The 142,471-nt window shown below is 49.5% G+C and overlaps 2 protein-coding genes across 5 annotated transcripts in view; one reads left to right on the forward strand and one right to left on the reverse strand.

Annotated features, from left to right (window-relative positions):
* The window catches only part of Slc6a12 (solute carrier family 6 member 12), a 22,737-nt gene extending 9,783 nt beyond the window's left edge, over window positions 1–12,954 (forward strand). For both annotated transcript variants that reach the window (XM_052174764.1, XM_052174765.1), the window contains exons 4-15: window positions 535–675; window positions 1,390–1,477; window positions 2,476–2,608; window positions 4,004–4,138; window positions 5,641–5,744; window positions 6,072–6,196; window positions 7,177–7,289; window positions 7,700–7,837; window positions 8,627–8,729; window positions 10,286–10,386; window positions 10,745–10,915; window positions 12,410–12,954. In XM_052174764.1, the coding sequence (XP_052030724.1) occupies window positions 535–675; window positions 1,390–1,477; window positions 2,476–2,608; window positions 4,004–4,138; window positions 5,641–5,744; window positions 6,072–6,196; window positions 7,177–7,289; window positions 7,700–7,837; window positions 8,627–8,729; window positions 10,286–10,386; window positions 10,745–10,915; window positions 12,410–12,553 (1,496 nt within the window). In that variant the 3' untranslated portion in view covers window positions 12,554–12,954. The remainder of the gene's footprint in view (window positions 1–534; window positions 676–1,389; window positions 1,478–2,475; window positions 2,609–4,003; window positions 4,139–5,640; window positions 5,745–6,071; window positions 6,197–7,176; window positions 7,290–7,699; window positions 7,838–8,626; window positions 8,730–10,285; window positions 10,387–10,744; window positions 10,916–12,409) is intronic.
* Window positions 12,955–23,108: 10,154 nt separating this feature from the next.
* Iqsec3 (IQ motif and Sec7 domain ArfGEF 3) lies at window positions 23,109–118,075 on the reverse strand. 3 transcript variants are annotated; one of them, XM_052172653.1, is made up of 14 exons: window positions 117,555–118,075; window positions 88,784–88,867; window positions 72,894–73,164; window positions 56,657–57,780; window positions 54,857–55,018; window positions 36,577–36,699; window positions 36,044–36,210; window positions 34,211–34,350; window positions 33,058–33,183; window positions 30,495–30,594; window positions 30,209–30,370; window positions 28,819–28,911; window positions 27,053–27,102; window positions 23,109–23,570 (listed from the first exon to the last, which is right to left on the reverse strand). In XM_052172653.1, the coding sequence occupies exons 1-14, from the start codon at window positions 118,073–118,075 to the stop codon at window positions 23,109–23,111; spliced, it is 3,585 nt and encodes a 1,194-aa protein (XP_052028613.1). The 3 variants fall into 3 exon arrangements, with proteins under 3 accessions (XP_052028613.1, XP_052028614.1, XP_052028615.1); XM_052172654.1 differs by having other exon boundaries at window positions 23,449–23,553; XM_052172655.1 differs by lacking the exons at window positions 23,109–23,570; window positions 72,894–73,164; window positions 88,784–88,867; window positions 117,555–118,075 and adding an exon at window positions 26,893–26,967 and having other exon boundaries at window positions 56,657–57,774.
* Window positions 118,076–142,471: the final 24,396 nt, after the last annotated feature.

A 142,471-nucleotide genomic window follows, 5' to 3' on the forward strand; every position in this document is an offset into this window, starting at 1 on the left:
GAATGGAACGGAATGGAATGGAATGGAATGGAATGGAATGGAATGGAATGGAATGGAGTGGAGTGGAGTGGAGTGGAGTGGAGTGGAGTGGAGTGGAGTGGAATGGAATGGAATAGAATAGAATAGAATAGAATAGAACAGAATAGAATGGATAGAATAGAATAGAACAGAATAGAACAGGATAGAATGGATAGAATGGGATAGAATGGATAGAATGGGATAGAATGGATAGAATGGGATAGACTAGACTAGACTAGACTAGAATAGGATAGATAGAACAGAACAGAGCAGAAGAATAGGGGAGAGCCAGAGCTAGAGCTAGAGATTGGGGCGGTGATAGACCGGGGGGGGGGAGGGGGGAGGAGGGGAGAAGGAGATGTTAGCACTGCAATATGTAAGAGAGTGAACTTATCCCACTTTCCCCGAGAAGATGATATGAATGTTGGTGAAGGGGCACATGTGACTGGCAGGCCCTCTGTGAAATTCTTCTTTGCTTATGCCCATCTCCTTGACCCTCTCTCTCTGCTCCTGTAGGCATTGGCATGGCCTCTGTGGTCATCGAGTCTTATTTGAACATCTACTACATCATCATCCTCGCCTGGGCTCTCTTCTACCTGTTCAGCTCCTTCACCTGGGAGCTTCCCTGGACAACCTGCACCAACTCTTGGAACACAGGTATCTGTGTGTCAGCCCTGACCTTGGGCCTGGCTCAGGAGGTTGGTCCATGGAGGCTGGTGACAGAGTGCATCCCAGACCTTGCTTAAGAGCTGAACTGTGTAGGCTGCACTTTCTGCTCTCCTGGTCGGCCCTTCTGTGTGACTATAGAGCAGCCACTGCCAGAAGCAACTGGGCTGTGGTAAAACTACAGCATGCCTCTATTTAGCAAATGTTCCTGGGTACCTCTCAAACGCTGTCAAAACTGGATAAGGGCAAATAGGACCGCACACTGTCTGGCTTGGCTGGGGTAGAAGCAGACGAATCAATGATGGGTGGAGAAAAAGAGCACAGTGATTACAGAGTAATGAGAGATGAATGAGTCCATCTTGAGAACAGTGGGGGAGGTCAGCACAGGGTCTAGGTTGTTTGTAGGATGAAAAACCAGTGTGGCACAATGGGCAGGCCATTCATGGAAGCTGCCCGCGTGAGCTGCTCCCGTCTGTGGTCCACACTGTTCTGGAGGACTTCAGCATATTCATAGGAATGGTCAGACTCACTGGGAACAAGTGCAGGGACACAGGCTATACGGGGAGGAGCTGGTCCCACCGATATCCTGGCTCCTGAGGAACCTCTTGTGCCTAGAGATGGTGGGAAGGTCAGAGGGTGAGTGCAAAGGCATCCTTCCTCCTCTGGTCCCTAACTGATGCACATGCCCAACCCTGTCCCCTACAGAGCATTGCGTGGACTTTCTGAATCATTCATCGGCCAGAGCAGCGAGCTACTCTGAGAACTTCACCTCCCCCGTCATGGAATTCTGGGAGTAGGTCCTGGGCCTGGTTGCCGTCATCTGCCAGGGGCCCTAAGAGCAGGGAGCCTGGGTGTCAAGTGCAGACTTGAACATTGGCGGTGCATGCTTAAGACCCTGCATACTTCCTAGCCACATCCGCCCACTGGACAGTTATCATTTAGGGATAAGGGAACCTTCACAGCCCACCTTTATTACCGACCTACCTATACCTTCATACCTATCCCAAGCCTTCACATGTCTGCTTGCATTTTCCCATCTGCACCCACTCATTCTCATGGCCGGCCTCCTATGCCATCTCCATACCCCAGCTGTACTCACACAACCCAGACCTCTGTCCACAGAGTCCTAGAAAACGCCTCTATTATCTTCCGGTGGCTGGCTGTGTGCGGCACTTCTGAACCGCGGTCACTGCCATCCAGTTGGTAACTTGACACTGACTAGTATTTGTGCCACACAGACGTGCTCATCACTCATTCTCCTGCATGATGATGCACACCTCCACCCCCTCAGGCCATGTATACGACCTGCTTTTCCTTGTGGTCTACCTGTGTCCTCATACCGTTTCACCCTGTACACATTCAGCACTCTCCTGTCTACCCACGCCCTCTCCCGTGCCCATTGTGCATTATCTGAGCTCTTCCCTAGGTGAACACATCTCCACCCTCATCTTTAAATGTTAGCACACTTCCATTCTCTCCCTTGGGTGCTGGATCATCTCTGACTTCCCTTGGCATGCACGAGTCTATTTTCCTCCTTCCCGCTCTGTACAACAGAGAGACCTGGAGGAGTTAGGAAGACACAGATAGCTGTGGTTTGGTCTTCTAACAGCCAGGGGCACTCAGGCCACAGGTGGGAGCATGGCATGACCATGGAGAGGTTGGGGAGGGCAGGGGTGAGACAGCCCTGGAGAGTGTTATCTGTTGGGTCATCTCTGAATCAGGGGACTTGGTGACAGGCAGATTGTCTCCTTTGGGCTTACTTATGGGTACTTATTTTTACCAATCCCTTAGGAGACGAGTTTTGGGTATTACATCTGGCATCCATGACCTAGGGTCCCTGCGCTGGGAGCTGGCCTTGTGTCTCCTGCTCGCCTGGATCATCTGCTACTTCTGCATCTGGAAGGGGGTCAAGTCCACAGGCAAGGTAAGGGATCCTGGCTCTTTGTGGGTCTGTACAGTCACAGAGTCCCCAGGGACACTTGAAAGAGGCCCCCAGGAGAGCAGAAAGAGCAGTCTGGGAGAGACATATTTATGCAAGAGCAAGCGAGTTGCAGGAACATGGGGATTTGGCTCAAAACAAGGGGAGACCCCCCATCCTCCAACAGATTTCAAAAGACCTGTTTATCTAAGTTATATTTAGAGCAAAATAAACTGTAAGAGTCCCACTTTGGGAGCTCATTGGTTTCCAAGGCATTAGCAATATGGGGGCGGGGTGTTTCCTACTCTTCTTTTCGTGTGTGCATCTGTGTTTCTGTCTCCATTATGTACGACAGCGTCACATATTATGACATGCCTGTTGTATTTAAATGAGACACGAAGAAGAGTTCCCATTACAAATTAGCAAACAGAACCACCTTTGGGGGTAAGTGCCAATCAGTGAAGGGGTTTAAGCCAAGAATGGGCAGCAGTGGGCTTGCTCTGTAGTGAGACTTCAGATCTGGGCTTCACTTCCGGTCTGGAGGATGGGGAATGATGTATCCTACTTCTCAAAAAACGTGATTGGCAGGTACTGAGTGTTCTGATGGAGCACCTTAAGGGAGGACAGGTGGATTTCAGCGTGGGGTCTCAGGGAGTGCGGTTGTCACGGTGGAGAGTGTGGATCACGACTGTGGCGGCAGAAACTTGACACGGCTGGTCATTACATGATGGTGACCAGGAGTCAGATGGTTTGGGTGGGAAGCAGAGCTGGGTTGAAACAATTTCCATCCTTGTCCAAAAGTCCCACAACTTCCCAGCATAGCACCACCAGCTAGGAACTAAGTGTTCCCAGACACTGCTTGCTGGGACATTCCACAATTGAATGGTGATACTCGTTCCCTGGGTTATGGTGCAAAGAGGCAAGGACAGTAATGATAAGAATGATGCTAGTGGTGGTGCTACCCAGACAGACACAGCCTGGTCAGCATGGAATCCTTTTTCAGTCTCCAGAGATGCTCGCAGGCCACTGCTCCTGCACCCAGGATGGTGGATGGAAGGGACCAACTTCCGGACTTAAAGTCCTCTTAGAAACGCTGTGGGGCCTGGGCGCTTCTTCCTCTGTCTTCCCCACTTGCACGCTCCCCTTCTCCCCTCCCCGATGATGTGTATCACACTCTGCTGGGGAGTAAGACCCACTGGAATGCGTAAAGGGATGTGTGGAAAGTTTCGTATGCTCGCCATCAGCTGACTGTATGAGGTCAGATCTGAGCTCCCCTGATGGATGTGGTGTGATCTGTTCTGCCTGGGAACAGGCAGATGATGCTGACCACTGGAGACTCCCTGGCTGCTCCTGCCTCTGTGCACCCATGCCAGAAGTGATTTTTGCCTGCTTGCCTTCCAGGTTGTCTACTTCACAGCCACATTCCCCTACCTGATGCTGATTATTCTCCTGATCCGGGGTGTTACCCTTCCCGGAGCCTACCAGGGCATCATCTTCTACCTAAAGCCAGACCTGCTCCGCCTCAAGGACCCCCAGGTGGGCACCACAAGGGGATTGTTAATGGATACGTGTCCTCCCCGGACTATACTGAACTTTCAAAGTCTTCTATTGCTTTTCCTTTGGTTTAAGAGAAATAGATGCTAGCTGGGGAAGAACTGGGGAAGAAATATTTGAGATGTGAATGGAGGGACCTTGAAATCCCACCCCCACCATTAGCATATTAGTCTGCTTCCTCTCACCACCCCCAGGTAGTGTGCATATATTAACACGACTGAGGTAATTTCATTTAGAGAAACAGATCCTTTTGACAGAAATCATATTGTGCACCTTTCCATGTTATTGATTCATCTTTAAATATCATCTCAGTGTCTGTATATTCCCGCCAAACCTATTTTATTTAATAAAAATATCCCGAGGGCCTCTTAATGGCTAGGTACTGCCTGGTGCCAGGGCTCGCACAGTGGAGAAAATGGGCCATCTCTCTGCCCTGCTGAACCCCTGAGCCCCAGCCTTGGACACTGAGGTGATGTTTGTCAGTAGCTGGGGGTGATTGCCATGACACCACACCCAAATTCTCAGGTCTCTCCTTAGAAATGGTGCAGTCTTTGTGCCTGACTGAAGAAGCTCTTCTTCCTCACGCAGTAAATCGTGTCTAGATTGCGTATAATGCCACAATATCAGGATTTTTGTTTTTAACAAATAGCTGCTCTATTGTGTCCATACAGGGAACAGTGCTAAGAAAAGAGTCGGTCCTTGTTAGGACAGGTACAATGCTTTTATTTCTTCTTCTGAGGGTTGGTTAATGCCCCCTCCCCCTCCCCTCCCCCCACTCCATCCACAGTGAGTCTTTCACCAGCTTAGGCCAGACTGCCCAGGTGGGGAACTCCAGGAAGCTGCACAGGGCTTCACAAGTGCAGATCACCACGCCTGGCTTTTTAACCTGCTTATAGCGAGTGAGCTTAGCCCCCCAGGCCGCTGCTAACACCCCAGCCCCAGCCAGGATGTGTTTCACTCTAAATTCAATAGTAGCACTTTATACTTTGCTTCATTGTTCACCTCAGGTCGGGCTGGGCACGTCCTCATGAATGTATTAGCTATTTACATTTCCTCCTCTAAGGCTTGCCTGAGCACTTTTTTTGTTTTTTGTTTTGCTTCCACCAAGAAGCCTTGGTGGATTTCTTTATATTTTTAGGAGGTAGCCTGTGTACCAAGTCACAGTTCACAAGGCACCGTGTAGACACACTGGCTCAATGAATGCCAGGGACTCTACCCTTTACCTGCGTCTGTAGCTGCCACCTGGGACTGAGATAGCCCAGAGGCACTTGGTGTTTCAAGTACCCACAGAGCCAGAACACAAACAGGTCCTGCCCATGGGACGGTGGCTGCAGAGGAAGGGGGCAAGTTACAGGGTGGTAAGCTGCAGGCATGAGGTTGTGCGACCCTTGAGAGGTGGGCTGTGCTGTAGGGAGGAGCTACATTCGGCGTGCCACAGCTCCAGGTTCCCGGTGCCTTTACCCATTTTCTTGGGCCTCATGTAGGTGTGGATGGATGCGGGCACCCAGATCTTCTTCTCCTTTGCCATCTGCCAGGGGTGCCTCACGGCCCTGGGCAGCTACAACAAGTACCACAACAACTGCTACAGGTAAGAGCTTCTGGTGTGGCAGGGGAGGGCAACCCTGCCTCTACTACGGGGTGAGCAGAGCAGGGCTTGTGTGGACATCTTCCTCCTCCCCTCCCCCTTGCTTCCCCCCTTTGCTCCCGTCTCCACTTGTCCTGACGGCTGGCGTTTCTTTTGCCTGTGCCATACCACGCTCCCGGCTTCCCCAAGGTTTTCTTTCCGTTGTGTGTCTTTCCGTTTCTCTTCACCTTCTTCCTCTTTACTGTCTCCTTCTTGGATTCTCTCTCTCCTTCTTGGATCGCCTTTTCTCTTCTCTTTTCTTCTCCATCTCTGACCTCTCTATCCCTACAGGGACTCCATCGCCCTCTGCTTCCTGAACAGTGCTACCAGCTTCGTGGCTGGGTTCGTGGTCTTCTCCATCCTGGGCTTCATGTCTCAGGAGCAGGGCGTGCCCATTTCTGAAGTGGCGGAGTCAGGTAAGGGGCACTTAACACACGCTGCTTGGGACTCCAGGGAAGGACGATCAGAGAACAGATCCATCCTGAAGAGTCCCCAAACAGAGCTAGGGGCTGTTTTAGCTTGGGGCTTGGGAGGGGGGAGTGCTGTGTGTTTGTTAAAAAACAAAGCTTTTAGAACTGTGGGAGAGAAGAGAGGGAAGGAGAGAAGTAAGCAGAAGAAGGGAGAAAAGGAGGGAAAGAATCAGATTTGTGTGTGTGTGTGTGTGTACAAATGTCCCAAGGAAGAGTATAGAGTTGAACCTATTTTCTTTAAACAGCTCCACCCACCTGCCTACACACAGAGGCTCACAGATACATTAGATGCACACACAGGTAGGCACACATAGGTGCTCACAAACATATACTCATGCAGACACTCAAAAATGCTCAACACCCACACAAATATTCACAGATACACAGAGATACACATAGAAGATCACGGAAATCCATACTCAAATGTTCACAGGCACACACAGATGCTCACAGCAGCACATGGTTGTATTTACAAAGAATCCTATGTATAAATTCACTCCCTCTCTCCCTCTCTCTCCCTCTCCCTCCCCCATTCATTAATGAACATAGAAGCACATAAAAATCACAGAAATCCACATTCACAGGTGCTTGCAGATCCTCATATAAGGTCAGGGCACATGGAGATGCTGACATGCACAGAATCTCATAGACCCTACAGATGTTCACAGACATGGACACAGAGACACTTGTAGACAGATGTTCACAGCTGCACACAAACATTCACAGAAGATCACAAATGCTCTCAGACACACATAGATGCACACACAGCACACAGACCTGCACAAACCCTCATGACACTCACAGGCACGTCAGGATGCACACAGAACGTCCCCACACACTCCTGGGTGCACATGGAGCTAAGGAGAAGGCTCCTCTTTGGGTAGTGACTGATCTGGAGCCCAGTCAGCTGTGTTGTGGCCCCGCAGGTCCTGGGCTGGCCTTCATTGCCTTCCCCAAAGCCGTGACGATGATGCCTTTGTCCCAGCTGTGGTCCTGCCTCTTCTTCATCATGCTCCTGTTTCTAGGGCTGGACAGCCAGGTACGGCACCCTTGTCTGGGGTCCCTCTTGACGCTTCTGCTCTTCTTGGTGGCACCTTTCCTCACCACCTTCTCCCTGGCCACGGATCAGAGGCCTCACTGTGGTTCATGTCTTTTGCCTGGTGCTCTGATGGGTGGTCCCAGGCCTCCAGAGCTCCTGCTGTGAATGTGCTCCACAGAAGCTCATCCCCAGCCTCATGTTCCAGCCCCATTCTTCCTAGCCCTGGGGTACAGAACCTTCCTTGATAGGAAGTAGCTGAGGGCAGGGCTGGCCTACCATTGCCTCTGCTCCCCAACATCCGCCCAGGCAAATAGGCTGATGCATCCTTAGCAGGGTCCTGTAGGGTAGTGCAGGGCAAGCCCTGTGCCCTGGCTGCACAGCTGCCTCTACTACTACTCTTCCGCCCACAGTTCGTCTGCATGGAGTGCCTGGTGACTGCTTCCATGGACATGTTCCCCCAGCAGCTCCGAAAGAGCGGCCGGCGGGAGCTGCTCATCCTTGCTGTTGCCGTTGTGTGCTACCTGATGGGGCTCCTTCTGGTCACCGAGGTAAGCGAGGGGACAGTGTGGGGCTGCTGACTCTTAGAACCAAGTCTCTCCTTCTGACCAAGGGCTTATATCCTCTGCAGCCCCCTCATGGTGAGGTTAAAGGTCCCACTCACTGAGATCTAAATGTTGGCAATGCGAGACACACACACACACACACACACACACACACACACACACACATCCCTAAGGACAAAGAGGACTGAATGGGGTTAGGTGACAGCAGTGTAGCAGTGTCTGGAGCTATTTTGGCTTCCATGAAATGCATGAATCTACCTGTAACATCGCTGCGTGTGTTCCTGTCTGTGCCCCACCTCTCTTTCCTCAGGCCTCATGGCCCCCAGATTGATTTCCCTCTGTGATAACATGGAAGGCTGTTTCTGCTCCTGCTACCTTTCCCCATTCAGCCAATCAGGCTTTCTCTTGAGTTTGACAGGAGTCAGGCTAAGACCCTTCCTTCCTTAGGCTTACAATGTTGGAGAGGATTGCCACAACCCAAAAGGAAGAGAGTGAGGGGTACCAGTCCCACCAAGAGGAGGGTACTGGGCAATAATACACCACCATAGGTCCCGCACCCCCAGCACCTTTCGGGTGTTAGAAATTATTGTCCCGAGGCTGATGGTCGTTTCTGATGTCAGAACCAGGCTGAGCAGACTCCTGGTGACTGAAAAACCTCTCTTCTGGGCAGGGCGGGGCCGGGCGGGGCCGGGCGGGGCAGGGCCGGGCAGGGCATACACCTTGCTATGGGCGCAGGTGCTAGCCCCGCCCAGGCTCAGCTCCCCTCCTCTGCAGGGCGGGATGTACATCTTCCAGCTCTTCGACTACTACGCCTCCAGCGGTATTTGCCTACTCTTCCTCTCCTTGTTTGAGGTGATCTGCATTGGCTGGGTGTACGGTGAGTGCGGGCGGCGCGTGGCTGTGGAACAAGATGCCCCAGGGCTGGTGAGGGCAGGCTCTGGTCAGGATGGGTGTCTTGGTCAGGATGGCCTGATTCCTCTTTCTAGGACTGTCAGGCATACCTGGAGGCTCAATGTCTCTCTTAGACTTAAGTCAAGGATGAAACAGACTTCTTCCATCAGTGAAATTCCAGTCAGAGGGGACCTTTAGGGCCATTTGACCTGATATTTCCCCCAATACGCACACTCAGATTCCGTCACCGTGTTTCCAACAGCCAAGCCGCTTGTGCCGGCTTTGTTGAATATTGAATGCCCCATGGACAGTCCTCATGCCTTCAAAGCAGTTTCCCATGGTTACTGTTACACGTGGCTTTCTTGCAGGGAGGTGAATTATGTTGTGTCTGGACTTCCAGAGATGGCCTAGGCCGCTCAACACTGAGATCACTAAGCTGCAATCCCAATGCCCCAATGTCTAAGCCATTGTCATGCTTAGCGACAGCTGGGGTTCCAGGCGCAGCACTGCACAGGTCACATACCATTTCAAGACCTACATATCGGCCTTATGCAGTGGAAAGGAAAGTTCAGAACAGATACTGTTTGGCCTAAGCTTGCACAGCTGCTAAATGGAGGTGCCATCTCCTATCCAGGTCTGCAGGCTCCTCGGCAACAGGTTGGGGACACAATGCTAATGTCACAAGACCTAGAGCAGAGAGAATAAGTAGATATCTCGTATTAGGGTCTCAGAGGAAGCATGACCAGGAAGGTTCTTACTTCACAGTCCTGGTGTTTCTACGATGTCCTTTCCTGCCCTTGGGGCTGGCTCCTCTTCCCAGCCTAAGCATGAGATATCTGTCTGGCTCTCCCGGAACTCTTGTTCTCAAAGGCTCAAATATACTCACTCAAGCAGGCGGATTATTCCTCCTGGCAATATTGGTCTTGGATCTTGGGCCTTTAGAAGTCAAAGCTGTGGTCCTTTGAGGGTTGGCATTCAAGTGTCAGTGGTTACTGGGAAGGCATTGAGCCTGGGTTAGAGGAATCCCCCAGTCGTAGCCACCAGTGAATGGTTCTTCACATCCAAGGAGACTGGTTCTGCCTGAAAGAGGGCCAGTGTGAAAGCTGACATAAGCAAAGCCAGTCAGCGTCTTCAGGAAGCGCAACCTGACCTGGCAGTGCCCAGTGTGAGGAATTCACAGCCCGGAATCAGGAGCACCCACTTGTCTGGCTTTTCTCCCCTCCATAGTACGGGTCAGTAAAGATAAGCAGCAAACCCATGCTTAACCTGGCACTTTAGGCCTTTATAGTCCTGTGTGTATAGGACAGACGCCATTCACCCTTAGGCAGGGCAGCAGAGGTTGTTTCAGCAGCCTGGGGGGAGCCTTTTTTGCCACTGCTGCCGCTGCTGCTCCTCTGTGGCTGGGAGGCCCGGCTGCATGTCTTCATGCACGGAATTACCCTTTATATCACAGCCAGGGCTCGGGGAGAAGCGGGAGCCTTTCCTAAGGCCAAGAAGCCTTCACCTCTGGTTCTCACCTTTTCTCTTACTCTGCTGGCTCAGGGGCAGACCGTTTCTATGACAACGTGGAGGACATGATTGGCTATCGGCCATGGCCCTTGGTGAAGATCTCCTGGCTCTTCTTGACTCCTGGTCTTTGCCTGGTACGCACCAATCCGCTGCCACGTCTCCCTCTTGTCTGTATCTGAGGGCTCTTAGCAGCCTAAGCCGAGGGGGCTGTCCCCACACTCTCCCTGTTCTACTGGGCCTCTCCTGTGGAATGTGGACGTGACATCGGCAGTCTGCTTCAGCCCTACTTATTCACGACAGGCCTCTTCCTGTCTTGAGTTCCTTAAACCCATGCTCGCCACCTGCCTCAGTCCCTGTGACAGATGGCTCAACAGAACCATCCTGCCTCAGACGCCCGTCAGTGTGGCTGGATGCTCCTCGGCCCTTGGCTGTCAGTGCAGCCAGGGCAGGGACTCGGTGGCTCCTGTCTCACCCTGCCCCTCTCCCTTTTAGGCCACCTTCTTCTTCTCCTTGAGCAAGTACACGCCTCTCAAATACAACAATGTCTACATGTACCCTTCTTGGGGATACTCTATTGGATGGCTCCTGGCTCTCTCCTCCATGGCCTGTGTGCCGCTCTTTATCATCATCACCCTTCTGAAGACCCAGGGCTCCTTCAAGAAGGTAGGTGGCCATGGAGGTGTGTGGTGGGACCCAGTGAAAGAGGTCCTTGAGGGAGTCTTAGGGCAGGATCACATCAGCTCTCCCGATAGGAAAGCCCTGGGGTTGTGTGGATTTCTGTAAGGCCTTTGAAGACCAGGCCTCTGGAATCCCAGGTTCATAGAATCTGACGGTTAGTGGCTAAGGGAAAGCGAAGACTGAACGGGGGCCAGATGCAGGGGGGTTAAAGGGCACACACATGTTCTGGCTTGGGAAAACTGCCAAGTGCACCCTGCCTCCTGGCTTCTTGTGCCCAACTGGGATACAGCAGATGGCTCTCGTGTAGCTTGAGGTGTGGCTTCCTGGAAGAAGCCACTGCCAGTGACCCATAAAGACATTAATTTTGTCTGTCAAGGTCAGATTGTCCAATAGCAACGGAGAGCTGATCTACAGTGGTTCAAGCAAACGGGCTTCTTGAATTCTTACACACCAGGAAGGTCAGAGACGGGAGCTGCCGGCATTTGGTTTGGCTGCAGAAAGGCCATTGAGGCCCAGTCTCTTCCTGTGTCCTCATACCTACATCCCGAGCGTGCCATGTCTTCATTGTCATGCAGTCATAGTGAGGTTGTCAAGATTCCCGACATCCATCACCACAGCTACGTTCAAGGCCAAAAGGGGCGGTATCTTAGTCAGGGTTTCTATTCCTGCACAAACATCATGACCAAGAAGCAAGTTGGGGAGGAAAGGGTTTATTGAGCTTACAGTTCCACGTTGCAGTTCATCACTAAAGGAAGTCAGGACTGGAACTCAAGCAGGTCAGGAAGCAGGAGCTGATGCAGAGGCCACGGAAGGATGTTTCTTACTGGCTTGCTTCCCATGGCTTGCTTAGCCTGCTCTCTTATAGAACCCAAGAGCACCAGCCCAAAGGTGGTACCACCACCCACAAGGGGCCCTCCCCCTTGATCACTAATTGAGAAAATGCCCCACAGCTGGATCTCATGGAGGCACTTCCCCAACTAAAGCTCCTTTCTCTGTGATAACTCCAGCCTGTGTCAAGTTGACACACAAAACTAGCCAGTACAGGCGGGGTTGACACACCAAAAAATGATGTGGTAGTATTACAGATAACTGGGAACATACTTAAAGGGGCATATAACAAGAGGAATTAGAAGGGTAGTAAGGAGAATCAGAACACTTATCTATCCCTTGCCCCATGCCAAGAACTGTCTCATAAGGTGTCTCATTGCCTCCATTTTACAGACGAGGAGAGTGAGGGGACAGAGAGATGGAAGAGTTAGGCAAGTTGCTGGAGATCACCTAGGCTGTTCTAGTTAGAACTGAGCTCAGTTCATACTCTTACCTGCCTTCTTATCTCACTAACCCCTCATTTAGCCCTGAGTGCCTGACTTTGTTTCTGGGGACATACCCACAAAGAGCGTGCCCCTGCCCACCCCAGTGACACACTAAGAGCGTCCCCTGCCCACCCCAGTCCTTACTCACTGCCTCTCTTGCCCTTAGCGCCTTCAAAGACTCATCACACCGGATCCCAGTCTTCCCCAGCCAGGACGGCGTCTACCTCAGGATGGCTCCTCTGCTCAAAACTGTTCGCCCTCTCCAGTCAAGCAAGAACTCATTGCCTGGGAGAAGGAGACTCATTTGTAGGGAGTGTCAGAGGTCAGGTGATTCCAGAGCCAGGAGCCTGGTCAAGGCTAGCTCCTCCCAGGGATGACCTCTGCTCCACCCTGCTGAGACCTCCCAGGTCTCCGGACACCCCTGCCAGTCTTCTGGAAGCCACCCTTCTGTTCTACTGGAACAGCTTGTCACCTTTCAGTCCTTTCCAAGTGTGCTCCAGGAAGCTGTTTGTCAAGTATTTTGAACTGAAAAAATCCTGACTTTCTGGATTGAAAAACTAAGAACCAGACAGGCACAGTGATGCTTTCAAGGTCACACAGCGCCTAGGGTCAGAGCCCTAGGCCTTCCTCGGATTTGCTGCTCTCCTCTGAGGCCTGTGAGCCTCAGCCTCGCCCTGCAGCAGCCAACAAGCCTGTATGGATCACCTGCTACTACGTGCGTGTCTCTTCCTTGTCTCTCTCCACTTCAGATGCTTTGTGGGTGGGTGGTCACCTCATGCAGGCGCCGGGGTCTGGGGACAGACCTTGCTAAGCTGCCTTCCAGCCCTACCCACCAGACATCTCTCAGCTTTCGACCTTCTATTCCTGGGTGGTAGGTCTTTAGGCAGATGTCCTTTCTCCTTCTCCTCTGTTCCTCCTCTTCCTCCTCTTCCTCCTCCTCCTCTTCTCTCCCTCCCCTTCCCTCCATCTTTTTGCCTTTCTCCACTTCTCTCTACTCCCTCTCCCTTTTTCCTTCCTCCTCTCTCTGTCTCCCCCTCATCCCCCACCTCTCTCTGTCTCTGTCTCTCTCTCTCTGTCTCTGTCTCTCTCTCTCTCTCTCTCTCTCTCTCTCTCACACACACACACACACACACACACACACACACACACACACACTCTTCCCTCTTTTCCTTACCCTCTTTTTTTGTCTGGTCCCATCCTAACCATTTCTTCCCACTTGCTAAATCATACAACGCAGCCTCTGGCTTCTGAGGGTTCCAAGGAAAGCAGACTTTGGGTGAGTTCATGGTGGGCCTTCAGGAGGGGGGCAGGGGAGGGAATAGGGTCCTGAAGACACTGTCCTGGGCACAGAACCCTACTCCCAAGAAAGAACGCATAGATAGACATCACCCAGAGTCAGTGTCCAGTGGTTACAGCGATAATCCATGGCCGGGCCTGTGTGGGTTCCATTCAGATAGCCCCCCAGCCTTCCCACCTTCTCCTTTTGAGAAGGTGCATCTCTGGACTCCCAAGTACTTCAGTGGCCCTGGCTCCGGGAAGCCCGTCTTGTCTCCTTCTCTAGACTGTTAGGTGTATCTTGCTAATCCTCATTGGATCAGCTAGTGAGGAAAATAAGAGGAATTCTTAGGAACCCTGCCATTGCAGCTGGGTGCTATGACAAGAGTCCAGGCGCCTGCTTCAGGGCCGGTATGGAGCTCTTGTCTGCCCCCTTGTGGCAGAGGAAAGCAGAACACCCTTTAAAAGTATTTTCATTATTTATTTATTTGTTTATTTGTTTATTTATTTATTTATTTACTATTTATTGCTGGTAAAGCCTAGAGAGCACTCTTAGAGATCAGGTTGGGCACCTCATTGGCACTCGTATCTGTTGCCTGGGCCGTGGAAGGTAACGTCTGCGTGGACGCTGCCTCCTTCCTGGCTCTGTCCTTGGCCTCTCTCCATTGTCTTCTTCCCCTTCTTGGGTGCCTCCAGGGCTCTCTGACTCACTCGCTCTCCGCCTCACTCTGAGGGACCGACAGCCTTTGCCTCTGCCACTCTCTCTGCTCTCCCATATCTAGCTCCCTGGTGACCGACCGGATCCACATTGCTTCTTTGTTGATTTAGCTGCTCACTGAAGTAATGAGGGCGATTGGATCTGACAGGGATGAAAAGCTTGTTAACCACCCATGGAGAGAGGTCAGGAAGGACACATGAGCTCGGGGAAACAAATATAATCGGCAAAGCAGGTCTGGCAGGTCACGTCCGGCTGAGATGGGTTGATGCCCCAGGGCCAGCATTCTGATTCCACCTCCTGTGAGAAGTGGGTGGGGCCTCCCATCTGGTCTGAGGGCATCTGTCTGTAGGTCACATAGGTAAGCATAGAATTGCCACAGACAGACTGGATGCCAAAGGTTGAGCCGGGTCCATCTGCAGGAGCAGTGACCAGTCCCATTCCTGAGTAGACATTGCTCTGTCCACTTCAATCCCAGTGGCGTGAGGACAGAAGCTACATTAGCACCCAAGGCCTGACCCTGAGGCCAGACCCCATAACCACTCCTCGTGACTGGGCCTGTCCATCCTGGCAGGACGTTCATCTACGGGAGAAATCAAAGGGCCTCACGCTCTCCTGGCCGGGTCAGGGTGCTACCAGAGAGGTGGCATTTGATCAGCTGTGGAGAAAGGGTCTCGGGGGACACAGGATCTGTCAGGACAGCCAGGGGGCAGCCAGTCGTCCAGAGATCTGAGTTCTCTGCCTTATGATGCTCTCAACGTGATTCTTTGGGTTTTTCACTCAGACAAATGAGCAGTCTGGAAGCAGTCACCGAGTTTTCCCAATCAAGGCTCCTAATTTCTTTTTCCTGTCTTCCATCACTGGGTGCCAAGAAGTGGTGGCGAGGCAGGATACTGCCTCCTTCCCAGTTTTGACAACGATCTTAACGTTTCTCTGCTGAGTGAGACTGTTGGTGCAGATGTTGATGGATAGTATTTATTAAGTGATGGCGTTTCATTGGCTCCAATTTTGTCTTACTTGAAAGTATTAATTATAAGTGGGGGTGTAGCAATGAGGATGCTGAGGCAGGAGGATCGTGAGTTCAAGGCTAGTGGGGCTGCACATCTCAAAGATCAAACACTAAGAGAAAACAGGAAAAGAGGAGGTGCCTTTAGCTTGCTTTTTCTGCACCTGTTAGATGATCTTTTACTCTGTTGATGCACTGAAATATATGAACGACTTCTTTTTCTAGTAAGCCATCTTTCTATTCTTGGGACAAACCCGAGTTGGTCACAGAACGCTGGTTTTTGGCCACTTGATGCCGTGTACAGATGGTTAATACTCTTCATATAATTTTTGTATGTAGGCTCATAAGGCCCTGAACTCTCCTTTCCAAATCTTCCTTATGGGCAACAAGGGTCTTTTTGTTCTTAAGGCTGTGTTGGGCTTATAAATGTGGAAGCTGGGATGAGTTTTGTCTTTTCTTAAGGGGTTTGTGAGAAATTAGCATCCTCTGTTCCCTGAACATACATAGAATGTAGACACCCGATGTCAGGTAGAGGTCTGGGGACCATGTACAGCAGCTTTAGAAAAGGCACTGTCATGTCATCTATCTCAAAATGTCTTTTCCATCCTCTTTCTTTAGGGTTAAAACAGCAAACAAACAAACTCTGGCAAGTTTTATTAAAGAAAAAAATGTCTCCTACTTAACTTTGTGCAGTGTGTGCCAGCATGCTTCTAATAACATCAGAGGCCCCCAGTCAATGGCAGCCAGGGTGTGCACGCTACGGCATTGTCTGCATGCTGTGCCCAGTTCAATGTTACTGCCGCTGTGTTGATGGGCAATACCTTTGATCAATCACTGTTTTGGCTTTCCCCAAAGCTGGGCAGTTGGTGAGCAGGAACCGCTTGTCCTTTGATCTCTCTGATCCTCCTCAGAGTCTGTTTATAGCCCAGCGTGCACTTTTTACTGCTCACTAGTTGGAGCCTAGAGTTGGTCCTCTCCAGAGATAGTTTGTTTTCTTTGTGGCCGCCATCTTTCTGCCTTAGGTGTAGAATGGCCCCCTAACCAAGATGGCCGGGGTGTGAGGAAAAGCTTTGGGTTTTCTGAGAAAGGCTCTTACTATGTAGCCCAGCTTGTCCTTGAACTCACAAATCTCATGCTTCAGCCTTCCAAGAGGTCCTGGGATTGAAGGCATGCACTTCCATACCTGGCTTTATTCGGTCTTACGTTGTGGTAAGGCATGTTGGTGGTTATGAGGTCATGGTTTCTCTGTGGCGCTTGTTGGCAGCTCTAACTTCCCTACTCAATGGCTCAGGCGTGATCCACCTTAGAAGTCTGTCAGCTTCCGGGGCCATCAAATGAGCTGTCAGATCCTACTACTTTTTCTATTGCATACATATTTTCTACTTCGTCTCTGCTTCTGTCTTTCTTATGTATTTATTTCTACTTATTTTGGATGAGTCTGTGGTCCACAAGGATGGATAGTCAGATGGCGGTGGTGCACACCTTTAATCCCAGCACTCTGGGAGGCAGAGGCAGGTGGATCTCTGTGAGTTCCAGGCCAGCCTGGTCTACAGAGTGAGCTCTAGGACAGCCAGGGTTATGCAGAGAAACCTTGTTTTGAAAAAGAAAAACAAAGAAGGCTAGCTAACCTAGTTAGTTAAAGTAAGTATCTCTGAAGATCCGGTGTAAAAGGGGACATAGCTCTCTCACCCTCTCACCCCCATCTTCTACGTCCCAAGAGTCATTGCTCAAAGCATAGATGTCTTATAGGCAAAGGAGATAAGGTTATTAGGAAAGGAGAAGAAGGTGTGTCTGCCCAGGAACCTTGAAACACTGAGGGTGGGGGTGGGGGTGGTTGCGGGTGAGGAAGTCCGGTCTCTAGCTTCCCCTGCATCTAGCTGTAGTTTTCCTAGAGGCTTCAGCCTGAGGTCACTCAGTCCCGTGGTCATGAGAGCAGGAAGCCCTGAGTTGCAAGGGGTGGACTGGTTCTCAAGGGAGCAAAACCCACAGACCTGTTGGAGCCGGGTAGGTGGGGGTAGGGTTCGGAAGGGCTTCCATCCTTCCTGCTTATATCCAGTGCCTGTATTTTCTGGCCTAATCCAGGATGAAGTTTTTCTGCTGGGACCAGTTCTGAACTTGCCCCCTTTCCCATCCCAGATCATTTAACCTTTCTTGCTTCAAGAGGCCCAGCTCTGAACCTGGTCCCTACCTAGGAAGAGAAGGGGAACAGCGTGACCTTGCTTTGGTTCTGATGCCCTGTCCTGGGGCCTCAGTCCTCCCAGAGGAGAGAGAGCTCTCCACCCTCCAAAGGGTCTGCTTGGAGGAGTGAGGAGTGGACCTTGCTTCAGATAGTCATATGTATGTGCCCTGGGATGGGCTGTTCTCAGTGTCCCCTGACTCCCCCACCGTCGGGACCTCTGTGGTCATTAGAGCCTGTGGGTCAGAGAAAGGAGCTGGTAGGAGGCGAATGAAGGGGCAATGGACAAGGTTGACAGGCTGTCTGAATGGACGTTTGCCCCGAAAGGATGGCTTCGGCCCTCTGAGGGTCGGAGCATGGGGGAGGAGAGAGCTTCTTTCATGAGGCCTCTCTGTTATCAGGTGTCAGACTCATGGTGATGCATCCTGCTCTGGCTAAGCCTCTCCCCTCGAGTGTCTGCCTCCCAGCTCCACAGGGCAGTCCGAGTCCCTCAGCATGCTCACCGCCCCCCCCCCCCCCAGCTTTGCCTCCTCAAAGCTACCTACCCACCCACCTTCAGAACCTTCTTTCTTTGGTCCGGGCTTCTGGCAATCATCTGATCTGGATATTCTAAAAGGCCAATCCTATGATTTCCTTTTTTGGAAAGAGGGTATTTTGTTGTTGTTGTTGTTGCTTGTTTTCTTTTTTTTTTTTTCAGTTTATTCCATGTTTACACCTTAGTGGAATTTTTTTAACGTAGGTAAATTTATATATCAACATAACCCTTTGGCAGATTGCCTTGGCTTCTGCCTCCAAAAGATGCGTCTACTCTTCCCTGTAGGTGTAAGGTTCAGTTTGCTTCTCTGACCTTGACCTGAATGAGTTGTCCTCTTCCGACATTCTGTTTGAATACCCACTTTAACACCTGTCTCCACCGTCCCTCCCATGTCACCATGCTGCGTAGATACAGCTGGATATTTCTTGTTCCTGTGGACTTTGCCTTGCGTGGCCGTGAGAGCAGAGATTTGGCGGCAGTGATGTGTGTTCCTCCCACTCACTGCCCGAGCAAGCTGATTGTTTAACCGCTGACTCTGGAACCAGCATCTTATTCTGACCAGTCACTCTAAGTAAGAAACCCATTATTCCTGGGACCCCTGGAAGATTTCCAAGTCAATAACCAATGGATGAGTCCCCCATTTACAAAGTGTCATCAGAGACGTTGGCCTAGGACAGATGGACCCAGAGACTCCATTCAAACAGTCTGGTCTCTTTCTTTCTGGAGGGGATCCTCTCTCTTGGACCACACTGCAGGGGCCACAGTGTTGGGGGAGTGGAGCTGCCTGCTAGCCCACTTACGTCATTGGCCTTGAGTCCTCTTGGCCTTAGGCCCTCTCCCAGGCCTAACCCTAGCTGAACCCCTCAAGGATGCTCTCAAGGGAGTAATCTTCTGCTTTCTGGGTCAGAGAACTCCCAGGATGAGACAGGTCCAAGCTGGTATCTGCTTCTTCTGGAATTTCCCATTTCCTGGGAAAGGGTGAACTTATGCTTCTAAAGGTTTTAATAGAGGACCATGGAAATAACCTATGGAGCTGTTTAGATATCTGGGTCGTCAGAATTCTGGTCACCTGAAAATTTTCTTTGCAGGTATCAATCATTTTCCTTCACAGAAAAGATTCTCTGGTGAATGGCTGAGGTCTTTTCCTGCCGGGAGAAATCACCCCCCAGTGACCTCCTGCCTTGTCCACGGAGCTGAGCTGTGCCACGCCCTTAGCTCTAAGTATGCACAGCAGCCCTCTCTGCTTGGCTTTTATTCTGGCCTCCTAGACATATCTTTTGTTTGTGACTTGATCCCATATGTATTTCTAGCTGACATAGGACTCACTATGTATCCCAGGGAGGTCTCAAATTTGTGGCTATCCCCCTGCCTCAGCCTCCGGTGTGTTGGGGTTATAGGAGTAAGCTACTGCGTTCATCTCTGAACCTACCTCATAGCCATTTGGTTGTTGTCTTCTTCTTCTTCCCAGAACCTTGGATTCTCGTTCAAGTGGGAGACCCGACGCATGGAAGGGCTTTGGAAATATTGTCCTACTTGTCCTTAGTGGCTCTTGCCCCAATAGTGTCCCACAATTCCCTTACCGGAGCCCGTTATCCTGGCTTTGTTGTTCCATCCCTTAGATCAGGTGTCAGACTTTGGGTGTGAATGTTGGTAAAAGTCAGAAGCAGGTGGTCAGGCCTTGCTCCCCACTGGATGCACATGTGTATTAGTTGAGATAGAGGCAGGTTGCACTTGAAGAGCACTTTTCTGGCCTTCTACCTCAGCTCTGCCCTGGTACCCACTCACCCACCCAGACATCAATTTCTTAAGACGGGGCTTCCTAAATGGAGTTACACCGTAAGACATTGTCTGCCCTGGGGAGAAGAAGGATTGTCATGGCCAGAGGGGCTGAATAGCCTCAAAGTCTGAGGGTCAGGATGTCATCTTTCTGGACCCTAGCAAGGGAGATAGTTTATCTTATGATGGTTTCCCCACTCCCACCCAACACCCCATAAAGGTGAAAGAAACAACAGACACACGTTTGCTCAAGTGACACGGTTCAATAGAATCTCTAAAACTCTAGGAATTGAACAGATAAAATACCTCTGGGCTATTTTGTTACAAAATATTTGCCATTTGGATTAGTTGCCGAGTGCAGCCACCCTGCCTGTCCCCAGAGAGCTGTCACTCCATGTGGTGAGGGGTGAGCAGGGGGGGTGAGGGTACAGCTGGAAGATGGACAGCTGATGCAGAGACAGACAGATGAATGACATCGGGCACCTCTACAGGTGACAGAGACATCCTGGCACACTCTGGACATTGGGCTGGGGAATCAAAGACCCAGGACCGATACATAGTTGTGGGAGCAAGACATCTTTGCAGACGAAAAGACAGACAGGTCAGCTTCCAGGAAAGGCTGCCAGGACGGGGCTACATTAGGTGGGATTGCCTAAAAGGAGGTAAGAAAGCTGCTTCCACCTCCCACTTGGTTCTGGAGTTGGGGCCAAATGGATAAATTGAAAGAGGGGCCCAGGCTCCCCAAAATAAGGCCTAGAGAGTTGGTGGACGGGGACATCTTAGGGGGCTTGGATTTGGGAGCTCAGTTAGCATTCCTCTGCTCCCTTAATTTTGAGACAAGTGGAGTCTCAAGAGCCTCTTTCTGGGCCTCTACAAAAAATGGAGGCCCTGTCATGGGGAGGCGGAGGAGGCATCTCCCAGGTCTCTATGGGCCAAGATACAGGTGAATTCCACCATTTGCAGGTTGGCTGATAAGAGGATGGGTGTTGGGGCTCTAACTTTGCCCGACCAGTAAGATGGGCCAGTTCCTTCCTGCTCTGGCCTACTGGGGGCTCAAAGCCCTGTCAGCTCAGGGCTGTTCCATGCTGTGACCCCAAGTGGTGTGGCTTCCTGTGCAGGGCTTTGCTCTGGCTAGCAGGGTGTAGGCTAGCTACTGCAGCAACCCTGGGTAAGCCTCTCTTTAGAGAAAAGGTTCATGGGGCTGAGACTCTGGATTCTCAGAGCCCGCACAGGGGCCAGGGCCCCAAACCTCTGCTGATGGGGGAGCGCTTCTGGAAAGTCAAACTTCAGCTGAGGTGGGAGGCCAGAGGGCGCTGTTGGCATGAAGCCAGAGGTGAGCAGGGCTGGCGATGGGAACTGGGCTATCCAGGGCTTTGTCCCTCTTCATCAGCCCTCGACAGCATGACGTCTACTCCAGAAACACGCTAAGACACACTCACAACTCACTCTCCTCCATACCTCATGTCCTCTGCGTTAGTCATAAATTCCCCTCTAGTTTCAGTGATAGCATTCATCCGATCACAATCAAAGCTCTGTGCTTGCCCCGGGCTCTAAGCCTTTGTGCTCCGGCCCAGATGTCTAAGCGTGGCACCTATCTGTCAGCTCTCTCAGCCTGACAGATTCTGATGATTTTCTGAAATATGGGAGTTCCTGAAGGGCCCAAGGCAACCAACTCAGACAAAACACAGGCAGGGAGCCTTTGGGGAGATCGTATGTAGGCCAAAAGTTACAGGAATAGGCCCAAAATGCCCTGGGTGACATCATAATGACCTTTGGGTGAAAACACACTCTCTCTCTCTCTCTCTCTCTCACACACACACACACACACACACACACACACACACACACACACACACACACACATGCATGCATGCACATAACATGCATGCATGTGAAATGGGGTTCTTTGGCCCCTCTAGAAGCCTGGGTTGCCTCCTATCTGGTTCAGAGTACTGAATTTTGGGGTGTATAGTAGGGACTAGGAAAAGCCGATTCACTTCCAACTATGGCCGCATTCACTGTGCCTCTTGCCTCTTGGGAAACTTTAAAAACGGGCTCTGAGTAGGAGGACATCTTGAGGATGGCCAGAAGTAGCTGTTGGCACAGGAGGAAGGAGGCTGGCCTGGCTTGGGACAGGTAGTCCCTGAAAACAGCATGCACCTGACGGCCCCTGACACCAACCCTGTGGTCTCTGGGGCTGCCTCCTCTGCTGGGGCTCTGTAGGGCCAGGGCTACCTGTGCTGGCTCTGGCGCTGGTAGGCCTGGGATGATGAGGCCTGGATGAGCTGTTCCTGGCCGGCTCTGCTGTGCCGTTTCGAAGGTCCAGGAACTCTAGGCCATCCCTGCTGGAAGCCAGCGCATATTTTCCAGGGAGGGACTGTTTCAAGGCTAGGGCAACAGGGATGACACAGTGACTCTGAAATCCCACTGCTTCACCTTGTCTGTGTGCACGGAGGCTGCAGTCATACACCAGGAATCCCTGACTCCGGGCCAAGTCATACCTCTGCTGTGCAGACTGGCACCCCGTTCTCTTTGCTTCTTGTTCCACAAGGAAATGATCAACCTGGTTCTCACATGTGTTTATGGATAACCGCCTGTGTGTACACTTGGGACTGGCCGAGCATTTAAGGCTAGAGAACCAAGAAATGTTCTTAAAAAGTGCACTTTGCAGACATGACCTCACAGTCACAGGGCTGTGCTGAACTGAGCCACACAGAACTGAATGCTCTCTCCTCCCCCCCCCCCCCCCGTTCTGTTTCTTGGCTCTTTCCTGGGTCTGGGGGAGGCAGGAGAACAGACATGGTTAAGGAAGCCAACGCCCCTGGGGAGGTAAGAACCAGTTTCCTGACTATAGGTTTGGGTAACAGACGCAGCAGACAAAGCTCTCTTCTTCTACTACCCTTAGGCCTGGCCTTGATTTAGCTTGGCCATAGATACACCTTATGCTGGGGTAGCCTGCACCTGTCCTGGGGTGTGCTGTTGGCAGGTCTAGCCTTTAGCTCTTGGCCTAAGACATGGACACTAATAGATCAAGGTAGCAAGCCCATCAGCCTACAGGCTGGGTCCTGGCTTCACTTTCCTTCAGTCTACAATCTAATTAGGGAAGCATGGGGAACGCAGAGGAGAAGGCCCGTCTGGCCATGTGGGACCCCCCAGAATAGTGAGAAGGAGGTACATATTGGTGGCGAGGTACTCAAATCAGTGAAGGATGGATGGGTCAAGCAATGCATCTTGCCAGGGCATTCTCTTTCCACAACTGTGACCAGTGGCCAGGGAGGCATTACGCCAACATGTGAGGAGTGCCAAGGAGCAGCCCAGATTCCTGAAGGACAGCCCGCTGGGACATCGGGACATCGGGACATCGGGGTGCTAAGGGTAGCGCTTACACCAGGCTCCTGGAGCCGCTGGAGTAGCGGCGTCGGAGCAGCATAGAGCCTGGGGGGCAGAACTGATGAGGGTGGTTGTATGGGGGTGGGGGCGGGGGCAGTGGAGGCTGGTGGATGACCTTAACTGGGGAGCCTGGACCACGCAAGGGTGTGGAGCCACAGGAGTCTGAGGAGGACGAGGCATAGCAGGACAGAGCCTGGCTCAGCAGGGGCTCCATGCGGGCCAAGCAGGGTTTGTCCAGGACAATGACCTTGACAATTTGTTGGCACTGCACCAGGGTGCCTGGGGGTGTGGGTGGTGGCAGTGGCAGCGGTGGGGGCTGCTCCCTCAGGGGGCTAGGCTGTGGGTCTGGCGGCAACAGCGGTGGTGATGTTGGTGGTGATGGTGCTGGCGCTCCCCTCTCGACCCCCAACTTGGGGCTGTGCTGGGACGTTTGAAGCCTGTTGTGAATTGACACCTAGTTTAGAAACAGCCAGAGAAGCACGGAATGTTACCACTAATTCCCAGCTGCTGGGGCTGGCCACCCAAGCCTCCCAGAGCCTCCCTTCAGACCTCTCCTGCCTGGTGTCCATAGGATGCTCTTCACCCTGGCTTTGACCCACCCCTCGCCCCATGCTGGTCTGTCTCTCCACACAGGGAAGCAACTTCTCCGACCACTCTTCTGTGCAAGTCCGGAGAATGCCAGCCGCTGCCGTGGTGCTCCGCACCCAGCTCATCTCCCGTGAGCTGATTCTGCAGGGCAAAGTCCTCCCTGGATACCCTCTCTACCCGCTGAGCTTGAGAAGTAGGGCCATCCTTGAGGCCCAGGGTATGACTGAGGAGGAAGCCTCATCCTTACCAAAAAGGTGCCTGAGCCCAGAATGCTGGGGAACCTTGAAGGGCTCCTGTGGACCTAACCTGCTCTGTCCCCTTACAGTCTCTGAGGCCATGACCTTTGCATTTGAGAGAGGCTGAGGTAGTCAAGAGCAGAGTGAAGTCCCCATCACCTCCCTGTCCCACTCCAGAGGGATGGAGAGATCCTATCTTGGTTTCTTGCATGGGTCAGGAGCAGGTGGCCAGAGCAGACGCGTCGTAAGAGTGTGATGTTAGAATTGCTGCTCAGGCTATAACTTCTGCAGCTGCCCCGTTCCTTCCCACAGACACTGAGAGGTGCCTCCTCAGGGCATTGCCTCGAGTCTCTAGCTAACAGACTTCCGGGTGCAAGGGATTCACACTCAGAGAAGTGCATTAACATCAAGGTTGGTATTGGTGGTTACCACACATCCTTGACTCCTGCCTGGGAATCAGAGAGCTTAGCAGGCCCATGTTTCTTCAGACACTTAAGACACTTCTACCATGCGGGCTCTGATTCGTCTCTTTAAACCCCTGTTTATGGCCTGTCTCTGGTGCCAGAGCCTCTCCTTAGAGGCATGCCATGTTCTTGTCTGTCTGTGTGTCTCTGTCCAAGATTCATTAACTCTTCTAATAAACTCCTTACCCCACAATAGTCTGTCCCTCTTGAACCTACGTCTGAGACTCGTTATGAGGACCTGGGAGTATGAGCACATCTAGTGTCCTCTTGCTAGCAGAAGCCATAGAGGAAATGTACCCGAGGGGAGGGGTTATCCTCATCCTTCATCTGCCTAGTTGGTGACAGCTAACTATGAGACACCACCGTCTTCTCCAAACACATGGGCCTTCCGGGTGCCTGGGACCCTTCTCTCTGAAGATGCTTTTTTCCTGAGCATGTCTGTCCTCAGGTACCACCTCACAGGGCCAACTTCCCAGGCACAGAGGGCTATGCTGAAGCTTCAGGCAGAAGCTCCAGGTCTGTCCAGGCCTGGGCCAGAACAGCTCACACTCTCTCAGCACCCCAGAGCAGCATTTACCAGCCCTGTTTACTGTCTAAAAGTGTAATTTCAGAGAACCCCTTCCTTTCCTAGTCTCCCACAATGTTCGCTAAGACGTCACTTAGATTCTCAAGGCCCAGCTCCAACATCAGCTCCAAGACTGTCTCCATCCTCTCCTTCCTCCTGGGCACCATTGCCCAGGCTGGAAATCATCCTAGGTGAGGGGTCAGCGTTCTTTACTGTTGAGACACAGAGCCTGCAGAGGGCATGGCCAGCATCTCTGTCCTTTCGGGGGCTGTCCTAGGAAGAAGGGCGTGCCACCGCTGCTAACACAGGGCACAGGCTAATCTTGTATCTACTAGGATTCTGAATAATTCTCCAGGAGAAATGGCCACAGACAACCTGACCGGGCCCATCCTCTTTGCTTCCCAACCTGCACTTCACAGCATCCTTGTGCCTGGTGCACCGATGCTGGGCTACCCAGTCCAGGGCCAGTGAGCCTCCCTTCCCCCTCATTCCTCTCCATGTAGGCCACAGCCTCGGCCTGTACACAATTTCCATTTCCCTCCATCTGCACAACAGTCCCACACCAGTTCAGATCCTTTAAGACTCAGTAAGTGAAAAGCCTCAGAGAGAGAGAGAGAGAGAGAGAGAGAGAGAGAGAGAGAGAGAGAATGAACATGAGTAGCAGTCACAATAGCTCAGAGAAGATGGAGGTGCACCTGCCACAGGGGCTTGGCCAAGCAATGCCAGAGGAGAGGGAGCTAGGGGCCAAGCCAAGAGGCTGTGGGGTGGCCAGATTGCCCTCTGCTTAGGGAAGCAGAGGCTGGCAGGATCCCTGGAGCTAGCTGAAGGGGCAAGGCAGCCTTGCAGATAGCCACGTGGCCCCTTTGGGCATCTAGGAGGGAAGAGGGGCACCATATGGCCGGTCCTCCCTGGGCAGCCCCAAGAGGATGAACCGGAGGGCTTGTGACTTAGGTTATCTGCAAGGCTGAGAATGGGCAGCTGCGGGAAGATGCAGGCGCAGGGCAGGGGATGGAATACCCACCCTGGGGGCTGGTCAGCTGCTGGGGCGGGAAGCTCCTCCGGTAAAGGTGCCTCCTCCAGAAACACGTGGGGGATGGGGTGCAGGGACAGAGAGAAACTGAACTCCCAGGTATCCTGTGGCTCCCCGGGCGGGGCTTGGCAGGCTGCTGGGTGGGCATCTGTCTTACATCTAGGGGAGCCCTCCTGCTGGTGGGCACGGGAGAGGACTGTCTATAAGCAGCTGGTGGTCCTCAAGGCCTGGCAGCCAAGGAGGTCTCTATGGTAGGCAGTGGATGCTGCCTCTAGGGGCTGCCTCGGCGCTGGCAGAAGCCAGCTGTTAGCTTCTAGGTTCCTTTCCCTTGTAGCTTGGAGATGGCATCCTCTCCTCCAGTGAGGAGGGTCTTTAGCTTAATCAGCTCATCCCCGAGGACAACCTTTGAGGCATCCCAGTCCTTGCTTGGCTTCCTCTTCTCCTGTGAACGTCCCACCCCATGGCCAGCTTTCCAGAGACTAGTTGTTCCAGGGAGAAATTCCTTCTCACTGTCTCAAACCCCGGTCCTCCAGTTTCCCCAGGAGGTATCCAGATGTCCCTAGGAGTGATCATGGAAAACTGAGCTTTGGGGATGACTTTGGGAGGGAGCCCAGGCTCCCTAGATGAGGAATGAGAGGACCTAGATAGGGACCATTGAGTCTCTGATATGACACATACTTGGGGGATTGCGAGCAGTGTATTTGGCGGGGTGGGGGTGGGGGAGTGGGTATGCAAAGAGCATGGAAGGGCGGGCCACTAGTCTAGTTAGTGGGCTCATCTCCCCGGGCTGGGCTGGGAGCTAGGCCCTGGAGGGCAGTGGGCAGGGGGTCGGCTGGCTGGGGAGCGGTTTGGCAGTGCTCGAGGCTTAACTAGGAAGAGTGGCGTTACCCATGCTAGCAGTAACTTTTAATTGTATCTCTTGAAATTGGTAAAATGGTGAGTCGGGCTGGGGAGGCATTGATTAATACCTGAGAAGAGAAACAACAGAGACGTGAGAAGAGGGACAGGGGGTCACAGCGTCACTCACCTGGATGCCACCAGGCCTCCACTTACCTCCCCCGAGCTCTCTGCCGCTCTCTCTCCTGCCATCGCTTCCCTCTTGGCTTTGAATACAAACAGCACAGGGCTCATTCTCCACCAGTCCTGCCTGGGACCCTCGGCCCTTTTCCTCCCCATCCAGCACCTCTGCCTTCTGGCAGGCATGGGTAGCAAGGCTGTAGGTGCCCCAAACTCTCCACTGGGGCACTGCCTGGCTTAGCATGCAGGATATCAGGAGCCTTGAGAGGCTGCTTCGGAGCTCTGTGATTTTGGGTAGGGTGCTGCACCTCTCGGGGCCTCCATAGACTAGGAAAGTTCTGACATTTCTACTGGGGAATCATTTTCTCTCAGTCAAATCCTTGCCAGTATGATCTGGAAAAGGTGGCTTTTGAGTGGTCCCTGATTTGTAGGCATCATATAAACCTTGAAAGAAGGGCTGCCATTTGCTATGGTCACTGTGACTTAGTGGCATTGAGGATCTAAATGCCCACGGCACATCCACCATGGTGCTTGCCATCTACAGAGCAGCTAATGGCCTATAATTAGGTCTACATCTTCTCACCACCCGACATGCATCAGGGACCCTGTGGACCCCCAGGAACGACTTGATGACGCTTCCTAGCTAAGGTCTTCCGAACATGTGCCCCTTGAGTTTCTCACTCCCTACCCTCAGGTTGGCAGTGTTCAGCCCTCTGCTTCCCGAAGTGCAGAGGAAACTGCACAGTCAAGGACGCTGCCGTGGGTAAGTCCCTGGAGATACACATCCAGATCTGACAGGGCTTTGCAGCTCCCACAGAGAAGCTGGAGGGGACGTGTAATCTCAGTTGAGAATTCATGGGAAAATCCTGGCAGCCCTGGAAGTGAGCGGTGACCCACTTCCCGAGCCCTTAGAAAGTAAAGGGGGCTATTGGTTTAGTTGGGTGGCATTTAGTTATGGCGACACAAGATGCAGATAGATGACATCTCAGAGAGATGCTTTCCCTGGCGCAGAGAGCCCGAAGCCTTGCTGGGAAAGGGACTAGCATTCCTTGGCGGGTGTAATCGGTACCCGGGATGCTGTCTATCTGTAATCTGGCATTGAGGCCAGCTGGGGAGGTATGGAGGGCTTGGGACTGTAGGAGTCCACTGTGCTCTTAGCTCAAGCAGCTGTCCTGTGGCTGTGGATACTTAAGAGTGCTCCCACTATAAACTCTGAGTGTGGGATGCAAGACAGAATGGCTAGACTAATGCATGAGCTGTGCATGGGGCTTCTGAATACATCCTGCTTCTCTAATTTCTCCATATTTGGGGGTTATGGGGGACGCCCAGTCCACCTTCCTCACTCTCAACCAGTGGGTGAGACCGAGTGAGGTAGCTGGCGGAAAGGACAGAGTCAGGCAGGCGTAATCAGGCTTCAAGGGCTGAGCAACAGGAATACCATATCCTAAGCTCTCTCTGACTCCACTTGGCTAGAGGGGAAATTTAATCTGAAGAAACCACTTAAATAGAGTTTGAGGCTCATCTGGATTGAAGCCAGGCTCTTGGCCTGACTCCAGGGGCAAGCAGTGACATTTCATATACAGTCCTGCACTTTGGGACAGTGTGCAAAACGGATACATTTCTCTGTCACCTTTTTCCCACACCGAGCTAAGGACTAAAGGTTAAAGACACAAGTCTGGAATTTCTCCATGGAAAGAAATAGCTGGAGAAACAGCATGGCCCCACCCACAGCCCACCAGAGCCAGGTTGTGGGACTGGGGTGACCTCTGCATGGGCTGGGTAAGGGCAGAGCCCAGGCTCACCTGTGGGTGATCCTTGCTTCGACTGTGGGTCCCCCTGGGCTCCAGCAGACCTTACAGAGAGCGTCTTTGTTCCCTGCTGCTTCTCCAGCTCCCCTAAGGAAGGGAGAAACATGAACAGAGGCAGTGCTCACAGCCCCAGTTGTAGTGAGCAAGGGGTTGTGGGAAGAGCAGGGGGAGGTGGCCGGAGAGTGCCCTCCACTCTGACAGGGGGTGGGCTGGAACAGGAGAACCAGTTAAGCCTCTTTGGCAGCTCTCTCTGGGAGTGAGGGTGACTGTCAGAGAGGCCATGAGAGACCGGGGTGGGAGAGGAGGTGGACTGCTGGGATTGGCACCCCGCACCCCGACTGATGATGGTTCTTAGGTAGGTTTCTTAGCCTCTTCATTCCTCACTGGAGGACAGTTGGGTTCACTGGCCAAGGTCATTAGCAAGATTTCCTGAGGTCAAGCACATAGAACGAAGCCTTACTTGGGCAAGTGTTTCTTGCATCAGGATTACGAGAGTGTACAAGACAGTGCAGCAGAGTCCCTAGACACAGTTGGTAACATCCAGTCCGTCCACGGGCACGTAGCAGGACTGTCGCCCCACCCCACAGTTCCTGAGCTTCCCACAGGACGATGTTCGGTGTTTCCCCAAGGGGTAGATTCTGTAACCTGCGTGGCTGGGACACACGTCCCGGCTGCCTCCCCACCCCCCACTGGAGCCTCTCGCACCAGTAACTATACTGCTTATTCTCACAGGGGCTCTAGGGAAAGGCTAGTTGCCACCCGTGTCGAGTTGACAGGTATTATTAAAGCGTTCTCTCAGCTTCTTGGTTCCATGGGACATGATTCCACTTTCTTTTATTAAAACTATCCACTTGGGTTCCATTTATTGTTTCTCTGGCTGTCTCAAATCCAGGGACACAGAGCAGTGACTGTCCACACCAGCAGTTTGCCCATATTGCCGCAGCCATCCTATCCCACATGTGGGGACTCTGACACGGCTCAGCGCTAGTTGCTTGCTGATACTCAGAGAGCCCTTCTGGCTTTGGGAGAATTATCGCCATAATGACACATGAGTCCAGGGACCTGGGCGTGATGTTCCCTGTCACTCACTGTCAGAACTTGGATTCCCTTTTTAAGCTCTGCTGGACTCAAGTTTCCTTGCTTGTACTAGGAAGGGAACAATTTGCACACGTGGGGAGTTATAGGAATTAAATAATAGATCCTGTCGCCTGCTGGCCCAGGATGTTGCTGTGGGTGGGCCTCGGAGCGCAGGGAAAGGGAGTGGGGTTCATGGGGTGATGCAGACATGACAGTTCCTAGGAAGTAAGGGTAGATGTGTATGCTGGCTGCCTCTGCCTTTGAGGACCCCCATCTCTCTGCCTTGGGAGCCGGGGCCCATCCTTACATTCTATCCGAATCTGTTCCAGCTCCGTCACCTCAGCGATGGACTCCTTCAGGTCTTCCACGAACTTTTGCATCTCGTCGGAGCCCAGGGCGCAGAAGTGCAGCACCTGCTTCTTCTCGGAGCCCGAGAGCGGAGTTGCCAGGGTGATGCCGTGGGAGTAATCTGGAACCCAGTGACACCCCACCAGTGAGCTGCCTGCCAGCAGGGGCTGCTCGGGCAGCTAGGTGCAGGGAAGGTGCTGGTGTTTGGGGAAGCTCCCATCCTCCAGGCCCCGGGAGGGACTCACACTCGTTCTCGAAGAGGTGAAAGCGCATGCCCAGGAGGCCGACCGCCTTGCAGAAGGTGTATGTGAAGGAGCTCTTCTTCTTTGGGCACAGCTTGAGAATCTGCCCAGGGTGGGACAGAAACACATGAGTGGGCTCCTGTAATATGTGTGCACATAGACAGGCAACGACACCCAGAGACATTGTGAATATTGTCGGTGGACAAAGATGCACACCTGTTTGCATCAGAACAGACCCCCCAGGAGAGGGGTGGACACAGGGGCTGTCACTGATTAACACCCACCGGAACCCATTACTTCTGCATTGGAAGACCTGGCCTCTAAGTCCTCCCAGATCTAGCCTCTGCCACAGGCTGGCTTTATGCCGGCCTCCCAGTATCCTCCATTTGTAGCTTGACGCAGCCTAGCGAGTCCTACGAAGTCTACCCATTCCTTTTCTGCAGTTCTCTCTGCAGCTTTCTGCACGGCCAGATTCCGCTCATTATTTAAGTTAACCCCGATGCTCCTTGCAGAGGGCTTCCTTTCAAAATCCCATTTAAACCCACAAGCTAAAAGCAAGCCCCAAGCCTCCTCTGCTACCCTGTCACCCTGTCCCACCCCCATTTTACAGATTTCATAGCACCCTTCCCCTCCGATATGACTTCGTGTGTTTTCCTGCCTTCTTTCCTCTTCCTTTTCTTTTTTTATTTTTATATTTGTTTCTGCCTAAAATGAAAGAGCATCTCACCAGCTGATCTGTATATAAACTTATATTTTATTTAGTCCCTCTTATGAACTGGGCACGGAGGATGCAAAGGGACAGATGTGACAAGAGCTCTGCCCTTGAGGGGCTGGCTCATGGGATTGGGGAGGAAGTCGGCTAAGAACAAACCCCCTCTCCCCACCCAGCAAAAGCAAAGCAAAGCGAGGCACAAACGAGGTAATTTCAGGAACTTGGATGCTTTTTGATGAAAGTAAGATAAAATTAGAAATTGAAAGTGCCCGGGCAGACTGCCTTGCTTGGGCAAGAGGCCACCCGGGAAGGCCACATTTAATTAAAGACCTGCTTGAAGAGGTGACCACACCCGGAGAAGCTTTTGAAGGGAAGGGAAGGAACAATCAGAAAAGAGGTCTGCCCAGTGGGAGGCGGCTCCTGGGGCCAGGGTTAGAGCGCTCCAGGCCTGTGGCAGAAAATGAGCTCAGAGACCTCTGCGGTTGGCGGAGCCTGGGGCAAAGATGGGGGTTCTTTGTTATCACACTGGAACCTGGCAGAGGGTGGGCCCTGATGTGAACCCCAGAAAGGCACTGCTGCTGTGGAGGAGTGACAGGAGACAGGTGGGACTGAGAGGAGCATTTTAACATCCTGCATGATACAGACCCATCTGTACTCCATACTGCACAAAGAGGAACCAGCACTCAAAGACAGACAGACAGACAGACAGACACACACACACACACACAGACACACACACAGACATTCACACACAGACACACACACTATCCCTGGCTGTCACACACACAGACATACACACACAGACACACACACTACCCCTGGCTGTCCACACACGCTGTCAATGATTTGCTTATTCATGCTATTGTTAAGCCCCTCCCCTAGACCCTTGCTCCTGCTGGAATAAAGGGCTACTTAATACAAACACCATTGTGTTAGCCCTCACTAGCGTCACTAAGTAGACTCAGGGCTTCAACAAGTGTCTGAGCCCGAACTTCCACGGTATGACAGAGCAAGGGTGGGAACAAGAGGAGTGTGTGTGGACTTCACAAATCCTCCAGATGACTGCCTGACTGAGGGGAGAAACTGAGTTCTGGAAGGACTCACTGCCTGTGTCCGCTGCCCCGTTCGTTCTAACCCCCTGGGAGGGGATGATCTGGAAGGCAGATTTTTAAGATGCTAATCCACTGTCTTCTCAGAGTTCGCTCTCTGAGTAAGGTTCAGTTTTCACCTCTTTGTATTGACTCTGAGTGGCCAGGGTGCTCTGGCATTCTGGCTACAGAAGGAGGACCCGAGAGAGTCACTGGGCCAGATAGGCAGGGTGAGTGAGAGGTGCCTCTGTGGGATCCTGGACAGGTTTCCTTCCCTGTGACTCGCTTGTGGACAGGGCACGAGAGGACAAGTCTGTGGAGCTCACCCACCCCTGCCTGCTCCTTGACACTGGGGACAAGTCCCTGCACAGTGGGAAGGATTTCTGATTTACTGATGGGACACTTGTTTCCAGAGAGAAATACATCACACATACACATGCTATCCAGCCTCTCCCTGGGCCCAGGGACAGTGGCCTTCTGATGACCACCAAGGCAGGACTATGGTGCCAACGCTGTATGCCTCACCCGAGGTTTTTGGTATCACAGAGAGGCAGGTTGTCTGGGGTCTGGTTCATTTTCACATGGACCTGTCTCTGTGCTTCCAATTCATGGTTTATCATGTAGGAGCCGGCATATCCACACCTTCAGTCTTGGTCCACCCTGCCCAGTGCCTCCCTGCTCAGTCTTGTCCTGCCCAGTCCCAGTAGGCAGGGATTCAGGACAGTACCAGCTTCAGTTATCCCCTTCCCTGGCCTATACCACTTACCACCAGCAGGTCATTGAAGAGGAACACTTCTCTCTGGTGCGCGGCTTGTTTCTGTAGCTTGTTCACATCAGTCACCTCGAAGAGCCGGCTACAGCAGACCAGGCGGCGGTGTGGCATGGACAGCACCTGGAACCCAGACAGGGCTCTACCGTCAAGCCCCAAGAGACCCCAGGGCCCTTCTCCCAGCCAAGGGCACCATTTTCCAGAAGAGGAGCTGGAGGTCCAGGGAGGGGGGATGGGCTCTGCTCTTATGGGGAGGGCACCACTTGACCTTTGACCTCTCATCTGGGGGCCTCTATTCCCTTCGTAAAGCCTCTGGGGCAGCATCTGCACAGAGAGGATTCATTATGGCTGTGTAATGAGATTGAGGGATGAGGGAGAGAAATTGAAATAAGCCTTCAGAGTGTTCAAAATCTACCGCCAGCCTTTCCCCCTCTATGACTACACATGTGTGAAATCCTTACCTGTCTCTCCACTGCACACTCAAATGCACATGTGTAAGGGAGAGGGGATTATAAGGACCCTGGGATCTACTCCAGGAACTAAACCATCAACTGGCTCGCAGAGCAGACACGTGCTGAGCCCCCTGCTTTCGAGGCTCTGCAGTGATATCCTTCCTGCATGGAGGAGGGAGTTCACAGGCAGAGCTCAAAGACATCCCCCAGTGGGAAGGTCATGAAGATCCCCTGACTTGCCTGCACTCAGTGTAAGGTGCCAGTGGCATAGAAGGCCACGGGGGATGCCAGCTTAAAACTCACTGCACATTAGAACGCTTCCTGGGTTGCCACAACCTATCGTCTACACAGTTCATTTTCTGCCTGTCTGCTCATCTGGACCATCCAGGCATGCCTACCATGCACTGCCTCTCATGAACGGTATCCCGAACTTTCCTGACTGGCCATCCACATGCTTCAACCTTAGGTCACTGGCTAGGCCTTTCTGACATCTCACCCTAGTAATAGCAGCAGGGGGCAAAAGGGATGGGGAGCTTATTCAAAGGGAAAAAGGATGTCGTGCCTGGCACACAGCACAAGCTCAATCTATGACTAACAGAAAGGTAAGGAAGAGACTGGGGGAGACTTCAGGAAGGAAGAAAGGACAGGAAGCAGAAGATGGCCGGCCGCAGGGAGAGCTGCTCTGAGTGGGCCCTTACCGTCTTCATGCCCACGATGGACTTCTCCACCTTGGTGACATAGGTGACGTGGTCCTCATTGGATTTGAGCTCCTTCTGCTGGATCCTTTCATAGATGCCTACCACCAGCTCTCTGGGGATGTCCGCGCCGTCATCCACACCTGCCAATGGGGAGGGGTCAGAGCCTCAGACAAGATTTCCCTCCACACTGAAGTACTAGGGAAGTGGATTTGATTGAGTTTTGCCTCTGACCTTTACCAACTGGCTCCACACTCCCACCAAAGGAAAGATGTTTTAGTGGTGGAAACACAGGAGCCAAATTGAAAACAAAGGGAAACACCAATTTAAGGAAGACAGAGGATGGTAGCTATGATACTCTGTACGTCCACTGCAGGCTGTGCTTTCCCAAGTATTCCTGACTTTAGTGGTGGTGGATGAGGAAAGTGGATATAAACCCCTCTACATAATAGAAACTTTAAACAATGCTTAAAATAAAAAATTATTATGTGAAAAACCTCAAACATTACAGTATATGTGCTGTGTGAGTCCATTTCTATACCCCAGGGAAGGAGAAGGCTACCGGATGCCACTGTAAGGCATGAGAGTGGCAGGCCCAGACAAGTGTCTCGGGTGAGACGGGGTGAGAGAGAAGGTTCTGGGGTGATGGAAATGGCCCGTTTGTAGACATAGGAGTGACCACATGGTGTGCGTGAATATAAACCGTCGTGTTTATGCATCTTATGTGGTCTGTGTTTATAACAAGGGACGGAAGAAAGAAACGCCATGCCATTCACTGATGTGGAAGGAGCACTAAACACATAGTCAGCGCCTGGGGATGCAGCTCAGCACAGGCGGCTGAGTGCCTAGCATTCGGAAGTCCCTGGCTTCTAGCCTAGCACCGAGAAATAAATCAATAAGCAACTGAAAACTATTGAAAGTGCATCTTGAGGGACTGGCAGGTGACAGGGCAGGCTCTTCTTTTCTATTGAACCTTGTAAATTTATTTTACTTTATTAAATACATGCATGCATAACTTTGATCTTTTTTGTTTCAGTTTTGGAGACAAGGTATCATTCTACAGTCCAGGCTGGCCTTGAACTCACGCTGTAACCCAGGCTGGCCTCTAACAAGTACCAATCCACCTGAGGATCACAGGTGCACAGTACCATACCCAGCACTTTGAATCTTTTAATGCCCAGACTCTCAGTGTTACGTGCACCATACACTGATGGCTTTGGCCTGGTGCCTGTAAGAGGTGCATGGCATCGATTAGAAACGTTTCTGTGCTGGGTGCTATCAGGCAACTGCAAGGTTGAATTCAAGAAACTCAGAACCCTTAGCCGGGTGATGGTGGCACACCCCTTTAATTCTGGCACTTGGGAGGCAGAGGCAGGCGGATTTCTGAGTTCGAGGCCAGCCTGGTCTACAGAGTGAGTTCCAGGACAGCCAGGGCTACACAGAGAAACCCTGTCTCGGGGGAGGGGGGGAAGAAACTCAGAACCCGGAAGCTCTACTCCCAATCTCTTCTCTCCTATGTCACGAGGTGAGAAGGTCTGGTCCCACTCAGACACCAGACTAGTACTAATGACCCTGAGGTCACCCAGTGGGGATGGTCTGCACCACACAAATGCAGAAGGTATTGCTATAGGGCCCTGTTGCTTTCAGTAGGGCTATGGTACCTGGAGAATCAGTTTTCTGGAAAGTATGCAACATTCCCAGCCTGCTAGGGATCACCAGGTCCTCAGGGACAAATAGCATCTGCAGTTAGGGCTCGTATCCACAGAACCGACAGGAACTGGACTGAGCTGCACTGTGCAGCACCCTCACCCCACCCACCCAGTCCAGCCTCCTCACCTCGGAGGTTCCGGATAAAGTCTTCTAGCATCATCTTCCGGTCAGGCTTGATGTTGGGGCTGTACATGTCGGTGTTGAGCAGGATGATGGCGAAGGCCAGGATGAAGATGGTGTCTGGGTTGTGGAACTGTTGCACTACCTCAGGGTTGCACATGCAGTAGCGCTGGCTGGTGGGGGAGGGGGAGGACCATGAGTTCCCCCGTCATGGCTCTTGAAGGACTTTGGCATCAGGGAGGCCATTGGCTACCCAGCCTCCAGTATCTGTCTCCCACGTGTGCTTAGTAAATTAGGTTGTCTGTAGGTAAGCAAGGAGCATCCACTGGGAGGGTCCCATGTGGCTTCTGACTTGGAGGTCTCACTAAAGGATTCTGTCCCTCTCTTCCATTCAGCCCACCTTCCCGCCTATACCAGAAGGGCTGCACTGAGCCGTATCTCGATGCCCAGAGTCATGGCAGCTTTTCTTCACTACTTCTGTTTCCCAGGAATCGGGGAGGCTTGGAGGATGGGGAGAGGAGCCGGGAAAGGGCTCTCACCTGAAAGCTTCTATGAGCCGCTCTACCTTCTGGGCTTCCCCCTGCACGCGGATGTGCGCTTGAAACTTCCTCAGGGCTTCGTCCAGCTCCATATTGGAAAAGTCCATTTCATCTACCACACAGCTGAGGGCAAGCAGAAGGGGGTGTGAGTGACGTCAGTCCCTGCCCCCTCCTCTGGCGCTGAGGGGGTGGGGTGAGGAGACCTGGCTTGTTTTTAGTTAGGAGGGAATTGAGGAAGAATCTTGGAGCCTTGCTTAGCCCTCTGGGGTCTCCTCCGAATAACCCAGGAAGACATCTTTCTTCTGCCACCTCTCATCTCATGCAGCAGCCCTAGGAGGCAAGCTATTGGCTGCTGAATCTGTTCCAGTCAAATACCCGAGACCCAGCGTGATGAGCTGTTGCCCTGCACTACCAAGGGTAGGTAAAGCTGAGATCAGACCTCTCTGTTCTGGATCCAGGTTCGCCCTGAGCCCCAGGGGATTTCAGGGTTAAAAAGCACTTATAACTGGAATGAGCCAAACATGGTGGCTCATACTTAAGCTCATAGCTACTTAGAATGTTGCAGAAGAAGGATCCCTTGGGTACCATAATGATTCTACCTCAAAAAATGGGGTGGAGGTAAATATTATATATCATATTATATTACGCTGGATGGAGAGTTCCTTTCTCCCCACCAGGGTCTTCCAGTCTTTCCTGGACCCCCTTAGTGGTGGTTTGAATATGCTTGGCCCAGGGAATGGCACTATGTGGAAGTGGGGCTTTGTTGGAGTAAGTGTGGCCTTGTTTGAGGAAGTGTGTTACTGTGGTGGTGGGCTTTGAGAGCTTCCTCCTGGCTGTCTGAGGAAGCAGATTCCTGTTTGCCTTTGGGATAAGATGTTGAACTCTCAGCTCCTCCTGCCTGGGCGCTGCCATGCTCCCGCCTTGATGATAATGGACCGACCCTCTGAACTTGTAAGCCAGTCCCAAGTAAATGCTGTCCTTATAAGAGTTGCCTCGGTCATGGTGTCTCTTCACAGCAGTACAAATTTTAACTAAGACACCCTTTTCTTAGGCTGCCTGGAAAGGACAATGCCTGCAGAGTTCTCTCTGTTCAACCCACCCCCATCCTTCTGCCTCAGTTTCTTCTTGGCTGTTCTATTCCCAGGGTCTTGTGCAGGGTGGCAGGAATCTGGGTGTGGCCATGTTGCAGACATGCTAGTTCCAACATTAGACCTTCCATTAGCCAGGAGAATATGGCCGCCATCACAATATGGCTGCCACGTGCCCACAGGCTCCCAGAGCTGACGTCAGGTGTCACAACCCCATCCTAGTCACCGCCCTATTGGCTCCTTCGCAGCCTGTCCCTTGTTGTGTGCTTGGGTCTCCTGGCAGACAGCATCACAGAACAATGTGGGCATAAGTCACCTTGTCCTTCAAGGCTGATCCCAGCTATGAGCCAAGCGGGTAGCTCAGTACCCAGCACTCCTGACAAGGACTTCTCAGACATCTATAGCATGGCCAGCTGAAGTGTAGACAGGCTCTGAGCAGGACCCACCTCCTCCATGATCTCGGAAGACCCAAAGTCCCCAACTCTGTTGCCATTTGTCAGGAGAAAACAAAGAACAGTGCCATAAAGCAGTGATCTGGGCATGAAGGTGTGTGGGTCTGTCGCCCTACTGTGGAGCAGGGAGAGCGGTCAGGCCCAGAGACTGCAAAGAAGCGGGGTGGGGGTGTGGTGGGGAACAGGACCCTTCCTCCTCTTTCCTTTCCTGGCTCTGGGTAAATCCATAGCCATCCCCAGCTGAGCTGGCTGGGCTCCTCTCAGACTTGTCAGGGTGGGTTAGTGGGTGGAGCAGGAAGCAGGTGGAGGCAAGAGACTAGCCAAGCCGGAAAACCAGTCTGTGCTGGAGAAGGCTGCCTGGATGGCAGAGCCTCCAAGCCTGCCCACTCTGCTTTCTCAATGGAAGTCTGAGTTTGCTCCAGCACTGAACTTTCCTTAGCTTGGCATGAGCTGCAAGGGAGCATCATGGGGTCCGTGGGTGCCTGTAGCTCAGCCCAGGCAGGAGCCAGGCATCAAGCCATAGAGTATTGCTGTCCTGGAGAAGGAAAGAGCCCTAGCAGGGGACACAGAGGCAGAGGAGGCACAGAGCCGGTGTGATACTGACACAGAACCCAAGCCAGAACCAGACACGGGCAGAGGCAGAGCCTTTGTGGTGTGAGTCCTGCAGGCAGAGCCACAGAGAAAGGGGCCACAGGGGAGGCCAACAGAGAACAGAATAGTGACAAAGAAGCAAAGAGGTGATTGGAGAAGAACAGAGAGGACAAGAGGAAAACAGACAAGGGAAGAAAGGAGGAGACTGAAGAGGTGGAGAGGAAGAGACAGAAGTCAGGTAGAGGTGATACTGGGCCAGGAGAACTCCATGTATTGAGTGAGGGGCCTGAGCATGCCGGGACAGAGAGGTTGAACATTGTACCCTCTTACTGCAGAGGTGAGGACCCTTGTAAGGACAAGGAAGAGGTCTGTGGGCTCAGCCGGGCCAACACTGACTAGAGGCCCTGGTGCCTCCAAGGCCCAGGCTGGCCCTCAGCCATAACGGACTGATATCTGGTGGTTTGCCAGGCCTGGGCCATTGGTTCGTCTCTCCTTCTCCTCCCTCCTCCTGCTGTGGGCTCCTGGGCACTCTCTTCCCTTTCTGTGTCTCTTCAGAAGCCTCTCTCCATCTTCCTCTGCCTCCAGAGCTGCAGGCCAGGTTTGTCTCCTCCATGACGTGGAAGTGGCTGCAGGAAGCAGGGCTCATGGGGAGACAGGGAAGGAAGCGGCACCCGAGGGGATGGGCTGAGCCCAGCCAAGCGCAGTGGCCTAGTTTCCCGTCCTCTACTCAGGTGACATGCAGCCTGCTGGTTCACGGTTCACTGGCTCAGGTGCTGTGACTAAGGACTCCAGTAATGAGCCGAGGGTCTAAACTGTCCTTGTTCGGGAGAGGCAGCCAGAGAAACGTGGCCCATCCCAAGACAGGGCTGTGAGGACTGCCACGGAGCCAGACTGCCTCTAATTCAGAATCCTCCAGGCTGCTCGGCGAGCGCTGCGTTGTGATGGAGAAGGTATCAGTTAGAATGCAGCTCTCTGGACCCTGCCCGGATCCAGTGAGTTAGCACATTTGGAGGCGGGCCTGGGACTCTGCGTTCTTTATCAGCTCTCTGAGTGATGCTTAAAATGGGGGAGGCCAGGGGCTGAGCTGAAGCAAAGAGTAGGAGGAAGCTCAGCTCACTGGGAACTTTGGAAATGGGAGTCCGGCTACTACCACGCCCCAGGGAGCAGTCTTGCAGGGGAAGGTGCTTCCATCCTCCAAGGCTGTCAGGATGACTCTGTGCGGGGGCAGGAAGGGGCAGAGGGCTGGAATTACAGATAGCTGCAACATCACCCATCTTCAACCTGCCTCCCTGTGAAGCACCTTGAGACATCAGTGGTTTGTTTGTTTGTTTGTTTATGTGTATGTGTATGTGTATGAGTATTTTGCCTACATGTATGTGCATGCAACATATTTATGCAGTTCCATAAGAGGCCAGAAGAGGGCGTCAGATGCCCCTGGAGCTGGAGTTTCAGGCAGTTATTGGGTGCTGGGAACTGAACCCAGGTCCTCTGCAAGAGCAGCAGATGCTCTTAAGGACAGCAACAGTGTTTGATAGTAGGTGCACTCCTGGAACTCTTACAACCTGGGGAGGAATCCTACTATTTTCTGGCTGCAAAGCCTCAGTGGGAAAGGGGAAAGAATGGTCTGAGCCAAGGGGGAGCCCTCGCTCCTGCACAAAGGCAAGTCGCCTCTCACATAGCTATGGGTTAGTCACGTTGAACTTGTAGGACCTGCCCCACCCTCATCTCAACTCTGGTATTCCCTGAGCAGGGTGACCTCACAGCCCACCACGATAGCACAGTACAATACCCCCTAAAGTACCACAGACGCTCTCCCAACAGCGGCAGACAAGGACATGACACTGGCTGACACGGAATTCATCTCCCTGTGATGAGCAGTGATCATTCTGCCTGCAGATCAGGGAGTCATTCCACGCTCTCCCGATGGGGTCTGTGAACTCCTGGGAAAGCTGACTGGGAGGGAGGCGGACTGTGGTGTCTCCCAGCAGTCTGCTCCAGTAGACACTCATCTTCAAGACTGTCACCGTAACCCTAACAGCATGGGTTGCTTCTGTGTAGATTTTGGCTGGCACCTCCTCACCTTTTCCTTTCCTCATTTTCCTCCTCCATACTTCTATTTTGTAACGTCTGCCAGTGCTTAAAATCCCCCCTCCCATCTTCCTCTGTCTCCCGGAATCGCTAGAGGAAACAGACTGTTGATCAGTTTGCAAAGTCCTGTTGCTGCTGGGACCCAGGGCAGGTCACCTCGCATCCCTAGTGTCCCAACCATCTTCTCAGCTCTTCTCATCTCCTAATTTTACACACTGCACCTCCTAGGCAACCTAGAGGCTCGCCCTGTGCTTCCCTGTGGTTCTGGGAGGCTCCTTCCTCCGGGGCTTTCTCGTGTGCCCATGGGGCCTCAGCTGGGAGGCTCTCTCTGGAGCCTTGCTTATTGAAGGTTATTTTAGGGCTTGTTATGTGTTGAGTATGAGCCGTTTCCCGCAATCCCATGTGCCTGAGTGCCTGGGCCCCACCTGGTGGCCCTGTTTCAGAGGTTATGGAACCGTTGGAGCTTGGGACTTCTCTGGCAGAAAGAAGCCCCTGGCAACCCGCTTCTGGGTACATCTCCATTTCCTGATCCCCAAGACATCAGGAGCTATTGTCTCAACACTTGTGCTACTGTGCATGGGCCTGCCCCAGCCATCATGATTTCTAGCTTGGATGAACTGAAGTAAATGTCTCCCGGAAGTTACTTCTGTCAAGTATTTTATTAAGCGATAAGAAAAGTAACTAATGTTTCCAAAAGAAGACTCTAATCCCCTGGATTGTATGAGATATTAACTATTGCCTGCAGGTTTCGTAACTCTTTCACAGAAGAGACCGGCCCTGTAGGGGAACCGCACAGACTCTAGGAACACTTCCCAGTAAGCCTGGCCACCTTCCCTGTCTCCCCAGTGTTCCCTGACTCTGAGTGACTGGTGCTAATTGGTTCTCCCTGAGGGATTCCACCTCCTCCACATCCACAGTGGAGGCCTGGGAGGTGCCTTGGAGGACATCTGGATGCATTTAAACAGGCAGTAACCACAGATATGTGAGGAGACTCTTGATTGTTGCATGTTGTCAGGGAGGTTGCACGGTTTACCTTCCATCTCAGAGCCCACCTACCACACAGTCCTCGTGGGAGTCCCCACTCCTGGCTTCTTATCCGTCCTTCCCGCCCCCACTTCCAGCCCTCCCCAGTGCTCTGGGCGTGTCTGTCTGTCTGTCTTGCTTTCAGCACATGCAATAAATGACTCCCGAGCACAAGGCTGGGCCAACGACCTGCCGAGAACTGCTAGCGATGCAAACAGCCTCTGTTCCGAGGTGAGGCTCTGGGTAGTTTCATGCCAACTTGACATGAGCTAGAGTCAGTTGAGGAAATTCTCCCACTAGTGGGCAAGTGTATAATGCGGTTTCTTGATTGATGATTGATGGGGGAGGGCCAAGCTCACTGTGGGTGGTGCCATCCCTGGACTGGTGGACCTGGGTGCTATAAGAAAGCAGGCTGAGTCAGCCATGAGGAGCAAGCCAGTGAGCAGCACCTCCTTGGCCTCTGCATCAGCTCTGCCTCCGGGTTCCTGCCTCGTTTGAGTTCCTGCCCTGACTTTTCACAGTGATGGACTATGAAGTGGAACTGTAAGCCAAAACAAACCTTTTCCTCCACAGATTGCTTTTTGCTGGGGGTGATGGAGATGATCACAGCAATAGAAACCCTGACAATGACAGGGAGCCATGTTTTAAGAGCTGGGTCAAAACTATTTCTTTGTAGCTAAGTGTAGTGGTGAGCACCTATAATCTCGGGACTTGGAAGGCTGGGTCGGAGAATCACATGGTCAAGGGCACGTTAAGCTCTCCCCCTTCCATCTTCTAAAATTCTTCATACACATTTGTAGTGGCTATTCCAGGTTGTCAACTTGACTATATCTTGAATAAGCTACAATCCAGAACTGGAAGGCTCACCTATGATCCTAATTTGCAGGCTCAGAGATACAAGTTTCTGACCTGGATCTTGGCCTGGAGATCTTGAAGCATAGTGGCTATGAATTTCAGAAGATTAAGACAGGGAGATCTCCAGGTTCAAGATCATCTGGGATTAAAGGTGAGGTGGCCCACACCTTAAATTTGGGCCACACCCTCTGCTGGAGACCTATATAAGGACACTGGAAGAAGGAAGACTCACTCACTCTTCCTTGCCTGCTTGCCTTGTGGGACTTAGCAACTGCTAGATCCTTGGACTTCCATCCACAGCTGCTGCTGACCATTGCTGGGGAGTTGGACTGCAGACTGTAAGTCATCAACAAATTCCCTAACTATATAAAGACTACCCATACGTTCTGTGACTCTAGAGAACCCTGACTAATACATACACCATTACAGGTTCTATGAAGAGAAAAGACAAGTTCCACACAAAGACAAAGAGGACATATCTTATATCTCTTTGGCCACAACGAGCTCTTAGGGGACATGCAGTTTCAGTTGAGATCTGAAAGATGAGTTGTGTTGTTGAGGTGAAGTAGGTAGGCCGAGGGGTCAGAGGAGGCCATGGAGGTCGAGGAATACACCAAGGTTGTGGTGGACAAGAATTCCAAGCACCTAGAAAAGGCTGGTGAGTGTGCAAAGCAGAGAGGAAGGAAACCTGAAGGACATGGAGGCTTGGGGCAAACAGGATTTTCACCTGCCAATTATGAGGTTTCTAGAGTTCATCCTGAGCACTTTGAGATTTCGTGAAGATTTCTCTGGTTGCTGGGGATGGGCTCAGGGAGAAATGAGAGGGAGGGAGCAGTGAGGAGGGGGGCAGGGAGCCTAGTCAAGATGCTACTTCAGGGGTCCCAGCTAGAAGTGCTAGGGCTTACTCTAGGTTGAAGCTGAGGATGGTGGTGGTGGTGAATGCAGGGTCTGAGGAATCTGGGGCTGAAGAAGGTATAGGGGTTATGCAGAAGAGGGGCTCAGGATGAGTTCATAACTCAGCAACAGTATTTAAGGTGAGCAGGGGGCTGGACTGAGGCTTTAGCTTGGGACCCTAAGCTAAAGAGGTGTTGAGTTGTATTTCTCTTTTGCTAATTCTTTCCTTCCCCCTCTCTCTTTCCTTCATTCTTTCTTTTCTTTTTTTTATTTCTTCCAAAGCCAGGAGTAAATCAAGAGCCTTATACTCAACCCTACCACCTAGCTATACCACAGCCCTGCAAACCTTTATGAAGACCCACTGTGTGTCTCTTTTAGTGTACAGATGAGAAACCCTGTGCTGACGGCTCCCTGTTGCCCAGGCTCTCCCTTTGTTTCCACTTTTGTTTGGAGCTCAACTTCAAGAAGACATCTGTGTTCATGCCACCTCGTGTCCTGCCGCTTTTCACGTTTCAGTCCAGTGTATGTTCTTGTCAGCCTGCTACATGTCTCTTGTCAAGACCACCACTGGTCACCAGGTTTAGTGGACTCTATTTGTTGTGCCCTCAGGTATGGGGAGCATTGCCTCTTTCTGGGGTGACTTTCTTTCTAGGTACTCATCCTCTACCTGACCTCAGTCTTAGAGGTGGCCTCAGGCCTTGCTCCCTGTTTTAAAAATCCTTCTCCAGGAGGCTTTGCTGATTCCAGTGACTCCTACTGCTTCCCGTAGCTGGTGGAATTCATTAGGTTGTCACTTACACCTAGCAAGTCCTCTTGTTGCTGGGTCTCAATTGCTCATCTCCATTGTTTATAAGAGTCAATGACAGTGCTACCAAGCTGAGGGCAACTGCATCACTGTCACCTCCGCATCCCAGCGGAGCATCAGTGGTACCATCTCTGTCTGGTTGAGTCATCTGAGGTCTGAACGTCCTTACTAGGTGACAATCATGAGAACGTAGGCTGTCCTGACTTCCCTGCAGTAGACGACAGGCTGGGCATCCTTTGTTTTTACCTGATATTTGACAGTTTGACTTTCTTGAGCAAACATTTGGCAATGTCAAGTTTGATCAGCTCTGCAGATGAGCTGTCCCGAGGTGCAGCGCGCCCTGGCATTTTAAAGTGGAGCTATGTGCGCGTGTCAGGAGATCTGCACCAATGTGATGAGTCCAGGCTCTACGCAAAGATGAGCGTCCTGAATTCTCACCCACTCGGGCGGCCACTCAAGGTGACACAGCTCTCTGCTTTCCTCCCACACCTGCCACAGGCTCCGAGATCCACCCACTTCTCTCCTGCTGCAGTCAAGGCTGTGGCTAGTGACCTGGCCCTTCCCCCTTCCTCACTCTCTGCTCTTAGGCCATCCTTGAGAACCATCCTTTCGGGACACGTGCCTGGTCTTCAGTGGCTCCCCTGTGTGCTTTTCTTCAGAACTGTCCACATCCCTTGTATGACGTTCCCCAGCAGAGCAGGCTCTAAGCATCCCGATCCTTGTGCCTCTTCCTCCTGGCTCCTTCCTGCAGTCTTGCCTTCATACTGTTTAACCTCAACCACAAACGTCTGTGGTTCCCACAGCTTCCATGGCTTTCCCAGACTTGTCCTCTGTCTACTTTAAAACTTCCTTGCATGGTTAGAATATGTTGCTTCTCAGCTCTGCGTCTCTAGAGTATATAGGAAGCCGTAACCTTTGTAGGATGATTAGAAGACTGAGTGAAAAGCCATTAGAAGAAGCAGGATCATGCGCTGTGGAAGGTAAGCTAGAGAAGCAGCTCAACGACCCTTGGAAACTCCACCCTGGGGCCTTGGATCTGTTCTGGAGGATTGCTGAGGCTGCCCAGTGACAAAGCGGTGTGGGTCGCATGCACTCTGGCCTCCTTCAGCTGCAGAAGCAATGAAGTTGTGATAAGAACGGGAGTGTGTGGACATCACTGATGGGACCGTTTGTTTTCAGGAGAGTCTGGACCTGCTCAAGAGGGTTGTGGATGGATCAGCCAGTGAATTGGGGTGGGGGTGGGGAAAGAGGGTTTTCTTGGGCTTCCATCTTGCCTGTATGGTTTTTTGGGGGTGGGGTGGGGGCTGCAGCAAACAGCTCAGGAGGGCATCTGTATGAACGATACACTCTTGCATCAAATTGCCTGTTAACACTGATCTGTTCACGCAATCAGTTTGTGTTGCGGGAAAATGAAGCATCCTACACAACTGTGATCAAAACGAATTGCGTCATCTCAGGCTTTTTTTTTTTTTTCTTCCTTTTTTTAAAGAAGAGCAAGACAGTGTCTGGCAGACAAAGGAACTGCTTGGGAGCTGAAAATAGGTAATAGCAACAGCAGGGATTTTTTAATTGGCCAGAAGAGATGGTAAAGATATTGTCAGTGAGGCCCAGCTGTGGCTTGGGAGGAAGCAGGTAGCTTCGCTTCAGGGGAAAGGCCACGAGGCGCACAGACCCTGCCTTTATTCTGCAGTGCTTGCTTACACAATTTAATTAAAAATATCCTCATCCGCTGGAGGGTTATTTTTTTTCTCGTTAGAACTCATAACATGCTCTGTGAAGGCCTTTTAGAGAAGTGAATAGAACCAAAGAAAACAGAGTGAGAGGATGGTGACTCAGGGACCGAGCGGTGTTCCTGTGATGGCGCTGGGGCACACAGAGACTCCAAAAGATGGCTGCCAGGTACAGACCCAGGAATCAAGAGCGCTCCGCTGTAACTACCCAGACGCATCAGCAGTCGGTGTGGATGCCAGAACAGATTTCTCTCTTGCTGAACTTGGCAGCATCCTGGTGGGCAGGAGTCGTGAGTCCCAGACAGGTTTCAGAATCTCCTGGTGCTCATGCCACGCCTGGGTCACTGGGCCCAGAGTTTCTCATTCAGTGGGCCTGGAGCAGAGACTGAGTTTGCATCACCGGCAGGTTTCCAGGAGATGCTGCTGCTGCCGGTCGGGATGTCACATTTTGAGAAGCAAGACTGTATACTGTAACAACTCGGGGCCTTGAAAGAGGTCAGGCCTTTGGGGTTGAGTCTTGCTTCTGCTGTGCAGCAGTCTGGCTCAAGCCACTGAGATTCAGTGTGCCTCAGTTCCCTCATTTGCAGAAGGGAAACAACGCCTGTCCTGTCTTCTGGGCAGGGCTGGTGTGAGTTTTAAGAAAATGACGTATACAAAAGCCCTGGTAGAGCAGGATTTGATAAGTAATGGTGTTCACTGTGTTTCTTCGGATCCAACCTGTGCTGACAGGTTGACAAGTGAATGCTTGAAGCTTCTTTTAGCTGAGGTGCTGCGAATACCCCTTCTGATGCCAGCAGCTAACTGCCTGAAACGACGCTGTCAGCCAGGTGTCTGAGGGCACTTGAAAATGCACACCAAGCAGCAGAAACTGGATCTAGCGCAGGCCTCGTGAGACCTGGGAATCACAGTCTCTGCTCTGCTCTTTCTCAGATGAGAGGATAAACCAGAGCAGAGGGGATGTGTTGTACCTGATTCTGTTCAATTTCCACTGGCCACTGGGCAGGTCAGTTCTTCTCTCTGGATCTGCTCTACCCAGGCAAGATGAGGACTAAGCTACAGCTGGGCTTTCCAGTGCTGCAATTTAGAATCAGAAGGTCACGAGAACTGTGAACGCTGTAGAGCATGATTCCTGTGGAGTGGGGCACGGACACCGGTGTGCTGTTGGATTATGGGCTCATTCTGCCTGGCTGCAGGTCTCAGCCATCTATAAGCTGTGTGGCAAAGAGGAAGCTCCCTAACCTCTCTGTTCCTTGCTTCCTGCATTATTAGAAATGGGTGCTCCCATCGCTGCCACTGAGATGGAATAAGGCCTTGCATGGGAGAGTCCTGGAGCCGTGCCCACCCTCAGCACATCCTGAATACTTGAAACGGAGTGTGATCTCTATTGTGCTTCATGAATATTCTTGTAGAAATCATCAAGATAGGATGACTCCCTGGAAGTCCCTCCTAGAAGTCTCGGGTTACAATGGCTGGCAGTAGCCTCCAATAGAATGTTACCCAGAGGGTGGGATGGCCCCTCCTGAGCTGGTGTATGAGAGGCTGGGCTGGAGACATCCATTTGTCTAAAAGCCCAATTCATGTGCCTTAAGTCTAGATTTGTTTACCCTATCTTTGGGGCCCATGAAATCTCCAATTCTGGGAATAAGGGACTCCACAACTTTCAAGGCTATTTACTGTTCAAGCGAGTTCTTTGTTTTTATTCGATATATTCTTTATTTACATTTCAAATGATTTCCCCTTTTCTGGCTCCCCACTCCCCGAAAGTCCCAAAAGCCCTCTTCCCTCCCCCTCTTCCCCCATCTACTCCTTCCCATTTCCCTGTTCTGGTATTCCCCTATACTGCTGCACTGAGTCTTTCCAGAACCAGGGGCCACTCCTCTGTTCTTCTTGGACATCATTTAATATGTGGATTATGTCTTGGGTATTCAAAGTTTCTAGGCTAATATCCACTTATCAGTGAGTACATACCATGATTAATCTTTTGAGACTGGGTTGCCTCACTTAGTATGATGTTCTCTAGCTCCATCCATTTGTCTAAGAATTTCATGAATTCATTATTTCTAATGGCTGAATAGTACTCCATTGTGTAAATATACCACATTTTTGTATCCATTCCTCAATTGAGGGACACCTGGGTTCTTTCCAGCTTCTGGCTACTACAAATAGGGCTACTATGAACATAGTGGAACATGTGTCCTTATTGCATGCCGGAGAATCCTCTGGGTATATGCCCAGGAGTGGTATAACAGGGTCCTCCGGAAGTGTCATGCCCAGATTTCTGAGGAACCGCCAGACTGATTTCCTAAGTGGTTGCACCATCTTGCAATCCCACCAGCAGTGGAGGAGTGTTACTCTTTCTCCACATCCTCGCCAATACCTGCTGTCTCCTGAGTTTTTGACCTTAGCCATTCTGACTGGTGTGAGGTGAAATCTCAGGGTTGTTTTGATTTGCATTTCCCTAATGATTAATGATGTCGAACATTTCTTAAGATGCTTCTCACCCCTCCGAAGTTCTTCATGTGAAAATTCTTTGTTTGCGATAGAGTAGGGTGCCAAGAGAGATGGGAGGTCAAGATTTAAATCCAGAAAGACACCACTGGTTTCCTTTCCTTTCCTCTCCTCTCCTCTCCTCTCCTCTCCTCTCCTCTCCTCTCCTCTCCTCTCCTCTCCTCTCCTCTCCTCTCCTCTCTTCCCCTCCCCTCCCCTCCCCTCCCCTCCTCTTCCCTTCTCTTCCCTTCCCTTCCCTTCCCTTTTCCCTCCCTCCCTCCCTCCTTCCCTTCCTTCCTTCTTTAACAGTTCCAGGATTTGAACCTGGGTCTTTATCCATGTTAAGTGCCTTATCATTATGATATATATTTTCTTAAGACAGCACTTTAAAAAGACACCCCTCTTGCCTCTCTGTGGTAGAAGAGAACTTTTGAAGCCATAGCTCTAAGACCTTTTCCTACACGGTCCTTTCCTCCCTTTCTCTAGACCCTGATAGGGTCTCCCAAGCCACAGCCTCACCATCCTCTCCACAAGGGAATTCCTCAGGCAAAGGGTCTGCTCTCAAATAATAGTAACGAGTAGGCAAGATGTTCTCAAAGAATTTCTTGCTAGCCAGAAAGGCCACCGCCTTCCAGACTGTTGGGTATTGACAGACAATCTGTCTTCATTTAAAAATGTCCTGAGAAGAACAAGTCTGTTACATTCTGGCCAACAGACACATGCTGGTGGAAATGAAGTCATGGAAATCTGACTTCAACATCAAATGCTAATTAGTATGCACCAGAACTTCACCCAGGACCCAAGAAGACTAGTGGAAGGAAGGAACATGCCAGAAATTTCCTGCTGGCAGCGATACCCTAAAGCCACCTTTAGAGCATTCCCAGTGAAATGATAGGCACGGGTATCCTCATGCATGTGATTCACATGGGAAAGAATCATCCACGCTCGAAGAGAGACTGCTCACAGCTGGCCCAGAACATTTGCCCATCCGCTGGCCTTCAAGCCCGCTGAAGCAGACACTTCAGGAAGGAAATAGAGCGGAGCTAAATTCCCAGCCATGTGAAAACTGTGGGTGGGCAGAGCAGTGGGTACAGCTATCCCTAAAAGGTCCTGCCTGGCTCCTGTATATGCCTGGGCTTGCAAGGTGTCTCTTTTGTACATCCAGAAGGGATGTCTTCAGGATACAGGGTAGTCTCCAGAACGAGCCAGTCCCATGCTGTTCTTTCCCACGTCTCCCTGGCAAATTCTAGCAAGTTCTCATCTGATGAGTGGGTCTGACATCAAACCAGAACTGGTACACTCAAGCTCTTCTGCTCCAAAAAAAGCAGTGGAAAGGTTCTAATGTGTCTCGGTTTTAGGTAGGAAAATAAAAATGGAAACAGCTAACATTTATAGAAGTCCTCCAGAGTCTCAGGCAGTTCAACACGTCACCTGAGCTTAAAAAGACAAAATTCAGCAGACTACTATGATTCTTATGTAACAAATGTGGATGTAAAAACCAAACAGTCAATGTCTTAGAGTGGGCACGGCCCTTTGATAGCTTTATTCTTACTTGATTATAGGCCTACTAGAATTCACTCTATTTTGGTTACTTTTCTTGCACTGTGACCAAATACCTGACAAGAAGCAACTTAAGGGGGGAAGGGCTTATTTTGGCTTGCAGTTTGGGGGAACACAGTCCACCACAGTAAGGAATAGTAGCAGGCAGCTTGGTGATCGTGGGAGCTTCAGACATCCTATTCACATCTTAGTGGATTAGGAAGCAGAGAGCTTAGGTTGGAACCAGGACCTATAACCAACTAGTTCTGCCCTTAGAGCCCTGTGTCTTCCAGGCAGGCCCCAAGTCCAAGAGGTTCTGAGATCGTCCAAAAGGGCACTGTGAGCTGGGAACCGAGTGTTCAAACACTTGAGCCTGGGGGAGACACTTCACACTCAGACCACCGTATCCTACCTCTAGCCCACAGTAAGCACCTTCCCAAAATGCCAAATGCATCCAGTATAACCAACCACAGAAGTTACCAAAGTCTTATGGTTCCAACATTTCCCCAAATTCCAAATTCCAAAATCCCTTCTGGGATTCAAGACAGTCTCTTAGTTGTGAACCCCCTGTGAAATCCAAAGACAAGTTACCTATTTCTGGCAAGGAAGGTTAGGAAGGACACAATACTGAGACTCAATTCAGTCAATGCCAACCCTTGCACCTTTATAGCTAGCATCCAGGGTTCACAGTAGCCTCAGGACGGCATCTGTTATATTTGCAGTGAGTCATAACTATGCCAGACTCCTCTAATGCTATGTTACCTCAAAGCCCCTCAAAACCTCAAAGCCAGGGTCCACTACTTCTAACCCCAGTCTCACTCAAACCTCAGAATCTTGGTAGAATCTAGCCAGATGCTTTGACCTAGCTAGATACTGGTTCTAGTCCAGGTCTTGGTAGAATTTTGGTTACTTCTGCAGCCTCAGGAGCTGGACCTTTCGTCATCTGTGTTTCAATCAGCATCATGTTCTTCTAATCAATAACTGTGATAACTCTACCTACAGCCTTCTAAGACTTCTTGAGCCTAAAGCTTCGAACTCTTCCATATTATCTTTCTGTTACCAGGTCTTTTTTGGGGGGGGGGAGGCTGTAGGTTGTTTTTAGGATTTGGTTTTTTCGAGACAGGGTTTCTCTGTATAGCTCTGGCTGTCCTGGAACTCACTCTGTAGACCAGGCTGGCCTCGAACTCAGAAATCTGCCTGCCTCTGCCTCCCAGAGTGCTGGGATTACAGGCGTGCGCCACCACCGCCTGGCTCTGTTACCAGGTCTTAAGGCCCAATAGCCACATGGTCAGCCTTGTTAGAGTTACGGCCCCACTGCTCAGAACCAATTTTCTGGATTAGCTGTTTTTCTCATTGCTGTGATCAAACACTCAACAGGAACTACCCTAAGTGAGACTGGTTTTGTTCTAGCTCATGGTTTAAGGAGATAGAGTTCAATATGACTGGAAAAGCTTGGTCAGGAAGCTTCAAGATGGAGAATGCTGAGACATTAGCTCACATCTCAGAGGATCAGAAGGCAGAGATAGGGTCAGGACCAGGGCTGGACTCTATAACCTTATACCCTCCTCACTCTGTGTCTGCAAACCAGGGAGATACCAAAAGATTCTACAACCCTCTATGAGAACAAAGCCAGCCTGAGATCAGCTACATGAGCTTGTGACACTTCCCATTCAAATGAAATGTGTCTTCTGGGAAAATGAGTCCAGAGCCCAGAACCATCAGCCGCCAAGAACGCCCAGGCAGGGCTGCACTCTGGGATCAGGGCCCACGGTGGTGTGCTCAGGCTTGGGCAAGCACCTGAGGTAGCTCCTGCTCTTTTCTTTTCCCCCTCAGGTCTGAACGCTGCCTCTGAAATAAGAATTTCCCCTCTGAGAGTCATTCCAACTCAATCTTCCTTCCCACTGCTGTTCGCTGGAGAACTCTGTGGCTTGGCATGTCTCATTCTCTGAGGACAGGGGCGATTTACGTCCTTTGTTTGGAAGACAGCTATGTATGGAATAGATGTGACTTGCTGAATGCTCTCATGCAGGGGCAGGGCAGGCCAGGGCTGTAGACTATCCCAGAGAAGCTTTTCCAGCCTGGGCAAAGCCACACCAGACAGCTGTGACTTCCTGTGCTGAGTCCAGTGGGAGTAGGGAGGGAGGAGCCGGTTATTTCGTGTTTCCAGGTAGCAGGCTGGAGTGTCAGGGAGACCCAATGCTCCCAGTGTCCTGGCTCTCGATATTGACACCGGACTCTCTGTTTCTCCACATCCTGCTGGCTTTTTGTAGGAAGAAGCTACCATATCTCAGGTACAAACCAGGGAGTTATGAACTTGGGGTATAGGGCTCTCTTTTGTGAGGTTGAGTCTATCCAGGGGCTGAATGTGTCAGAAGTTCAGATTCTGGGGCAGGATTTGTATTGCAGAATAAAGCTTGGGACGTAAGATATTTGTGGGCACAGTGCCATGCCTCTCCTCTGTACCCCATACCCAGGATGCCAGCAGAAAAGCCCTTGTTGTCTTATTGGCTTAAAAAAATATATATTCTCTCTCATCTCCCCCGCTCCCCTCATCCGTGTTTAGGTGTGTACATTTCCTGAGACCATGAGTCCTCCTTGTTCCCATATACACATACAGAATGCCCAGTCCAGGTCTTTTCTTAACACAGAACACTCAGTGTTTGTTAAATGACTAATAAATGGTCATCTCATTCTTCCCTGAAGCCCCAGCACTGCCTTCAAGCCTGAGAACAGCTCTGAGACTCTGACAGGATGACAAAGCACGGCCCCCACCTTTAGGCCAGAGACTCATCAGCAAACCTCTCTAAGGAACAGGGAAGATGACAGATTTCACAGAACTCAAGGGGACTTCTGAGATCACACAGCCCAGCTTTCTCATCTTACAGATAAAGAAACAAGACCTAGGCAAGCACCTTCCCCAAGCTACCTAGCACCCGGAAGCAGAAATAGCTTTTTCTTAGAATCTCCCCACCAGCCCCTTCTCACCAGAAATACTAGCCGGTGTGGGTCTGGATTAAGCCTGGGTGCCCAGGTTGCCAGTTTTCTCCCTAGCCTGATGTTCTCCAGCCCAGGCCACAGCAGCAGGCCCAGGTCTGAAGCTCTTACCCCCACCGACTCACCCATTCTCTGTAGTGCCCTGTTTCCAGGGAAGAGCGGTAATTAGCCTTCCCCGCATTGTTCAACACAAAACCTGTGTATCTCACGTTCCGGATCAAATGTGGGCTTGGCACTGGGATACAGGCCAAGTTGCATGGTGATAGGGCATGGCAGAAAACACAGACAGACAAACCAACCAACCAGAGGAAGCCATGAAGGGAGCAGGGTCACACTTGTCTCCCAGAGGGGAGAGAGAGACAATCAAAATCCCCTGGGAGCACGGGTCAGGTGGGCAGAAGGAAGTTAGTGGAAAGGGACAGAAGGCCAAAGATGGAACCCGGGGGTGAAGATGGGGCAGGGAGAGGATGGAAGTGTGGCCTTTCTCCTCTTGAATTGTGTGGTGTGCTCTGGGTCCCCGCATAAGTCCTGGGCATCCTTTTGGAACACACTACCTAACAGAGCTGGCAGGATGGGGTTGGAGGGAGGAGAAGGAAAGAGAGCAAATGGGAATTGCTAGAGTTTATCAGTTCTCATTACTCTTCTAGTGTGAAAACACAGGCTCAGGCCCCAGTTCCCAGAGAGCAGGGGCAAAGCATTGGTTCTGCCTAGGGATGCCATCCAGGGAGGCAGAGATCCTTTGGACCCGCCCCCATCATCACTGACTCCAGAGCATGCAAGGAGATGCTATCTGGGCCTTTAAGTTTTCTCAGACCATGAGGTGTGCCAGAATACCTGACCTCATACTCAAAGAACCACCGGTCCATCCTCACAGGACCAAACTCTCCCATCCTCACAGGCTGGGACACAGAGGGCCTGTGCCGTGTTTACTTTGCAAGAGTTCTGTGACTATTCTATAAGAGACGCCATCTCCTTGATCATCTTCCTAGCACTGGGCAGAAACACTCTCAGTGACCCTCCAAGCTCCCAGCCCTGTGTCCTGTGTCCCTATCACAAGAACAAGAAGAACATGCTTTCTCGGGAGCCCAGAGCAGAACCTATGGGCCCTTCTCGCCTTTCCCAGGGAAGAGGAGACTCCAAGGCTCTGTTCTCCAGCCAGAGAAGTGCCAACCTGCCCTCTGGAGATGAAGTGGCTGAGCAGCTCAGAGACCACAAGGCTGAGGCAGTCGTTAGCCCGCTGCCAGCCGCTTCCCGGAGCTTGAGACACAGGCTCCTTTGGGGGTGATTTTGTTGGTTGATTCTCCTTCATGGAATCTTAGTATTTCTCTGTTTTAATAACCCCCAATTTAGCCCCCTTTCTCCATGTTTTGCCTCTATCAATATGAAAATGAGCCTTGGCGAGGGCGTCCCACACCTGCTAGGGCGTCCCGCACCTGCTAGGGCAGGTGCAGAGAGAAGGCAGGCTAAGGAGCCGGCTGGAGCAGGAGTGAGCTTGAGCGGCACAACTCAGTAATTGTTTTTGTGCACCTGTCCCACTCCTGTTTCTCATGCCCTAGGGTGTCCCTGGAGCACCCAAAGGCTCCAGGCTCATCGAACCATCAAATGAATGACTGCACTTGGTGTTGTGCAGGAAGCCAGAGCAAGGATTCCCACCTCCCAAGAAACAATGAGAATTCTTGGGTCCAGGGCATGAATGGAAGCAGGGAGGGCAGGGCCCCCACCACGGGCACTCACTCCAGCACGTCCCGGTTGAACTGCTTCTTGCTGTTGCCTAGGAACTCTCCTATCATCTGGCGGCTGAGGCCTTTCCGCTGGAGGAGGAAGTGGGCTACACCGATGGGGGTGTCAGGGATGAAGCCACGCGAGATCAGGAACTGGATGCCCTTGTCCGGGTTTCTGCAGAAGGGTTGGAGTTGGGAGGAGAGAGAGTAAGTCGAGGCTGTCTTGTCTCCCATAAGCCCTGCCATAGCAACTTCCCAGGCCCACCCTGGGGCTCCCCGTGGGAGTAACTGTCACCAGAGCATCGCAGAGGGGTGGAGTGAGGATGCCGGGGAGGTATGGGGAGTGGGGTGGGTGGTGGGTGGGGGCTGGGGACAGGTATGTGGTTTGACTTGAGAAGAGGAGGTCTGACTCAATAAGAACGCAAAACAAGTAGGGAAGCCCCCTTCTCTGTCCCTGTCCTGCTCTGGATAGCCACTGTGGTCCCCAGGTGGCTCCTGGGGCTGCCATTCACTGGGTCAGAAGAGATAAGTAATCAGGAGAAACCTTTCCTCAAATGCTTGACATTTTCAGGACACTCAAACCTGTGACTTCTCTCCTAGCAATTAATTTGTATTGTGTTTTTGCAAAGGCATCATTTTCCCATCTGTAGGGGGAGGGGGATACAGCTGGTTCTTCACTAGGGATAGGCTGGGAATCACAGTCGTGAAGGAGAAGGTATCTGATTTCACATGCACGAGGAAGTGATGGGGGAGGGGTGGCGGTGTCACAGCAGGAGAGCTAGGGAGGCGCTGTGCTCACCAGGTGGCAGCCTCCTCTACAAAAGGATGGATGGCTCTGGCCTCGCCTAGGTTTACCTCTTGCTGACAGTTGAACAGTGTGCAACCTTTTACTCTCCCGTGAGCCTGCTAGCTATTCTGGGAAATAGGAGGATGTTCCCTATCTCTAGATACTGCTGGGAGGACCGCAGGCACCTCGTGAGGCCAGGGGCCGTGTCTCACTCGTCTCCGTGGTAAGGGCCTGACAGTAATAGTTACATGAACGAATGAGCACAGGAAAGGATTCCTGCTCTGCGCTGGTAACTAAGAGGGAGGAAGGGTTAGTGAGTGTCAGTGCGCACCTCACGGGGACAGAACTGTCTCTTTCCTCAGCGTGGCCCTGCCTGCATTCTTGCTGTACAGTTTTGTTTGAGTCTCTGAGTTATGGAAGACATTCCTTTCTCTCCTATTTCCTAATCCCTTTTCTATCCGCTTGGTTCTCTCTATAGTTCCTTTCTGTCTTTCTCTCCTCTTACCTATCCTGCTACTTTATAAAAAGTATTTTCAAATAAATTGTCATTTGCGGGGAGAGGGAATGGCCATCACAGGAGGTCAGAAGACAACTCTGTGGGGTCATCTTTCTCCTCCCACACTTACGTCTTTTCCTGGGACAGAACTGAGGCTTGCTGCCTGAGCGCCTTCCACCAGGACGCTATCTTATTTTTATACCGTGTCTGTCTCTGCCATTTCCTCGTTGTGTGATCCCAGTGAAATAACACCGTTTCCCTAACACCATTTTCGTCCTCAGTGTTTCCTGCTCAGTCTCCATATTGCCTGTGCTCAACTCTGTATTTTCCCAATTTCCAAACCACTATTTCAGCTTAGAAAGCAATACTTGTGAGAACCTATGTTTAATGTGTGGGTTATCTGGAAAAAAATATAGTGTGTATTTCTTAGACACTGCCTGGGGGCTCAGGCGAGGGTATTAATCTAGGCAAATCATGGAAACAATTCCTCCCTCCCTCCCTGTCCTTCCCTGGACTCCAAGCTCACTCACATGTTGAAGAGGTTGAGGCCGATACGGTACAGCCGCTTGCGCAGGGTGTCCGTGGAGAGCGTCGGGGACCTGCAGCTGGCTGGGTTCTCGCAGTGGTAGCGTGGCAAGCTCAGGATCACCGCCTGCAGGGCCTCCTTGGAGGCGGCGGCTGACACCTCTGAGGCAGATTTGGCCGACTTGGTGGAAGTGCTGCTGCAGCTCAGCTGCTCAGAGTTGTCGCCTCCCTCGGCCTCCTCCCCTTTCCCTGCCTGCCTGGACCCTTCCTCTTCCTCCTCCACCTCCGTAGCCACTGCTTCCTCCACCACGGTCTCGGCCACCGTGGGTTCAGGTGCGCTCGGGGCGCGGCTCTCCGCAGCCTCTGAGTTCTCACTGGGTGGGTTTATCTGTTCCGAGGCTGGGACTTCCGAGACCGGGACTTCCGAGACCTCCTGAGCCGCGGTAGTGTCCCCTTGTTCGGTTTGGGCGGCCGCAGGCTCGGCTGTGGCCTGGGCAGTCTGTGCGCCCAGACAGTTGGCCACAGACAGGGCGGTGGAGGAGGAAACAGAGATGTTCTGGTTAGCGATCTGCACCGTGACGTCCCGGAAAGCCATCATGAGGGTACCGCTGTGACCCTGTGGCAGGCCACTGGCCTCGTCTCCAGACCCTGGGCCACTCTCCGGCTCCCGCGCCGCCTCGCTCTCCAGGCCTGGCTGTCCCGCACTCGGGTGCAGTGCCTGGTGGAGCTGGTACGCGCCACTCTCCTGCAGCGAGCACATCGTCTTGAGGCTCCAGGTACTGAGGGCGTCGTCTATGGACTTGGCCAGGGACTGCACCTGCTCGGTAAAGGAGTCCTCCAGCTCGGTGAGCGAGCCAGCGAAGGTGGGCGGCAGCGAGGGCGAGCGCCCCAGCGGGAGCCCCAGGAGCCCACAGCCCTCCAGGAGCGCCTTCTCTGCCACCAGGCTCTCTGCTGTGGGAGCCCTCACCTTGCGCAGCGAGATCCGCCGAGGCAGGCGGCTCTCCAGGAGCGAGTTACGGATCTTCTCAAAGTTCTTGCTGAGCTGGTACTGGCGAAAAGCGGTTTGGATGGTGCACGCGGCGCGGCGGGATACCAGGTGGCCCCCGTATTTGTGTTCTAGCATTTCAATCTGCAGCAGGGACAGAGACAAGGGCTCAGTTAGGGAGGATGGAGGTAGCGTTGATTAGATCAGTACAACCCACCATGAGACCCAGGTTCTGGGTCTCCAGTGCACAAATGCACAGCTTTACTGGGAGTCTACATCCAAAGACCCCAAGTCCGTTCGACATTCCTGAAATGCCAAGTTCTTGGCAAGACACCTAGGGGTAAGGTGGAATATTCCACTCAGGATTTGTGATGTCCCCTGTGATGGGGGTGGGGTGGGGGTGGGGAACAGAGGTCTTAGGATGGAAGCCCCGTTGAGCTATCTCCTGATTATTAAAGAATGCTTACGTCAGAGACGCATGCAGTATTTATGAGTAAAGAAACTGAGCTTGAATCTGTATTAAAATACAGTAAAATGTACTAGCTAGCATGGTATTAATATTAATAAAACATTAATAAAGATGGTTGGAGCTTGATGATGGGCTGTATGGGAGTTTATTACACTATTGTTTCTGCCTTGATGCACACTTAAAAATAATTAAAAATGAAAAATTAAACAGTGGTGTCAAGATCAATCAAGCAAGCAAACAAAAGCCCTGCTGTGACCCCTGCTCACCCCACTGGCACCTTCGCTCACGTCACTGCATGGGGTGCTCATGTTTTCCTGCAGACACCGACAGTGTGGCTCTGGGCTTGACTGGCCTTGCCCCCAGCCGCAGTCCAGATTCTGGCACATGGGAAGCGCTCAATAAATGTGAACATAATGCGACGGACCACAGCCCAAGAGTAGAACCCCCAGGGCATCCTAATTCCCATCACCTTGGTTTATATCAATAGGAGCTGTGCAGCCAGGGCCAGGCTTCCTTAGAGCATCTAACCTGAGCAGAGCCTCCATGGCATCTGCGTGTTCAGGGCTCTGCCTCATTTCCTTCGGCTCTGCTCTCTCTATCTCTGAATTTCTGTTTTCCTACGTGCTGTGTGTTCTTGCTTTCCCTACTTTATCAAGACTTCTCAAGAAAGGTCTAGGGATGCCACCTGTAAGAGAGCCAACCCCTGACACTATTAATGATATTCTGCTGTGTCTGCAAACAGGAGCCTAGCACAGCTGTCTCCTGAGAGGCTGCATCCAGCAGCAGATGGAGGCAGATGCAGAGACTCACAGCCGAACATCAGGCAGAGCTCGGGTAGCCTTGTGGAAGAGGGAAGGACAGAATCGAATGAGCCGGAGGGGTTGAGAACACCACGGGAAGGCCTACAGAGTCCGCTGACCTGGGAACATGGGGACTCACAGAGACTGAACCACCAACTAAAAAATATGCAGGAGTGGCCCTAGGTCTCCTTATACATTTGTAGCAGATGTACAGCTTGGTCTTCCTGTGGGTCCCCTAACAATTGGAGCAGAGTCTGTCTCTCTGACTCTGTTGCCTGTATTGGATCCTGTTTCCCTAATTGGACTGGCTGACTGGGCCTCAGCGGGAGAGGATGTTTTCTCTCTGAGGAGAGGGGGGAGGTGATATTGGGAGGGGGGTTCATGACAGGGAGGATCAGGAGGGTGCAATTGGGATGTAAAGTGAATAACTATATATTTCAAAGACGAGGGAGACATTCCCCCTTGCACCACGCCCCCAGAGCAGCTGACCATTTGACTCTGCCCCTTGGCGGGCGATGCATTTAAATAGGCTAAAACTAAGGAAACAGGGTTAATCAGTACTGCGGACTCCTCAGTATGTCCCTTGAATCCTTTGTGAGTGAGAAGGCAAACCTGGACTCTGAAGCCATGTTTCATTCATCCTCACCCCCCACTTATACACTGTCCTTCTCCAACTAAAGGTCTGGATGAGCAAGCTGAGCGTCACTCCAGCGCTGCCGTTCCGACCTTCTCCAGGAGTCAGGATGGGGAGGGCATAGGCAGATCTGCTACCCATGGAGCAGATGGACAGGCATGCCCATCCTCCGTGTGGCATTCTCACCTGCTTCCTGATCCACTCAACCCGGCAAAGACAAGGCCGTGTGTCTGGGATGACTGCTACACACGGCTCTAAGCATCTCGAGGAAGCAGTACAGCGGTGTTAGATCCGTGGGTTGCAGGGGAGTCTTTAAGGTGATATTAAAAGTATAGCAGGATGGGTTTGGAGACATAGCTCAGTGACAGAGGCCTTGCCCAACACGTGTAAGGCTACAGGTTTCATTCCCAACGCTGCTTTAAAAATAATCATACCAAGTATGCTGTCTATCAAATTACTAAACACTTAGCAGCTTAAAATAACACACATTTATTTTCTCAGGTTCTTTACATCAATAGTCTGGACACCATTCTACTGGGTTCTCCAGGCAGGGCAGTGTCTTTGGAGGACTTTCCCATCAGAGTCAAGGCTGCATCTCCATTCTAAGCCTCAGTGGACATGCTAGAGTTCAGCACTGAGAACCAACCAAGCCATAATTCTTTTCTTCTCTCTCTAGAATAATGTCTGCAAGAGCAGGAATAGATATCCTGAGGCAGAAAGCCAGGTTTCTTAGAGGTACACAAGGAGCTACACCGAGAAACCAAGCAGACTACTCTCCAGCTGAGTGGTAGATGGAATTCCAAGATGGTCCCAAGGAGTCTCACCCTGTTGTTTTCACCCTGTACAACTCCCTCCCTTTGAATTTGAGCTGACCTAATTAATGCAATGGCATTATTCCCATGAGTTTCCAGTATATTAGAAACATGTTTCCTATCAACTGACTTTCAGTTAACCAAAAGGAAAATCGTCCTGATGGGGCTGATGCAATTGGGCAAACCTTCTAAAATAAGAAAAAAACCTAAGGTGGATGATTTCCTGCATGTCTCAAATAGCCAACGCTGTGGCGAGTAAGCTGAACAACACCCCTCTTTCCCGACATCATTTTATCCCCACGAGGAGCCACTCAAGGCCCAGATTCCACATCTATTTCCCATTTCTAATTCCTGGAGAAACCAAGACCCAAGAGAATCTTGACAGGTGATAGGATTCCATAAGCAACTAAAAGAAGAAGTTGTGGAATCCCATTGCCTAACATAGTTCCAACACGGTATAGAACCTATTTGTTTAGTATGGTACTGTACTGGTTAAGGTGATTTCGTTGTTGCTTTGTTTATTCAACTTGACACAGTCTAGGGTCATCTATCTGGGAAGGAAAAACCTTAATTTAGAAGATGTTTTCTTCAGATTGATCTGTAGGCAAGCCTTTATGGGTATGTTTTTGATTAATAATTGATGGATTTGGCAGTGCCTAGCCTATTCTGCCACACCCCTGGGGAGATGGTCATGAGTTTTGTAAGACAGCAAACTGTGAAAAGGAAAGCCAGTGAGAGCAGCATCCTTCCACAGCCTCTGTTTCAGTTTCTGCCTTCAGGTTCCTGCCTTGAGTTCCTGCCTTGAGTTCCTGCCTTGGCTCCTCTCAATGATGGACTGTGACCTCTAAGCCAAACAAACCCTTTCTTCCCCAAGTTGCCTTTGGTCAAGATGTATATAGCAATTGAATGCAAACTAAGAGAGTTATTGTTATATTCAGTGGACTTGGTGAATATAACAATACTCTAAGAGGTCTTTAAGCTCAATGTCTATATATTGTCAGAAAAAGCCAAATTTTAGATTCCTGTCCCTGGTCTACCAGATCATTTTGACACTATGATTCATTCTGAAGTGTCTCGTAGTGGCCCATGTTAAGGTCAAGGTAAAATGTTAAGGTCTAGGTAACTGTTACCCTGCCAGTCCACCATCATAAGGAAAATTTATTATATGCTTCTGTTGTTACTAGGAAACTTTTATTGCTGAGTTGATTACATATTCTGTGATGTTCCAATCATGATAGCAGTCAGTAGAACTCCTTTGTATAGTTAGTTCTCCACAATAAGCTTGGACAAAATCAACAACCAAGCAGCACTTTTTGCACCTGTGTATGAGCTTTTATGGTATTTGCCTTTATAAGCTGCCCATGGGGGAATAGTGAGATGGCTCACTGGGTAAGAGCACTGACTGCTCTTCCAAAGGTCCTGAGTTCAAATCCCAGCAACCATATGGTGGCTCACAACCATCTGTAATAAGATCTGACACCTGGTGTATCTGAAGACAGCTATAGTGTACTTACATATAATAATAAATAAATCTTTAAAAATTATATAAAAAAAGAAAGCTGCCTCTGGGATGGGTCCCACCATAAAGATATAATAAACTACTTAAAATAAGACTTCCATTTTGAGTAGGAGTCGAGTAAAGTTTAAGTTTAAGAGACCTCCTTGGGAACTGACATCCTACTTGGCACAAAGAGACATGTATGCGAATAAATGACTCTCTGGTTAGCAAGTTAAGACATGCATGTTAGACAAGTCCCATCCTGGTAGCCAAGTTAAGATATGAATGTTATACAAGTCTCATCCTGGTAGGCAAGTTAAGATATGAATGTTAGACAAGGTAAGTTCCCTGTCACAGTTGAATACCCCAACCAATGGGAGCAGGATAAGTGTAGAACAAAGACATGTTCTAAGGAAATCCCCCTCTCCCTAAATTCTGATTGGAAGAATAACTTGGTACATATGTTTGTAGATGTCAGGATTAAAAAGCCCTGTAAGGAAGGATCTTAAATTGGGGTCATGGTTCAGTTTGGGAATCTGGACCATGTCCCTGATTGGTCAGTCTTGGGGTGTGGTGTCCAATAAACCATCCCTATTTGGCTGAGATCAGTATCTTGAGTGGTTTGTGCAGCAATTCTAAGACCCCAACACTGTTCTTTGAATGCTTGTCAGTTTGTAACACTGTTTTGTGGGAGAATGTTGAGCATTTTAAAGAGGTGAGGGGCTATCTGGTGGAAATAGGTTAAAAAAAAAGACAGGTTATAGCCAGTCCTTCCTATCAGTTTCTGTTTTCTGATGACATGAATAGTCACCCAGCCAATATGATGCTACACGATGCTTTCTCTGCAATGGTGGACCACACATTCTCAAATTGTGAGCCAAAATACACCTTTTTTTTCCTTTAAATTGTTTCCCTTAGGTGTTGTGGTCACAGCAACACTAACCAGGTCACAAAACTGGTGCCACAAGAAGTTGTTACTGTAACTAACTCTGCCCATGAGGACTTTGGAGCTAGTTTGAACTTCCAACTAGGAAGAAGTTGGAAGACTTTGGAGATAGGAGTTTCAGAAACCCTAGGATGCTGTAAGCAGAGGTTGATCAGTTGAAGCTTGGAAGGCTAGAATGGTAATAAATACATGTACAGTAAAGACTGTGCTCATGAAATTCCAGATGGGAACGAGGACTCTATTGGGAACAAGGCTACAGCCATTTGGATGCAGCCTGGAAACAATTTGCTTGCATTCTGTTTGTACTCTGAAATTTTAAGTGAGAAAGAATTAAAAAGTAACTTCAAGACAGCATAGCATTCAAGTTGTGATACAGTTTTTGTTGCATGCTTTCAGTCAGGCATGTAGTCACATTTTGGAACAAAAAAAACCACAGAGAAAGATATGAAAGATATGTTTGTCCACAATAACTGCTATACTGGATAGTTTTATGTCAATACCACCGGCTGGCTAAAGTCATCTGAGGGGAGGGAACCTCTATTGAGAAAATGCCTTCATAAGATCAGGCTGTAGGCAAGCCTGTAGGGCATTTTTGTAATTTTGCAATTGATGGGGGAAGGAAGAGCAGGGAAGGGGAGGAAATGGGAGGGAGGGCCGGGGCCCATCCCATTGTGGGTGGTGCCATCCCTGGGCTGGTGGTCCTGGATTCTATGAGACAGTAGGCTGAGCAAGCCATGAGGACCAAGCCAGGAAAACAACATTCCTCTTTGGCTTCTGTATCAGCTCCTACTTCAGGGTTCCTGCCCTGTGTGAGTTCCTGCCCTCCCTGCTTTTGATGATGAACTGTTTTATAGAACTGTGAATGAAATAAACCCTTCCCCTCCCACGTTGCTTTTGGTCATGGTGTTTCATCACAGCAATAGTAACCCTAACTAAGACAGCGGCACATTGAAAGTGGCAAGACCGCCCGCTGGAGACTCTGGGTGTAAAACTGCAAACTCATTCAAAAGACTCACCTTTAAAAAGAGAGTGCCACTGGGCATTCCACTTGTAAAGGACTTCATAGAGAAGAATTTTTCCAGGTTTAACTATACAGGCACTCAGAGGCTGTTGTAGCTGTGGTCTAAAAGGTCTGACTACCGCTGAAGGTCTGGGCAGAACTTGGCCTTATTCTATATGGTACTGGTTTTGTAGGCATCCATAATACAAGTGTTACAAAGTCACAGAGACTTGGACCCATATTTTTAAGGAAGGCTTGGAAGGTCAGTGGGGCCATAGCCCCACTTCAGGGATTTCCTGACAGAGAGAGAGAGAGATGTGTGACACTTTGAGGATACAAACCTGAGATACAATAAGATATTAGGACGCTCTAGATGCTGGGGATATAGAATATCTGTCTGCCAAGGGAACCTGTGGGCATCTCTGGGATCAGCCCAAGAAAGAGGCCGTGTGGTTTGAAAATGGCAAGACCGACCAAGCTTGATGAAGTAAGTTCAAATGATGTCACAGCCACCAGTTCTCAGGGACAGAGTGAGAAAACTTGACATTTCTCTTCTGCGTTTTGGTTTTGCAGTTCTTTCTACCTTTCTACCTTCTATGTTTTCATTTCAACTTTTTTTTGGAATAAGAATACTTACTTTGTACCATTGCACATTAGAATTATGTAACTCATTATTTTTTAAAACAGAAGCTCACAATTAAGAGACTGCTGTGAGTCTTCATAAGATCCTGCTGTTTAGATCCCCCCTTCAACTTTTGGGGGAATATATTCATTATTCATAGTGTTCAGTTTAATAAAGACAGTTGTTTTCAAATAGATCATGTACTTTGACATATTTGCTTCTGCTCTTTCCTCTCTTTTGTTCCCACTCCCCTGAGACTTGGGCTTAGATATGCTTAAATTTGGATGAAATGTATTTTGTATTATGATAGCCACAGATGGAGTATTTTGACTTGAATGTAAGATGCCCCCACTGGCTCATTTCTGAGCGGTTGGTATCATTTTGGGGCATTTTGGTATCATTGTGGTACTTTGTGGAGGTGGAGTCTAGCTGGTTATTAGGGGTGGATCTTTGAAGGTCTGGTTTTTGTCACAGTCTCTGGTTCCTCACCTACAGTGTTGCCAAGAGCCCTACCACATGCTCCCTCCACTGTGGACTGACCTGTTGCTCCATGCCTTGCCTGCTGTGATAGAACTGAAATGATGAAACTTCTTTCATCCCTTGAGTTGTCTCTGAGAGCTGGGTGGGTGGTCCCAGTGATGCAGACAGAGCAGAAACAAAGCCCTGTGAAGGCAAAGGCTTCCTTGCCATTTTCACTGCCTGATCCCCAGTCTTTGGACAGCACCCAGCACACAGTCAGCATCCTATGTAGTGAATACATGATAGAACGAATCCACCTCCCAACCCAGGTTATCCATTAGATCCAGAACAAAGGATCCCACAGCACCTGTGTCCTGTGGACGTTCCCTCTTCCTTCTGTTTCTTATCAGCATTTCCAGCTTCTACCCGTCTACCTGCTGCTTGTCTTCTGCTTTCTGACCCTCTCCCTATTCTTAGAAGATGAAAATAGGGCTCTACTTGACTCTTCTGTGCACAAGGCAGCAGCTTACTGGTTCCCGCTGAGCCTCGTGGATGACTAGCATCTACTCTCAGCCTCCTTTCCAAACAGCCAGACTCCTGAGGAGTTACCTCCTGCTCCACCTCCGTGCTTGCTTGTTCTACATACCCTACAACTTGGAGGTCCTTCCAAGTGATGCTCAAGAAGACCAGCCTTGTGGGTTCGACAGCACAGGCCCTCCCTCGCCCCTCCTCTTCCCTCCTTTCTGCAACTCTTGGTGCTCCTCCTGTGAAACTCCTTGGCACTCAGAACCCTTGTCCCCAGCCAGACTATCAATCCTAGACTCTAGCTATAGAATCCCATGCATGGCAGTCACAAATATAATTTGTGACCATTTTCAATTCTCTACACACATTTTCCTTCCCCCCCCCCATCCATTTTAGAGCATTTCCCATGTTTTCTATGTTGGGAATCTAAGGGAGTGGCATTAGCATTTGATGGCTGATAATTAGTAGCTAATTGAGAGCGGGAAGCACCTCTGGGAGAGCCATTCTCAGACTCCAGATACATTTTCCAGGGACTATCATCATGCCTTGGCCACTATTGGACACCACCCTAATAACACAGAGAAAGAACGTCACAAAAGAAAATAGCACCTTTCAGATTTGCCTCTTCTGTGATGGTGGACCTTGGGCGTGTTTTTAACATCTCTTATGCATTAGATGAGGCCGATTTTGCTGACCCTGAGGCTTGTGAAACTTAAATGAGACTGTGAGGCTCCCAACATGGGCCTGTGCTTAGTGAATGGTAATTATTTGAACATGACAATAATGGACATGCGTGTAAGTCTCAGATTCATCTCCATTCCGACCCATGCTCCTAGAGGCACATGCTCAACAGCTTTTCGGATTATCTCTCTCTGTCTGGTGCTACAAAGCCACTGTCCTGCCTCACCTCGCCCTGACCAGCTCTGCCTTCTTCGTTTGCCTCTTAGAACTTTGATTCTTACACCATCCAGTCTAGGGATGCTGTGTGTGTCCCTGTGTCCTACTTTGCCCTGTCTTCTGAGTTGTGAGACTGAAGCCCTCACTTCACCATTTTGCAGCCATGCCTGATTTTTCTGTAACCATGTCACCAAAGGATCTGTCTGTGACAATTTGGGCCACCCTAAGATCCTCCAGGCAGGATCATTTTTGCTTCTGTCACTTCTTTATTCTGATACTTTATGAACCTAATCGATGTTTTTTTTTTTTTTTTTTTTTTACAAAAAAAGATGGAAGCATTTTTTGTTGTTGTTGTTGGTTTTGAACCATCACCTGCAGCAAATGGAAAGTCTTCTCCCTTGTTTTCCAACCCAATGCCTCTGGCCAGGTCTTGTTCTTTCTGTGTAGCTGAGATGGCAGCCAGCCCCATGCTAATTCTCCCTCCCTGCACGAACCTCTTTGCTGGGCCCCCACTCAGCCTCTCTTCTCCAGGTACATATGTTCCCCTTTCTCCAAGACCTGCCCCAAATGTACCTCTCTATTCCAGAAGGCTGTCTTAAGGAGCCAGCCAGCCAGCCAGTATGGAATGTTGTCCAACTGGCCTTTGACACCGTGTTTCCATGATTTGGGGGGGGGGTGTATTTAGATTACCCACCCCTCTCTTCGTCTATTCTTTTCACCCCAGACTCAGCAGGAGCAGAAGCATCAGTTATTGGGGACATTTGCTACGCTTCCATTACCCTGGATACTCAAGCAGTGCCCAACACAGAGAAGCTGCTCACGGAAAGCACAGGAATTCACCTTTCCTTTGCCGCCCTCTGCTCCGGTCATTCTGCACAGCCCCTGCTGGCTCCAGCTGGCTCCAGTTCTGCCTTCCGGCGCTTTACAGCCACCTACGAGGATTGCGCCTCTGCTGGCTCTGAACCCTCAGCATTCCCATGCTGCCCCTCAAAGCCATCCCTTTGATGGTACCTGGGGCTGGGCTAGACTCATGGCTGGAGACCAGTAAACGAGTGTGGCCCTGAGCTAAATGAACTTTTTCCTATGTTTGGGGGAAATAAAAACCCAGACTTTCTTTCTCTCTGGTCTAGACTAGGAGCCAAATTTCTCCTCCTCCTCCTCCTCCTCCTCCTCCTCCTCCTCCTCCTCCTCCTCCTCCTCCTCTTCCTTTCCAGACAGATTCTCATAGGATTGAAGAGCTCTGCAGTGCCTAAGGTCAGGCCCTACCCAGTCACTTCAATCTGTTCTTAACAGGGTCATGTGGAGCGCTAAGGGGGGATGTGGCACCCTAGAGTACCCAGGAAGGGGGAGAGGTGTCTGGACCCACGGCCAAGGAACATGTCTCTTCACGTCTCCCTGAGCTCATAATTTATAGGCAATAAATTGTGACCCTGTCTGCTTCCAAGAGAATGATCTCCCACCTTCTGCTGGGAACAAAGGTGGGGGGGGGGCCCTGAGAGTCCTTCGAACATGCTCCCTCTTTTCAGAGGTCAGGCCAGCTGAGCCTGACGAGGGCCCTGAGAGATGGCAGCAAGACACAGTGGAGAAACAGTTGCTGGCTGGGCGGAGAGGCGCAGTACTGAGGAGGCTAGGCTGGGTAGGGGGTCTCCTTTCAAAATGAGGGAGGGTCTCCTCTGGCTGAATTTCTCGATGGAGAACATTTTTTTTTTAAATTTTTTTTATTCATTTATTACATGTAGGTACACTGCAGCTATTTTCAGACACACCAGCAGAGGACATCAGATCTCATTATGGATGGCTGTGAGCCACCATGTGGTTGCTGGGATTTGAACTCAGGACCTTCGGAAGAACAGTCGGTGCTCTTAACCACTGAGCCATCTCTCCAGCCCATCGATGGAGAACATTAAAGCCATGTTATGAGTTTCTGGACCTTGCAAAGCAAGCTCCAACATCAGGTGGACAGTAGAGACCCCCATGTGCAAAGTTGTTCCACTTTGAACAGCAGATCAGGCTGAGTGCATTGACCTGTGGACCTAAGTAGTTTATGCGGATGACCAGAGATGGGAAGGAACCAGCTTAACACCATGGACTGTGTCTACTTAGTCTTTCCGTCCATGAGATGGTACAGTAACAAGATCCAGATCTGAGACACAATGTAGGGCGGAGACTTTGCACTATGCCTAACAGATAGTGGGGTCTCAGGTAGCCCTAGATGCACCCACATGTCATTGTCTACCACAGGAAGACTAATTCTCTGGCCAAAGGGATTGTGTGTTTTGCATTATGGTGTCACCAGGTCTTACAGTGAGCAGAGAGGGGCAGGTGATTGGAAACACAGCCAACCACTTCTTGGCAAGGTGCCTCAGGGTGAGGCTGGGCTCTGAAGCTTGGGGCACAGAAGATATGCCAAAGGAGGGGACCAGATGCCACATGGATGGATCCTGGATTGGGGGGCAATGACAGTCTGGACAGCCAGCCAAGATGGCTTCTCCAGCAGCCACCGTAGAGCGCAGGGCTCAAACTCCTTGGAGAGCCGCAGGATTTGGGAATCACACCAGGCCCTCTGTAGTACAGAGCCTATAGCTGCTTTCCTACAGGCTATGTGGAGCACACATGCTTGCTCTGTCTCTCTGCCCCCTAGATCATTGCAAGAGGAAGTGAACGAGCCAGGGCAGAAGGGATTAAGGGTGTTGGTCTCGGTAAGGGGCCCTCTTCCCGGGGCAGGGTCTTGGGTAAGGGGGCCAGTGAGATGCAGGGAAACTTGGGGCAGATATCGTCTCTTCACTCATTCCAGGCTGAGCATTCCCTAGAGTCCAGGAACTATGCTAGGTGCAGGAGACCTGTGGCTGAGCGCAGAGCAGCTAGTGTACCGCTCTGGGACCACAAGCTGTCCGTGTAGACTCTACTATGAAGTACAACCTCTGCCCCACCCCCACTCCCACACTGTGAGCGTTCAAGGGATAATCCACCCAGCTCTGCAGGAGCCAGAGAACAACATGGTCCTTGTCTGTGTGAGTGGGGCCACTCCCGGACAAGCCGTGTAAGCCCTGGGAACTCTACACGTGCTCACCCAGCTTGGAGCTTCTGGACTGACCTAAGTGCAGACTGAGCCCGCCTGAGAAGCACAGTAGAGCCAGCTCAGGTTCGGCACTTCCAGTGGAGGAAGCAGCTTGTGTGAAGAACTGGAGTCAATGGCTAGCCAGGGGGATTCAGGGACTGTGGAAAGGAACAGTAGGGACCCTGGAGTGGGCTTGGGTCTGTGGCAGGGGCGTGCCAGAGACGCTTTTGTACTGCACATAAAGGCAGCCTGAATCAAGGGTTTCCAGCAGAGAGCGCGTGATCACAAGGGCACTTTGCAGAGATGACTCAGCAGTGCTGTGGTGGCCTGGATGGAGGAGAGGCGCAGCTGAAGCTGGAGCTGGAAGGAGGTGACCCAGGGGTGCAGACAAGGGGCAGGCTGGCCCTGTCTTAAGTGGGTGGTGGAAAGGGTGGGATTTGGAGAGAGTTAGAGGCAGGCTCAGTAAGGGTTAAGGACAGAGATGATAGAAGGTAACAAGGAGTCAGAGAAAGGCTTCTAGGCCTCAACTGGCTGACAGGGAACCCTGGGTCAGGAAGACAGGGGAGACCATGGTTACCCACACCCCCAACCCTGAGAACTGCTGGATTCCATGTGATTGTGGGTAGCCACAGGGTCAGAGTACTAATCCTTCTCTCTCAAAGAATTATGAACAGGTAGCACCCTGCTTGGGCTTCAGGCCCACCCCGTCTCTCTTTGTCACAAAATCATTCTTCCTCCTTTGCAGTCTCCAAACATTTTCTTTGGATTTTTTTCTGATATCTCTGATATTTTCATACATTTTAAATTAACTTTTAAGTTGGTCTGACAGTGATATTTATTGTGACACTTCATACTTCTGTTTTCCTTCTGTAACGACTTGGGTTTTATTAATAATAAGAGCCCCCCCCCCCTTGAGGTTTAATTTCACCTCCCTATGAGGCTGGGAATAAAGCCTGCCCCATCAACAACAAGTGTTCTACCACAGAACATCTTTTCAATACCAGATGCTGAACTGAGCGCTGGGGGGAGGGGGCAGTGCTGAGAGGCCGGACAAACTTCAGGAATGGTGAGGAGACACCTCCAACGATCTGGAAATTAGGAGGCCAGGGGCGGGAGCATTGGGAAAAGGAAGAATTTCAAAGACAGAGGAAAGGAGGCAGCACACAACGCCTCAGAGACACATGTGAAATAGCTGAGGCCCTGAGACGGTGAACAGCTTGCCCAAGGCCACACAGCTCTTTAGCAGAGAATGGGGGGAATTTACTGTAAATGTGTGCCCTGCTTCAGTTAGCATGTTCTGGCCTCCTCGATGCCCCATTTGCCCACATCTCCTCCCGCCTGCCCTACCTATGGTTGGTCTAGAAAGATACAAAATTCAGGGCAGGCCAGCTGTTCCCTGGGCTGAATTCACATGCTATACCGACCCATTCCTGGTGGTCCGAAATGCAGTTCCACCTGTTAGAATCGGGCTCACCACTAACAAGTCACCAGTCAGATTTGAACCTGCCACAATTCTCCATCTCTCAGTACATCAGCTCACATTTGGTCTAATCTGTCCTGCTCAAGCCAGGCCTTCTTTGGTTTGGTTGACGGGACTCTAAATGCGATTGTGATCCTCCCTCCCTCCCCTCCCCGGGGGTGGGGAAGATGCTTGTCTTTTCTCTTTGGTGCCTGAATGCATAGTTACTAAAAATGATACCCACTCCTACCAGTACTACATCCAAGACACTTTGTTGGATGCTGAGGGTGGGTGAGGGGAGGGTACAAAACGTGACTCCTGTCCCAGGGGGGCAGAGAGAATGATAGCATGGGCTCACAGCTTGCCCATGCCCCAGGGCACACTGTCCTAGTCCTCATAGAGCTTCATCCAGTGAGAAAGAGCACAGGATCTCATTGGGCAGGCATCTGCACCCAATCCTTAAGCTAAAATGTTCTCCATCCTTAGTGTTCATATGTTTCCGGAAGGACAGAACACACATCTCATCGCTTTTCCATACCTCAGCCCTTCCGTATTTCAAACTTGTCTTCTCATCTATGGTTTCTTCATGTGGCCATAAACTATTCTGTTTTCCTTCTTCAGGACTTCCAGAGTTCTCATTCTGCATCCAGAATGCAGAAGGACTGAAGGAGTTTGAAGTCAAGGACTGCTGGTTTCCCATCCCACTGTCCTACGGCTTTAAGGGGTCTTCTCTGAGGCCCCTGCCCTCGGAAGAGGCCCTGAGTGCTGTGTGCCCCAATCTCACTAAGAGCGGAAGTTGTGAATTTATACTCAGCCGAAGCCCTGGGCTCCTGCTCTAAGTCTGTGTTCTCACCTAACACAGAGAACACCACTGCTTTGGGCATTGTAAAACTAATTTCAGAATTCTTCCTATTTTCTCTGACTTATTTTTATTTGAAGCATCTTTCCATCCATTAAAAAAAAAACAAATCTTGGATTCAGTTATTAATGTTTCAGTTACTGCTCTTTAGCCTTATCTTATCAGAATGCTTGATAACTATAACTTTCATATTTTTATCCAGTGCCTTCTCAAAATGGGGAACTAGGCAGAACCAAGGACAGTGATCGAGTTCCCTGGATGTCGACCAGATACAAAATGCTGATGATTTGGGTTTTGTTTCTGTCTCACAAGTTCTACTTTGGAAAAACTCACACCTGTCTGTGTTGTCATCTGATCCACATAATCCTGTCTTGTCACATCAATAACATGATGGATTTTGCCAACGTGCTTTACTAAAAGTCAGGCACATTGCCCACTGCTGGTCCCAGCCCAGGATGATCACTTGGCATCAATGTCCCCCAGAAGGAAAGAAGTTAGTTTGGCTTTACTTAGTCCTCCTGGCTTACGGAGATTTTGCCTTGTTCACGGGCCAAGGCTGTGTTCTTCAGGGCCTACACATTACAGAGCTAGCCGGGCTATTGGCAGGAACTGACGGCCTAGTGCCCAATCTCGCGACGAGAAAAGCAATACCCAGAGTGTTTCCAGGGCATTCCAGGAAACCATGAGGACTGGACCCCAGATCTACCTCTCCAGGTTTAAATCTGTTTTCTAACTCTAATGGTTGCGTCTCCCTCTAAGCATGTGTCCCTCTCCCTGAGGGGAGATCCTGAATGCTGGCAATGCCTTGGTCATTCTGTCAGTCTATGTATAGGCACCGACTTTGTACCCTATTTTGCTAGTGATGCGTAAGAATTGGGCTTTCCCCTGGAAGGCATGGAAATAAAGTTATTTCTTCTGGGTAAAGTGGAAGTGAGGACGCCCCTGATGACAGATGCTTGTTTAGAGATTTACATCTTGTAAAGGACAGAGCCCCTGGATACACTAGCTACAGGCAGAGTGCTACAGTGTGCGAAGGTTGCCCCCACAAAGTCCAGGAAGGGAGTTAAGCATGGCCTCCTGAGGAACTGGTCTCTAGGGAAGGGCAATTGGGGAGATACATAGAAATTGTACCTGCGGGTCCCTGGCATCCTGGACAGTCCCCAAAAGGCAGGGCCCTTCAACCACCCTCCCCACACCCCCCCTTGGAGGCCCTGGGTACCTGTTTATTCTTTAGGTCAAGGGAGAGTTCGTACTCGGAGGCAGCAGGAGTGTGGGAGCAGAGCGCCGTCGCCAGGGCAGGCTGCTGCTGGCCAGGGGAGGCCGCGCGGAGGGGGCCAGCCCGTGGGGAGCCCACCGCCCCTGGCCGCTCCTCCTCCTGCTGTAGCTCCGGGGCTTGAGCCTTCGGGGCATGGGCACTGGGTCTGCCGGCTGCCACCGCTGCCACCACGGAGTCCTCCATGCCCCCACCGGCCTGGGCACAGGAGCCATCACTGTGAACAGAAGGCAACGCGCTCGGTTGGGGGAGAGGAGGATGGCGCATGTGGCCTGACCTGCCTGCTGCTAGTCCTTTCCAGTGGGAGGGGCTCATGGGATATCTCCTGCTGCCCCTCTAAGGAAGGGCTCTTATGACTGGAAAGAGTCACAGGCAGGGTTAACCTGAGATCTGGAGGGTACACTAGGTAGAGAGAGCACCTGGGGCTAGGAGTCAGAACAGAAGCAGAATGGTGAAGAGCGACAGGGCTCATCACATCCGGGATCTTCGTCTTAGCATCTCGGCTAGCCTGGCTGGTAACTTAAATGACCTGCCACCTGCTCCCGGTCTGGAAATGGCCATGCTAACTGTGCAGGCTTCATGGGACGTGGAAAGGTCCAGTTACTGCACACCTTCAAACTGCCTGGCTTGTGAACACAGTGCTAGCCCCTGTGGTCGTCACCGGTCTGGGTCCATGGCCAGACATCACTTGGGAGGTTTACTGGAACTTGCTATATCTTTAAACGGCTTTTAGGGAGTGATATCAGAGGCCAAGCTTGGGGCTGGGCCTCTGGAGAGGAGGGAGCTTAGAGAGGCCTCTGTTCTTTGCTAGCTCCCCATGCTTTCCTCCCATGGAGCCCCTAGCTGGGTCAGCTATTACTGCCTTCCTCTTGCCTTCCTTAAGATCCGGAGTTAGTAATTTGGGCTGCTTCTTTCTCCACTAGCCTCCAAGTTGTGCTCTACTTCAAGGCCTAGAGCTAAGTCCTTCTCTAAGAAGCTCCTCAGGATGACTGTAGCTTTCCCTGCTCTGTCTTAGAACACAGAGCTGTCCTCAGAGAGTCGCTGTATACTGCACAATGGAGAACAGTGGTATAGTTAACAGCCGGCTCCAGCCCAGCCTTCACTGTGTGGCGCTGGTCATGTTGCCTCTGAGTCTGGGGTTTCTTGTCTGCATAACCAAGGTTAATACTGACTTTAGTGAGTTACAATAAGGAACACAAGAGTCTATGGATATAAGGTCAATTCTGACCTCAGTGAGTTCCAGCGAGGATCACAGGGGTCTAGTGTATAAGGAGGTTAGCACAGGCTACGTGCTGAGTGAACTCTTCTTTCTACGCTGTCCCTTCCTAGAGGCCAAGACCTGGGTTCTATTTGATTCTTCTCTCCCTGCTGAGAGCTGAGCAGATGATAAATGCACACAGTTACTGATGTATGACATGAAGTGAACCAAGGGTCTGCAGGACACTCCTGCAGCAGACAGCAATAGAAAGTCAGGATTGGAGGAGACCTTGGGGTCATACAGGGACACCTGTTCAACTGTGACAGAGGAGGAGCAGGGGGCCAGAGAAGGGGGTGGCCCTGGCACCGGAGAGCTGCGAAACCTCAGGAGTTACTTCTTCCAAGACTGCTCCCCGAAAGGTCCTCTAAACTCTGCTAGAAGGACCTTTCCTGTGCTTTCCTTGGCCTTGAGGAACACAGATACTCCTTATAGAGTCTCCCAACCCCCAGAGGTGGGGTGAAGGACCCCCATCTCTCTCTCCCAGCTGTCCCAGCCTTCCTTATGTCCACAGATGAAGAAGAGCTCATGGGTGTGCCTCAGCCACAGGAGCATTGCTCCACAACATAGCACTCCAGTCTATCACTCCCTGTGTGGCCTCCGGACAAGCCACATGTTGGGGTGTGGCAGCCTAGACATCTTCCATGTTTTCTCACTACAGTCACTAGAAAGTTCTTTTGGCCATTCTACTTCAACACCTCTTGCTATAGCATATGTCTCTTCTTACTCCTAAGTGTATGGAAATGTCCCTCACCCACAAATATGTCACCTTGCCTCCAGGGCTGGGCAGAAGCACACGCTTACCTTCTTTTCTCCAGCCTGTCCCTGCCTCGGTCTTGGTCCTGACAGCCAGAGCTACTTGATCTTTTAGGGGACTGGGCACCACTCAGGGCTACATAGACATTTATTTTTAGCAGTTGACCTGTGCCTGTCAAGAGGCTTCGTGGAGTTGTTATCTTTTGATGCCTGTGTTCTGCCCATGAAGCTGTAGGTTGGTAGATAAATCTTGGCTTTGCCTTCCTTCCCTGGGCTCACCTATGGGAGGATGATGGGAAGTTGGCCATGAGCCACCTGAACTGCTCTTTCCAACGCAGTCAAGATTAGATAGTGGAGGGAGATGATCATAGCTTCACTATCAGGAAATATGAATTATAATTCTGCTCTGTTCTTGTCTATGTGTCCTTGGCCCATTAGCCACCTTCTTTGCAACTTTATCTGTCCATCTACAGACTGGATAAGTACCTTGCAAGGCTTTGCTGTAAGGAACAGATAAGGATATATCCACTGCCTAGCGCACACTTGGGCCTTAATAAATAGAGGGCATGGCTTGTTTCTGAGCCAGAATCACACAGTGTGAGCTATTCTGAACTAGAAGCCATTTCCCCACATTTGGTTTTCTGTTAGCCTTCACAAAACTGAATAATAAGGTTCTCCATATAACATACGGCCTTACCGGCCCTCCAGTGGCTTCCTTGAGGCTTACCTGATCCCTATTCTGTGCACAGAGAAGAGCTCCTGGTTCTGAACATTGTCACCTGGGGCATGTTGGCTCCTCTCTGCTCACTGCCTCTGTGCAGACTCCTTGGTGGTACCTAACACAATGTGACCTTCCCTGGATGGGCATTGTCCAGAGTCCATTGTGTCAACCTGTGAATTGGACCCTTGGCCACGGAGCAGAAGAGTTCTCCATACTCAGAACTGTTATTTTGTGTCTAAGCACCAGCAGAATGGGCCCTATGCCCTGTTTAGACAGATACTTAAAGAAATGCTGGGATTTTCATTTGGAACTATCATGTTAAGCTATTGCAGATGGAGGACTAACTACTCCAACCTAGAGGTGGTGATCTTAGGTGTATATTCCCTTATATTTAAACCCAGAACAATGCTTCTTCCAGGGCATAGGCTGTGTCTCTGCAGCTCCTTAATGGGTCAGGCTCTAGACAGCCTAGCTGTAACAGGGGTTCTGTAAATGGGAGACATACACTCATTCTGCAAACAAAATAGCTTCCTTATAGTTTTGCCTCTAAGAGTCTAATGGATGTCTAGGTGATCTCAGCTCCCTTGGGCCCAGATATGATGCCCTTGCCCTTAACATTGCTAGCGTGTGAGTGGTCGTGGGAACCCACTTGAAAAGGCAACATTCAGTTGCTCAAAGGACCATCACACATGACAGATGACCCATGTGTCAGAACTAAACATCACATGTGAAGAAGGTGATGGGAAATTAGCCTATGATTTGAGGGTCACTAGATGTCTACTGTGCATGCCCCATCCCGGCCTATGTCGGCATAGATAAATCTCTCCTTGGGTTTCTTGTGACTTCTCCATGCTGTCCACTGTGTACATTGTCAGAACCACCTTCCTGAAATGAGGGATACTCTGCCCAGGATTCCAGGGCTGGGGGAAGAAGTCCATTCATAATTAGCCCAGTGAATGACCTCTCCCCTCATCCGTACCATCACCAAGTCTGCCGAGCCCTCTCAGGTCATGGTGCATCTCATAGGATACTTCTCTTCCTGAATGACCATTTTGCCCACACCGTTCTCCTTCTTGTTAACTATTTTAGGACTCAACTAGTGCCTGTGGGAAGAGCTGATCTTCCTTCTATGTCCCGCTTCTTACTTTGAACAGGTACATTTTGACATTTGATTTTCTTTCAGTAGTAACATTCTAATTATTTATAAGTGTGCCTCTATTCTGCACTAGACTTCCATGCTAGTGAACCCACCTTTAAATTACAGGTACTTATTATGTCGGGTTGGCTCATAAGATGTGTATAATAAATGTTAATGGATGGATGAATGGACAGGTGGGTAGATACATATTGCTTCATCTTCACTACTTCTCTAAGGGCACAGAGTATGATTTGGTATGTGGTATTTTAATTGTTTCCCAAGGATTGGTTTCTTGCCCATCTACTGAGAGTTGCTATGGGAGATTCATTTTGGCCATGGATTCTATTGTCCCTACCACAAACTACATTAGCACTAGAGTATCTCCCCAAGTCATCCTCCTCAGGAATGTCCACAAGACCAACTAAAACAATTAAAAGTCCATTGAGATCCATTGGGACTCCTCCTACCCCTAATGCTTATAACAGATTGTCTAAGACTAGTGGACTTTTTGCACTTGGACTTTGCCTCTGCTATGTCCCTCATATCCCTATGGAAGTCACCCAATTGCAATGTAAGTAAAAAGTCATCACATGAAGGTCACAATATGCAGACCAAACTCGAGGTGGAGGCATAGCTTGCTGCTCCTCCTCTTTTCTGGACTTTATGCATGCATTCAAGAAGAATACTCATTCGGGGCAATGGTCACAGAGAAGTTTCTGTGCCAAGGGCTGCAGGTGTCTCTGGAGACACAGGGAAGATGCTTAGAGAAAAAGCTATACATAACTGTGCAGAAACTCGTCATTATCTTCAGTGCTGATGGAATGCTTAATCAAAGATCAGAAAGCCTGAGAAGGGTAAGGTTCCTGCTTCTGCTCCTGAGCAGCCAGATACCCAATGCCCTGCTCTCTCATCTGAAAAAAAAATGGGGATGTGAATGCTTCCCTTCCAGATCAGATGGAGATGGAGTGAACTCACAAATAAACTGTGTCCATAAAGCTCTACTTGGGAAGGGACAGTCCCCTTTCGGCTCCTTAGGAGCCCCTAGTAGATCATACTTTGCAATTTCAGGAACTAGAGGAGACAGGGGCAACTTGAAAATAGGAGAGGAAATGGGGGCTTTGGAGAGGGGACCAACTTTCCCTAGGCAGAGGCTAACTTGCCTGGCAGTCTTGCACACTGTTGGGATGAGGTAATAAGGAAGCACACAGACCCCAGGGGTCGGTGGCAGCAGATGCTGTCCTCTACAAGGGCCATATGTGTATATTTTCATACCACTGCAGTAGTTACAACAATAATTACCACAGACCTTGCTGGAAGGGTTTTGAAAGCTGAAGGACTCCCCTTTTGTGTCGAGGCCCCTCCCGAGGGCCTGGACACCCACATTAGATTATTCCCGATTCTGCCACTCATTCCCAAAGCTCCTCTGGGACAAAGAAACAAAGCATTTTCTAGACAAAAGCTAACAGCACACTTCACAACCCCTCAAGATTTTTTATCCTTTACTAAAACACATTTCTTTTTTCTCCTTTCTTTGAATCAATGGAGTAGTTTTAGATGGCCATAATGAGCGTAGGAAGCCAAAGGTCTTCTCAGGCCCCAAATGGGACCAGGGAAGGGCTGAGACTAGAGAAGACCAGTGTTAGTGACAGACAAGAACAAAGTTGGGGAGAAAGCTGAAAAATCCTACACAATATGGGCAGAACAAGGCCAGGCTTGGCCTCTCTTCCTTCTGTGCTCTCTGGCACTGGGACATCACCCTCTCTTAGTGGACTCTGCTTTGTCACCATGCAGCAGCATTCTAGACAAGATGCCTCAATATCTGGAAGGAAAGAGAAGCTGACTTTCTAGTTCTTGAGCCTTGTGCCCCACCAGAGGCCATACTCTCCCACCCCAGCTCTTGCTCACAACCCTCAGCACACCCCAGATCCCTATGCAGAAGCCTCCTGTGTCTTCCTGGGACCATTTAACACAAGCTTCCCTGGCCCATAGATCCTTGACTGCCATGACCCAATCTGGAAGTTAGGTCTACCATAGAAGCCCTAGGAGGGGTCCTTCATTTCAAGCCACAGCCCCTCTGGTGGTGACAGCCCTGCCCCACCCCACCAGCTCCCTAGGCCCTAGTTGAGATGCTATTTGCTTTTCCTATTGGCCTTATACAAGCTTTGGCCTTACAGCTGTCTTACAAGGGTCTGTTGAGCTTGCTTTGTCTCCAGGGCTTCCTATCAAAGTGAGAGTAGCTTCTTGTTTGAGCACCAGTCATCACCTTATCATTCTGAGATCATAGAGGTGGTCAGAGATGCTGGCCTGGTGGTGAGCTGGCAGTTCCTGTTTTATACATGCAATGAGAGCCATCACCATCTGCCGGGTCCCAGGACGCTTGTCACAGTCTCCTATGGACAATATCTTTCTAGACCCCAACCCGAACCTAACTGTCTCATGTATGATGTCTTCATGTTGACAAGCATGCCATGTTTCCACAAGCATGATGTAGTTCTGATGTTAGAAATGAGTTCCGAGACTCTTCTCTGCCCTTTGCCACCCTCGGCTGGTGGTATTGTTTCTGGAGTTGTGGTGATTGGTTATTCTCAGCTGTCAATGTAGTGAACTCTAGAATCAACTGGGAGGTGGGACTCAGTTTCTCAAATCATGGTAGACAGCTGAGGAGCGCTGTGAACTGACATTGTCTTGCTTCATGTTAGCCAGTCCTCTAGGAAGCTCCTGTCTTCTGACACCCTTGTCTCCCTCAGTCTTATGATGAGCCTCCAGAACCTTCCCTGAACATACATGTACCCTAATATAATGTCAAAGCTGGTCTGGGCAACACTTAGAATGTCCAGCTGCACTAGGACTGTGTGTGACCCCCGCGTTTTGAGGCTGAAAATGTAATTGTCCATCCACAAGGAACCCTCATAGGGCTTGTTAGAGTGACTGCCCAAATCTCGTGCTCGTGACTCATCCATGAGACAGGGCAGGGTTGTGTCTTCCCACCTCTGTAGAGTCCCATCGTTGTGCCTTTGTCCTGTCCCAACCCTGGCCACCCACCTTGCTTCTTCGTCATTGTCCCTGAGCTAGTTCCAAGGAAGGAAGCTGCTCACAGGCTCAGTATGACCACATGCCACAGGAAGACATGGACTACGGACTTGCTGAAAACTGTCGCTTGGTATGTGACACCCCAGACTCATGATCTAAGGTCTTAGCCCTTGGCTGGTGGTATTGTTTTTGGAGCTGTGGTGATTGGTTATTCTCAGCTGTCAATGTAGTGAATTCTAGAATCAACTGGGAGGTGGGACTTCTGGGCAGGACTGTTGGGGACTATTTTGTTAGAGCAACTGGGGTGGGAAGATCCACTCTTTGTTCTCTGGGTTGGGGTTCTAGACTGTATGGAATGGAGAAAGTAAGTTGAATGCACATTTGAGTTTCTCTCTTTCTCAACTGCGGCTGCAATATGGCTGCCGCCTCGACCTCCCACTGCTGCGACTTCTCTGCTGTGGCAGACCTTAACCTCAAATTAGGTTGCTTTTATCAAGGTACTTTGTCAGAAGAGCAGTCAAAGTAACCGAGTTAGTAGGCTCTGGATACTGGGAGAGCCAGGGCCCAGCCTGCAGAATTGTCGCTAGGAGCAGGGTTTTGGAGGTCATATCCAGCCTCTGCTTCCTGCCTCTTTCTCTGCTCCATAGCTCTCCATAATTTGGACAACCCCTACCACAAGCTTCCACTGCTGTGAAGTTGTTCTGCTATGCTGTCCCCTCCACGATGAACTGAAACCTTTGGAAACCTGAAGTGTTACTCTTGGTGGTTATTATGGAAGGTAATTACTGAAGGACTCAGGTGAGTATAGCAGCATCACGGGTAGAGTAAATGTTGTTTCAAATACTCTCAGTGACTGTGGAGCAAAACTCCTTATGGCATCCCTGGAGCCCCTCCTAGCTTTCCTCCCACGGGGCTTTTCTAGAGTCCTGCTGGCTTTCGTTGCTCCAGTAGAGAACAAGTTAAGCTATCAGACTGGCCCCATGATTTCCCACAGTCCTAGTAGGAAGGCTTGCCAGCTTGCGCAGCATCAGAGGTGACGAGCACCAGCCAGAGCCTCTCCACTACATATTGACTTTGGGAGGAAGCCTCAGAGAACCCAGCCTGCTCAGCAGCTGTGGGGCAGGACTGAGCCATAAACCCTTCACTCCTGAGATTAAATTAATATCTCCTCTCCTAGGAGCAGACAGGCAAGCTCTGAGCTGGCAAGGGGACCTTTCTGATATAATGCCTGGCTCTCTATATCATCATAGCTTCCATGGTGACAGCCCAGGTCTGGCTTAAACGTTCCATCTCCTGCCTGATGTCTAGAAAATCCCCCAAATCTGTTGCTCTAGTTGCATGGCAATCATCTGAGACAATCCTTTTTATGATTTCTGTCTTAAGTAAGACCATCCATTCAGTCTGTTTTGAACATCAGGCTCTTTTCAGCCAGTACTGAATTTGCCACAGTGAGAACAGACCTCTTTGGATGAGAGTCCCTCCTGGTGAACTGTCCTGCCATGAAGAAGAAGAAGGAGGAGGAGGAGGAGGAGGAGGAGGAGGAGGAGGAGGAGGAGGAGGAGGAGGAGGAAGAGAAGAAGAAGAAGAAGAAGAAGAAGAAGAAGAAGAAGAAGAAGAAGAAGAAGAAGAAGAAGAAGAAGAAGAAGAAGAAGAAGAAGAAAGCTCTGTCTGAGGGGCCCAGCACAGTGACTGTTAAAATTTTGGCCTAAGTGCTCCCCCAAACCATGTGTTGGTTGCTAATATGTGGCTCTACTAGGAAGGAAAGGAACATTTAGGACATGCAGTCTGGTGGGATGAAGTCAGGGCACTGGGGTGTGCTCTGTAGAGGGATAGTGATACCCAACCCTTTCTCCTCTTCTCTGTTCTCTTTCTTCCCTGTGAGGCCATCTCTCCTTCTATCTCTCTCCTTCCTGACTGCATTGAAATAAGAAACTTCCATCATCATGTATTCCCTCTACCATATGGGGCCCAGAAACAATGGAACCGCATGACCATTGACTACAGCCTTTGAAACTGTGAGCCAAAATACACCTGCATACTTCAAGTGGTCTTCCACTGGTCCACCCCTGGCTGTTAATCTAAACACTTCTCAGTTGTATTGAAAATCTCACTCCCCGACCCCTTGAGTGTGTGTGTGTGCGCGCGCGTGCGTGCACTCGCGCGCACGCATGTGCTGGAGTAGAAGCAAGAGTCTCACGTGTTCTTGTTAAATATTCTACCATCAAGCTATTCCTAGGAAGTCCAGCTTTCAAGAAACTAACATCCACTGAGTTCTTAGGACATGTCAGGCATTTTCCCACCTCATTAACATATTTAATGCCCCCCAAATATCCCAAAGGTGAGAGCTGTTGCTGTCCCTGCATCCACACTGGCGAAGGTGAGACCCATTAAGTCCCTTAACGGAGGTGAAGTTTGTAAGCACTATGCCTAAATTTAAGTTTGAATTTGAATTTACTCTACTCATCACTGTCACCTGCTCCACACTGAACCATCATGAAGTCTCCCTGCATCCATTCCCTCCTGTTGAGCACTTCACTATACCCTTGTCTTTGGAGGGCATCAAAACCCCCTGGGAACCATCCTTTGATCCCTGGAGGGGAAAGGGGACTCATGTTTTTAGTAATGTACAAACAGAATCTTGCTCACTAAGGTGATTTTCCATCATGAATTAGCCAACTCATGCTGTTAAGATATATAAATCTCCTACAAATATTTTTGGTAAGATCGCTTCCCTGGGGACTCAAGGAGCTCTCACTGACTCCCTAAGCCTTCTTTGGCACGGACACAGAACATGATGACCACACTGAGAGCTCACGGGGCTGTGTGGGTGCTGGTACCTGTGGTCCAACCCAGCTGACACATTCAAGCATGAGTAAAAGAAGCAGGCCTCACAGCCACCACTGGCTGCTGCTGCCTTTGAATGGCTTCTGGTCTTCACCTCTGACAGACTCTACCCTCCTGGCCCATCTTCTTCAAGGGGATACAGAGTTCTTTCCCAAGGTCGGTCAGGAGGATACCCAGGCTGCCAGTTCCGTACTGAGAAGTGTGTAGCTGATGTTGGGTCGGGACACTTCTCATGAAGATGAAGGTGAGAGCCAACCTCCTCAGCCCTCTTTGGATCACATGAGTCCTTGGATGTGGAGCAGAAGAATGTCTAAATCCAGGACAAAGCTGGGATTTGACAATGCATCCCTCAGACCGTGCTGAAGAAATGGAGGCACAGAGAGGGGATGCCCCCTTTCTTGTGCTGGTAAAAGTTCTGGACTTCGGAGGGCCCCAGCGTCCATCAGCCCGAGTTTCCTCAGCTGGAATGGAGATGACAAGCCTCTTCCAGTGGAGTCCCTGCCCCTCCTGCCCCAAGTTTTTACAACACTGGACAGACATTCTCTTTAGTCCTCTGGCTGTTCCTCCTGCCAGGGCAGCTGCACACACCGGCCTTCTCCATCTCCTCATCAACAGTCTTTGTCTTATTAATGTTTCTTTTGTAGTCCAGGTTGGCCTTGAACTATTGATGACCCTGCCATAGCCTCTGGTATGTTGGGATCACAGGCATATTGCCACCATGTCTACTGTTTGTCTGTCCTTTTAAAAGATCTTAAAAGAGATCTCTAGACGCCTCCTGTCTCAAAGCATCTTATCCTCTTAAAAAGGAAATCAGAATGCCTTATACGATTAAACCAGTCTTGCTATAAACGATTTCTTTTTTCCAACTCTTGATTTGATTTTTTTTAATAAAAAGATTTTTATTTATTTATTTTTGGTCTAACATTGGGTGTCATTGTGGAATTTATAAATTATTTTTTTATGGATAGGCGATAGGTTAAATGATGATGAAGTAGTAAAAGTGCCTTTCAGAGGGAAATGAGACAGAGCTCAGGAAGGTGTGGAAGACTCTTCAGGCCTTCAAGGAGAGGATGGTGCTCGTGGAAACCAGAAAAGAACATTGGAAAAATTTGCATCAGGCAGTTTCAGTAAATAAAATTAAAACAGCTTCACTAGAAAAGGGGGCCATCTGTGCCAATGACAAGCACTGTGGGAACCCCAAGGTACTCCTGGGGTACGGTTCCTTCTGCTCTGGAAGTCCATGAATGGGTTTTCAGTGGGACCAAGAGGGAGAGGCTTCACAGATTCTCAGGGTCAGATTTCTTTCCCTCTAAGACCCGGTCCTCCTCGACCCTTTCCATGGCTCCAGACCCAGATGGATGCTGTCCCTAGGGTCCTCAGAAGTCCCAGCGAGGAGCAGGGCTAGGATTCTCTGGTCTATCCCCACTTTCTGCAGGACCCACTGAGTCCTGTAGTCTATACATGGGAGGTTTAAGTTTCCACCTAAGGACTCGTGGGAACGTCAGCTGTGCCGTGTCAGGGCAGGGCACTGCAGGATCCCCGAAGGAGGGGTCCTTTTTTCTTTTTTATCTCCTCTGCCATACATTGCCTCCCTGGTGTGCAGACACTGAGGCTCCAGGGCCAGGGGACTGGCAGGCTAGGGGACTGCCCCAGGTATCTTGAAGGATGTCATGGGAAGATGCCCCAGCAGTGTGGCCTGGATGGCCCCCTTGGCTGGTCTAAATCAGTGGGTGAGATAGGTTTCAGGCGGCCTCTGGGCCTCAGTGACTACAGGAACAGGCATGTGAAAACTGTAATTGTCTAGTAAACACAAGCTGGCCCATTGATCCACTTCAGGCCCATTACAGCCAGCTGGGTGAAGGCTGGCGGTGGGTGAATTAGGGGTTTCCCCAGGCCAGTGCAGGACCTCTGCCTGATAGTCCTCCCAGAACGATCCCGCCTTGAGGGTACTGAGTTGGTTCAGCATCCCGCAGATCTCTAGGACCTGCTGTAGGCATCGCTGGTCAGCTGGTTACCAGGTAAGGCTTGGAAGTCACTACCCAAGGCAGGCAGGGTAGGACCAGGGAAGCCTGGTTAGGACCGAAGTTCCTGGAGGAACTATAAACCTGCAGACCAGAGGAGGATGCAGGCTACAAATTCCTCCTCTTCCTCCACCTCCTCCTCCTCCTCTTCCTCCTCTTTTCCCTCCTCCCTAAACAAAATGGTAGAAGGTGGTCCATTTAAATATTATCAGTAGTTCATACTGTATGATTAGAGAGCATTTTCATTTTTTTCTTTTTATTTCTGCATCCACTAGACTTTCAAAAGGAAATATATGTGATTTAAGACCAAATGAAATGGCTAGATGGATTTTCCTTGAGCTCTAGGGGGATGAGGCCTTGGAGTTGGACCTGACTCTGCTACTAGATTTCACTGGCTGGGGTCCTTTTGCCATGAGTCCTTATGTGCACATGGACATCACATCTGTCTCACAGACGTGGGTATGCTGGGATGACTGCCTGGAAACAGGGTCGAGGCGACGGAGATGCAGCAGGCACCAAGGGAGGACTCTCTTCTGGATGCTGGGGCTCCAGGATTCCCAGCTGTGAGTTCCTCTTCCTCCTGCTGGGTTTCCTCTGCCACACGCCAATCCGCCAATCCCGCCAGCCACCCACCTCCCATTACTCTAATGGAAGCCAACCATCCTCACCTCAGTCCTATTACCACCCACGGAGAGAAGTGGGCTGCAATTGTGTGAGGTGCTGAGGTGCTGGGAGGCGGCTGGCCAGCTTTTGGGTCAGCCATTGTTCTGAATGTCAGTGGTAGCTGCAATTACAAGCTTATTCAGCTCCCAGAGCACAGCCCTGTTTTCACAGTAGTGAGGAGGAGGGAGGGAGGGAGGGAGGGGCCAGCACCAGGTTCCCAGCCAGCGGTGGGAAGAGGGGGAGAAACTGGCGCATAGCTGCTGTTTTCTGCCTGGTCACAGGGATACAATATGATACTGCTGCGGAGTGGGGCTCCTCTAGCTCCCCAGGCTCCCGCTTGAGGGTTCAGTTCCCTGGCTAGCAGGCACAGGCCGTCTGTCCGAGCTGTGTAGGAGTCAGTCTCCTCATCTTGCTGCAGCAGCCTCAGCCAGTCCACAATGGCTCCTTTGCACCTGGCTCCCTGGTGCCCGTCGCTGCCTCCCCTTCACAGACAAGCTTTCAGAGTTACTCATTTTCAGTTCTTCCCTCGCCAACAAGCAATGCTCGCTGGCAGGCTCCAGGTCTAGAGAGATTCATTCCTGACACAGCTACCAGCTGGGGACCTAGGGAAGCTGCCCTCTCTTCCCTGGGCTTCTCTACTTCTTTGGGAGTCAGTAGGGGTTCCTCTAGACCTCTGTGACTTTCTGTCTACAGTGTTGGCCTCAAGATAACACAATTGAACAGGTAGGTAAATTCTTGCATCCTCTAAGAGAAGAGCCTGAGGATTAAGAAACAGGTAAGTCCCTGATTCAGCCCTGCAATAGGAGAATGATATGCTACAAACTTGTTCACCTTGACCTCAGTTGAAAAGCAGAGGAAAAAGAGGAGGAAGAGACTCCAGAATTGGATAAATGATCTTACTGACTGGTTTTGGATTCTTTGTCACTCAAAATCTTCTGTTGAGGCCAGTTACGTTTGTCTTCACAAGTCCTCTGTCTGGAGACTGACAGAGATAGTGGGAAACGAGTCTGGCCATGGCAAGATGTTTAAGGGCAGTGCAGAGGCTCTGGCATGCCTGTGCTAGCCTATAGTCTGCTCTTTGGCCTTGACACGGTCTTCCTGATGAGCCGTCGGTAAGTTTAGTCTATTGTCTCTGGAGGTGGGATGACTGGTCCAAAGAACAGACTGAAGAGCTGTATAAGGCTCAGGAGCAGATGTTGGGATTCTAATGGGAGAAGATTTGTCTTAGTTTGGAGTTTTCCCAGAAACCAACAGACATATGAGCTGTTGAGCAGTCCTCCCAGAGGATCCAAGAAGCTAGCATCAAACAAATAGATAAAACACACTATAGGAAACTATAAGCCAGACAGATGGGACTACAGCTGAAATCTGGAGACAGGCTACTGATTCGAGATGACTGCCTGTCTCATGTAGAAATGACTCTGTTCCATGCAGGGGCCTAAGAGGCCCTTCTGGAACATTCCTAAGACACCTCTTGTTTTTCTTCCCCAAATACTTCCCGTCTCGAAGCCCATTGCCCTAGCAGAGGCACAGCAAACCTTTGGGAAGTAGGAGAAGGGTTTTCCCACCACCCACTCCAAGCTCTGAAAACCTTCACCCTTACGGGGCTCTGCACTCCTTCCTGATGCTGCTGGATATGGTGGGCCATGCAGCAGGACACGGAAGACCGTGAGAGTATAAAAGAGACAAGGACAGAGTCTACCCCACCCCGGCCTTAGCATCCCTGTTCTCCCTTCCCAAAGGAGTCTTGTGCTTAGGCAGTACCAGCTCACTGTTCACAGAAGATGGTGCTGACTGCTTGGGCAGGAGGCCGCTTCTCCTACTCTGCCTACAGAACAGTGACCGTCCAAAGGAAGGAGCCAGTGCCCTCTATCTCGTCCTGCGGTGTCACCCGTGTCCCTTCAGAACTCCTCTCCTCTTTTCTCCCCTCCCCTCCTCTTGTGTCGCCCATTGCTCTTCTAACTTCCTGATGAGCTGTTTTCACTTTGTTATCCCGGTGCCCTCCTAGATGGGAGCAGGGGGCTTCTCAAGGGGCCAAGTGAGCCTTGTGTGTCTTATGCTCCAAAACTTGGGAGAGATCGTGGAAAATGGAGCACACCTAGCTCTTCCATTTTGTCTCCTCTCCTCCATCCAGGCCACCTTCAGGGAACCCCCACCTCTTCCTAAGCCTTGGATTTAAGAACCCAGTCTATGTATCCCTCTGTCAGGCCCTAGTATCTGCCTCAGAGTCTTGTCTTTTTCTGTTACTCCTCTTAAGGACATCTGAGTAGCAATGCCTTTTGGTGTGTGTGTGTGTGTGTGTGTGCTTTTCTATATTCCTCATGTTTCCCAAGGAGTGAAAAGGATACAATTATAGAATCATGGAATCTCAAATATGAAAATGTATGTATTGAGAGTTCAAGCCCTCAAGTTCAGGCCCAGGTGTTGGTATTGACTACATTTGGCCGTCGTGAATCAGCCTCCCTCTCCAGGGAGGCTCCCGTGCACAGCAGGCCTGCTCTGCCTCACGGAGCTACTCAGAGATCTGTGACGTTACATGTAACACTACTACGTTCTAGACAGACCCAGCCCTTTACTCTACAGATGAGGAAATGTTAAAGAATGGGATGTTAAAGAATTAATGTCATTTCCATGTTTGGAGATTCAATATGGAGCCAGAAAACATGTGATTCGAAGGAAAGAGAAACACGAGAGATCGACAGAGACTGAGAGAAAAGGAAAGATGGAGGTGTCAGTGATGTGGGTGAGGAGGAGGAGAAGGGCTGCTAAAAACACAAGGCAGGGAGGGAGAGACACACAGAAGGGGTGTGGTGACAGCCTGGTGACAGGACCACGAGCAAAGGTGACTGAGGCAGGAGGGAGTGTGACTGGTTTAGACAGAATGAGGACAGCACAGGACAGGGACAGCAAGCCCGGCCGTGTCTCCACTGCCCTTCCTCTCCAGGTTGTCAGCCAGCCCAGTGAGAGTTGAGAAATCCTTACAATTAAAGCCAGTCTCCTTGGCTCCATTTTGGAAGGAGAAAGATCAGTAGGAAAACTGAATCTGCCACAGGGAGGCCAGGCAGAGCATGGGTTGAGCATCCACTGAGTCCAACCGCCCGGGCACAAGGAATACCCACATGTATAAAGCCAAAATCATCTCTCTTGTTTGCCAAATCCATAATTTATGCAAGCTGATCAGAAGGAAGGACTATGGCTGGGTAGAGAGCAATGGGGGAATAATGACCTTGAAGAGTGGGAATCACTCACGGAGGCCCAGAGGAAGGAAAGAGGAATGGGAGGATGGGAAGGCAGAGGAAAAGCGAGCAGACCACACAAGACTAACAGGAGGCCAAAGCAGCTCATGTTGGATGCTGGGCTCAGGGAGGAAGGAGGGCGGCAGGGAGCGGAGGGAGGTCCAGTTTGCACCTTTGGGAAGCCAGGTCGGAGCAGGCAGGCTTCTGCTCGGTGTCAGCGGCGGGGCAGCAGAATTGGTGCAGCACGGTCTCATTCCTGCAGGCAGAGAGGGGGAGAAGGTCAGAGTGTAAGCCAGGCTGAGCCCAGTTCTTGAGACCCCTCAGCATCTCCCCCCCCAAACCTGGATGCCCTATCTGAAACCCCCCACAACCAAACATGGCTCTGGGAAGAGTTTGCAGAACACACTGTCTGTATATCCAGGTCTTCCCAGTTATTCTTGAACCAATTCAAACACCGGCCCTTAGCACAGTCTCCCTGGTCTCCGGCTCTTGTACTGCAGAGAGCATCTCTACAGGAGGCTCCCACCCGTGATTCTCTGTTCATGGAGACCTCTTTATCCTAATTCTTTCCGATCCTGTTCCTTAGAAGCTCTGTAAGGTCTAAACATGAAGACTTGGCATCTGTAAACCTCTATAAAGCTCACTGCACTCATGCAAAGCCTCCAAGCCTGCAGACGACTCTGTGTTGCCTCCTGGAAGTTCTGCGTGTGCTGCTTGGTGAGAGATGTCAGTAAGATGCCTGACGGCGGTGAAACAGTGGACGTGCGAGTTCTCACTGGAACTCCGAATGGCGCCGCCAGCTGTTTTATCTCTGCCGGCCTCCACCTATTGGCTCTATTGAGACAAGTTGCACTTTTACTGAGATTAGGAAGTTGAACTGGAGAGGAGGTTCTCAACCCTAGCTGCCTATTAGAGCCACCAGATTTTAAAATATACCAGCTTCTAGGTTCTGCACCCCAGGGACTCTGAGTTCATGTGGTCTGGAAGGGGTTCAAGCACCAGGTTCCTTTATAAACTGCAGACTGCCACAGTCCCCTCCCTGCTAACATACTGTGATTCTGGTACCTGCTTTCAGCCAACTTGGAACTAATACTATACTTGTTGTTGGGTGAAGTTACCTTGTCCTGTTGTCAACTCTCCTTTCTTATGTCTAGACCTGACAGTCTAGATGGATCCTGGGTTATCTGAAAGAGGGTTTCAGACCTCCTTTAGGTCCAGAGTACCTTGTCCAAACCAACATTTTACTTAAAGCACATTTTGTAGAACAACAAAAGGGGAACAGTTATGTCTCTGGGGAGCAGGATTTTGTGCCACTTTGCAGACCCCTCCTCCAGACCCAAGTTTGGAATCTGCCACCCAGGCACCTCTTAAGAGTCCCCAAGTTCTAAAATCAGAGATTATATAGGGCACCACATTCAGCTATATCCATGGAAGAAAGTAGCGGTGGAGCCTGCCTTAAGCAGATGAACACAATAACACAGAGAGCATATGTTTAAGCAAGAACAAAATCAGAAGGAAACAGAACTATAGTTTATGAGTTGGGGATATGTTTTTGAACAAAACAGAGAACAAAGAAGCAAATACGGAAAAGGTATGCTGGCATTGTGCTGCATCAGAAGATGAGGTAGATGGGCCAGTTTGAGGCCGGCCTGAGCCACATAACACATTCAAAGCTAGATAGTACTGTGTAGTGAAACCCTAGTGTTATACAACAATACTATTAGCAAAGGCAGTAGACTGGGAAGACATTTTGCACCATGTACAGAAGGTGTTAAGACTTGAGTCTGATGTTCGTCGTGGGCTCCTGTGTTTAGACACTTGGTCTAACTAACTGGTGGTGCTGTTTGGGAAGGCTGTTGAACCTTTAGGATAAGAGGCATGACTGATAGAGATGGGCACCTGGGAGCTCTTTCTGGTCCTGTCTCTTGCTTCCTGATCTTCTAGCATATGGATAAAGCCACACTGCAAATCTACACTACCACAGAAGAGTGGTTTCCACCACCATGGTCTAAGCTGCTCCAGTCCCCATGTCTTCCCTACTATGTTGAACTGTGACTTCTAAAACTGCTAGGATAAACCTCTTGCCCCTCAAATGGCTTCTCTCGACTGTTCTGTCGAGTTAATAGTCTTCTTACATTGAGTTCTAATATAACCACAAGGAAAAGACTGAGCCAAGAGAGGAAAAATGTGGAAATAGTTCTTGGAAGAAGAGGAAATCTAAGGAGTCAATTGACATATGAAAAGATGTTCCACATAGCTTGTAACTGGCAAAGTGCAAATTAAGCTAGCACTGAGGTACCATAGTCTATCCATCAGATGAGCAAACATTAACAAGACGGCTAACTCCCAGTGTTAAAGGCTGTGGGAGACAGGGGCTCTCGCTCTGCCTGAGTAGATATGAATTCTTATAGCTGCTTAGGGGAATTAGAAAGGACATGTCTTCCCATCCAGAAATACGACTGCTAGGATTTTTATACTTGCAAGGACTCAAATATTTCTCAGAAAGGTATTTATTCCAAATGTTTAAGGGAGCATTGTTTTGTGGGAAGAAAGTACAGCTAGAAACAACACTCCAGGTAGCAAGGAATGGGTGATAAACCTGTGAGACCTTCATCCACACCTTGTAATTACATGCCTATCCAAAAGAACCAGAACTTTATCTCTTGGTCTGAGAACAGATGTCCACACTTAGGGCTAAATTGGAAAATCTGGGAACCTCAATTGAGAAAATGCTTGCATTTGATTGTACTGTAGGGAAGCCTGTGGGAGGCATTTTCTTGATTAATCATTGATGTGGGAGCAGCCAGGCTACTGTGGGAAGTGCTACTCCTGGGCAGGTGATCCAGGCTGGAGAAAAGAGCAAGCTGAACAAGTCACAGGATGCGAGGCAGTGTATGGTGATCCCTTGCTCCTTGGTGGTCCCCGCGTCAGCTCCTCCCTCCAGGTTCCTTTTTAAGTTCCGGCTCTGACTTCTCTCAACGATGGGCTGTTATATTGAAGTGTAAGCCAAATAAACCTTTTCTTACTCAAGTCGCCTTTGGTCACGGTGGTTATCATAGCAATAGCATGCAAACTAGGACATCCCTGAATGTGAATTCTACATGTGCACACTCAGTGTTTTATGTGCAAACTAAGCTGTTAGCTTTGGCGACTGCAGCAGATGAAGCTGAGACAAAAAGAGAAGGGGTCAGACGTACAAGAGAGACAGCAACGCTTGGTGTGACAGTGATCAAAAGAATGTCAAAAAGTCATCTATAAATTCATGCTTATGCTATTACTGTAAATACATAAAACTGAATATATACTTGGATGGGGACAGAGTCTCAGAAACCAAACAAATACTGATGTCACTTCAGCAATCACATATTGGTTTTATCTTGAATTTTTTAATTTAAAGGATTGTCGATTATAGGTTAGGATATAGCCTATGATTATAGATTTGTTAATTTGTTATTCAGTTAATATGGCATTATAAAAAGGCAAGGGCTGAGGTCAATGAGAGAATGAAGGTGTGGCATGTCTAAGAGCACGAATTCAATGTCTAATATGGCCAAAGAATAAACAAAAGGGCAATGAAGAGAATAATTGGGGCTGGAATGGAGGCTCAGGAGTTAGGTGCTTGTCACCCAAGTATTCAGACCCAAGTTCAGGTACCCAGACGGCACTCTAGCTGCCGGGCACAGAGATAAGAAGATCCCCAGAAACTTTCCAGTCAGCCAGCCCATGTTCAATAAGAAGCTGCTCCCAATCTCCCCGCAGAAATCTGCTTCCAACCACCCCCAAAAAAGCAAAAGGAAATTCATGGAGGAAGATACCTCGTGTCAACCTCTGACTTCCGCATTCACAGGAACGTGCACATGTGAACATAAACCCCGACAGAGAGAGGGCCAGGGGGAGCCACAGAGAGAGGGCCAGGGGGAGCCAATAATAATAGTGAAGAGGAGGAGGAAGAGGAGGGGGAAGAGGAGGAGAAAGAGGAGGAGAAAGAGGAGGAGGGGGACCCCCTATAGAGAGGGCGATGGGGAGAGAAAATAATAATAGTGAAGAGAAGGAAGAGGAGGAGGAGGAAAAGGAGGAGGAAGTGGGGGGAAGTAAATGTCTGTCTCTAACCACTTATGCTAAAATGAGACCCGAGGCCCAGGACAGAGACAATGTCTCTAGAAATATCCTATTCTCAGTCTTCCAGCTTCCTCCACTTCCTCCTCCAGCTCTGGCTTCCTAGGACAAATCAGAAACTTTATAGGGAACTGTCTGGAACCAAAGACATTGTAATAATATCCAGAACCTGCTGGCTTGAAAAGGGGAGTTGAAGGCCGGACTATTGCAGGAGGCAGACGGGCCCAGGGCCCCAGCAACGGGAGATGGGGCACGTCAATCAAGTGTGCAGGTAAAGCCTCGCCTACACATCCAGTCCCAGTCCATCCACTGCTCCTGTGGCCATAGGAGGCTTAGAGTTCCTGGCAAGGCCATAATCACATGGGCAGGCAAGCAGCCTGCTGCTGAGCCAGGGGGATGGCACTTCAGGAGCGAGACCCTAGCATGTCGCAGTTACCAGCTGACACAGAGTGCCTGAGGCACTGTTTCTGAGGCAGGCTGGGGCTGCTGTGCTGTCCAGTCATGGAAGGCAGGTGCTGAGGGGCCCAGACCGTCAGTTTTCTAACTGCACTGACACATGCCACGGCTGGTACCAGCCTGGGAAGCCTTCTAGTCTCCAGGTGTGGCTAGTTGGTGATGCTGCTGGGGTTGAGTCTTTGTTGAACATTACGCTTTGGGGTCCCTTGGAGGCTGAGGTTTCCACCCTTTTCCCACTGCCCCTTTATCCACTTCCCCAGAGCCTCCCCAACTCTCCCAAAGTGTTCTTCCTTGTCTTCCACTGAGGTTTTAGCCCACACTGAGTTGCAGGTTCAGATCCCTTCCCCTGCCCAAGACCATGTTCCAAGCCCCCTGACCTGAGCAGGCCTTAGCTTCCATTGGCTAAATGTTACCTCCATCCTTTGCAGACTGCCTTCCCCCTATCCCGAAAGGGAGCGTTGAGGAGGGGGCCAAGGAACAAACTACTCAGTGAAGAGGAAATGGGAGCTGCCATTGGAAAGGGGCTTCCCCTGTGATCTTCCTTCTCTGGAATCAGAGGCAGGGTGTGATCGTGAGAAACACACAGACGTTGTAGGTTCTAAAATAGAGATGCTCCACTAATACTGCCCCACAAACTTCTGAGAACATAGAAACCGCAGGAGATGGAATTTGACAGAGGACACTGAGGAGACACAGGAACTGCATGTGATATACTAGGAGTCCAGGTCCTGGACCACAAAAGGGACATCAGTGGAAAAACCAGGAGAGTGCAGGTATGGACTCGGATCCAGGTGATCAGGATGGATGGCAGATGATTGATAAGTGACAGATGACAGATAAATGATGGGTAAATGTGGAAGAAAATAGCAGTAACAGTGTTTTCTCGCTTTATACTGCTCCTAAATGTTTTTACACATATGATCGTTCATCTTTACAAAATCCCAAGCCCCAACAAAACTCCCTCAATAGAAGAAGCAACTGAGGTGCCTTGTGCTTGGAAACTGCCAGTGTTGTGTCAAGTTTTTTCGTGCTTACTGCCCTCCTTACAGCAACTCTTCATGGTGTGTGCTGCCAGCCCCTCATACAAAAAAAAAAAAAAAAAAAAAAAAAAAAAAGAAGGAAAGAAAGAAGGAAAAGAAAAAAAAAAAAAACGGTAAGCGACTTGTCCAAACTTACTACAGCGCAACATTCCGGGAGCCATGTGCTTAATTACTTGGTTCCCAGCTAGTAGCCATAATGTTTCAGAAATCTGTGGACCCTTTAGACATGAAGTCCAGCCTGTGAAGACTCTACCGGGTTCTGGTTCGAGCCAGAGCTCCCTGCTTCCTGGTCTGGCTGCCCAGTGAGGAACCCTACCACACACTCCTGCTGATTCCAACTGAGCTGGCCCAGCCACTGGGCCCTCCCACCTGACCCCTCCTCCACTGAAAATGTGATTCAAAATAAACATCTCCTCTCATAAGTAGTTTGCATCAGTATTGATTGGTAAGAGCAACAGGAAAAGTGGTTCATACAGGCACAAGGCCCGGGTAAGGTACAATGACAGCTCAACAGGCTGGTTCAGGGGTTGTGCCCTGACCCTTTTGGGAAACTGAGGTCAGTGTCTGGCACAAGGCTGGTTCTCAGTACATTAACAAAGGCTAAAGCTCTGGTGTGGTTGCAGCTGGGAAGGAAGCCATGAGTAAACTCAAGGTTTACCTCCTCACGTGATACCCTCTGCTCAGGTCCGATGCTTACCCTGACATTGTCCTAACGCCTGTACCTGGTTCCCTAATCAATAGGATACAGCTTCCCTCTTCTCTCTTTCTCTTCCTCCTTCTCTTTCTCCCCTTCTGGAGAACCATCCTTTCCTGAAGGAGCTGTGTTCCAGAGGCTGTGAGGGAACCCAAGAGACAGGAGAAAGGAAGAGCAGGTTTGCTCCTGGGGTTTCTAGGGTGGGAGCAGCCCAAGGCTGTGTTGGGGCAGCCGACTACAGCCTGTCCGTGTGAAGGGCCAGTGTTCCTGAGTACAGCCCATTTGTCCACAGAGCCCTAATGAAGCCATCACTCTATCCCAGGCTGGCTTGTGGTACAGCTGCAAGACAGTGCAAGTCCCCACACATGGGTCCCAATCCCCGTGTGCTCACGAGTTGCTTATCTTTTAGGACACCCATGTTCTCAATAGTTTCACCAGGCAAACAGCAACATCTGGCCTTGCAGAGCTTTTAAAAGGAACAAGTACAGCAGTAAATACAAAAGTACACCATGAAGGAGGGGGGTGGGCGGCCATCTAGGTGGCCTTTCATTCCTGACCACAATACCAAGTGTCGCCATGGTTGTATAGTTGCCAGAACTTGCCCGCATCTCCAGTGGGAAGGCAAAAAGGCAGTCTGGCAGTCTCTGGTGAAGTTAAATACACTCTCGCCATATGCCCCTGCAACTGTATTTACTCATGATAAGAACACACAGGGACACAACACTGTTTATAGCAGCAGGTACACACAGTAGGGGGAAAAGGAACAGTTTAAATGTCCCTTTATCTGCTAAAGGGACAAACAAATTGTAACTTATCTGTACAGGGGAATACATGCCGTGTAAAGGGGAACCAGTCCACATGCCCCAGTATGGGTGGATTTCCAACGTGCTCCAGTAAACCAAGGCTGGTCTAGAAAAGGCATAGGCTCTGTTTCGGCCACACCGGAAAGGCCTGATTTAGAAGGAACTCGGGTCATCTGGGGCTATGGAAATGCTCTACATCTTGATAATGACAGCAGTTACACAACGGCAGACGTCTGTCGGAGCCTATCAGCCCATGCCGTTAGAGTGAGTGCGTTTCATTGTATATAATCGCACCCGAATAGACCTGGTTTTAAAAGAGAAAAAGACCAAATCTGTGTTCCCCCTTTCTCCCTTCCTACTTTTTCCAGAGCCTATTAAGCCATTTCATCTTTAAATCCTCTCTGTACCCACAACCCCAGGTCACTTGAGTATTAACCTCCTTCACAGCTGCAGGAGGAGATGCTATATTTCCTGCTTCCTCCTGCTAGATTGCTTTTGCAGAGACCAGATGGCTCATCCCTGAGCTGGAGGAGTGCAGGGGCTAGGAAACGGGACAAGAAGAAACCTGGGGGTGGAATGGGAGAAATTAAGGAGCCAGGCCCGAGGCCCGAGAGTGCCTGGGATGTGTGGCAGGAATTACCTGATGTGAAGACGGACACCTGTGTGCACCACAGCCCGCTCTGGGATGCATTGTATGGGATGCAATGATGGTCGTTGTAAATGAGGCTCTTGCCCCCAAATTGTTTATTTCACTGAATGGTGGGGATTTGACTCTGGGTGAAGGCATCATGAGAGAAAGTTAAGCCCTGTGTAGAGCCAGGTTTTGTTTTGTTTTAATGACTACTTCTAATACTATTAATCTCTACTCAGGGACTGGCAGCCACAGCTTGCTGTAGATGTCAGTGTAGATGTCCTCTGCTTAGTGACACACTCTGACAGCAACAGAGAAGGGTGTGGAAGATCTCAGTATGGCCAGCGATGACAGCTCTTCCCTGGGCTGGCACTCACAGCACAGAAAGCCATGTGGTGTTAGTCTTGGGACATGGTGACCGCCCAGTCAGCTTCAGGGCCCTGCCAGAGGCTGCCAGGGCCTGGCATCTCTATCTGGAGCCCCCGCTGCTTTCTCACTTTCCTTTGGGGTACCCTTCTCAGATCTTCCTGCTTCTGCCACCAGGAGAAAGGTAGGTGACAGAGTCCTGGGTAGTGGGCATCTGCCTGTCCCCTTCAGCCAGACCCTTCTTGAGAGCACGCTGAGGCTTATCAGATGTCCTCATGAAGAGGAGGCTGGTCTTGTGATGAACCACCTGCCGCTCCAGGAACATCAAAGTTAAGAGGAAAGTAGAGAAAAAAGACCATAAGTCTGCTGTTTCATGGAAGTATCACGTGGTCTGTCTACGCATTAGAGCTGCTTACTAGTTTTAATTTTGGGGGTGACATGTTTCCTTCAAGGGGCAAAAATAAAAACAAAAGCAATTTGGGAGGCGTACACCTGTGATCTAAACACCCCAGATAGTGCTTCTCAGCCTTCCTAAATGCTGTGACCCTTAACACAGTTCCTCATGTTGTGGTGATCCCCAACTCTTAAATTATTTTGAGGTTACTTCATAAGTGTAAATTTGCTACTGTTCTGAATCGTAATGTAAATATCTGATATGGAAGATATCTGATGTGTGACCTCCCCCCCAAAGGGGTCATGACCCACAGGTAGAAAACCACTGCTTATAGAAGATGAGGTAAGAGAATTACCATGGGCTCATGGTCACCCTGGAATCAGTAATGACTTCCTGGCCAGATGGGCTTCAGAGCAAGACTCTGTGTCAAAAGCCAACTCTATGTCCTCAAATAAAACATCTAAGCCTTCTAATTCAAAGTCCTCGATTGTCACTGAGAAACCAGCCCCACCTCATTCAGCCCTGCTCTTGTAGAGGAGAGTGTCCCTTGCAGCCCACCCTACATCACTGCTTAAAGGGAGCCTTCATGAGCATTCAGTCCTTCCTAACGCTGTGGACTTTACAGCCATTTTCCTCATGGTGGAAGGAGTTAGTAAGAGATGTGTTCACTCTGTTTCTTGTCACCAAATTTCTGACGCTGCATGTATCAAAAAACAAAAAATGTCCTGGCTCGGGATTTTAGAAGTTGGAAAGTCCAAGGAGTGTGGCTACGGAAGAGTCTCCCTAGCTGTACTCGAACATGGCCACAGGCACAAGGTGGCAGGGATGTGTGCATGTGCGAGTGTGTGCGTGCGTGCGTGTGTGTGTGTGTGTGTGTGTGTGTGTACACTCACGAGTATGTGCGGGTGCATGTGCATGCGTGCGTGCATGCGTGTGTGTGTGTGTGTGTGTGTGTGTGTGTGTGTGTGAGACAGAGCTCATACTGTATGAGGACAAGAGAGCTGAGAAAGGCTGAGCTAAGTTATGACAGACCACCCTTGTGGGACCTAATCTTCTCTTGTGGGAATTAATCTACTTCTCTGAGACCAGCATTAATCCCTTAGAGCTCATGACGCAATCACTTCCCATTAAGTTCCACTTACTAAAGGCCACACTACCTTTGGATTTTATAGATAGAAATATACTGGGAACCAAACTTCAGCACAAATTTTGACAGGGACAAACTACATCCAAACCTGGAGCAAAAACTGAACTTCATTCAGGAGCGGTATGGAAAGGCAATGAGTTAAAACGCAAAGCATTTAAATGTGTGTTAGCTTCATCCATGGCAGCCGCTACCAACTTCAAGTCTGTCTGTTTCATGGGCTGTTTGGTTTGGGTACAAACACTTGCTTACGTTTCCGGTCACAAACCCATGATTTCCCTACTAGGCAGCTCGCCTTTCTTCTTCCACTAGCCAGAGAGTTGATGCCGAATGAGCCTCCCTTCCCCTTGCTCTCTTGTCCACGCCCTAGAACCTGAGGTCTTCCTCAGACCCTCAGCAGTACCTTCCCATGGGGATTCCCAATGATTTCATTGCCAAAATGAGGGAATGTTCCAGTTCCCAGTGGACTCGGCTCTAGCAGTAGTCAGTAGTCAGAGCCCCCTAAAAATATCCTCCAATCATGGTTTCTCTCCTTGGCAGAGGAGTAAGCTATTTTGCTTCCTGATCCTTTTTTCCAAAAAATGGTAATAACAGGTAACCAGCACTAGGAGGAAGTCCAAGCAGCTGCTCCAGAGAGACCCACGAAGAAAGGAACCACCAACCAGCCTCAGCTGCTGGCCATGTGATGACCACCCTAAAGACAAGGCTTGTGGCCCCAGCTGGGCCTCCCTCATTCAGGCACCGTAGAACAGAAAAGAACTGTCTCCATTAAGCCCTGGGCAGGTTGCAGTTTTCTTTGAAGTAGAGACTTCATTGCATGCTGAGTTTGGGGCTTGGTTTTAAGACACCAGTCTCACAGCATGGTGTGGCTGTGTGCCTGCAAGTCATGTGACACTGGGAGGGAGCCACTCATTCATGGGGAGAGAGATTTCACAGAGGCCTTGCCTCAAATCATAGCAGAAGGCACGGTTCCCAGAACAGCGGTAGGCTGTAGATTTGTGAGGCTTGCCTTCAGATGCTGTCTTCTCACTGAGATGGCTTTGGATCCACAGGCAGCATCCCTGACCTCTTTCAGCCCGAGCTGCTCAGCTGTTGCAGAGACACCCTGAAGCACGCACGCACGTCCCTGCGAGCTCTCAGCGGCTCTCCGGATGACAAACCGGATGCAACGTCCAGTTTTTTTCCTGGTGCATTGCTGAGGTTTATATGCATCGCACAGCTCCCTACACTAGAATGAGCTTTCCAGAGCCACTCCTGTGGCCAATTCATTTCCACATCCAGGGCAGGACATGGCCAGGCACATGATAGAGCAGCCGCTACTCGTCATAGAATCCATAAATAAATCCTGGCTCCTGAGAGACTGGAAAGCAATGGGGGAATCAAGCAAGCGTGCGCGCGCGCACACACACACACACACACACACACACACACACACACACACGATGAAAGCACCAGTGCATGCCATATACCTATGAACCTATTCATCATTGCCACCACAGGCTCAAGGCATATAATCCCTTTCCATATATCTCCTCAGTGTAACACTCACTTCACACCCGTCTGGAAGGCTCTGGGGAGATTCCCTTAGAACAGAAAGAAACTCAGTTTGCAAGTCGAGTGAGCCTCCAAGTCTCACCTACCTTTCCCTCTCCCCTCTAGCCACCTACCGCAGCCCCAGAAGGTCAGGGCTCACACTGCCTTCTCTGCTTCTACTTTGCAAGCCCGGGCAGTTAGCTGGTGGGCTCAGAGTCTGGTTTAATCTGAGCCCCCATCAGATTTGACAGGACCTAGGTGGCCTTCCAGCACCAGGCTGGCAGCACCTCACGAGTTACAGAGCTGAGCCTTCATTGCATCTTGCCAGCTTCCCTCAAAGGATACGTCTCCATTACTTGGCAGACTTGAGCCTGGCTGCCGAGCAAAGATGACTCCATAGGGTGAATCAGGGCTGTCACGCCAGTGTCAGCTCTAGAGGCTGCCTCACCCTGAGGCCTGATGCTCAGCACCAGAGCTGCAGGAACCTTAAACTCACCTTCCTTCAATTGTGTGCACGTCTTCAGGAATGGTTAAGTCTCACACAATGATGGGAACTGCGTTTGTGCAGTGTTCCTGCCTCATGGTCATGTCCTAAGAAGAGCTCCATGCCTAATATATTCTTAATAGCACAGCCTGTTAATATATCATGTTAATAACTATAATTATGGACTGGTGTCATTTGGATGATGGAAAATCGGAGTTAAGAGGGGTCTCATGACCTCCCAAGGACCCACTGCTAAGACTTCAGCTGTGCCTTTTGCATAACCTCACACTTCCTCTGGTGTCTCTTATACTCTACTCCTCTACTCCAGGCCTCTGAGGAGAGGGGTGTGGGGGATGGGGGTGAGTGGCTTCTGGGCTGTGAATGGAAGACCCTTGATTATGTCTTCTATAGAAAAAGCTCTAGAATTAGACAAAAACATTGGACCTCTCCCAGCCAATCACCTGTCTCATAGTGTCAACTTCTAAGCGCTAACTCTGCTCACAGTACAAATTTAACTTGTAGGCTCATGAAATGCCTACTTTCTTCTGATAAATGAGTCAAAATGTAACACTCAACATACTTGTACACACCTGTTTTGGTGAGCAAAGATTCACACATACAAATACACACACACACACACACACACACACACACACACACACACACCCTTCTTGGTGTCAGCACATCCATGTCCACATTCCTAACTTCATGCACACATTCAGGATACTTCATAAAAAGGCAGAGTTTTCACCTAAACTTCTAGCCCAGCAAACCCATCCTCGCACAATCTTGCACACAGAAACACATCCACACACACTCACTCTTGGTTGTGTAGCCAGCCTCACATGTCCTCGTTTTCATACACAGGATTGTATGTGCTTACATGTTACCTGCGTGCATGTACACTGAGGTCAAACCCAGGATGTTTTATTATCTGCATGAGCCCTCTTGACCATACACACCATGGATATGGTCAAAGTTCTGTGATGACCTGTAAGCCATCACCCCATGGCTACATGTGGGTGACATTCACCAGTCCTGCCTGGCGTGACAGAGACAAGCTGGCCAACAGCCAAGTTCACAGCTATGACAACATGAACAACTGTCATATGGGCTTGGTGCCACCAGCCTTTTTGTCCCAAAACCCTGGTTTATGTCCAAGACTGGGTTTTGCTTGGGGAAGAGGGACTCTTCCCTAAGACTGAGACAGCCAGGTCAGGATTTAACAGACTACAGAGCTTGTGTGCAGGGCCGAAAGATGGCTCTTCCTTTGTTCTCTATGGCCTTGGATAGGTCACCCAAATTTCTCTGTCTGTCAAACTCTACCTCTGTGGAATAGGGGTAGTAATGCATTCCCGCTGGGGCTATGTAGATCAATGAGGTAATAAATGCTCATAAATGCCATGCACGACAGAAATGAAATATTTCAGGACCGGATGTGGAATCAGTGAGTTACCTCTCATTTTTGGCTCTCAGCCCTTCAGCTCTCTAGTGTGCTACAGGATGACATCAGTCCTCTGCTCAGTGACCCCCCCCCTGACTTCCCATGAATCTCCCACCCACAAGCTCTTCCCGTAAGCCCTTTCCAGCCCGGGCTCCGTTCATCTTTCCTGCTGTTACCCATCTAGGTCTCTAGACTCTCCTTCCCTTCTTGTTTTCTTAGAGAACACGCTCGTCTTCTAGCCCTGAGTCTTTGTACGAACTACTTTCCCTATAGAAAGGTGTTGTAGATTCAAGCCCGGGGGTTTCCAATGCCGGCAGCCAAGCTTGGCACCTGTTTTCTACTGCAGGTTTTAATTTTTCTCCGCTCAAATGTCACCTCCCCAGGGGATCCTGCCTAACAGCACAGCTCTCCTCCCAGCCACCCTTTAATTCCCTTTCAATTCTTAGGAGCTTCGATGGCACCGGCACAGGTTTCCTTGTTATATTTATTGTTCACCTCCTCGCCTTGAGGAGATGTGTACACGCACAATGGCGGGGCCTTTGATCTGCTGGGGAGTCCCCAGTGCCGATGGCCAGCAGAGCCTGGCATGCAGGAGGTGCTCAAGAGACACAGTCTACCTCAATAGACACTGACTCCTCCCTGAGGCACATAAATAAAATTGTCCATCCCCAGCAGAAACACCCTTTGTTCCTTCTCTCCCCATCCTTTTCCTATTCAGCAATGCACTGGGTTTCTCGCTTTGTTCCAAGCATGAAATTAGGGGAGTATGTGCTGGCAAATGAATGTATTGGGCCGCTCCAGCCTAATGGCTCATAAGCAGGGAGCGGCGACAGAATCCCAGGGCTTAATTTGAACCCCTTCTAAAAGCATTCATTCCCTTGGGACCAAGTCCAGGGCAGATACCCAGACAAGGTGCATTTTGTAAAACCTTCCCTGGGAAGCTTGGATGCTTGCAAGTGTAGTCATCCATAGGCGGCAGAGGAGAAGAGAGGCTCTCAACACCAGAGCCTCTGCCTGGGTTTCAATCCGAACAGCAACCCCATGTGGTGTGGGTTGTGGAATGGAGCGGACTCATTACCTTTTACTAGGACATATTGAGAGAAAGTCTGTAGGGCATTTATGTGGCGCCCACCCCGTGGTAAGTGCATGCTCACATTTCCTGTGCACTTACAGTGATTAAACAATTATTTTCCTCCGGGAGCCTTTGCTGATTGCTTTTGCAGTGCTTAGGTTAGGAATTTCCCTGCAGTGGGTGGCCAGTACATGGAGCTGGCTGGCGTGCTGCTGAACAGAGTACACTTTCCTGCATTGTAAAGAGCAGCGCCTCCGTCACGTCACCCCAGTTTTCACAACCCTTCACGGCAAAATTCATCAAAGAGATCGCTTCACACGCTCTATGCAATCCTCTGCATCCTATCTACCTTTTACACTCCTTCCCCGGGAAACTTCAAACACCGCTGGCGAATCTTCATCCCTGCATTTTGGTGGAGTATTTTTTTTTCCCCTTAAAACAAACCCCAGAAATAACATCATTTTATTCAGCATGCATTTCTAGCAGGTGAGAACTTTTAAAAGATATAATAACAGTATCATTATCACACCTACTTAAATTAATGGTAATTCTCTAATCTCTGCTAATACCTTGTCTGCATGTAAATTTCCCTGGTTGCCTGAAAAATGTCTCTTTGCAGTTGCTTCATTTAAATCAGGATGAAATCAGGCCTGTGCCTTGCATTGCACCCGGTTTGCTTTTTCTCTTAAGCCCCTTCCCTGTTTCCCTGAAGCCCACCCGAATCATGTTTGCCCTCCAGGTCACAATTGCTTAACTATTGCTAAAGGCATTGGTCAGTTCCTCCTTCCCCTGCTGGGCATGGCCATGTTAGCAGACAGCCTCTGCTGCAATTCCTGGGGTTTGCCAAGCTTTTCTTACCCACCTTTGGCCACTGCATCTCAGCTCCTCCCTGTTTCCCAGCACTGGTGTGTGCCAGCGTCCTGCCCCTGGTCCTCTTTAGCCACCTCCCTTCTCATTTAGTTACCCTTATCGTTCAGTCACAAAGACTTAAAAGCAGACTCAAGTTTCTGTTTCTAGATCAACCAGAGGCCCACTCAATATACTCCCCACAACCCCCACAAGGGTCTGCTGGACCTTTCAACCTTCACCTGTCTGAATTTCAACACCTGCCCTTCTAATGACTTTGGCTTGACCCTTGAACTCATCCACAACCTCTGGCTCTTTCAGGTGCTGTAAGGTTAGGCTTAAGAAGGGCTCCAAGCTGCATTGTCATTTGGGGTAAGAGTAGGGAATTCCTAGTGCCACAGACAGGCATCTCTTGATGGGTTCTGAAGAGCTTTCAGTTCCTCCGGACCAAGTGAGGTTTCTTTCTTAAGGTTTCTGAGGATCCAGTGCCAGATAGTAAGTATCCAGCTGACTTAAGTGCCTATATTTTGGTTGCTTGTGATTCTTTTTCCCTCCTCAAGTAGTTGTTGTGACAGCCCACAGACCACAACAGGTGGTCTGTCAACTCTAGCAACAGTGTCTGGAGAGGGGCTGACTGCAAGGGGTCTGGCCTGGTCTGTGAGACAGTAGCTCCTGATGTAAAGATGTAAATCACATTAATCTACTTACCGGACAGCCTAGCATGGTTCCTGCCACTGCCTCCGTCCTAGCTACGACCATGCTCTTCATGGATTTCTGCAAACCTCCTACTTGAACTCCGTGTTTCTGTCTTCTTCTCTCCAATGTCTTCTCAAATCAGTATTGAAAGTTCTCTATAAGGATTCTTTGCTCAAAATTATCTTATGGGTCATTTTTTTTTCTCAACACTTCACAATATGCAAGAAGCACTGGTATTGTTGGCAGAGGTCTTCATTATATGTAGGCTGCACTGGACCCTGAGGGATGCTCCACCCCATCCTGTGGAGGATACAGCCACAGTGGGTCTTGACCCACCAAAGGTTGGCAGAGACATTATCTCCCAGCAAGTTTGTCCGCCACTTAGAGTTCTGGGATGTCCGTATGCATTTCCATAACTGCCTGGAGTAGAGTGGCATCCTAGTGGAGAATCTCTTACCAGATCTGCTACAGTCTTCACCCTCCCTGTGATGATTGGTTTTTGTCAACTTGGTATGGTCTAGGGTCATGTGGGAAGGTCGTTTCAGTGAGAGACTGTCGCAGATTGGTCTGTGAGGAATTATCTTGATTTCCTTAATTGCGGGAGGGGGCGTGTGTGGGAGCCACTATTGGGTGGCATCATTCCCTCGGCAGAGGATCTTGACCTCTGTAAGACCGGACAAGGTGAGCTTGACGCACAGATACAATGTATTGATTCATTCCTCTCTGCTCCTTGACTGAGGATATAATGTGAAGAGCTGCTTCCTGCTGCCTGAACTTCCCTCAAGGAGGGCGTGTGACCTGAAAGTGTGAGCTAAAATAAACCCTTTCTCTCCTAAGTTGTTTTTGCATCAGAAACTGAGGCAGCCACCAGGCTCTCCGTGTATGCACAGACTCTTATCTAGCCGAACCCTGGGAGTCCAGCAGCTGCCTCCTTTCTCCAGCTCTTTCTCAAGGTGCCTGTGTGGACCTCACAACATCTGTTCGCATCCCATATTTCTTACTTCTGGTTTTCTCAACCTGCCCTTTCTCTGGAGTAGCTAACTCGCCAGATACACTGTAAGTTTTCATCATTTTATTGGGGGCACTTCTCCAACCCCAAGAGCAAAGAGAGCCCCCAAAAAACAAAAGCATGCTAAACCAGTGGTCTCTTCACCCAAGAAACATTCTCCTTGGATCTTCGTCTGCAATTTACCAATGTTCATAGCATGGAGGGGTAGGGGTATTTCAGCTAGAGGCCCTCAGTAATGGCTGCCCGTCCTTCTCTCCTCTTGCTAACAGGAAAGTATACACCAAATGACCACACAGAGGCAAACTGTCCAGAACGCGCCTTCCAGCAGGCTCCAAGGAGCCAAGATTCACGGCCGTGCAATGAACTCAGCAGCCGTGGAGGCAGTTCTTCTGATAACAAATGTGGGGAGAAAACGAAGCACGGACAGCAGCTGGTTACCACACGCAGGGCAAAAAGAACCATGTGCAAACATGTGCTTGGAGTCACCGACAAAACCAGTAGGAAGATGAGAACATTGCTCACGCTGGTTGCTGTGTGGTGGGGGTAAGGTGAAGTGTGTGTGTGTGTGTGTGTGTGTGTGTGTGTAAGGCTGGTTATATTATAAAGTGGTGGGGGAGGGGGAGATACTTCATCAAACAGTGTATATACATCTTAACTTTTGAAAAACTATATCAATGTACTATGTATCTGAAGAGAACAAATTAAGAACAATTAAAGGACATAATTGGACTGATGAAATGGATTTACCAAGGCTGTATGAAAAGTCCAAGCACTGGGGATGGGGCGGGGGCAAAGCTCTTTGCAGAAGTAGAGGTGGCCAGAGGCCCAGAGCCAGGGTCCCCTGGCACCTGAGTGTGGTTGGATGGTTCTTGTCTGCAGCCAAGGGCTGGGAAAGCCAGTGGGTTCCCAGGCCCAGAGCCCACGATCAGCAGTTCCCCGACTCTGTGGCACTGGAACGGAGTCTGAGGAGGAGCCTACGTGTGCCTAAGACATGTGACCATGAGCTCTCTGGCCTTGAGGCTCACTCCTTGTTTTGTGCTGGGGCGTGACTGAGGCAAGTCAGTCGTCTCAAAGGCATGCGTGGTGAAAGGTTCGAGGACAGTCAGTCTGAAAGAAAACAGTGATGGTGCGGACTGAGGGGTGAGGTGAACAGGAATGTGCGGTGCAGATGGAAGAAGTTGTCCGCAAATATTTGAGAGGCTGCCACATATAAGAGGGAGGGAGGAGTCCCCTAGATTCTGAGCCTGCTAGATTACTCAGGAGGTGGGACAAGCACTCGGTGCTCCCCCAAAAGCACGTCCTTCCTGTGTTCTTGCCACGGAAGTGTCTCCAGTTAACAGGAAGTACCAGTACCACATTGGGAGTCCTCAGTGGGTCCATGTCTGGCCTGCCACTTTAATCACCATTCCCCTCTCAGAGAAATACCAGGGCAGTGCCCATAGTCAGTGGTCACAATCACAGAGTCAGGATTCGAACTCAGCCCTGGATTCTAGTCAGCTAACATTTTAGCTCCAACCAGGAGGCCCTTTGAGATTCTAGGACTGCAATTCTACCATTTAGCAAAAAGGGTGGGATTCTCCTGCAGGAGTGCTGGGTACAAGAAGACCCCTCTCTCTCTCTCTCTCTCTCTCTCTCTCTTTCTCTCTCTCTCTGTTTGTGTGTGTGTGTGTGTGTGAAAGTGGGGAAGGGAAAGGGGGAGAAAAGGGAAAGGGAAAGGGAGGGAGGGAGAAAGGGAGGAAGAGAAGGAGAGAGAGGGAGAGGAGAGGGAGAAGGAGGGAGGGAGAGAGGGAGAGAGAGGGAGAAGGAGAGAGGGAGAGAGAGAATGCTGAGCAGAAATCTTGACTTGCAAAACTATCTTCAACTAAGACCCTGTCACACCTGCCTTTACTTCCCCTTCTCCAAAAAAGAATCCCCAGGCAGACTAGGCTAGACCTCAGAAGGCCAGGCAAGGGCTCTGTAGGCACCAGGTAACCTTGCCCCACACCTATTGCCAGTTCTGAGGAGGAGGTGCGGCCACCATGCTGTGGTGGAGGGGATGGGTTAGGAAGGGATGGAGAGTGAGTGTGGGGTGTGGACTGGCTGGCGCGCCTGGGGTGGCAGAGGAGTATGGAGAGACACGGGGCAGTCAAGGGCCCAGCAAGGGGCGGGGGGGGGGGGCGGGGGTCAGCACATAGGTGAGGACGGCTTCCCCCCCCCATGCACGTGACTCAGCAGCGGGCGCGCACGGGGCGGCGGGGGCGCGCGGCTTCCCCGAGGCTGGGGGGCCTGCCCCCACCCCCGCGAGGGAGCGTGACGTCAGCGCAGAGGGGGCGCGTGGGCCGGGAGATCCTGTGCTGTTCGTCAGCAAGCCAGCCGCCCACACTCCTAGGCCCGGCCTCCGCTCCTCGCCCCCAGCTAGGAGTCCCAGGAGTGGGTGGAGGAGGAGGGACTTTCCTGGGTTTGCCTGTGGCTTGGGGACCAGGCAGCCTATGGGGTCTGGCGAGTAGGGGAGAGGGCGGAGGGGCATCCTTAGGTTCGGGAGGGAGGCCGGCGATTGGCTGCAGAGCCCCCTCCTGCTGCTCTTTAGGTTTAAGCCTTGATGGCCATAGGGGACCCAATGGAAATTTCCAGGGTTCTTAGCCTCTTCAGGATTCCCCTTCATCCCACCCTCCCTCCGGAGGTTCACTGGCCACAGCTCCTCTACTCCCAGAAAGAGAGCAGTTAATCTCTTGAACACCCCTCCCAGGGTCTTGATTTGAGATGCGTTCCCCACTAAGGGCTCTGCTTCATTATTCTTGAGTTGAAGGTACAAGCCAGGGGATCAATGACTGACCCAGGAAGTAGGGGGGAAATCAAGGCCTAGCAAGGGGAGGGCGTGCTGCAAGGCTGTAACTGGGTCTGTGAAGGAGGCCTGGCAGCCTGACTTGGCTGTAGGATCAGAATCAAGTTGTGTAAAAAGAGTGCTGTCAACCAGCTGCCTGTACCTGACTTTGGAAGACCTGGGGACCGGGGATCGGAGTTGGGGTGGTTTTGTGTGTGTGTGTGTGTGTGTGTGTGTGTGTATGTGTGTGTGCACACGTGTGCAAGTGTGTGTCTTACTGAGTAGCACGAAATAGTCAAAGTCTCTGGGCAGAGCCTCTTGTATGCAGTGGCTCTGTAAGGGAAATCCTGATGCTAGACCCAATCAAACAATTCCCAAATGCTTCGCAGAGTTTTTGTTTCTGTTGTTTTTAAATAATCATTGTGTTATATTTTAGGACTGATTGAAAATTGTGGTAGATTGGAACCATTCATCAAGGAAGAAATTGCGGAGTTCCCTGCCTGTGCCAGGGATGGGAGCGCATTCCTGACGTCTGGAAGCAGGATGCTGGGTGGACCTGGCAAGTTAAAAGCCAGGCAGCTAGCTCGTGCCAGTCCCTGGCCGCAGGGCAAGTGGGGAGAATCTGCAGAGAAAACCACGCAGGTTTTTCGCTGTACTGTAACATTGAAACTCTGTATCTCTACAGAGAACTCCTGGGAGCAGCTCAGCCCCAGCAATGCTCACTTTCTAGGGGGCCTTTCTCCCAGAGCTTTGCTTTATTGGGGGGCAGGGGATCAAGGAATCCTGCCTTTCCCAGAATGAACACCAGTGACAGGAGGATGGGTGTGGAGGTCCCCGTTTTTTTTTTTTTTTTTTTTTTTTTTTACAGAGGATTACAGGGGTGAGGTGGGAGTGAACCAGCTAGCCAGAGGGGGAGGGGGAGGGGAAGGTGGGAGATGAAGCTTGCCACGAAGAGAGGGAAGCAGAAACAACAACAACAACAACAACCAAACGACTGGCTTTCTGATAGCTCTGAGTTGACCAGACAGCCCTCACTGGGGACTAGGCGTGGATAGGGAGGTGACAGAGGCCTCACTGCTAGGCCTGCACAGCCATGGATGCACCTTCAAGCCCATTTCAGTAATGCACTCACCTAGCCTGACAAGCACACCCTCCCCGTATCAGGATCTTAACATCACCTAGGAGATGTTTCAAGAAATGCTTGGCTGAGGGGCAGGCCTAGAGGGTTCCTGTTGTGTCCCAGGCAGAATGGTGACACAACCTCATCTTCCAGCTCTGTCTCCCCTCCGCCTTCCTCCCTCTTCATGGGGTGAAGAAGGATGGGACCTAGAGCTTCCTGTGTGCTCTCTACCACGAGCCACAGCCCAGTCTTCCTCCTCTTCCAGAGATAAGGACTGCATCCTATAGTCATTTTTGATTGCTCCTTCTCCCTCCAGGGGTACGTGTGTGACTAAGACAGTCATCAGACTCTTTTCTCATGCTCGGTCATTGGTGCAAGTTTCCTAGGCTAGGAGACTAGTCAGGCTGGGAAGGAGAGGTGCACTCTGCTTGCTCATAGACAGGAACAATGGGCTCCATTGCAGACGGACAGATGCTGCCTACCGTACATTTCACTTCCGTAGCAGCCTGGAGTGCTGAGCCCCCAGACCCGCTCTTTGCACATGCTCAGATGAGGGATAGTAATCTCAGTGCTGCTGGGCTAATTGTGAACGACAGGAAGAGGGGGTTTGTCTTCTGGTCAGCTCCTCCTCAGCCCTGACACCATCCCCTTCTCTCTGCCCACTCCAGAAGTGAAGAACCCCCTTGGCGCTCTGCAGATACTGGCTTTTTTTTTTTTTTTAAACCTTCTTGGCTCTATGGACCCTGGCTTTTTTTTTTTAGCCAGCATCTTTTCATCGGGGATTGAATCACAGACTCATCAGTGCTCTGCTCTTGTCTCCCACGTCTTTGGTTTCACGGGCCATCAAGCCTTGCTTGCTGGCTAGCCCACACTTCCCGCTCTGTAGCAACGCCTAACATTGTCATGGAGAATTTTGCCATCCCAAACATGATCTCAAGATCCTTGATAAGACCAAGGGCTTTCCTAGTGGTCAATGCTTCCTTGGTCCTTCTTCTGTGGCTTTTGCAGCAGGGATAGCCTCACAGGGGAGGTTGTCCTCTATAGCCCAAATATAACAGAACTACCCTGTGAGTGAGCTATGTGCCCTCTCCCTGTCCCTCAAGTGGTTTCAACTCTTTCAGTGCATTAGTGGAAATGAGGATGCACCTAGGTCCTCAGCATCCTCTCTATGTCTCTGAGTCTCCTACCCTGGCCTTCAGGTAGCCAGAGCCTTCTTGTAGCCTCCTTTTCTGGCTAACACTGCCCTCAGAATTGTCCACAAACACACTACGTCTACACGGAAGCAGAGAAGGCTGACAAAGCTACACGGATGGTCTTTATCCTGTCCTACAAGGGGCATCTTAAAAACAGGATAACCTGGAAGTGCTCAAAACAATCTCTGGAATTGTGTCACGGGGAAGAGATTGTGGAGAGTAGCCCAGCTGCTGTCGGCCCCCACAGCCCTCCAAGCCCCTGGAGGTAGCTACAGGTTTGTTTCTGAGTGTCATGGGAACACCCAGATGCGTTCTTCTCATCGGTCACCATGAAGAGCCAGAGGAAGAAGAGAGTGGGTAGTGGGGGGATGGGACTTGCAAGGGTGAGACTTGTAGGAGAAGAGGGGGTGCAATTGGGATGAAAGGCTAATTAATAAATAAATTAGTAAAGAGAGAGAGAGAGAGAGAGAGGGAGAGGGAGCTCTAAACCTAGTCCTACAACTCAGTAGTTTGGAAGCATCAGACTCTTCCCTCTCTCTGCCTTTCGCTTTCTCCTCCTGGAGGAGGCCTGGACCAGGTGGCCTTAAAGCACCTTCTAGTGCTGACATTTGCTTGATTCCCCAGAGGGCCCCATGAAGTCCTTTAGTCCTTGTAGCTCTGGACAAGATGAAATAACCCAATGGCAGCACAGAGCACGGGACCTTCTCAGGGAAGGGACTCTGCATACCCTCTGTCCACAGCAGCCTGCCACGGGGGAGGGCCAGGTACCACGCAGCAGCACAGCGTTGGCCTTAGTTACATAACTCTCCTGAAGCCAGCAAAGAATAACAACAAAACAACCTATTCCCAGAGCACTTAGACACACACACACACACACACACACACACCATCAGGGGCTTTGTAGCCACAGGCACCTGTGAGAGAATCCGAGAATCTTTCAAGTGTTTTCTTTGTTCTAGAAGTATCTCATCTAAGGAAACTATCTGAGAGAAGTCTCATATCCTTTAGGTCTGACCAGAGATAGTAGGGTCCCCACAGTTCCCTCACTGTGTCATTTAGCATCCTAAGGGCCTCTTGTCTTTTTGGTCTCTCCCTGCTTTGTCTCCACTACTGTGGGGATTCCATAGTGAAGGTCTGCCCTCCATCCCCAGTAGGAGCAGTCAGCAGAAGGGACTCACTGGACCTGCGTTTTTCTGAACATGGAAGGCATTTCCCGGGTTCTGTCCCCACGGATCATTCTTCTCCCTGGCAGGTCACTTTGCCGTTTCCTTGAGGAGACAGTGGCTTCCCATTTTAGGAAAAGTGGCAGAGTTCCTTCTCACCAGAGGGCATGGTGACAACCCACATGTCTTTGATATCCTAAGAGAAGGGCAGACAATCTTAAAGTGCTGCAGGAGAGCTTGCAGCTGGCATGAGATGCGTTTCCAAGCTGCGAAGTTGTCACATCGCATAGAGATCACAGGCCACGGTGGCTCTGTCCTGCCCGGCTGCTTGACAAGGTCGAGCCGATAGTCACAGCTCAGGAATACTCTGGGTGCGTGTGGTCTGGTGGCAGAGGAATAAAAGAAGAAGGGACGCGTGTCCAAAGGTGACCTAATAGAGCAGACGGAACCCGAGTGTGGATTCTGGTCTATTGATGTTCTTTGAGAGTAGGCGATGCATTCATCTTTTCTTGGTCTTTATACATTGGAATACTGTGCTGCATTAAGTGCTTAATAAGACCCAGAACAGTGCTAAGTAAGGAACAGGTCAGAGTTCATAAGGACTGACAGAAGAAAGTGGGATGAGGTGAGGTTACCCCAGAACTCCAGCCTGTGTGTGCCTCGGAGACCCCAGGTTCTCAGATGCTTAAACCCTAAGTGTCTGGGCCTCAGTGGTCCCCCAGCTTTCCAGCGGAGAGCTCCAGCTTGTCTCCACACTGCCCTATCTTTCTCTTTCTATGAAGGCTTTAAGAATCCAAAAACGACACCCAGCTGTCCCTTTCCTGCACAGAAATGAGAAGCCCTTTGCAGCTTCTGTAGAGACCAGTGCTTGGTGCTTTTCCAGAGTGAAGCAGAAAGTTGCTGCAGTGTCCTGAGTTTGGAAGCCTGCCAGAAATCTCTCCGTTGAGAACCTGCCAGTGTGATGAGTGTCCCCAGAACCTTTCATGAAGCTGCTGCTGTTACTGTGTCCTGGACCATGGAGTTTATGTCTGGACCCCTGTGTGTGTGTGTGTGTGTGTGTGTGTGTGTGTGTGTGTGTGTGTAATGATCTGGCTTCCCAATAAGTCAGTATAAAAATCTTTAGGTGGGTGTCACAACTCAAGAGTTGGGTTTTCTTTAGACCTTTGCCCCAGCTGTGGGTCCCAGCTTGCTTTTCTTTTTCATATCACAAGCCGTCTCCTTCCCTTCCCACCCATCCCTAACCCAATCTCTCGCCCTTTCCTCCCCAGGAAGCAACCTTTGGCATTCAGGCTGCACAGATACTTGCTGAATCAGCAGTACCAATTGCTGTGCCTCCAGCTTGGGATGGGGCCAAGAGGGACCTGTGCCAGGATGGCTCTGTGGGGCCCTGTGGTGTTGCCCACCCAATATGGGAAGGGATGGAGGGGGGGGAGGAAAGGAAGATGCGATGCGTGGAATAGGGAATGGCTTGAGCCTCAAAAACTGTGGGGTTTGTTGTTGTTTGTTTGCTTGTTTCTCAATTAAAGGGCAGAAAGAGGATTGGTTTGGACCTTTGCAAAGGTCTGGCATGCAAATTGTATAAAGATCTGCTCTGGTCCAGCTTCCAGAGGGAATAAAAGGCTCAGTCCCTCCTTCACTGGACCTTCCTCAGACCCCACTGTTGATAGCAGCAAATGGACAGGGTGTGGATAGACAAAGGAATGAGCTTTGGCAACAAGGCGAGCCTAGGCTCAAGACACACTGAGACTGCCCCTGCCCGCTGACGTGGCTCAGGCAGGGACGCTCTGTCAGAGGAAGGAGTGATGTCTGCATGTCACACAGATGTATCCCAGGACTGAATTTGATAGACAGTTTCCTTTCTGGCTATCCCTGGCTCTTACTATTTTCTGACACAAACCCTTACCTCTAGCCAAGAAACCCTTCCATCTGGTTCCAAATTTTTGTGTATGCCCATTCTTTTTTACTCTATAATATTTGGAGAGAAAATGGTTCTAGTCAGCTGCAGTATGCTTACACTTGCTCAAACATTTCTAGATATGTCCTATTGTATGTCATGTAAGGACCACTTCCTTCCTTCCTGGCTTTCCACAGCACAGAATTCAGGCTTTTAAACAGATAGAACACCTGAAGCATTTAGCTCCACCATAGAACCTCACACTCCAGAGAGCTTTCAGGGTGAGCCAGCCAGACACCTACCGCCTTCAGGAAGACCACCCTCACCCAACAGTAGAGATATCTGCTCCAATCAGCATCCTAGACAACTCTGGCTAAAAGGCATATGCATACATCTGTACCCAGGCCCTAAGCGGCATGATGCTAAGGAGCTCTAGAGATGACTGAAGATGTGTTTCATGTGGTGCTAGGGGGTGGAGGTCTGTGCTAGAACATGTGCTTAGCATGTCCAAAGCCATGGACATGATCTCTATTAGGAGAAAAAAGGGGGAACAGAGGAAGAAATGAGAGAGAGAACATTCAAAAATTCAAGGAGGGAAGCGATGAAGAAGGGAAGGACGCTCCAAGAGGGCGAGGGAGGAGGGGACAAAGCCTCAGTAAGTACTGAGGGCACTCAGACTTTCACACTGCGTCAGGGAGCGTGGAGAAAAGGTTGAATTTGAAGCACGATGCCCAAACCTTACTTCGATGTAAATAATCACCTGTCCCTGGGACTGGAGACACAGGCAAGCCCTGGGAGCCTAACTGAACATGTGATTGAGTAGGTGGGCAAGTATGCTGTAACAGAAGCCATGGTCACAAAGGCAGCACAGGGCCATGCGCTTCTACGGCAAGGGGTCTTTTCCAGGGCAGGCTGAGACCTGGCTCCAGCCAGGAAAAAGATAATAATCAATTCCGTAGATGCTGTGAGCCTTGAATGAAAAAAACGAAAGAAAGAGGAAGAAGCTATGTTTGCTGCTTCCATTAAATAGCATAAACAGTGGGGGCTTGCGCTAGCAGGAGCTGGAAGCCGGCAGAGAAAGGATGCTAACCCCCAGGGCTTCTGTAATATGGCTGTACTCACCCGCCTCCACACTGCAGCTTTCTTAGCTTGGCTCCCAAAACCAGCCCCTTGGTGTGTCCCCCAGCTGAAGGAGGGAGAAACGCCAGGCTGCGCACTAATCCCCATCAGACGGCCACTAAATGATCCCATCATTTCCCAGCTCCTGAGCTCCTGCCCAGTGTGGGGCAAGAAGAGGACTTAGGAGAGAACAGACTATGTGGCTCTGTGTGTTTGTGTGTGTGTGTGTGTGTGTGTGTGTAGATGATATCTAACAGTTCTGATACTTTGAACCTTTTACCCATCTGTAGTCACCACCTAGACCCATATTCTCCTTCTGCAATGAAGACAGAGAGGAATAAGCAAAGCTTTGCAGAAAACTTGTGATCTGAATACCTTCCTCTTCCAGCTCTTCCCCTCTGCACAGTAGGGAACTGACTTAGCAGAAGCATGAGATAGAGGCCAGGTGGGGCTCAGGGGCGGAGCTGCTGGTTCTGGTCCCTTCCCTTACTCTGTACTTAGAGGTCTCTCCTACCTGCTGGCTCCTCATAGCCCTGCCCTGTGGAAAGAGATGCGCAGAGGATAAGCATCCATGAGGCCATGGGCAGAGGACAGAGTGAGCTAAATACTTAATGAGCCACAGTGATTCATTCCTGAGTTCTATGGGGGAAATGTCGCTTGAAGTCAGGCAAAAACATGGGAGAGAAATCGTATTCCAGGGGCCTCCAGCCATCCGAGGTGTGCTTTACTTCACAAAGAAGGGAAGAAAGCGGATGGAAAGTGAGCTAACTATTGCTCACTCTCGATGTTTCTGGGAATCTAGACTTGGAGAGAAGGGAAAAGGCTCAAAGCTAATGGTACGATGAACCCCTTAGTGCCTGACACAAGTTTCCTAGTAAAATGTTCCTAGCAGTTTCCACTGCCTTCCGCCATACTGGTTGGTTCTTATTCTCCATGGGAAGCAGGAGCACGATAGGGAAGACAGAGTGATGAGGATGTCACATGGTATTGACATGTGAGGCCAGAGAGGAATCCAGGTGATTCCTCAACCTCTGGACTCTTAGCAGGAGCATCTGTATAGAAGGCATGGGGCACTCTGGGACCTTTGTGGGGGGCACAGAGAAGTTTTTCTCCAAGAACAAGATCAGTCATCAATTCTTATCCATCACAGCTTCCCAACAAGTTGCAAAGATACTGAGGCTGTATTAGGAGAGAAAGAGGACACCAGATATCATGAGGAGAGAATTCAAGTGAAAAATTCTAAGTGCCGGGTCTCTACGACTGACCTCAGGAAAGTGGGGGTGGAATTGTTCCCTCTGTTCGGGGGGGGAAAAGGCCCCATAATATCTTGGAAGAATGTTGTCTTTAGCTGAGATGTGGGCATTGAGGAAAACCCGACTCTCTGGTTTTCAGGCCGGGCGGGGGGGGGGGGGCGGGGGCGGAAGACAGCTGTAAAACCGAAAGACAAACAGGCCACAAAGGATTTTCTTGGGTCTTGAATCAGATGCGTCAGGTCTATCAAGCTAGATCATTCTAGATCTCCACCCCTGGGCTCCTGGGCTCCTGGCCAAACCTACCCTGTGATCAAGCATGCCTGGTTCACCTTTTTAACTCCACCTAGATGGGAGAGGAAAGTGAGGTAGGGAGCAGAGAAGAGGTGAGCTTTCAAGTAATGCAGCCAGTCCTCACAAGTGTCTTCCTGACATAAAGCACATGCGAGCAGAGATGAGGCACTGGCTCTCCTCACTTGCCCCTCCCTCCCCTGTAGCATCACATCATCAAGGCCAGGGCTGACCAGGTACTGATTGCCATAGGGCTGTTCTTCCCTTGCCTGTCTAAAAAGAAGCAATACTGACAGGATCACCAAGCTCTCCGATACGGAGGAGAAAAGGTTCCAGCCCCTTTATCTCGTCCTCCCACGTTCCTATACCACGGATCTCACAAGTGAAGAGAAATTTTGAGGCCCTAGACTCTGTGTGGGGACAATTAACATTTCTCCTGGAATCCAAGATGAGGTTTCCTAATAACCAAAGGGAAACAGGGCTTGCCATAAGAGGCCACCACAGAGATGACAGAGGCATTACAGTCAAGAAACTGCTTTCCAGCTGCCTCTGATCTCACCGTTCTCCTCCCATCATCTGAACCCAGATAAGCTTCTGAGTCAGCGGAGAGCTCCAGCCAGGTGAGTCCTCAAGCTGCAACAGAGACATCCAGGAGTCTCGAGGGTTCTTTCTGTGTACCCTTTGGCACTGTGGGGACTCAGCATAAAGATGTTCACTTGGGTCCAAGGGGGGGAAAGCTTGGCCAAGTGAGCCACTCCTGGCTTTGACTCCCACTGCATCAGATAAAGAGCCAGCTCCTTCCCCTGGGCAGCGCTGTCCCCAGCATTCATCTTCCTGCATCCAGCTCCCCTGACTGGTCACATCTCCCCCCTCAACCCCCACCCCGTTCTTTGCTTTATTCTACCCACTCTAATCCTTGCTGCTGGCTCCCGGCCCCTATAAAGCCCCCAAACCTCCTGATGAAGCCCGTCTTGGCGTCTCACTCTTTATTTAAACACTTGTACTATGCAAACTCCCTTATTGAAATTTTCCTAGCTTAAATCCTACAATGGTCCCCTGCTTTGGCTTAATTTTTGCCTTCAACTTCCTCCCAATTTTATGTCCTTTAATTCCTGGAAGTTACCAATATCCCCAACCAGTGAAAGCCCATTCCTGTCATTCTTTGCCCCAAAGATGGTCCAGATACTTCCTTTTGCTCCAACCACCACAGACCTTCCAACGCGGATCTCAAGCCCTCCTTTGCGGGACTCTCCTTGACACATTTTTACCCAAGGCATTTTTTTTCCCGCTTCACTTCACAGTACGCAAGTGCTTCACTCTTACCCGCAGATCTCCCCTATTTCCTCACACCCACTTGCTTCTCCCACCTCCTCGTCCCCACTCACTCGGGTCTCCTGCTCAGGACGCCCTTGCCGAGGGCGGCGGGGGATGCGTGCTGAAGCAGGGCTCCCGCGGCAGCACAACAACTCGAGGGACGCTCCTTCTCCTTGTCAGCTACGGCCCCGGATGCCACCGGGTGCTGGTGGGGCGACTGGGGAGTCTGAACCCGGCCGCTGGGTGCCGGCTGGGGCTGCGCCAGGAGCTGTCCGTGGTGCTGAAGCGGCGGCTCCGGCGCGGCGGGTATGAGCTGTCCGTGGTCCTGAAGCGGGTCCTGGGCCGCAGCGGCTGCAGGAGCAGGCAGCGGGGCAGACGGCGGGGGAAGCAGCCCAGGCGGAGGCTGGGCTTGCAGCAGCTGCTGGTGTTCCCACAGGCTGCGGTTCTCCGCGCTCAGCTCGTCTAGACGCCGCTCCAGCTCATCGATGCGCTGGCGCTGGGTATGGATGAGGCTTTGCTGGTTCTGCACGATGGCCGTGAGCTCCTTGAGGTAGAGCACGGCGCGCACCGGGTTCTCCAGCAGGCTCTCCATGCCGCCCGCCGCCGCCTGCGCCCTGCCTGCGCCTAGGCTGGCGGCGGGGAGCGTGAGCGCGCAGGAGCCCAGCAGCCCAGCAGCTCCGGCGGTCGGTGTCCTCCCTCCCCCCCTCCCTCCCTCCCCTTCCCGCCGTCGCCTGCGCGTCACCGCCACACAGGCATTTGCACACGCACTGAGGGGCGGACCGGCGCCAGGGCCCACCTCCCACCTCTGGGCTTCGTGAGGAACTCTGCTTCCCGCGGGGGGTGTAGGGGAGGCGGGGAGGAGGGAGCAGAGGGGAAGAGGCTGGGTCGGGCACCATACTCTATGAAAGCCCAGGATGGAGATCAGTCGTACCGGGGAAGAAGGAAGAGCGCTGGGAAAGTGCTATGGACCTAAGACATAAAGGAAGAATAAAGGGAGGCTGGCACAGACGTAGAGAGAAAGATAGGCACCCAGCTCGAAAAGGTCGCAATCACAGTTTCCTGTATCTAGCCATCTCAGAGGCAGGGCCCATTTTTAAGACCTTCTGAGGAAGAGACACACCTGCCTTTTTGATGCTCAACAATTTGCCTTGTGAACAGTTACGAGACCCTAGAAAACAATGCGTGTGACTGTTGCTTAGTTCTGGCAGGGGTAAGTTAAAGTAGGAAGGTTGCTCATGCAGGGATTTTCCCTGGAAATGAGATCTCATGGCTCTTTGGACAGCACTAACAGGAACAGAAATGAAATAGAACAGGGCCTCTGAGGCTCCTGTTTCCAGAACCTTCTGAAGCAACCGTTCTGTTTGACATTTAGGAAGTGCATGCAATTAGTAAACACTGGACTAGGAGATGTTATAATAAAAACTACCAGGATGAATTTGTTGGCTTCTTGTAGCTTATATGCAGTGGACAAAAGACTTAATAATTCATTTTGAAAGGTGGTATAGTACGACAGAGCTGTGACCAGAATGTTGTAGGAGTTGCCAGTCTGAGGATCTGGGAATACTTCTTGGAAGAATTAACATTTGAGGAAGGAAGGGTTTTCCTGGAAGCTCAGAGACATGAATCAACATGGAATTTTCTGTTCATTTCTACAGTCTTTGCATATAACATCCACTGAATGCAGCATTATATTAGGTCAGCCAGGAGGAAAATTAAGGCAGGAAGGCTGCTAGTGCTGGGTTTTCTCTAGAAATGAGGTCTCAGGGCTATTTGGCGTAATAATTCATATGCAGCAATCTGTGCTCATTCTGACTACACAGCTCCATGGATTTTGACAGTATCCACCCAATCACTGATCATTACAAACAAACTGCTCTATGTAATAAGCACCCCCTTTGCTCTGTTCAACTTCTTGTCCCCAGCCCCAGCTAAGCACGTGTCTGTGTCCCCTAAACACATGTTAGTTTTGCCTCTTGTGGAATTTAATATTAATGAAGTCACATAATGTATTGTGTCTGATGTGTCTGTGGTCCATCTATTCTGTTACAAGTACCATTAATTTCTTTTTATTTCAGAGTGGTATCAACAACAGACATTGCATAGTTTTTTCTTTGTCTACTTGCTGATGTTGTTGGTGGATATTTCCGTTGTTTAGCACTTTTTTTTGTAGGTGCAAGTTGACAAGTCACTCACTTGTTCTGAAGCTGAGTTTTAGGTTCTCTCTCTCTCTCTCTCTCTCTCTCTCTCTCTCTCTCTCTCTTGAGTTCACTTCAGTCTTTTACTGTTTACACACTTGCTTGTTATACAATAATACCTAATCAAAAGCCTTTTTATTATTTTCCTCAGACCCATTATTTTTCCTGAAAATCCCCACATAACTATATCACTAGAAAGCACAATGGACACATAAAGTCACAGTTTGGCACCCGCAAAAGCAAGTTACACAATAACTTTTAACTCTCAGAAAAAAAAAAACCCTCCAGATCACAGGTTATCCAGGCATGAGCTTGGGGTTACAGCATTACGCAGGAGCAGAGAAGTAGCGCTTTTATTTTAAGAAAGAAAAGTTCATTGAGCTCACTGCACAGGGAAAATGGGCTGGGTAGTAATAAAAACACGGCTACCAGCAGTCTGCTCTGACTGTATAGAAAAAGCTGCTATCATTATTAAAGTTTGTCAAGAGTACAAATCTGGAATTGGAATTCTGGATTGTTTGACATGCACGTCTAACTAGGTGAGACTTCCTAGTGACCTTGCACAGTGTCTCTGCTTTGGTTCCCAGAAGCAGCACTGAGGCCTCTGGCTTGCCTCCTTGCTGGCCCCTTTCTCTGGGTTTAGTTCTGGGCCGACTTCTATTTTCTTTCAGTACTTGTATGCACAGGACCTAGGTCCTTGACTTGCGTTTTCTGACAAGAAGGTTAAGCCCACTCTTACTCCCATGATGACTCAAAAGAAGGAGACAAGCAGGAACACACGGCGAGTGGAGTCCGCAGGCGCGGTCTGCAGACAGCTGCTCTAAATATGTTTAAGGTTTTAAAGATATATATGAACACAATGGGGCAAGAAATGTGATTTTAAAAAATAACTAAATGGAATTTCTAAGCAGTGTTTCGCCCCCTAGGAATGTAATATCTGAAATGAAATTTATACTGGATGGGATTCCCAACAGATATATATTGCAGGAGTTTTAAGCATCAGTGAGATCAAACATAAACTGTCTAGATTGGCTGATGTTTCTCTATAGGTCATTGAGTCTCTGGTGTCATTTTCTCCATTTTTTAATTTTCTGTGTTACGGTTTGAGGATTCAACTGTATAAATTTCATCTATTTCTTTTCTTTCTAAATGTTCTTCCAATTTCTTTCTCTGCTATGCTTGTTTTCCGTTATTTTGGGTTTTCCTTTTCCTGTCCCTTTACCTATGTAGTATTTTTTTTTAAAACATTTTTGTTTCTGATTTCACTAAGTCCATATTTTGTTATTTTTTCCTTTAAGAGCTCTGCCTGTTGTCCCAGCAGGAAGATACATTTCTTGAGTCTGGCTTCACTTTCAGCTTTGTTGGGTCAAGTCTAGGAGGATAACCACTCTAGGGCTGATCTCTGTGTCATCTCTTCCAGTGTGTGTGAGTTTGAAGTGTTCAGCTCACAGCCCAGCAGGGCTCAGGGCAGTCCTACTGTGCCCTGTGTTATTGAGTCCCACTGTGTGCATGTCAGGCTAGTAACCATGAGGCGGGATAGAAAGATAGAATGTGAAGGGTGAAGGAGCTCCTCGTGGAGGAAACCTGTTGAAGCCTTTTGTCAACTGAGAATCAAGGATTCCAACACAAGGAGCAACATTTCATAAAGGCCTTTCTCTCTTTCCAGATAAAAATTTGAAAATTTGTAAAAATCTTTTCAGAACCCCCCCCCCCCTCTTTATAGTTAAATGATGTCTTCTAACCCCCTGGTGCAATTCCAGTGACTTCTGGTTCACCCTTACCAGATTATAACCAAACCAAGATACCTCCAGAGCCACCCTGTAATTTCACTTACCAGAAAGAGTATCTCTTTAAGATGTAGCTTAATAGTTGCCAACATGGTAGATATGGCTAGTTTTAAGACAATTATGACTTCTATAGTGGAAAGAAACTATTTAAATCTAATGCTTACCCTAGATATGATAGTAGAGTCATGGTATCTAGGATAAACATTAGTGTGAAATAGTTTCCACTACAGACTTCTCTTTTGAAGCCCGTGCCCACACTTGAGTATGCCTTCTTCTTTCCTCAGAGAAAATCTCTTTCTTTTAGAAATTGTGCTTAGAATCTATTTTTTTTAAATGTCTTTTAGTAAACTGTAATCTTCCCCTAAGAAGTCCACAGCCACGCTGTCTCACCACACCCACACTCTCTCACCACACCCACACTCTCTCACCACACCCACACTCTCACCACACCACGCTCTCAGGTGTATTCTATTCTTTCCCTTCCTCTTGCTCTTCCCCTCCTCCTCCCCCTTCCCCCTCTCTTCCCCCTTCTCCCCCTCCTCCCCCCCTCCTCCTCCTCCTTCTAACAATAAGCTTCAATTCTGCCTCATACAGGTTTGCCCTGAAATTTTGTTCTGCATCTAGCCAAGGGTGAGTTTATTTGAGTTGGGTTCCCTACTATAACTAAGGACCGCCCCTGGCTGCTGTGAGTGAAGCTAAGGACCGCCCCTGGCTGCTATGAGTGAAGCTAAGGACCGCCCCTGGCTGCTGTGAGTGAAGCTAAGGACCGCCCCTGGCTGCTATGAGTGAAGCTAAGGACCGCCCCTGGCTGCTGTGAGTGAAGCTAAGGACCGCCCCTGGCTGCTGTGAGTGAAGCTAAGGACCGCCCCTGGCTGCTGTGAGTGAAGCTAAGGACCGCCCCTGGCTGCTGTGAGTGAAGCTAAGGACCGCCCCTGGCTGCTGTGAGTGACAGCAGGGAGCTGTGTCTCTGTCCCTGGTGTTGTTGACATTTGTCAGCAGATTCAAAGGGGATGCTTCCGTTTCTGGAGCTCTTTCTTTACTACTGTCCTAGTTTGCTCTTTATCGATGAGATAAACACCAGGACCGTATGCAGCAGCGTGTGGAGGAAGGTTTAGTTCATTGTACAGTTATAGTGAAAGGAAGTGGGGACAGGAACTCAAGGCAGGAACCTGGAGACAAGAAGGAAGCAAAGACCACAGAGCAGTGCTGCTTGCTGTCTTGCTGTCTGTGGCTTGCTCTAACAGTTTTCTTAAATAAGCTAAGGCCGCCTACCCAGGGGTAGCACGGTCCACATTGGGTTGGGTCCTCCCACATCAATGAATAATGAAGAAAATGTCTCACAGACATGCCTACGGGCCAGTCTAGTGGAGGCATTTCCTCAACTGAGGTCCCTTCTTCACTGATAACTCTAGTGTATTTTCAAGTTGACAAAATACTAAACAGCACAGCTAGTTCTCTCTTCTCTCGTGCTTGATGGTACGTTTCAGTGAGTTCAACATATTGCCTCACTACCTTGCACCTACCCCATGCTACCCTGTGTATTCTTAACCCAGAGAAATGCATGCATTCTGCTTTAATTTGCCCCATCATTGTAGTCTTAATGGGTCTCTAGTCAGATGGCCAAGGTCACAAGAGGACCACCGACTCTGCTTGGCTTTTTCAGAAACCATGCATAGCTCTGAGCTGCTAGCCTGGAAAATGGTTTTTAAACATACATGAATACTATATATGTTTTTATAGTGGTCCATAGCTGGAGGACAAGTGCAGTCTTGGGTCTGGGCAATGTTGTCCAGTGCCCAAACCTACACGTTAGTTACATTCCCTGCTGATTTCGGTGCTCCCTAAGTGTGCACACCCAGGTGCTCCCTAAGTGTGCACACCCAGGTGCTCCCTAAGTGTGCAAACCCAGGCTGTGAGCCCTTTCAAGGAGGTAAAGCATACTCCAAACCTTCATGCTCTGAGTGGGACAGGTGAAGGAGAGTTAGTTCTCCTTCTTAGGATACTATCACCTATCTGTCTATCTATCTATCTATCTATCTATCTATCTATCTATCTATCTATCTATCCCAGGAGTTGCACCCAGGGCCTGATGCACACTTGGCAAGTGCTCTCTCACTGAGCCACACGCTCATCCTGGACATAACACTTGAGTCTCAAGGTAGTGTTGACTTTCACAGGCAAGGCAGCACTGTGGGAACCGGATCTCAAGGCTTTAGAATGCAATGTGCAGGCTCTTTCCTGATCATGTGAGGTGTGAGGAACCCTAGGAGAACAGCTCCGTTATGAGCTCGCCATCCCATCCTAGGCCATTCTGTGAAGTGGCTCCTGGGTGTTCTGCCACTTTCTGTCTTTCTCTGCCTCACTTCACACTTCTCTTTCAGCATTGTAGAAGTCTAGCCTTTTTCCTAACGATTCCAACCAAATGGTCCAACTGGTACCATTAACCACTTTGGTTAAATTAGACCATTTACTCTTTCCCAAAGTCAACCACAACTACTACTTTTTCTGTGTTTTCTAGTTTGTCTAAAGTGTTCTTTCTTATCTCAAATCACTACATGTTCAAATCCTGTCAGATCAAGGCTCTATACCAAAGCCCTTTTGCCATCCATGGGTAGCTTCTAATGTCTCTTCTTCCTGGGGATTCCCACTTCAGTTGGCTCTAGCTCTCCCTGGCTGTCACTGTTCTCTCTATTGCATAGTCAACTGTGGTGCAGTCATCACCTGTAAGACTGCAGACTCTTTATGAAGGTCTCATGAATCTGAGTACCTACTTATTACTCCATCTGGCCAAGTACGAGGCTTTGGGCACAATAGATGTTCAAATAATATTTTCAAATAAAATTGTGAGATAGTAAGTTGCTGAGATGAAAAGACAAAAGAAAATAAGCAATCTCTTTTGATTGTGGGCAAGAATGCAGCTATATGGAATGGTACTCCAGGCAGTGAGCTGGATGTCTCTTTCACTAAATATCATTATAGGGACAGGTATTTAAGTGCTGATCACCTTGCATATCATGCAAGAGGCCCTGAACTCCATCTTCAGGATGGCAAAGTGAATAAATAAGAAAATAAGAAAAATAAAATTATAACTATTTGGATAAATTGTGTGTGCAAATATATACATATCACATATATTATATTCACATAAATATATACTTTATATTTTCTACACACACACACACACACACACACACACATATATATATATATATATATATAAACTTGACAATAAAATATTTCAAAATCAAGAACTATTTGACTAGATAGTTCATAGGCACTAGGAGAGAACCCACCACTAGTATTCTGCTTAATGGATATACTATTTATCCAGCTTCTAATGAGTTATTGTTATATTTATTATTGTTTGTCTTCTTATCAGGGAAGTTTCTGTTTGCAGTAAATGGTGATTAACTTGAGAGCTCACAACTGGATAATGGGCAGAAAATCTCTAATTTTCTATGTCTCTACTGTGGAATTTTTAGTCCTAAATGGGACATCTATATCACACTCTCTCCTTCCAAGGCTCAGGAATTTTTGCAGAGGGGGAGCAGAAATAGAGTAAGACAGGATGTCAGATGACTCCAGTGAAACCGTCTTGTGGATGCAGAGGGCAGGTGCACACATGACTGCATGCACATTTCAGGGGTGTGACTGCATGCACAGGACCCGTGACAGCTCCAGCCAGACAAAATCCCAGCATCGAGAGAGGAGACTGGCGTGAAGTCCCACCCTAGCCGAGGAGCTATCAGCAATTGATAATTGCTGGGAGATGAAGAAACAATTTCTCTGAGAATGCTTCTATTCATAAGCTGACCATGTTGCAGTGGAAGGCCACGCATCCAAGCTGTGTGAATTAAATCTGTCGGGTATAACGAGGGGAAGGTGAGGGAATACAGAAAGTTGGATAGGTAGGGGAAGGGTTGCGTAGGAATAAATATGGGTCAAACATATTGTACGAGATGCTAAGAGAACTGATTTTAAAAACGAGTTGTGGAACAGGCCATTTCTAGGCTCCCTCTTAGCTGTGATACATACGTACCATGTTGGTTAATGTTAACTGTGAACTTGATCGGATTGAGAATGCGTGACTGGCCATAAGCTGTTTCAAATGCCGCCTTGAGGGATTATCTCCATTAGGTTGGTTAAGGTAGGAAGACCAAAGTAAATGTCAGCAACACCACTGTCCAGACTGGGGTCCTGGGCTGAATAAATGGAGAAAGCCGACCAACCGCTGCCTGCCAGCACTTCCGGCTTCCTGCACAGGGACCTGGAAACCCCGTGCCTCAGGTTCTGCCCTCATGACTTCCCTGCTAAGATGAACTATGTCTTTGAACAGAGACAATATAAACCCTTCTTCCTTAAGTTGCTTTTATCAGGGTATTTAATCCAAACAACTGGAAAAGTAACAAATATACATATTAAAAGTAATAATTCTGCAGTAATTTGATAGTGCGACAGGGGTATTGTAAAGACTTAGTTGGGTAAACACCACATGCCCTTTGGTTATCCTGGTCCATTGTATTAACTGAGTACCAACCACCTGTTCCTTCCTATGCCTGTGGCCAGCCCACCCACAGGCCACCAGGTAAAGTTTCTCGCTGCAGCACAGAAGGCCCTGGGATTCTGACCTGGATCCCGTTCAGGTGTAGGTGAGCAGGTGCAGCTGTGGAGGAGACATTGGCAGCATCTGCCACAGCTCAGAAGATCTGATGGATACCAGACAGCTAGACTGGGTGACCAGGGGTCATTTCTTTTAATCTCCTGTCTCTGGGAAAACATCAGCTAATCCCTCTCCCCCTGAAACACAACCAGAACTTCTGGATCACACGGCTTCATAAGGATTCTGTTGGCTGAGATGAAATTAATGAGGCTGTCAGCTTTGGGGAAATAAACCAGGCAGCCTTTCCTGGGAGTGGCTGGGTCTGCTGCTCTCTGTGGGCCTTTTTGCTTCCCTGGCACATAATAATAAGGCCATTGGTCCCAGTCAGCATTTTAATCTCATCTCAAGGTTCAATCAGTTCTGGTTTCCTTGACTGTAAAACGGGTATAGTGACTTGAGTTCATATAAACTCATCACAAGAGTAAAGGAACCATGGGTGTCAAACGCTGTCCTATTCATTTGCTTCTCAGTGAGTCCTAAGCAAGCCACGTTCTGTTCTCACTTCTGTTGTTCAGAAGTGTTACATGAGGCTCAAAAGCAATTAATGGCTTTCTTTAAGTTTCATAGCCAAAAAACCCAGCAATAAACAAAATTTAAAATTTACACAACAATCAAAACCAAAACAAAATCACCATCAAAAAACAAAATAAAATATCTGAACCCCAATCTCCAATTCTTACCCCCTTGCTCCACACCACATATTACCATATATATATATATATATATATATATGGTATTGAACACACACACACACACACACACACACACACATATATATATATATATATACATATATATATATATATATGTATGTATGGACACAATAACAGCTTGGAGCTCAAAGCTATCCCAAGTTCCCTGTGTTGTTCAAAGCTTGGTCTTCAGCCTAGGGCACTACTGTGAGGTAGTGGAACATTTTAGAAATGGGACCTGGGGCAAAGAAATTAGGTCCCTGGGGCATTCCTATGAAGGAGGTGTTAGAACTTTGGACCCTCCTCTTCCTTTCTCTTTTATTGGTGTGAAGCTTTTTTGACCATGTGTTCCTACCATGATGTGCCAGACATAGCCGGAGCCAGCAAGAACCAACCAATCACAGATAAGAACTTCTGACCCTTACAGAATATAGAATGAGGGTATAGTCCATGCATGTTATCCCAGCACTCAGGAGCTGAGGTAAGAGGCCCTAACACAAAAAGAAAGGAAGGGAGGAAGGAAGGAAGAAGGAAAGAAAGGAATGAAAGAGAGAAAAAGAAAGAAAGAAGCAAGTAATAAACCTTTCTTCTTTATGACCTGATTGCCTCCAGCATTTATTATAACAATGGAATCCAACAGAGAGAATCTGGGCGAGGATAGCAATTCTCTAAAACTGTGTGTGTGTGATCACGGGTGTGAAGCACTTAGAAGAACATCTAATGGAGTGTGGAGCAGGTACAGAGCAGTTTCACTGCTGAGAGGGTGATGCTATCCCGATGGTAAAGGATACAGGTTCTGTGAATAGATGGGATTGAATTCTTGCTCTCTTCCCTCCCAGCAAGGTGCTCTCCTAGACATGCATCTCTTTCATTCTTCACCCAAAGTCCAGGGACTATTATCATCAGTCTCATTTTACAGAAAAGGGTAGAGGTAGAGGGGGAAACAGTGACTCACCTGAAGCTCGAGCACAGCCCAGCCCAGCCCTCTCTGCCCTCCTTTCTCTCGGGCGGGCAGGCAGCCTAGGGAGTCTGCGCCAGTTGGAGCCTGTGCCAGTTGGAGTATGCATTTCACAGCATGGGTCTTGGAGGAGGGCTCCAGGCTACACCATATCAGAGCATCTCGCTGGGAAGCCCTACTCATCCCTAATTGCCTGATGGAAGGATCGATGCAAGCTTGCCTGGTTCAGGTCCTCTCCCCATCCTGAAGCAGCTAGCCTCCTCTGGCTTGAATATAACACTCACTCACCATTTGGGGGGGGGAGGTTCTGAATTTGGGGGTAGAATAGAATCGTGGAAAATAATACAGGCTCTGTGAAAGGCAGATGGGTTTCAGTTCTCACTCTCTTCCTCCCCAGCATCATAACTTCTCTCCAGATCCTGTCCTGGACAATGGTGTCCTGGGCAAAGGTGTGTGATGGACTCAGCTTTGCAGGAGTAGGAGATTTACTGTGACAGGAAGGTCAAGTATGCCCTGCAGTTGTATAACCTGGGGTTAACCCATTCCTAGCCTCTGAACACATCAGAAAATATGTTGGAATCCCTTTGGCTCCCATCTGTGTCTGGTCTACAAGAACATGGCAGGCAAATGATTTGGGAAGTACATTCAGATCCAAACAGAACCATCAGACCAGGGAGAAGTAGGAACACCCATTGCTGCTGTACCCGCACCTTCTGTCCCAGTAGGTAGTCTGTATTGACTTTGCAGAAGGCTGGAAGCCTCTGAGAAGGACACACTGAAAACTCAGCAAACCATGAAGGAATAGCATGGGAAGACTTTCCCACACTCTCTAATGCTGAGCTTAGAAGGGCATCTGTGGAGTTCCATTAAATATGTTTGGGGAAGCTTTTAGCTGGAGCCCCAGGTTGGACAGAGAACTCAAATTAATTGACCTGTCCTCTGTTTGCACAGCTATGTGTGGTGGAATCAAGATAAGCTTCCTCTTGGCTTAAGGAATTCCACTGTGGAGTCCAGTGTGGATATATCACAGAATCTAGGAGGAAAAAGCAAAAGACTGCCTCTTCATTTGTTTTCTTCAATTATATATATGTATAGGTATAGGTATAGGTATAGGTATAGGTATAGGTATAGGTATAGGTATAGGTATATGTAGTGATTAGCCACTCCCATTGCCCCTTCTTATCCTCCTGCCCCTCTTCCTAAATCCCTTCCTCTCCTCTTCCCAAATAGCTCTCCTCCTGTTTTCATGCATTGTTTTGTTTTATTTCTTTTTTGCTGACTGCTTTTCATTAGGGCTGTTTATTGAGCTTGGGTGAGACACTGGAACATGGACAACTTACCAGTGGCTACACTATTGAAGAAAATGGCACCTCCACCCTGCCAAGAGCTCCCAGGATGGGATGGAGCTCCGTGGTGAAATGTTGAAGGGTGCCATCTTGTGCAGGTCTTGTGTGGGTACCCTCAGCTGCAGTGATCTGGATTGTGATGCTCTTGTCCTAAGCACTGCTCTGTATTTCATAGCGCTTCTCCCTATGCTCTGGTTATTACATTTTTGGTTCTCTCTCTTACGTGATGTTTCCTGGGCTAGGGTGGGGACTAATCTTCTTCCTCCTCCTCCTCCTCTTTTTCTTCTCCCTTTCCTTCTTTTCCTCCCTCCTTCTCCTCCTCTCCTCCCTCCCCTCCCCCTTAGAAAGTGGTTGGTTATCCCTCAAACAGTCTTGCTACTGTTGAGTCTTTCTTCCCCAGCAGCCTGCACAGTACCTTTCTGGACCAAGAATGTTGACATCACAGAGGGAACTTCCAGCTTAGCTCCAGGTTGATTTCTGTGTCCTATAACTAAAGCGGGTGCTATCTTTAGCAGTAGTTCTTAGCTCAACTTACCACTGTCAATCCAGAACAAGGGCAACAGCATGGATTGTTTTGAAAGCAACTCAGGCCACAACTCAAAGGAAGCTATCCCACACCTGGCACTGAGATTTCAAAAACCCAACCAAACAAAGCAACTATGACTTCTGGGAACAGCCATGCTGGGGACCAAGAAACTACATACTCTTGCACACTCTCCCAGATGCAGACAACCACTCAGTTTCCCTGGTTAGCAGACACCACTCATAGCCTCTCAGGGCAAACAAATGCTTGCCTTACAGGTGATTATCAAACTTGAGGGTAACAAATGGCAAAGTGACCTTTTTGTGTTTGTTTGTTGGTTTTACACTGAGCTGTGACCACCTTTCCACTTGTTCTCTCTGCTGCACAGAGGGAGAACAGTTCAGTCCCCTGAGGTCTCATCAAACCACCTCTCTACCTCTGCCTTATGAGAAGAAAAGAGTTATGACGAGCTAGGGAAGGGAGGCGGAAGCTCGACCCAGCTGCCTGAGCATCTCATGTCTCGTCTGTCTGCACACAGAATCTGTGGGCTGCCGTGTTTGACAAGCTCTTTTAAAATATTACCTCGTTCTGAGTGCTGCCTACGCTTCTTCACCTGTATACACAGAAGGGTGACCCAGGAAGCTGGAAGCAGCCCAGCACCCACCTCAGGCACTGCTCCACTTTCAGTGGTGAAATCTAGCGCGTGTCTACCTTCTCTTATGTTTTAGTCGCTGCTAGGTAAACTCACATGGAACTCTGCTGGAAGGATGGATGGATAAGTTAATGGATAAGTGAATTAAATGGTAGCATAGTCAAGGAAGCGCACAGACGACACAGGTTCAAATCTCTCCTAGACCATTTACTAGATGTATTACTCAGCATGAGTCACATAACCTGTTTTCTCACCTGAAAATAGGCAGTTTGAGGCCATCCGGTAGGAACATTGTAACTGCTGCTAGGACTGACCTGCATGAAGGGTGAAGGTTACCCCTAGATCCGTGAGTGCTCTGCCTGTGTGCTCTATAATGCTACTCTGCTAAGTCCTTTCTACTCATGACTGCAGTTGGGGGGATGCTCCCCTGCCCCAACTAGTTCAGGTCCTGAGATTCTGACAGTTTTGAGGAACTTAACTTTAGGATGAGGACACTTTCTTCATCCATTTTTTTTTTCATTTGGCAAAGTGGACTATGAGAGCTGGAGACTGGGTATTGGTTGACTAAAGTCATAGAGAGACGTGGCATTGTAAAGACTACCTTGAGAAGAGAGACCTTCTGATTCATGGTCTTTGAGACTTACAGAAGACTTTCTGTCCCTGCTGGGCTGTGAACTGGGCATCAAGGCCAGGTACAAAGCTTCGGAGCATGCCCAGTAGCCTGTAGAACTGACCTTGGCTGAGCTGATGTAGTCTGTCTCCACCAGAATGGACCTCAAAAATTGCATGCTGATGAGACAGATGCCAGTTCTCTTTAGAAGAAGGGTGAAAGTGGACCAAAGTAGTGAGCTGAGATGCTGAATTCACACTTAAGTCATGATATGAAGGGAAAGAGGGGAATAATGGGAGGTGAGGCATAAGTGGAAGAGGAGGGGAGAGGAGGGCAGGAGGTAGGATAGATAACACCAAGGATGTTTGAGAAAGCAACAGGGAAACCTACTATTTTATAACCTTTGTCTCTCATGTCTGTCTGTCTGTCTATCTATCTATCATCCATCCATCTATCCTATATCTATATCTATGTCTGTGTCTCTATCTATCTATCTATCTATCTATCTATCTATCTATCTATCTATCTATCATCTATCTATCTATCATTGATCCATCTATCATCTATCTATCTATCTATCTATCTATCTATCTATCTATCTATCTATCATTGATCCATCTATCCACTATCTATCTATCTATCTATCTATCTATCTATCTATCTATCTATCTTTATATAATAGGATTTAATTGGAGTTTCCATACTTAGGGGACGGTGCTCTTCCCAGATTGCTAAATAAAAAGCTCAATGCCAGAAAACATTCTAACTAGAAGAGGCATGAGTTCATACCCTCCACCTCCAGGGAGCTGTTGACAGTTAATAGCTTTTGAGGAAAAAAAGAATCAATTTCTTCTAAGAGTGTGTCCCCCTGGTAGGTCTGACACACCAGCGTGATGATTGTAGGAAAATGTGGATAGCACAAATTGAACTTAGTGACCTTTCTTTTAACAAAGAGAATACAAAGTTGGAATGTGACAAGGAAGTAATGGGCAGATCTGGGAGGAGTTATGGGGAGGAGCAGGGATGAGTGTGATCAAAACAGTATGAAATTCTTAGAGAATTGATAAAAATATTTTTTTTTAAAAATCCAGGCTACAAAGATTATGCAAAGTGTGCTAACAGATGGATTCATCAGCTTCTTCACATCCCCACTCCTGTCCTGAAGTTGAAGGAAGCGTCTCACCCCAGGAGAGACAAGCCAGGAAAGGGCACCCCTGCGACGCATACCCCAGGTAACTGAGCAGGAGGCTTTTCGTATGTATCAAAAACCAAGTGAGCTTGTTGAGGTGTGGTGGCACACACCTGTGATCCCAGCACTCAGGAGAAGAGTGATCTTGAGACCAGCCTGGGCTACCTAGAGAGGCCAGCCTGGGCTACCTAGAAAGACCAGAGCTCACACAGCAAACAGACCAAACAAAGCTAAAAACAAGACCCCCAAATGATTGCATATCTTACATTGCATGACAAACTTTCACTTACACATTATCTACTTAATGAGTTTCTACCATACATCATGGCCACCATGACAGAGTAGTTCGTGTGGTTCTACAGAGCCTTACACTCAAGTGCCCTGACCTCAGTGCATGCTGTACTGTTGCCAACTTGAAGTGATCAATACTAGTAGCTGTCCATTTCAATTTCATAAGTGAATTGTGGTGGGACACTGGAGTAGGTACCCAGAGTGAGGAGACAGAGGGTGTGGGTGACTGTCATTCACTACTGTTCACACACGACCTTCTCAATGAGCCATGAGGATAGAACTCCAGGGTTGCTCACAAAGGAAGGGGTTGAAGAAGATTCATTTCAAGTGCAAGATCACTAGGCCTATGACTAATTGAGTAGGGACTTGGACAACCATGAGGTCACATGCTTCACTCAAAACAAATTTGATTTTTCACTTAAAAGAAAATACAGTAGCCTTTGAAGAAATGTTCTTATTTTTAACTTGAAATACTTCAGCACTAACCAACCATTTTTCTTGAGATAGGACAGGAGAAAATGCTTCTTGATACAGTAACTATCTTTTCTTCCTTCATTAACCAATGTTTTCACAGTTAATCTCTACCTTGCTTTGTAGGTCAGACTAGCCTGGAACTTCCAACATAGTTCAGATTAGCTTTTAATCAGATTAACTTACAATCTTGCTTTCACCTCCCAAGCACTGTGATTTGCAGGGGTGTGGCACCACACAGCTGGTTTCCTATCTATCACTAGGAGTGTATTTTACTGTAGCTTCTTTGCATCAAGTGCATGGACAGTACTTTTCTAGAAGTTCAGAAGGTCATTAGCAGTTTAGTAACAATTTTAAATTAAGACACACATATTGTAAAATATAATTTTAGCTGTGTTACTTTTCTATTGCTGGGTCAAAGTGTCTGAGACTGAGGGCAGGAGAGATGGCTTAGTTATAATAAGACTTGAGTCTAAATAGCAACACAAGCTGGAGATGGCTTCTACACATGAACCCTTGGGAGATGGTTTAGACCTATAGCATAATCCCACACTTATACTATGAGAGAGTGTAAACATAACTTTCAGATGCTGTGGGAAACCAGAGAATTCACGTGGCATGCTGAATTGTTATACTTGCTTTGTTGCAGTGGTCTGGAAATGAACCTACAATGCCTCCAGGTATGCCTTTGCTAAAACAACGAGACCATAGATAGAACAGGGAGAGAAGGCCTCTGGTTCCTTCCCTGTTAGCCCTTCCTTCCTGCTTGGTAACTCAGAGGTGAAAGTGTGGGCGGAATGTGTGGGCATCCAGGAATGAAATGAAAACAACCTGGTTAGCTTTGGGCAGTGTCTCCACTGCTCTGGAAGAACAGGATGCATAAATCAGCTGTGGAATGTGAATTCTGTGTTTTAGGTGTTCGACTCCACGTGAGTCAAAAGCTTCTGTTTCTACTAACAACTTGACATACGTGTGATAAAAATGACCAGGAAAATAAAGATACTATCATAAGAATGGAGGGAGGGGAAGAAGGGAAGGGGAGAGAGAGAGAGAGGGGGGGGGAGAGAGAGGGAGAGGGAGAGGGAGAGGGAGAGGGAGAGAGAGAGAGAGGGGGAGAGAGAGGGAGAGGGAGAAGGAGAGGGAGAGGGAAAGGGAGAGTGTGTATGTGAGAGAGAGAACGAGAGGGAGAGAGAGAGAGATGAAGAAAAGATTGAATATTTTAGACTCATTGATGTTTCTCTCCCTTCTCTTCAGACTCATTTAATCTTTACTGTCCCCATAGGCTAGGTATTCATGTGCGGTGTTAGGTATTTAGGTCACGTGGTAAGCACATCAGCCCCTTTCCTCCTGGAGGTGACAGAAATATAATTGAGTACTCCCAGTGTATATAATATGATAAGAATTATACAAGAATGATTATAGGGCTCTCTGAGGTCCCTTGATGGTAAAACCTAATCTCAGGACCAGAGAAGACTTCCCTAAGGAAGTGACATCTCAACTGAGAGATGAAGAATAACATGGGGATAGTAAGGTGACGAGGAGGGAGTGTTCCAAGCAGAGGGTACATCATGTGCAAAGGCACCAGGGCAAGAGAAAGCCTGGAATTACAGCTAAGATAAAATCAGTATGCTGGAGTAGACACCAGCCTTATAAACATTAGGAGTTAATCCTTATCCTGAAAGTAACTGGAAACCACTGAGATCTTAAACATGTGATCAAGATCCTGTGATTTCAGGAGCCCTCTATCCATTCCGCATACAACACACTGAAGGGAACAAAATGAATCAGAATGGAGGTGATTGTGGCAATCTATTTGAAGTTTGATGTTGGCTCTGGTGAAGGCAGGAATAGAGAGTCACCTGGGATTAACGAGGAAGAGAAGTAGATTGGATAGGGCGAGGAGAAGGGGGAAGGATGTCAAGAAAGTGTGCTTGAGTGTCAGGTCTGTGCTTCTGTGTGGACAAAGCGGTCACTGCTTTAAGTGCATGTCAGTAATGGAAGCTAAGTTCCCATGACAGTACAGAGATTGAGGAAAGTCAATGAGGTTGCCTTCCTCTTCAGTTGTGATCCCTTTGAGACATCTAAGGAGGTAGTGAGAATGCCACTTGTGTGTCTGACCAGAACCAGAAGGAAGGATTGGATAGAGGAAATGAAGTTGCTTATAAAAACTATAGTCATGCAAATGGATTAAATGGGCTCTTCACAGAATAGATTATTGAAATGGCCAATAACTATGTAAGTACTCAACTTCATTTGCCAGTAGAGGAATGCAAATTAAAACCACCATGAGATTCCATTTCACACTAGAACGGATAACATTTGAAAGGACCGACATTAAGTGTTAGTTAGCATGCAGGATTCCCAGAGCCCTGGCTGGTTCCTGATGGGCAGGGAAGGTTGTACAACCATTCTGGAACAGGCAGATAGGTTTTGCAGAAATCAAACATTCTTGCAGCATAGCCCAGCAATGCACTCTTAGACACCTACCCAAGAAGAACAAAAGCACCCATCCAACAAGAGCCCTGTGACATATTCACGGCAAATGTCCTTATCATAACTTCTAAATGGAAACACCGGGATGTGCCTCAATTACGGGTAGAATAACTAATTCTGGTGTGTTCATGCGGCAAAATGCTGTTCTCCAATTAAAAGAAGCAAGCTACTGGTATGTGTAACAAGAATGCCATTAGTGTGTTTGTGGGCTGAAAACACTAGTTTGGCATCACGACTATAGCAATCCTGCCTATAACTATCATTCTGCCCTCTCGGTGACCCTGACATGTATCCAAACCTCACAGGACAAATAAAGTTAAGATTGTTATATGAGTGTAGTTTGCCAGTGATTGACAGTGGGCCCATTTCTTCACTGACGTGGTGAATACTAATGGTTTTGAGAAAGGTCACATAACGTCTTGTAGGCTAAAGCCCACTTTGGTGTCTTGGAGGCTAGAGCCCACTTTGGTCCAGCTTAACATAGGAACTTCCTCCCGTCTTGGGTGTCCACCTTCACCTGTCTGCTGTTCCTTTGGCTCTAGTTTTATGCTCCAAGCCTGGGCTGTTCTGATTGTGCATAAAGTTGGATCATGTTCTAGAATGGGCCAAACTAGTATCCAGAGATAGAAATTGGGTCAGAGTTTGATGGGGCAGAGATGGGGGGAGGTGATTGCAAAAGGTTGGGTTGGTTTGGATTTTAAGACGTACAGCTGCTGGTCTTTCTACTTTGTGGGTTCCTTTTTTCCCTCCCTTTACTGTCTTCCAACCCCAGTTTCACCTCCTAACACTAGATAGGAAAGAAAGAAGGATAGATGAGGAGGAGAGAGAGAGAGACAGACAGATAGACAGAGAGAGAGAGAGAGAGAGAGAGAGAGAGAGAGAGAGAGAGAGAGAGAGATCCCTGAATCTAATTTCTCTCTTTTTGTTTCTTCCTTGAAGATGACTACTAACAAACCACAGCCAATCCCACTAACAACCACTAACCCCACTTCTCAGGGCCCTAGCATTAATACACACTCTGAAAAGTTCCCAGAATTCCAAATATCACACAATTGCAGAAACTATCAGCAGCTGGCCAAATCACGCCTTTGTGAAAGCATGAGGCGAATCACAGTCAGCTGCTGCAGAGAGTCCAAAGCGGGGCCCCATATCCCCACACCTGGAGGGGAGGGAAGGAAAGTACATTCTTATAGCATTTCAGTGGTTTTTAAGGAAACCAAAATTCCAGAATTATTACCACAGAAGTGTTGGGGCTGTCGGGCACCTTAGTGGGCGTGGTTACAAGGCTAGATTTACTTATTAAAGCTCACAGAGTTGCACATGAAAATGTGTGAACTTTCCCTGTGGTATATTATACCTTACGAAAATATTCTTAAGAGATTTATTAAATGACAGGGGAAGAGAACTTGAGGCTATTAATCCTACCAGCAGGTGCAAGATATTGTTATCCCCGTATTACTCTTATATCACCTGTGGGAAGACTGGGGCTTAGAGACAGGAAATGACTTTGTCAGGCTATCACAGCTACTGAGAACAGTTGAGGTGGGAACTCAAAACCATCTGGTCATGAGGCACTATTAGTTTGAAATCCCTTCCATCCATCAGGCCTGACTTGTGGCTGAGCGTGATAGCCAAGCAGGTAGCTTTGTGTGCTGGACCTGGGTCTGACCAATCCTATGCTGTGTTCTGTGTATGAAGATGAGGCTCCTTGGCCACTAAGCCCCAGAGATGCTTTGATGTCCGAGTATAAATAAGGACCATGATACCAATGGTTTTCTTCTGAGCCAGCCACATTCTTTGCCCCTCCCTTTCCCCTGATTCAAAGGAATCATCTGCAAAAGGAGGTCCAGCTTTGATTGGGGGTTGCCCTGGTGTTACCAGACACTAGAGAGCCAGAGTCAGATCTGTTTCAAGGGACAAATCATGCCCTGTTCCTAACTGCATGTGATATGGCCCCCAGATGCTTTAGAACTCCAGAAGACCCAAGGATAGCCACACCGAAAAGCCTTTCCCAGGTCCTTTGATCAGCCCCAGCATGCATTACCTGATTGTTCCCAGGGCTGGTTGGTTCCTCAGACTCACACTGGCTTCCTCTGCCTTCCATCCAAGTTTTATTCCACCTTACCCCAAGACCAGGCAAGAAGCCATGCGCACCACTTTAGGAGCCTGCCAGCACTTCCTATTCCCAGGGCGGTGCTTTGCAATATTTGACAGCAGTGGATGCAGTAGTAAAAACTGTGGGAGGGAGAAGTTAAAATTCTGAAACAGAAGAAAAGAACAAAGCAAAGAGCAGAGCATGTCCCCCCCCCAAGTCCTTCTACCCCCCCCCCCCCCGTACCCCTTTACCCGACTGCCCAGAGCAGCCTACTAATTCCCACTCCCTCTACATGGGCCCCTGTCTCAGCCTTTGTCTTTCTAGGACCTGCTTTTCCTATTGCAAATCTATTTGGCAAACACCTGTTTGGAACCCTCCAGCTTCTTCCCCAATCAGAGATCATCACCGATTCCTCTGTTCTCACAGTTCATTTGCATACACCACTCTTGCACATTTCATTCTGCTTGAATAAAGGTTAATTCAAATGTCACTCTCTCCCAGCTGTCTTGGGTGTTGGGAGCATATCTAATTCATCTTTGTTTTCCTCTGTGTGCAGCTCGGTGCCTGGCACACTGGAATCCCTGAGGAAGAGCGACTTCATTTCAGAGGAGTCTTTAAATAGCCCCATGAGGTGGGTATTATGATTCCAATTTTGCACATAAGGCAAGTGGGGTACTTGCCCAAGGGCACACAGCTAATTTGCAAGCAGACTCCGGGAAACAAAGAAAGTCAATTGATTTTCTCTGGTTGGAGACCTGACCTCTGAATGTATTCTTGGCTTGGAAATATGGGTCTTGGTGCCTTCTTCCCTCGTAATGACCCAGTCAGTCTACTCATATTCTCACAGAATTAATGGAAGGCCCTCACAGGCCCCAGTGGGTTCTGGAATATGGTAGGGAGGAGATGGAGAAGAGGCTGAGATGGAAATGATGGAAAGAAAGAGAAGCTGAGAGAATGAAAGGGGCAGAGACTCTCAGATCAAAGGGACTGAGGAAAACAGGAAGAAAGGGGAGAAAGAGGCGGGAGCCTGGGAAGTGGGGACAGAGAGCAGAGGAGAAAGTCAGGATGAAGCAGGTTCAACAGACAGAAGGAGGCACACACCAAGGCTAGGCTGAGAAACCTAGGGGTCACTGCGGTTTTCCACATTGCCTAGTACCTTCCATGGACCCTCTCCTCCAAGGGCGGGCGCTTCTCCTCCTCCTGTGCATTACCCAGGGCCTCTGGCATTGGGAGGATGGCAGCTTACTTACTACCTCTTTCTGACCAACCAAGAAATGTTAATTCTCTTTGCATGAAGAAGGCTGCCCAGGGATAGGGTAACTGGTGGTGGCACGCCAGGGCTGGATTGAAGGCATCACCCCTGCCTCTCATTGTAGGAGACTGACAGTTCCTATCTTAGTTACTTTCTTGTGGCTGTAATAAAACCCATCGACTAAATAAAACAACTTAAGGGAGAAAGGGTTTGTATGGGTTCATATGTCAGGGTTACAGTTCCTCATGATGTGGAAGCGGCAGCTGCAGGAACTTGGGGCAGCTGGTCACATGACATTCCCCATCAAGAAACAGAACAATGTGTGTTTGTGTTCAGCCCCCTTTCTCCAGGGCTCTAGTCCAGGGTCCCAGCTTAGGGAATGGTGTCACCCACAGTAGACAGATCTTCTCATTTCACAGGCATGCCTAGAGGCCCATGGTCCAGGGGATTCTACATCTCAAGTGGACAACAGAGTTTAATTAACAATAACAGGTCCTAAGGTTGCTGCTCATAAAGCCTCCCTGCAGGGTAAAGCTGGATGCCCCTTTTCTAGCTCCCAGACTGGGAGGTCAGTGGCATGAGGGCTTGGTCTGCCTTTGCACATCTTTCCAGGCACAATGAGGAGTTGGCGTGGATGTAGCAGACCTTTGTGTAGCTCAGTATCCTTCTGGCTCTTTGATCCCCTCCATGATTTAGCAGATTCTGCAGCTGCTGAGAGCAGGCTTTCTCTCCATGTCATGTGCTCAGAAACTACAGTTTCTTAATTTGAGCACCTTTTGTCATGTGGGAAGCCGGAGGATTTTCAACATCATTAGGTCCTGATTTCTCTCTCTCTCTCTTTTTTTTTAAATTCTTAAAAATCGGTTTTCCCTTCAGTTTATCTCTGTCCTCTCACATTATAATTTACAAACCCAGAAATCGGGTAGCACCTTCAACACTTTGCTTAAAGTCGTTTAGCTTTATAACTAATGTATCCCTTAAAGGGCCGGATTCTCACTAAGTGCTGTGGACACGTTTTCTAAGCTTTCTGCTTCTACCTAACAGGAATTGGCCCCCTCCCTCCCCCCACTCCAGCTTCTATTAAAATCGCCAATCCTTTAAGGCCGGCAAGTCCAGGTTGGCCTGATGATCTAGACTTTCTCCACTAACCCCCTTCTTACAGCCTGCACAATGCACACACTTGTAAGCCACTGTAATGGTTTCAACATAAAATGTCCTGCATAGGCACTTTTATTTAAATACTTGGTCCCTATCTGTGGTACTGTGTTAGAGATCGTGGAACCTTTAAGAGATGAAGCCTGGGTAATGGAAGTGGGTCGCTGGGCGCAGACTGATCAGTTAGACTGGAACTGGTTCTGGGTCTGGGTCTGGGTAGGAATCTTTCTCTACTTCACATCTACTGTGATCATGTGACAGGCTGCTAGCTCCCGTGCACTGACACAGAGCCAGGCCTCCCCTGGCATGGAACTGTGAGCTAATATAAACCCATTTCTCCTTCCATTGACCCTTGCTAGATACTTGGTCGCAGCAATGAGGAGCAGAATGGATACACTGTCCCATGGTGAGGGAAGGTGCGGCACCTCATGGTCACTGGGAGTCTGGGGCAGGTTTATCATGAGTTCAAGGCTGACAGAACTGTATAGCTAAGACCTTGGTGTTCAAAAGCCTATAAATTTACAAGATAAAACTCTTCCAGCCCCTGCACAACTCCAAGGCTAGTGCCATATTGGAAGGGCAGGAAGACTGAATCTAGATTCTGTGTTCGCCGCTTCATATTGATTTTACCACAAAAGCAGAGGCTAAAAGTCACATATATTTATTTTCTCACTGTTTCTGTATAGGTCAGGAAATGGATCGTGGCTAGTTCCTTGTTACTGTGTTAAATAAAGATGTCCCTAAGAAAGAAAGTCGACTTGTGGATGCTTGGAGCTGGTAGGGGGAAAAGATCTCTGATGGTGAGGTTTGGAGACAGAATATGATGGTATATACCTGTGACCCAACCCTCCAGAGGCTGAGGGGGGAGCTTTTTAACTTTGAGACCAGCCTGGGTTACATAGCAAGTTCCAGGCCACTCTTAGCTATATAGCAAGATACTGTCTCAAAAACCAAACCAGGTTTTGGGTTCATCCAGGGGAGATTGTAACTTAACGTTGTGAACATACTAAGGGTGCTAATGATTTGGAGCGGACTTCTAATCTGGGGCCTACTTGGGCAGGGGTATGCTTCTAAGCTGTTACAGTTATTTTGATTATCAACTTGAGAGGATGTCTATTCTATTACAAAGGAGACACAGTATGTCTGTGAGGGAAGATTCACCCTGAATGTGTGTGGCACCATTCCATGTCCTGGAGTAAGTAACTGCTCAGCAAAGCGGCTGAATGAAATGGGGGAAAGGAGAAAATGGCCATTGTACCAGCATTCATCTCTCTGCTTCCTGACTATAGGTACAGTGCCACCAGACACCTGAAACTCCTGCCGCCATGCCCATCCTGCTGTGATGGGCTGTATCCCCGGAACTATAGATTGAAATACGCTTCCTTCCCTCGAAATGCTTCTGTCAGTACTTTGTCAAAGTAATAAGGACATAGCTAAGACTACGGCAAAACAGTCATTGACCCTTCTTTGAGTAGAACATGGTCTAACACCGGGAACGTGAGGAAGAACACCTCCCAGGGACTGTTGGTTTTATGCAAACAGTCCTCAGAGCCGTTCACATAATAGGCGGTGGCTTGCTCCATGTAAGAGGATTATGAACACTGTCCCGGCTGGAGTTGGCTCTGCCCCCTCACCCTGCCAAGCCACCTAGAGATCCTTTCTCTGCTTTGCTAGACTAGTGCCTCTCTATTCAGTCTTCACGGGTAGAGGCGTTCTGCCCAATATAAAGATGATGTGAGCAATGAGTGTAGTTAAATTCTCCGGTAGTTATATTACAATTTTAAGTGAAATTAAATTTAATAATCTAATCCACTATAGCCCAAACATCATCATTCCAACACACGATCATATGAAAATATTAATGAAGGACTTGAAAAGTAACATTTTAAAAATATTAAACCCTAGAAGTTCTGGGTAATTTTAGAATCATAGCACATCTCAGTTTATATGTTGAGTTTTTATTGGAAATATGTGCTCCGTATTTAGACTGAAGGTTTACATTGGAAATGTATATTAGTGGATTTAAATGGTCTCATCCATACATATGAGTTTCCCAGTAACTCAGTGGAGTATCAGTTTTAATTTTTATTTTAGAATTATTCATGTTAACAGGACGGCACAGGTGCTTCATTGCAAGGCCGTTATTTTGAGTGTTCAGCACATACATGTGACAAGTGGCCATACAGAAGAGGTCCCCTGCTGCCTGGTCCCAGCTCTGGTGCCATTCCTCCTACCTAGACCACCTTCCACTTTCACTGTTGTCTCTGAGTATAAACACGTGCTCACGAAGAAGGGAAATCGCCCACTGACTATTCATGCTCACGAAATCAAACTTTCAGAGTCAGAGACAATTGCTTTCTTGCCTAGTAATACCTCAAAATCCCAGATTATGATTTCCATCAGTCCTGAGAATGGAGGTCTTTCAAGGTCCCCTCAACATACAAGGTGGGGACCATATTACCCACCGAGGAGTACAATAAAGCCTCCGATAAATGAGTTAGATAGTGTGGGTGCCTGTGGGGGCCAGCTTTCCACGCGCGCTTCGCTCTGTTGGAACAATCTGGTTGTTAAATAAGGGCCCTGAGGCATCAATTCGCATTTCACACTTTAAATTTTTCA

Source organism: Apodemus sylvaticus, chromosome 2 (assembly GCF_947179515.1).
Source record: "Apodemus sylvaticus chromosome 2, mApoSyl1.1, whole genome shotgun sequence".
Lineage (NCBI taxonomy): Eukaryota > Metazoa > Chordata > Mammalia > Rodentia > Muridae > Apodemus > Apodemus sylvaticus.

Excerpts from the sequence above, each read along its gene's own strand:
- Iqsec3 (XM_052172653.1), bottom strand. The coding sequence starts at position 118,075 with ATGGAGAGCCTGCTGGAGAACCCGGTGCGCGCCGTGCTCTACCTCAAG. Across the intron at positions 73,165-88,783 it reads TCCGACCTGGCTTCCCAAAG|TGATGGCTCCTGTGCCCAGG; the intron begins GTGCAAACTGGA and ends TTCTGTTCACAG. Across the intron at positions 55,019-56,656 it reads GGCCTCAACCTCTTCAACAT|AAACCCGGACAAGGGCATCC; the intron begins GTGAGTGAGCTT and ends ACCCTTCTGCAG.